The sequence below is a fragment of the Squalius cephalus genome (assembly GCF_949319135.1).
Source record: "Squalius cephalus genome assembly, chromosome: 9".
NCBI classification, from domain to species: domain Eukaryota; kingdom Metazoa; phylum Chordata; class Actinopteri; order Cypriniformes; family Leuciscidae; genus Squalius; species Squalius cephalus.
This window is the reverse complement of record NC_137130.1, coordinates 45,020,936-45,143,795: the sequence shown is the minus strand read 5'-3', so window position 1 is coordinate 45,143,795 and position 122,860 is coordinate 45,020,936. Positions and strand designations below refer to the sequence as shown.

General features: G+C 40.7%; 2 protein-coding genes, 1 long non-coding RNA gene and 1 pseudogene across 7 annotated transcripts; 2 read left to right on the top strand and 2 right to left on the bottom strand.

Annotated features, from left to right (window-relative positions):
• Positions 1-5,114: 5,114 nt before the first annotated feature.
• On the bottom strand, positions 5,115-18,140 carry LOC307165012 (NLR family CARD domain-containing protein 3-like; annotated as a pseudogene). The gene is made up of 5 exons (XR_013824082.1): positions 18,030-18,140; positions 12,352-12,468; positions 7,602-7,712; positions 7,228-7,350; positions 5,115-7,001 (listed from the first exon to the last, which is right to left on the bottom strand). The product of XR_013824082.1 is annotated as an NLR family CARD domain-containing protein 3-like (transcript).
• Positions 13,016-17,775, bottom strand: LOC307165019. The gene is made up of 3 exons (XR_013822389.1): positions 17,497-17,775; positions 16,298-17,194; positions 13,016-13,155 (listed from the first exon to the last, which is right to left on the bottom strand). It is a non-coding gene; the product is annotated as an uncharacterized lncRNA (long non-coding RNA).
• Positions 18,141-26,704: 8,564 nt separating the features above from the next.
• ranbp2 (RAN binding protein 2) lies at positions 26,705-99,964 on the top strand. 4 transcript variants are annotated; one of them, XM_079882249.1, is made up of 29 exons: positions 26,705-26,890; positions 28,394-28,461; positions 28,548-28,659; positions 34,688-34,840; positions 34,924-35,154; positions 35,406-35,548; positions 43,959-44,154; positions 44,233-44,533; positions 49,225-49,406; positions 49,856-50,037; positions 50,120-50,243; positions 55,666-55,827; positions 55,895-56,032; positions 56,147-56,278; positions 56,480-56,674; positions 56,761-56,844; positions 59,186-59,324; positions 60,734-60,828; positions 60,934-65,536; positions 66,843-66,920; positions 71,564-71,746; positions 83,241-83,318; positions 86,164-86,330; positions 86,412-86,535; positions 87,457-87,543; positions 92,065-92,228; positions 94,107-94,380; positions 95,278-95,612; positions 98,945-99,964. In XM_079882249.1, the coding sequence occupies exons 1-29, from the start codon at positions 26,819-26,821 to the stop codon at positions 99,248-99,250; spliced, it is 9,108 nt and encodes a 3,035-aa protein (XP_079738375.1). In that variant the 5' UTR covers positions 26,705-26,818; the 3' UTR covers positions 99,251-99,964. The 4 variants fall into 4 exon arrangements, with proteins under 4 accessions (XP_079738375.1, XP_079738374.1, XP_079738377.1 ...); XM_079882248.1 differs by having other exon boundaries at positions 87,454-87,543; XM_079882251.1 differs by lacking the exon at positions 66,843-66,920.
• A 14,174-nt stretch (positions 99,965-114,138) lies between these two features.
• On the top strand, positions 114,139-115,083 carry LOC307163973 (putative inhibitor of apoptosis; the record flags this gene model as incomplete). The annotated part of the gene is made up of 1 exon (XM_079880320.1): positions 114,139-115,083. One exon carries the CDS (start codon positions 114,139-114,141, stop codon positions 115,081-115,083), a length of 945 nt encoding a protein of 314 aa, XP_079736446.1.
• Positions 115,084-122,860: the final 7,777 nt, after the last annotated feature.

Below are 122,860 nucleotides of genomic sequence, written 5' to 3'. Positions count from 1 at the left end.
GGGTTCAGTGAATGTGGTGTTGTATGTGTGTATGTGTGTGAATGTGTGTGTGTCAGAGACGCTGTAGAAGGACAGAGTGCCAGCTGACTCATCCACATACACTCCTACTCTATTAGAGGATGAAGGGGCTGGTATGTCAATGTTCTTATTTTTGTGCCAGACAGTGAATCTGTTTTTACAGCAGTACAGACACCAGGATTTATCACTGAATGTAAACCAAGAGTCACTTCCTCCTTTTCTGCTGACTCCTTTATACGTCACTGCTATATAAGCCCAGCCGCTCCATTCAGCCTCCCAGTAACAGCGTCCAGTCAGACTCTCTCGACACAGAACCTGCTCACAGATCTCAAATCGCTCTGGATGATCAGGATACGGCTGCTCCTCCTGAACATGTGTCGCTGTTCTGTTCTCCTCAGACAGGATGAGATGAATGTTTGCTGTGTTTGGATCCAGTGTGAGATTACAGGCATCTGAACATAAGAAGAGAGATCAGAACTACAGTACATGAAGGACAACTTTAGAGCTGTATGTGAAAGAGAGAAAAGACCTACATTTTCTCAGTCCTGGTGTGATTCTTAAATGTTCTCCATGATCTAAACTAGAAAGAGACAAATATGAAGGACAAATGATAAATGTTTGATTATTAAAAGTGTGCCAGAAGCAGTGAGTATCAATGAATAATTCTCAAAATGAGACATGCAAAACAGGAAAACAAGAGCCAAATACAGTATAATTAATTCTAGAGTGTTAAGGCCTGTTCACATTAAGGATGATAACTATAACAATAAAAATATAGTTCTAAAAATAAAAGAATAGCATAGTTCACACCACAACTACAACGATAACAGCGCAGAGAAACACTATCTTTGGAATCAGGGCTCTAAACTGGTTCAAGGAATGAAAATAAAAACAGGAAACTAATGCAATTTTAACAGGAACATAAAAAAAAAAAACCTTCTGAATGGAAATGCTTATTTTAAATGCCATTATCCGGTTAATAATGTTATTTTATCATTCTGTTTCAGATTTTTAGTTAAGAGTCAATCAAATATAAATTTAAATAATAATTTTAATAGCTGTTGGATCACATGAGTTATATCCAGCGTGGTGTGTTCTGATACCAGTGAAAATTGCAGGTTAGTGTAGAGCAGGGGTGTCAAACTCAGTTCCTGGAGGGCCACAGCCCTGCAGAGTTTAGCTTCAACCCTAATTAAACACACCTGATCAGCTAATCAAGTCCTTCAGGCTTATTTGAAAACTGCAGGTGTGTGTGTGTTGAAGCAGGGTTGGAACAAAACTATGTAGGGCTGTGGCCCTCCAGGAACTGAGTTTGACACCTGTGGTGTAGAGCTCGTATTCTGGAATTCAAAATTTTTTTCTACTTAGTTGTCAAGATGAAGTGCTATGCACAGACTATATTGGCTATGATTAGACAGCAAATACCTGACTAAGACACTCTTCTCCACTCCTTAAATACATAAAACATTAGCCTTTACACACATTGTGTTTTGAATAAAGAAAACGCTGTACTTAGAAGCAGTTCTTTATTTACCCCTGCACTGAAAACATGCAGAGACAGTCTCCAAAATATGTGCAAGACTTCATTCACGATTGAGGCAGATGAAGCTTCTGTATGAGGTTTTGCCATTAGTTTCCACTCGAGTTAAGCTCTTAGTATAAAGTTCAATTCAAGCTCTATTATAAAGTAAAGGCACATTTCTTTTTTAAAATACATTATTAACCAGTAGTTTTTCTAATCAAACCATTTTCAGAACGATAATGTTAAAGAAGGAATGTCACGGCAGACTAAAAACAAAAGGTGTGAGGACTCAAATGCTGGAGAAAATAAGAATTTATTAATGAAAACACAAAACAAACCCACGAGGGGGAAAACAGAACTAAGTAAATACAAAAACAACAACAGACTAAGAAAACTCTGGAAAATCTCGGGGAACAGGAAACAAAAGACAACGTACCGACACAGACTGCACACAAGAGGGAACTAATAAAGGGAAACTAATCAGGAGGGAACAGGTGGATAAACTCAAACAATAATCAGATAACAAGGGGGAGGGATCAGACAATAACACGAGCACATGGCCCAAAATAACAAAACACCCATGTGCAGCACAAGACAGGACAGGCATGTGACAAGGAACACATGAACCGAAACGTTAAATGACTGATTCTGCTCGGAGTGAACCGATTTAATTTTATCCCCGTTTTTAAGCCCTGGTTGGAATCACTTTCAGAATGATTTTTTCCAACTGATGAACAATAAAAACACAGACAACCAATCAGAATCGATCATGCTTTAAAGAGCTTGAGCATTTAAAACGACATAACTGCAGCGCGCTTATAATAAACAAAATGTTATTGTGTATAGACGTTATAGATGTGCTGTGTTTGACAGAAACCTGGCTAAAAACAAATGATTACATTACTTTAAATGAGTCCACCCCACAAGATTACTGTTATAAACATGAACCTCGTCTGAAAGGCAAAGGGGGAGGAGTTGCTGTAATTTATAGTAATATTTTTAGAATTACTAAGAAGTCTAGTTTCAAATATAATTATTTTGAAGTGTTGGTGCTTAATATAGCAATATATAGTGTAAATGATAAATCACGTTTAACATTTGTGCTGGCTACTGTATACAAGCCACCAGGGCACCATACAGACTTTATCAAAGAATTTGCTGATTTTCTATCAGAGTTAGTATTGGCTGCAGATAAAGTCCTAATTGTTGGTGATTTTAATATACATGTAGATAACGAAAAAGATGCATTGGGATTAGCATTTAAAGACATTCTGAACTCTATTGGAGTGAGGCAACACGTGTCAGGACCTACTCATTGCCGTAATCATATACTTTAGATCTAATATTGTCACATGGAATCAATGTTGATGCTGTTGATTTATAAATAAAGGTGACTTGACTTGACTAAACCTTGGGATAAGATCTGTGACTCACTTTTTTGCCATAACAACTGTGTTGTATAAACAGACAGTTACAATAGCCAGAGAAAAACAAATGATATAAAGTCAAAAGTCAAGAGCCCAACTAAAGCAAACACTGATCTCCATAATGGTGACTGCAACATTATATTATTTTCAATAAATCATCAACATCTAAACCTCTGTTAATTCTCAGTAAGACGTATTGAGATTCTGTAGACATATGACAGGAATAAAGTCAGTCTGGTTAGTAATAAGTGGAGTTGGTAATGCTGTTTTAGTTGTTTAATCCTCCTCTGCTGAGATCTTCAGAGATCTGTTAGTGTTTAATGATCTGTTGGGATTTAAAGGGTTTCTGTCGTCTGAGTTTTGTGGGTCACCATTGTGCTGAAGAGAAGAGCATGTGCTTCAGTCCAGAGGAAGACCAAGAAACACTGATGATATGCTGCATGTTGCTTTATTTAATAAAGCATTGCTTTATTTAGTAATCTATTGCAGTGATAACTATTAACTACTTTGTTAAGTTGATCTTTCTTATAGATATATTCAGTTTAAGTTTTAGTTTGTTAAATACAAATAAATGCACAGACTATCATTGTCCCGACACTCTTTTGTGTGTTTTTTGTGAAACTTACAACTTTGAGTAAAACATCCTTGAGAAATTTAAGCCAATTGTTTTCCACGGTTTCTAAGTACACTCAACTAATTACATTTTACAGTGTAAATATATTATATATATATTTTCCAATATATGAAATTAAATTATATTTAGCGACAATTCCCTATGTATTATTCAATATATTGTAATATATAACACAATCTATTTATGTAATATATTATTTTCAGTATATTTACACCAAATAATATATATATCATAAATATATGGAAATATAAGAGTGAACGGGCCTTTAGAGTGTGGGTTGCACCCTGTCAACACCTGATGGGAGAAATGCATTGTGATTCTTTAAAAGTAAAACCAATAATAATCAGTGATAGTGTATCTACACTAAATGCAGTGCCACACAACGAGTCAGAGACAAGTAAACTGAAACCTTGTTCTATTTCTGACAGACTCCAGCACTTGCACTACTTCAACACAAAAGACAAATTGAATTCAAACATTTGCTTTAATGCATCCTTTGTGGACAGCCTCAAGCTGTTGTGGACTAGCACGATGCATATATCTAGTACTATGCTAAAGTCTTATTTTAGGCACAAATTTAGATGGTTAAAAAACATTTGATTTAAGATGTTTATTCATATATTTTGCTTTAGTAGTAATCAGTAGGAAATATCAATTTACATTTCCAAACATTCTTTACACATATTGTAAAAATGCAGTGACATTTTTGTCTGAACAAGGAGTCTAACTACAGACGGTGTGATCCAGACAGAGATCTGATCTCACCATCATCGAGTCCGTCTGAGATTACATGAAGGGACAGAAAAACGGAAACAGATTAAATCCATAAGAACTGGTGCTTTTTAAAGAGAAAGTGTTGTCTCCAAGCATTAGCAGATTATCATTATTAGTGATCTTGAGTAAAACAAAATGCCCCACATACTTGAGTATCTGCAGTTTGTAGTTTGGATCCTTCAACTTGTGGTTGAGAAGCTGGACTGATTCTCCTGGGTGATTGTAGCTCAGATCCAGCTCTCTCAGGTGTGAGGGGTTTGAACTCAGAGCTGAAGACACAAAACCACAGCCTTCTTCTGTCACCATACAGCCCGACAACCTACAGACACAAAGTCAGATCATCTACAGACATACATACACAGTCAGATCACATATACACACATATCAGCATTATATACCTCAGTATCTCCAGATGACACGTCGGACTCTTCAGTCCATCAGAGAGCAGCTTCACTCCTGAATCCTGCAGGTCATTGTTACTCAGATCCAGCTCTCTCAGGACAGAGTTTGAGGATTTTAGAGCTGATGACACAGTTTCACTATGCTTGGAAGTGAGATTACAGCCAGCTAAACTGGAGCAAAGCACCATTTTCAGTTAATAAATTATTAACCAGGCTATTTTCTCTGCAAATTTCAATGTCAATTTAAATCTTGCAAATGACACAACTTATAATTTCCTTTCAGAGAGGATAATTTCACACTGCAGAAACAGTTTTTAACTTTAATAAAAGTAATTAACTCACAGTGCTTTTCTGCAGTTGATCACAGCTGGTATCAGTCTTCTTCTACCCTCATCTGATGTGTTGTATTTCTTGAGGTCCAGCTCATCCAGCGTCTCCTCTGAGATCTGAAGCATGTAGGCGATTGATGAGCAGTGAGCAGGAGAGAGTTTCTTCTCTGAGTGTTTGTCTGATTTCACAAACTCTTGAATCTCTCTGGACAGAGTGTGATCTTTCACTTCCAGCAGACAGAGGAACAGTTTGATGGATCTTTCAGTGGAGAGTCCATGTCCATCATTGATCTTCTCTTTAATGTACTGTGTGGTTCTCTTGATGATCTCTGAGCTGTTCTCTGTGTGAGTCAGTAGATCCTGTAAGAGTCTCTGATTGGACTCCAGTGAGACACCCAGCAGGAACCGCAGTAACAGATCCAGGTGTCCATTCTCACTCTCAAGGGCTTTATTTACTGCATCTCTATGCAGATTATGCATCACATCACAGAACTGCAATGTGTCAACATTTTTGATTACATAATGATAAAATGCATAGAAAGCAGCGAGAAACTCTTGAACACTCAGATGAACAAAGCTGTAAACTTTCCTCTGATGAATCACAGATTCCTCCTTAAAGATCTCAGTGCAAATCCCAGAATACACTGAGGCGTCAGTGACGTCTATGCCGCTCTCTCTCAGGTCCTCCTCATAGAACATCACATTGCCCTTCATCAGCTGTTTGAAAGCCACTTCAGCAAGTTTCACAATCACTTCTCTGTTGGACTGCAGGAGTTTCTCTGGATCTCTCTCTTCATACTTCTGATTCCTCATGTTGATCTGAATCAGCAGGAAGTGGATGTACATTTCAGTCAGAGTTTGAGGGATTTCTGCACTCAGATCTTCTTCCAGGAGCTTCTGAAACACAGTGGAGGAGATCCAGCAGAAGACGGGTATGTGGCACATGATGTGGAGGCTTCTTTCTCTTCTGATGTGTGAGATGATTCTGCTGGCTTGATGCTCATCACTGATTCTCTTCCTGAAATATTCCTCCTTCTGACGTTCATTGAATCCCTGAATCTCTGTCAGACGGTGGATGTATTTGGAGAAGATCTGATTGACTGCTGCTGGTCTGGAGGTGATCCAGATGAGAGCCGAGGGAAGCAGATCTCCTTTGACGAGGCTTGATATCAACACATCCACTGATGAAGTCTCAGTCACATCAGAAACTTCCTGAGCGTCTGAAAACATCAGTGTGATTCTGCTTTCATCCAGACCATCAAAGATGAACACAACTTTACACTCCTCATAAATATTTGAGTCCAGGTCTTGAAGTTCAGGATGAAAGTCTACAAGAAGTCTATGAAGACTGTACTGATGATTTTGGATCAAGTTCAGCTCTCGAAATGGAAGCACAAACATGAAATCTACATCCTGATTTGCTTTTCCCTCGGCCCAGTCCAGAATGAACTTCTGCACAGAGACGGTTTTCCCGATTCCAGCGATGCCTTTAGTAAGAACAGTCTTGATTTTGTCTTCCTCCTCACATTCAAGTTCATGCAATGGTTTAAAGATGTCATTGCAGTAGATTGGAGTGTCTTGTGAGTTCTGGCTGTTTTCTCCATCTGTAAAACCTCATGTTCTTCATTCACTCCTTCTCTCTCTCCCTCTATGATGTAGAGCTGTGTGTAGATCCTGTTCAGGAGGGTTTCATTCCCCTGTAGTTTCATTCCCTCAAATAATCTCTCATACTTTTTCTTCATGCTGGTTTTGTGCTGGTCTTTGACTCTCTGCAGGTCTCCAGTCTCCAGTGTGTGTGTCTGCAGGCCTTCTTCAGTTTTATCCTGACTGATGTGGGTCTGATAGTGGGATGTAGAGGACGGCACAGATCTGATCAGCCCATGAATCTCCCTCCTGCTGAAAAGAAAAATTAAAAATAAAAGAGCACGGATACAGCGATTGCAATGACTGTTGGAGACCATCAGAAATAAATTGGTTACTGGATATGATTTTGACACCCCCCGTGCAGAGCATATGTTGCATATTTTAGAGTATATTTAGGTGTTATTTCATTGAATTTCTTAAATAATTATTCATCTGACATTGCACTACAGTAAATTAGCAAGTACACGTTTATACTAACAAAGGCTCAAAGGTCATTCTCGCATCACTGAATGTATGGGGTTGCATCATGGATCTGTTACTCTTCACAGACACACCACTGGGTTTTGGAGAATCTGATCTCTGTCTATTCCTCCTACTGATACTGAGAAGAACAAAACAACATTTTACATATACTTTTTGTATAGCTATATTCAATATAAATGACATTAGTAGTTATGTAATACAAAATTCGAAGATTAGATGGGAAGATGTTTCCATTGATGTTCAGTAAACTGTGCCTCTCTGAGATGGTACCAGAGATGCCGCTCACTCACCAACTGGAGGCTTCTGGAATGTACTGTCAGTTACTTTGGATAAAAGTGTCTGCTAAATGCTAAAATAGCTAGTTCTTACCTGAGGTCAGAGGTCACTGTAGCATCTCTGAATGTATGGGGTTGCATCATGGATCTGTTACTCTTCACAGACACACCACTGGGTTCTGGAGATTCTGATCTCTGTCTCTTCCTACTTAAAATACCAAGAAGATAGACAAAAACAGCATTTTACATACACTGTAAAACATTGTCTCGCAAATTAATGTTAAAATTTACAGTTACTTTTATAGTTGTTTACTGCAATCTACAGTATGTTACTGTAAAAATCCCAGGCACTGAATGAAAACTTGAGTTAACTCATTTCATTTGCAGAAATCGACTGCCTTAAATTGACCAACAGCCATACACTAATATTTATAATGTGCTAATAATGTGAGCATATTATTACTGAAAATTGAAATGATTTAATTTTAGTACAGTAAAGATTTTCACTAGATCAGCAACAACAGTCACTGCTTACTGTTTTTTAACTTACAGTTTATTAAGTTAAAATACATTTCGTGGGTGTCACATTCACATTAGTTTGGACTCGTTATGTTTTTTATTCACCTGCCTTCGTCACTCATCGGTTGTCATGGACACTAATTACATTTAGGTGTACACTCATCAGTCACCATCATTAACACCTGTATTTACGTTCAGTTCTGTTTCAGTTCAGTGTCCGGTATCGTCAATGTTAAGTGTGTGTTGCTCTCTGTTCGCCTGTCTGTTGGATCTCTAGTAAATAAACCTTTGTATTGGATTATACGTCTTCCTCATCTGTCTGCCAGCATCCACCCGTGGCAGAATACCGGACCAAACAATTTGAACGCGTTTGTATATTTTTCTTTCCTCCCTATTTTTGTGTTCAGTGTTTTTGTTCCATTTTCCACCTCTGCTTGCACCATGGACTTTCCTGCAGTTCAACTAATGTGCCTTGAGCAGGGAGAATGCTCTCCCGAGGAACATTTAGAAACATTTCTGGATCTCGCACATCAGACCACCTTCCCGGACAACTGCCAGTCAGATTCCTGGATGTCGGACTCAACGCTGCCACACGTGCACAGTTATCTGGGGCGGTTCCTCGAGGGAGCTTCACAACATATGTGGAGTGGGTGCTGGGTGCGTCACTCTCCATCCAGTGCCTAGCCAGAACCATCAGGATGGCGAGGATTGACGAACTGAGCCCACCGCAGGTAGCGTGACGGAGACCGCTGCAATGTATGAGCCCGCACCCACCAGAACGACTGAGGACCACATCGTCACGGAGCCCGAGAAGCGCGTGCCTAACCAGGGCCGGGTTTCCCGATAACGTTGTCTCTTAGCGCGCTACGAAGACTCGTAAGGTATAACTTAACTAAAGGTATACCATTTCTAGGAGTGTTCCCCGAACCATACCTTAGGAAGCTGCTTAAGATATTCCTTCTTATGTGCGACGTTACCCGGTGCTGTCCATGGCGATGCTGCTGAATTGGTTGATATCGATGACTCGAGAATCAATTATTCTCTCGTGCAGGCGCTGTTTCACTGCTTTATGCTAGAAAGCGGTGTTCTTTATAAAAGAAGCACTTCAGAAATAGTTGAAATTACATTTATTAGGACTATTGGATATTATAAAAAATAATCCAAACTATAATAGCCTATAATAGCCTAGCCTACATATTTTTAAATTGTATCATATATTGCTGCCACAATAACCATTTCAAACATTTTACGTGCTTTCATCTCTTTCCCATTTTTGTTCGCTGAGGTGGAGCTGCGATGAAATATTGTTCTTGTAAATACTTTCCAGCATTTCAGTAATAAAAGTGTACATCTTACGTACGGTGCTCGGCAGTGATCAAAAAGGATTTAAACAGTGAATTTTGAATCTCTTCTTGTAAACTCAGAGATGTGGATTCAGACGGCAATTAAATTCCCACACGACCTGTTTGTCAAAAAACAGTAGGAACTAATTTGGCCAGGGATTTTTACGCGGGTTGGGTGAGAAAAAACACTGATATTATGGATTCGGACGGCACTAAAATCACAGACTTACCCCTGTAAATGTTTAAAATACCGGACGAGGCCATGAGAAACAATATTAGCGTATACGAATAGAACTTAACTGACAGTATGCTTTCACTGGCCTTTAAAAGCGCTCTTTTATTAAATTAATAATATAATATATAATAATAATAATATAATTAAAATTCTAACAACAATCAGTGTGATTGACAATTTTATTCTTTGCATGAAAACACTTGAATTAGCCTAACTGAACACTGTCTGTGTGTATTAAAACTTCAGAATTATTTTCATATAGACCTGCAACAGTGATAAGGTAAAGCTAAGAGTGGTCCAGACCAACCTTACGAAAGTGTGACTTACAGAAGATATACTTAGCGTACGAACGTGTCGGGAATCGTGCCATAAGGTTAAGAGAGAGGTTAAGGAATAGGTTAAGAAGTACTTAGCGATAAGAACGTTTTGGGGAACCGGGCCCAGGTGTGTGAGCCGGCCCTCATCAGTATTCCTCCATGGCTCCTCCCTCCGTCAACACCGCCGTTATGGTGTTATGTAAGGAATAATTAACGACAGGCCAATTGACAATTGACGATTGACGACTAATGAATTATTAGAAAAATAATGCACACCCGAGGTGGTAATGCGGTCACGACGCGAAGCGGAGTGGCCATTACACCTCGGTGTGCATTATTTTTCTAATAATTCAACGGCCTGAAGTCAATTATTCCGCTTATACTACAGTTACCACACCTCGAAACAGTGTTCAGATTATGTATTTCAAGACGTTTGTAAAGTTTTTGTCATTAAAACGCTCTTGTATGTAGGTCTAATTTCTTACGCATCTAATCCCATGCCTCCGTTGCTAATTCCAAAACGTCATTTTAGAGTTAGTAACGGAGGTTTGAGCCACTGATAGCAGACTAATGCTGGGACACACGACTAGCTGACACAGAGTTAGTAACGGAGGTTTGAGCCACTGATAACAGACTAATGCTGGGACACACGACTAGCTGACACAGAGTTAGTAACGGAGGTTTGAGCCACTGATAGCAGACTAATGCTGGGACACACGACTAGCTGACACATTCTCTGACTGTTTTCATCGACTGCAGCAGATTTTAAACACCGACTTTGAACACAGACTGAACGCGCTGAACACGCGTTTGGGCATGATCAGTCATACGTATCAAATTACATTCATAACCGGCCTTAAAGTGTGTCCCCGGCTTTATGCAGTTATTAATGCAGTTATTAGAGAGAGATGTTGCAATAATGAGACAGAAAAGCATGTGCGTCAATATTATTATTTATTTATTAATTTAATTCATTTTAATTAATTTGTTTATTCTTTTTTTTTTTTTCATTGACAGATGACAGTAGACTATAGCCAAATAAATGAAACACAAAGCCATTTTAACAAGTGGGCCTATCAATAATAATTTATTTGTTATTATCTGCAATAAAAATCCGTACTGCAGGACTATCCATTTATTTAGCCTATATTCAGTTTAATTTTCTATTGATTATAATATAAATAGGACTATATACTTTATTTATTAAAATTAAACTGCATGTTTCTATTGATTGTGAAGCTAGACATTGAAAATTGCAGATCAAGCGCATGGGGCTAAATGCTTTTTCTTGTTATGAATTGTATCCTATTTTCCGTTATTACAGTTAACTACGCGAAGTGATATGGAACTGTAATGCGGTCAAGACCTGCCTGGAACTACTTTAGCTGTGCGTTTCCCTGAAAATAATGCACACCTTAGAACGTTCGTCAACCAATCAGATTCAAGCATTCAACGGCCCTGTAGTATAAGTATTGATATCATAACCATCATATAGTCTATTGATTCACTGATCTCATCCAGTGTTTAATTCCTTATCAAAAGTGTTACATTACCACCACTGTGAAGCTTCAGCAAGAGTTCCAACAGCAATCAGTTATTATGAAGGATTTTTAAAAACACATCATACAAAAAAAAAAAAAAAAAATAGCTATAGAGTCATTTAGACACAAAGATATCAAAAATCAGCGCATGAATCTCAACAATGGTGGCAATAAAAAAAGACCATTCAGCTGCATAATTTATTCATGCTGAGGTGCATGCTGGGAGATTTGCACAATGCTGGCATCCACCGTGCATTGCAACATGAAACTTTTGATTGTCACGATTGTTGAGATTCATATGCTGATTGTTGATGTCTGTGTGTGTCTGAGTCATGCAGGAGTTCAAAATGTTTTATGCCCTATATGATTGTAATATCCTTCAAAACAACTCACTGCTGAAGCATTGCTGGATCTCATGCTGTAGATTCACAGAGATACTATAATCAATAAATATAAAATTAAAATACCCATTAAATCAAAGATTAGACATAGGGAGAGATCAGTGAATCAGAAAAGTCCAAGATGATTACAGCATCGTCACAACAGCCAAAAACACCTGATCAACTTCATCTTGGCTTTTTCTTGCCATAACAAATGTGTTTTATAAACTCATTGTCACAGCAGCAGGAGAAAAACTAATGTTAAAAAGTCAAGGGTCAAGAGCCCAACTAAAGCGAACACTGATCTCAATTATAGTCATAGTTTCATTGTTATAGTTATCAGCATAACATATGTGGATTGCAAAAACAGTTAAAGCAGCCAGAGAAACAAAAAACTGATGTTAAAAAGTCAAGGGTCAAGAGCCCAACTAAAGCGAACACTGTTATTCTTCACATCTAAACCTCTGTTATTTAGATAAGTGTCAAATGCTAAAATAGCTAGTTCTTACCTGGGGTCAGAGGTCACTGTAGCATCACTGAATGTATGGGGTTGCATCATGGATCTGTTACTCTTCACAGACACAACGCTGGGTTCGGGAGATTCTGATCTCTGTTTCTGCCTCATGCTGATACAACCAAAAAATTTAAATGAAATTTTAGACCCCCTTACACCCCCCCCCCCCCCCCCAAATAAAAAGGTTTCTGCTCATCATAAGTCATTCTGGAAAGACACATAATCAACATATATTTAAATAGCTGAAACTTGGGAAGAATTACTTAAACTGTTTTTAATATGGAGATATATATGCTCAAACATAAAAAAACAAAAATAAAAATACTGAGAATATAATTTTCAAATGTATAAAAATATTATATATTTTATAATATATTTATAACAAGTTATAACCACAATTACGGTGAAGCCACAAGTGTGCTCATGATTCACCTCAAATCTGAGGATGATATGTCTAAAACTATGCAGTTTATGGAACATTTTCTAAGACCATGTAATGTGAGAAGGCTAATAAAATGCTAATGAAATGATTTATGGCCCCTATAACTCCCCTGCACTCTAATGTCTGGCGCGGAGAATTGCCCATTCTCGATTAAAATGTTCTCTCTCCACGAATGTTAGCATCTCTGCTGGTATGAGACTTAATCTTCTTTTTTCTTCTATCATTATTCTTTGTTTGTATTCAGCCATTATGTGTGTCGAGTGTTTGTATTAACTTCTAATCTAATATGGATTTTGGTCATATAATGTTGTTGAAGTATGTTAAATTTAGCATTTTTTACACAGCTAATCGCTACACCTGTGTAACAGAGACAGGGGTGCCACAAAGAGGCCCCAACAGCAGCAGCACCACTGCTCTGAATGTACCGGCAGATGGAGGCGAAAAAATGAAGTGACGTGATGATGAGGTCAAAAGTTCAGTGTTTAATCCAATAGGTGCAACTGGTATTTACAGTGAAAATCCAAAGAAAAAAAAAACTAATCAAACAAAAATAAATAAAATAAACTGTTTAAAGTTATCTGCACACAAAATTTGGCTATACCAGTAAATCGGCCCAAAAACAGAGCAATAACTCCCAAACACTCACTCTACGAGCTCCCTCATTTTCATCACGTAAGTGAGGATGTTCGTTCTCTTTGGATTGTCTGTCGCCTCCCAGCTCTCTTTCAGGACATCTAGAGGACCTCTTACTTGGTGGGCGTATAGCAATTCAAACGGAGAGAATCCTGTAGAAGCCTGGGGTACTTCACGGTAGGCGAAAAGGAGGTACGGCAGCCATTTATCCCAGTCTTTGCCAGAGTCTGAAACAAACTTTTTTAACATATTCTTTAGAGTCTGATTGAATCTTTCAACAAGACCATCAGTCTGAGGGTGATATGGGGTTGTTCGTACTCTCTTAATGCCCAATAGCTGATAAACTTGTTGTAGTGTGCGACTCATAAAGTTAGTGCCCTGGTCTGTCAGAACCTCTTTTGGTATGCCTACTTGCGAAAAGAATTTCAACAAGGCTGAAGCTATCTGCTTAGCAGTAACATCTCTCAAGGGATATGCTTCAGGGTATCTCGTGGCATAATCTGAGATTACTAGAATAAACCGGTTTCCTGCCTGACTTCTCTCAACTGGTCCAACAACATCCACTCCTATTCTCTCAAAAGGTACGTCAATCACAGGCAAAGGGATTAGTGGTGCATAAGCAGGAGTCCGACCAGTAGTGAGTTGGCATTCAGGGCATTTTTGGCAGTATTCTTTAATGTCTGTGTACATTCTGGGCCAATAAAATCTTTTAGAGATTCTCCAACATGTTTTTGCGAACCCTAAATGACCTGACCATGGAATGGAATGACCTAACTGTAACACCTCACTTCTTTGTGCATTAGGTACAACAAGTCGAAGATCTCCCTCTTTAGTCTGCTTATACAGGAGTTCATGTTTCAACACAAAAGCATCCTCAAGTAATACATCAGAGTCTTTCTTCTTCTTAACCTGATCAAAACATGTGGCTAGGGTTGGGTCTTCCCTCTGCAGCTGGGCTAGACCATTCGGAATCACAATGTCTGACTCACATAACTCAGGTTCAGCAATATCCTCGTTAGCCTGTTCTGAGGTGTCCATCAAGTCTGTTACCCAATCTTTACGCTGTTGCAACCTGTTGTCTTCTGTTGTTCCTGACTCAGTCTCAATATCAGCTGAACAAAAAGGCAAGGTTTGTAAGGGATCGTCTAGGTCTGGGTTGTGTGTTGTCTGCACTGCCTGCTTTGACTGAGCCCTTGTCACTACCCCACACCATTCTGTGTCCTGTAGTAATTCAGCCAACACTGGCATATCTGTGCCAAGGAGGATGGGATAGGGAAGAGTCTCAGCAATTCCAACCTTCATCAGATAAGACTGATTCAAGACTTCAATATACACTTCTGCAGTAGGCAATGGAGTGTTGTCACCATGTACACAACAAACAGTAACTGTTTCTGTGTCATTCCAGTCTTGTCTGGGCACATATCTGCTCTGCACTAGCGTATATGTACAACCAGTATCTACCAAGGCTAATACTGGTCTACCATTTAACAAGACAGATCTAATTGGCTGTGAGTTGCATTTCATGGGGGATGACTGAACTGAATGAGGAACATAACAAAGGCTTGCCGTTTTCGGTTTCTTCAGGGGGCAAAGAGGTCTAGTATGGCCTGGCTGTCCACAATGATAACAGACAACATCCTCCTTAACTACACTTTGTGAAGTTACATGCGGAGTAGTGGCTTTACTTTGTGTGAGTCTTAGGATTCTATCTTGAGAGTTTGAACAGCTCCCCAACCCCTCAGACTTACCCCTGGCCGAAGGGAGGATTCCTGCATAGCGGAAATTTCCTGCTCCTTTACGGGCTGTGATATATGCCTCTGCTAGTCTTGCAGCCTCAGCAGCAGTCGTTGGATCACGCTCCTTGACCCAAGTCCTCACGTCTGGGTACAAAACCCGTAAGAACTGTTCCAGAACAAGGGCCTCCATAATATCATCTTTATTGCTGCTGGAATAGTGCACCCACTTGCAAAAAAGGTCCTTCAGTCTGATGTAAAGCTCCTGTGGCGACTCGTCGACCGGGGTATTTAGGTTACGGAACCTCAGTCTATAAGTTTCAGCATTGATTTCATACTTTTTCAGTATTACTGTCTTAACAACATCATAGTCTTGTGTATGTGAAGGGTCCATTGCAACAAACGCAGCTCTGGCCTTACCAGTTAGCAACGGTATAAGGTGAATGGCCCAGTCTTCTTTAGGCCACTGGTACACCTCTGCCAGTCTCTCAAATGTCAGCAAATAGTGCTCAATATCATCGGAGTCCTCCAGTCTCGCAAGCCGTGGCTCCCGGTCTATCACCCTTGGTGCTGGTTTGTCGGAAACTGCTCCATGACTGATACGTTCCATGTCAAGTTGCATCTGTGTGACATGGTGACTGAGCACTTTAAAATTTTGTTCTCGTCGGACTGTCTCTCTTTCTTGTCGATCGTCTCGATCTTTTTGATATTCCATAAAGGACTTAAACATCTGCGCCAGAGCGGTAACAGCAGTATCAGCTCCAGCCCCAGAAACCATTGTAGACTTTACTCCTTCATCTGGATCCTCCTCCACTTCACTCTGTTCCACATCCGGCCTTGTGCTCTCATCAGGCTGATTCCTTGTCTTTGGTGGCATTGCATAAAAACAAGAATGTCCACGTCACCTCAGCGGTACAAAAAACTTCTGACACCAACTGTCTCTGTTACAGTTGGTGTCAGAAGTGGGATCACATATATCTGCGTTAACTGGTGTAAAACTATGCGCAAAACAGATAGTGTGTTAAGATGTTTGTGTGAAAGTGTCTGTATGTATGCATTTTCTCAGTTCAGTGTCATACTAAGAGTCTTTTCCAAAATAAGAGTCTCTAGTCACAGATCCTCACTGTGACAACCTGCTAAGCATTTATAACATCCATTAAAAATACCCCAAATTGCATGAAAATCACACACATAACATACTATCGTAATCGTGTGTTTATTCTCTTCATTGTCGATGAGTAGAAATGTTTCTTTGGCTCTGTTTTTCACTGAGCTGCGATGGAGGAAGTTTACACAGGACGTGGTTATGCAGAAGGCAGGAATTATGCATGTAAGATGATTGACAGCTCCAGATGGAATCAGCGTGTCATAAACCCACGCAACGCAAAACCCGGAAAAGAACAGACAGACATCGCTCTGTACCCTGTTTTAGGTCAGTTCGCAAAAACGGTATACTGTATGATGAAATATTTTGCAAACGTGAGAATAAATCCACATTTCTCCAAATATGCACACTTTTGGACTAAAAGCCTTAACGGAAGCTGTTCAGTGGAGATGTGCGAACACAAATAAACCACAGCAGACGTGACTATAATTATGTGCGTTTTTATTCCATTCAAAATATCATAAGTTACAGATTTATTATTTTCCACTCCTAACATAAATTAAGAAATTACTGTCACTGCAACTGAGTCTTTTCATTGAGTTTTAATGTGCAATGTATGACTATGATCTGAGGCCGTCGTCGATGCGGTGATGGTGAAGGGGTTAATCTCTTAATCTCTTAAACAGTATAACTTTAATGCTATAATATGGGTACTTGAACTTGGACTCGGATTTGAGTACAACTTTTTGCGGATTTTTACTCTGACTTGATCCAGACTTGAGTGTTTGAGACTTGAAAAATGTGTCCGAGTCCAAGGATTCGGTGAAATATGCTCCGGACAGTTGACAGAAGTGTCACTGGCGAGATCGGGTCAGAACTGCATTGTCACGAAAGTCAATCATTCGCATGTGTTTTTAAGTCTTGCCTGTTTATACAATCAATTTGATACTTGCAAGCTGTGTAAGACGAGTTCATGCTCACTGAAAGCGCCTATCAGTCAGCGTGCGAATACCGAATTAAATTCTCTTTCGTGTCTTATTGTGCTTTTACACACTTCAAAATGAACAAAGCTATGTCAAAATGCTGTCTCAGTGAGTAATCACAGCCAGTTGTCTTAAAGGAACACGCCAACCTTTTGGGACTTTATCTTATTCCCCGTATCCCCCAGAGTTAGATAAGTCCACACACACCCTTCTCATCTCTGTGCGTGCCGTAACTCTGTCTGACGCACCCACCGCTAGCCTAGCTTAGCACAAAGACTGGAGGTAAACGGCTACAGCTAGCATACTGCTCCCAATAAGTGACAAAATAATGCCAACATTTTCCTATTTACATGTTGTGATGTGTATAGCCACAGAGTGTACGAATAACGAGGTCACATGAGACACAGCCATCTTCTAACCGTACACACACTGGGAACTATATTCTCAGAAGGCGAAGCACTGCTACTTCTGCGGAGTGATTTGCTCCGTAGTGAAGCCACGTGGAGAGGAGCAGAGAGTTCCTCAGAGTTGGAGTAAATCACTCCGCAGAAGTAGCAGTGCTTCTTAAATTCCAAGGCACTTTGGGAAGGGTTGGAAAGATCATTCCATCAATGAGGGTCGATGAAAGTGAAGGTTCAGGAAACCATGAGACACCAATCATTCAACAACCACACAGGCTTCAGGAATGCACTGTGAGTTACTCTGGATAAAAATATCCATATATAGGGGCTATAATGTGACAATATGTGCTAAATGCAGAAATGAGCAGTGTGTTACCTGGGGTCAGATGCCACATCACTGAGGGCCGAGGGCCGATGCTTCTCGGACTGATCACCGCTCGACACAGCCGGTGGAGAACTCATTTCAGAGTCAGCGTCCTCAACAACAGCGTCCTCAACAACAGCGTCCTCAACAACAGCGTCCACAGCGTCCTCAACAACAGCGTCCTCAACAACAGCGTCCTCAACAACAGCGTCCTCAACAACAGCGTCCTCAACAACAGCGTCCACAGCGTCCTCAACAACAGCGTCCTCAACAACAGCGTCCTCAACAACAGCGTCCTCAACAACAGCGTCCACAGCGTCCTCAACAACAGCGTCCTCAACAACAGCGTCCTCAACAACAGCGTCCTCAACAACAGCGTCCACAGCGTCCTCAACAACAGCGTCCTCAACAACAGCGTCCACAGCGTCCTCAACAACAGCGTCCTCAACAACAGCGTCCACAGCGTCCTCAACAACAGCGTCCTCAACAACAGCGTCCACAGCGTCCTCAACAACAGCGTCCTCAACAACAGCGTCCACAGCGTCCTCAACAACAGCGTCCTCAACAACAGCGTCCTCAACAACAGCGTCCACAGCGTCCTCAACAACAGCGTCCTCAACAACAGCGTCCTCAACAACAGCGTCCACAGCGTCCTCAACAACAGCGTCCTCAACAACAGCGTCCTCAACAACAGCGTCCTCAACAACAGCGTCCACAGCGTCCTCAACAACAGCGTCCTCAACAACAGCGTCCACAGCGTCCTCAACAACAGCGTCCTCAACAACAGCGTCCACAGCGTCCTCAACAACAGCGTCCTCAACAACAGCGTCCACAGCGTCCTCAACAACAGCGTCCTCAACAACAGCGTCCACAGCGTCCTCAACAACAGCGTCCTCAACAACAGCGTCCTCAACAACAGCGTCCTCAACAACAGCGTCCACAGCGTCCTCAACAACAGCGTCCTCAACAACAGCGTCCTCAACAACAGCGTCCTCAACAACAGCGTCCTCAACAACAGCGTCCACAGCGTCCTCAACAACAGCGTCCTCAACAACAGCGTCCACAGCGTCCTCAACAACAGCGTCCTCAACAACAGCGTCCTCAACAACAGCGTCCACAGCGTCCTCAACAACAGCGTCCTCAACAACAGCGTCCTCAACAACAGTAGACAGACGTTCATGAGTATCTTAGCATACGTATCTAATACATGTGCAGTTCATGTTGTATAAAGATGCTGCAGTTAAAACGGTTTAACCAGTCGTACACTACAGTATCTCAAATCATTCTCATATTATTTGTTGTAGTATAACTGCAGGACATTGCAGAAATACCTTACCCATAATATTGTAATATAATTGAGATTTAAAGTTCCTATTCCTTTATGATTGAATTAACATCATATAATCAACTGTTTAGTGTTTTAGTCAGAACATTGAACTAAATAAAAAAGAGCCTAGTGCACTCATCAACAATAGTGCTCCGCTCAAAGCTACTGTATAACTACGGTACATGTGGTTCCTTGTAGTAGCCTACTTCTAATACAACTAAGCTCCAGTGCAATACAAGTTCAACTCAATTCAGCAAATGCTGTCAAAGGGATAGTTCACAAAAAAAAAGAAGAAGAAAAAAAGTATATTTGTAACCAAGCAGAACCCATTGACTACCATAGTATCCCCCCCATCCCCCCCCCCCCCCCCCCTCCTACTATGGTAGTCAATGGGTGGCTAGTTCTGCTTCTTCCAAATATCGTCCTTTGTGTTCAGCAGAATAGAGAAATGTATACAAGTTTGGAACAACTTGAGGGAGAGTAAATGATGACAGAATGTTCATGTTTTGTTGAGCTATCCCTTTGTGTTCAGCAGAACAGCAGGATTGACTGCAGAACGGACACAGCACAGAGTTAGTTTAGCTTTCGCTGCGGTCGCTACACTGTGAGGAACACTCACGTACACAAGTGATAAACTGCTGTAAATTGTAGTAATTTGGATGCAGTAAAAGTGCAGAATTATTCAGCAATGTCCTTTTAATACTGTGTCGAATTTATCACACTTGAACTAAAAGCGAATTCTCGTCACACTCACTGGGTCATTATCATAACTGTACGTTCAACACTGCAAATAAAAACGTGTCATAACGATTACAAATCAGTCATTTTGTTCAGAGCTGTAAGCTGTCGAAATATAATGATCCGGGTTTGAATCACATTCAAGGAACACCAAAAAGCAGCTCATTTTTATACATGACATGAAGAATACATTTGAACTTACCACAAACGAAAGCTTCGGAATGGCATGTCCTCTTTTACTTTCGTTTTTATACCGTATGTTTAACATCGCATTCTCAGAGTCTCAGAGCAGTGCTTTAACGCAGAGGTTCTCAACCTTCTGGAGCTACATTTTATATGGTGTATTTTTGTTGTTTGGAGATGCGAGATGTACAGTTAAAGACGCTATAGAAAATAAAGGTTACTATTAAATATATCAATATACAACCTAATCTATAATATGTTTTTGAGATAGACTTTTTTTGCTAGTGTGTTTTTATTATATATATATGTGTGTGTGTGTGTGTGTGTGTGTGTGTGTGTGTGTGTGTGTGTGTGTGTGTGTGTGTAAGGAATAACTGCCATTGAATTATTAGAAAAATAATGCACACCCGAGGTGGTAATCCGGTCACGACGCGAAGCGGAGTTGAGGATGCAATAATATGAGACAGAGAAGCATGTGCGTCAATATTATTTAATTTATTTATTAATTCATTCGTTTTAATTCATTCGTTAATTTTATTTTTCTATTATTGATAGTAGGCTGTAAAAACCCGTGCAGCAGGACTATCTATTTATGTATATTCAGTTCAATGTTCTATTGGGACTAGCCTATAGGTTATTATCCAATACTGCCGTCGCCCAGTTGTTAAAAATTTCATGTTCACTATAAATATTAAAATTTACTTCCGGAAAATCAAAATCGTCTGTCTTTTTTTTTTTTTTCTTGTTATGAATTGTATCCTATTTTCCGTTATTACAGTTGACTGCGCGAAGTGATATGGAGCTGTAATGCGGTCGAGACCTGCCTGGAACTACTTTAGGCCGGGGACACACTGCGACACGCAAGCGTGTTGGAAGCGTTTCCAGGCAAAATAGAATAGGAAAAGATGTTTATATTTCATTTTGACACGAATACATATTAATAAATGTCATTTTGATGTTTGAAAGTCTCAAGGTTTTGACGTAAATGCAGATATAAATGTAATTTAGAAAAATATTATCGATTTTCAAATACTGCACAGTCACTGTCAATTTGCTACACAACGAAATATTGTATATTATATAAGCTGCAAAATTTTAAATAGGCCTACCAGTGACATTTTCGATACCACAGCAAAACTAATCAAATCCTTTACTAATAGTCAACTATAAAGTTCAAATGTTATAAAAAAATAGGTGTGCTAAACGTGGAAGTGAGCATGAGTATGGACAATGTGGGGCTAAAATGCTGCAATTGTGGAGGCCAACACAGTGCAGCATACGGTGGATGTGTGAAACAAAAGGAAGCTAAGGAAGTTCAAAAATATAAGATAGCACATAATGTTTCATATGCTGAGGCAATCAAAAGCATTGTGAAAAATAATAATGAAGAGAAACCATCTCCTATCTATCCACCAGAAGTAAGGAGTGCAGATAGACCATGCACAAGCACAGAGAGTAATAGAAATCCTATGGGGAAATAAACCAACAGAACCAGACTTACAGGACAGCTAGTCCAAACTACTGTGAATGCAAGACAAGAATTTCAGATGAGACACTGCTGATAAAGAAAAATGAGTTTATTGCTTGTATGTGTTCAGTGGTCAATGTCACTATGCTACATGTTCAGAAAAGTGATCAAATCAAATCAGTTGTGGAAGCTGCTAATGATATTTTGGGGTTAGTAACAAAGGCAGACGATATTCATAAAGTACTAAACCAGAAGTATGGAGGGTCTCAAAATGGTTAAAGTGTTAATGGTGTTTTTCATTCTCCAGTGGAATAGCGAACGGACAGGAATTTAAAAGATATGTTCGAGAATTGACAAACAAACCAGATATTATATGTATCCAAGAGACATGGTTAAAACCTCATTTAGAATTTATATTGAAAGTATATATAATATAAGAGTTGACAGAGGAAAAGACAGAGGAGGAGGTTCATTTATCAAAGAATGGATCTCATTTAGACACTGAACATGAAAATATAGTTACTGAAATCTATAATGGAGACAAAGGAAAACTAACTGTCATAAATTATTATAACCCATGTAAAGCATTAACAAATGATTTAATGAGAAGCATTAATAAAAGAAGCCATAGAGAAATTTGGTGTGGGGATTTTAATGCTCATAATAGTTTATGGGGAAGTAAATACACAGATTTAAATGGTGAAATATTAGAAGAAATGATAAATGATAGGATGCTAGTATGGTAATGGTACAAGGATAAATATTTACAAGAATGAGACATCATGTATTGACCTCGCTTTGATTGATAGGAAAATAGCCAGCAAGTGTGAATGGGAAGTTGATCATGGCACAAGTATTGGAAGTGATCACTTTCCAATATTATGTAAAGTAGATATTGATTTTAAAATTGATGAAATTAATGTCCATCATAGATGGTGTTTTAAGAAAGCAAACTGGGAGAAATTTTCTGAATGGTGTATAGATGAATTAAATGAAATACACGAGGAAACAGATCAGGGTATTGATGAAATGAATCATAAGTTAAGTATGTTTATCATTGCAGCAGCAAGTCAGAGTATTCCTAACAATATGAGTCAGAAGGGAAACACTAATGTCCCATGGGGGAATGAGGAATGTTCAGGAGCTGTTAAGGACAGAAATAGAGCTTTTAAAAGGTTGCGCGCAACACTTACAATGAACAATCTTATGGAATATCAAAGAGAAAAGGCTTTGGCAAGAAAAGTTATTAAGGAAGCAAAAAAAGAATCTTGGAGACAATTTTGTTCAACAATTGGAAAAGAAACTACACTAAATAAAATGTGGATGATGGTTAAAAAGATGATAGGTAAATATAAACCCCCACATGTTCCTGTCCTAAAGGAAGGACAAAATGAAGCAATTTCAGATATGGAGAAAGCCAAATTACTTGGATACATATTTGCAGAGATTCATAAAGGTAGTCATATGGATGAGTGTTTTAAGAAAAGAAAGGAAGAGATTCTAAATAAAGTCCCACCGGTGGGCGCAAATCCATTACATATTTAAAACAGTAAGTGACTATATTTTCAAAATAAATTACAGAGGAGCCGTAATTTATCAATTTGCAACAAGAAATTTTTCATATTCCTAAGGCGTGTTCAGACCTCTATTTTGAAATAGCAATGAACATTTTTATGTGTTTATTAGAGGTTGAATTCATATCAAAATCTGCCAAACTTCCCATATTACTTCTGAATAGAATGTCTACTTCATAAATTGTATGAAAATTGTGGAAATAATGGTTCAGATCACTCAAACCACATATGGGAATGGAGGCGCCCTTATATGGGCAGTAATGGAGCCTGGTTGTCACCTAGTGAAAAAGTCTGCCTTTGTTACTAACCCCAAACAAAATCTCACTGAAAGCTCATTTTTTTTAACCTAAATTTTGAAACACAACTTGTTCAGATTTTTGACTTTGATTTTTTTTTTTGCAGTTTTAAGCCGGCCGCACACCGGACGCGCAGCTCAGCGCCGCGCAGCGCAGCGCCACGTCTTTTAAATTCGAACACATTATTCTCTATGAGAGTACACACACCGGCGGCGTCTGTCCGCGGCGCCCAGCAACGGCTCAGGACCGTGTTCAAAACCCTGCCGCGCCACACAGCGCCATTTACATAGTTTTATATTAAATTTACATTTATGTGTCTCAAATCGTAGTTAATGTATATACGGACTTAACCCCGTGCTGCAATATACATTTAGTTTTATATTTATTTACAGAAATCAGAAAATTGCTGATGCTAACGGATTTTCAGGTGGCAGTTGTCCTAGACGTGGCGCTGCGCGGCGCTGAGCTGCGCGTCCGGTGTGCGGCCGGCTTTAGAGTCGCCCAGGTTTTAAAAATATATATTTTATATAAAATATGAATAATAATTTTTTTTTACATTGTACATTTCCATAAACTCAAACTTCTATAACTTTTTTCCAGTTTCACTTTCTTAATTTCTTTCACTTCCACAAAAATCTGCCAAATGTCTTCTTTAAATCAAGACCAATTGTACGTCTATATTCCAAAACATTCTTTATTTACAACCATTTAAGTTCGAAATGTGCATTTTCATGTCTACTCAAAAAAAGGGGGGTGACAGTTAACAGGTTAATCCCAGAGAGGGACATATGTCTATATTAGACGCTGAATTTAGTTTATCAGAACTTAAAATGGCTTTAGGTAATACAGGATACTCTTCGCCAGGATGTGATAATATATTAATATATGTTATGTAATGATTAGAAATCTACCTGATAAATTCTTAGGAAAAATTCTTGAATTATTCAATAAGATATGGCAAGAGGGGAAATGACCAAGAGTTTGGAAAAGTGCAACCATCCTTCCATTTCCCAAACCAGGAAAGGATTCTAGCAATCCAGAGAATTACTGACCCATTGCTTTATCATCACATTTAGGTAAATTAATGGAAAAGATAGTAGTGGCACGGTTAAATTATTTTCTAGAATATAAATGTCCATTTAAACCATATCAAACAGGGTTTAGGAAAAGCAAAGCAACTACTGATGCCTTAGTGAAGCTCAGCAATGAAAGAGAGAAGACACTAGTTATGAAAGAGGTCATGGTGGCAGTGCTTTTAGATATTGAAAAAGCTTATGACACTATGTGGAGAGAGGGTCTATTCATTAAATTAGTGGGAGAATGTATAATTAATTATATACTAGACTTTCTATAAGAACGTACAATAAGAGTCAGAGTTGGTAATGGAATAAGTGAAGAGGTTATGGTTGAAAGTGGAATTCCCCAAGGGAGTGTTATTAGTCCCATATTATTTAATATTATGGCAAATGACATATTTGAAAAAGTTGGGGAAAGAAATGAAGGATTGTTGTGTGCCGATGATGCTGTCATATGGAAAAGGGGACGCAACATAGCATACATAACCACAGCTATTCAAAGGGACATACAAGTGTTAGAACAATGACTGGGGATTTAAATTCTCTATTAAACAAAGGTTATGTTTTTTACCAGAAAGAAGATCCCAGAAAGTTATAAAGTTCTGTTATATAATCAATCAATTGAAAGAGAGAAGAAATGTAACTATTTGGGGATGTGGTTGGATGAAAGGCTTACATGGAGACATCATATAGAGCATGTTGAGATCTAATGAGGATGATCACTGGACAGTGTTGGGGAGCAGATAAACAGTCCCTGATGTACATTTATACAGCCTTAATAAGATCTTCCATAGACTATGGATGTGTAGTTTATAGCTCAGCATGTAAAACTGCTTTAAGGAAATTCAAAGCTATAAGAATTGCTTTAGGAGCTATTAAAACAAGCCCCACAAGTGCGTTATTAGAGGAATCTGAAGAATATCCACTTAGTCTAAGATATATTGAGTCGTCTCTAACATACTGGGTTAGGCTGATGGGAAGTATCAATAATCCAGCAATTTCAGTTCTTAATGATTGCTGGGAGTATCACACAGAAAGGGTTTGGCTGGAGCATTACAGTATAGCAGAACTTAATACAGAATTAAAGGATTTAAACTGAGTCCTTCACTGGGTGCGGTTCCCCCATGGTCCCCCATCAGAGAGGGGTGTAGACTAAATAATTCTTTATCAGTATACTCTATTGGGATGGCTGGGTTAATAACAGCCCTTAGGTGGACTGAAGAGGTTAAGACATTAAGACATGACAGCTTTACATAGTCTAGACACAGGTCACTCTTCAAGGGAAGATTTGATTATTGAAATTAAATATTTGTAGTACAGCTCAAGAACCTTGGGATCAGTGTTCAGTTTTGTTGGGTTCCAGCTCATATAGGCATTAAAGGTAATGATAATATTGCAAAAAAGATGTTGGAAAACAAATATATAGGAATTAATGTGCCAATGGGTAAGGGTGAAGCCAAATCCATAATCAAATCAGTAATTGTACAAAAATGGCAAAGGGAATGGGAGGCAGAATTTAATGCCAGACACCATAAATCTCAGAGGAACGTGACCGGGAAAAGGGTTATTTCACTGAGTCTAGACAGAGGAGAAGAAGCGGCTATACCAGACTCAGACTCGGACATACAGGACTAAACTCACCTTTACATGTAGTAGGAAAGGGTAATGGTTTATGCATAGTGTGCCAAGACAGAGAAGATGTTAATCGTGTACTTTTTACTTGTGAGAGTATAGTGATAATATAATAATCTGGCAGGAAATGGAAGAACTCTATTCATGACATTCTGGAAGAAAAGGGAATGACAAGGGAGAGACTTAAAGCTTTAGTTATTTATCTTAATAATACTGGTTTAATGGAAAGAGTATAACTGGCCTCCTTTAGGTTTTTTTCTTTCTTTTGAATTAATAGAAACCTAGACTCTATGACGTGCATGGTACTACACTCTCCTGTACAGTTGGTGGCGGTATACTACAAAATAGTCATCTGCCAAGAAACAGAAGAAGAAGAAGAGCGGGAAAGGAAGTGCATCATCACGTGATCGTTTGTTGAGCCGCCATTGATCGTTACAGACGCTGCTCCGTGTTTAAATGATACTCAGCTAAAACAGCGACGGAGAAGGAGAGTTTGTGACAGCAGCCATGAAGAGGAATAAAGCGGAGGTGGAGCGATATATTTCTGCAGTTCAAAGCTCCTCTCCCTCTCAGAAAGCGGTAAGAAGCGCGAGCCCAGGCCTGGAGGTGTCAGAGATGAGCCGAGCGCGCGCGCTGTCACTCAAACTGACCAACGGAAGTTCAGCGCTAATGTTGACATGTTCAGTTAAACTCTCTTTCACTGCTTTAGCTGAAGGGCATCTTTACAACTAAACTATGAAATCCTTATCGTTATCGTTACCTGTTCTAGATCGCCGTGTTCTGGACCGTATGAAAACTTATTACTAGCACGTGTTTGCCATTTCATATCATCTTCCCCTCAGCTTCGGATAAAAGTGTCTGCTAAGTTAATAAATGTACTCTAGATGTCTACTTGTTCACTCTAAACGCTTATAATTGAGCAGAACTCAACATTTGAGGTTATAAATGACAAAATTTGTCAATTTAATAAACTTCTTGATAAGTTGGTGTTAGTAGACCTGTGTTCTACACCAGCGATTATAGATCATTACTCATATAGTTTAGGGGCGCGTCTCATATAGATGGAGAAGTGATGAATGTTGACGGACTGATTGATTGTGTTGTTGTAATGGCCTGTCTCTGAACTCTTACAGGTGATGTACCTGTTGGAGCGGGGGAAAAATAATGATTTATTGATTAAAATCTATTCTCATATTGATTCATAAATCCTAACATTGCTCTTTTACGCTGTTTTCAGTGGATGAGCAGACCATCAGAAGTAATGTTAGAGACACAGAGTCACGTCTCCTGTAGTGTTTCAGTGTGATTGAGTTTCCCTCTGCACAGTGAATTACTCTCAGTGTTGAGGATTACATACAGTATCACACAGATATTGTTTAATTGTGACACTAACTAAGAGATGCTTATTGACTTCCGTAAGAAGAGCTCTGCACCTGTGTTGCCTTCTATCATAAAGGGACAGCAGGTAGAAGTAGTCAAACAATATAAATATTTAGGGACTATAATTGACGATAAACTACAATTTGAGGAAAACACCGATATAATTAGAGGAAAAGCTCTTCAGCGTATGTATTTTTTAAGGAAACTTCGACTTTTTAACATGGATGTTTCTTTTATGAAAATGTTTTATACATGCTTCATTGAAGCCATTTTAAGTTTTTCCATCGCCTGCTGGTATGGTAACCTAAAGAACAGGAGGAAGCTGACAAGCATTGTGACAATGTGCAGTAAGATAGTGGGGACCGATTTAAGGACTATCTCACAGATTTATGAGTGCAGGACAATTAGGAAGGGCCGGGTAGTGCTTTCTGATGTTACTCATCCATTGTGTGCTGAATTTCAACTCCTTCCTTCAGGGCGGAGATTTAGACTCCCCTTGTGTAAATCAAATAGATATAGAAATTCTTTCATACCGGCGGCAATTAAGTTTTTAAATTATTTTTTGTAATTCAAGGTGATTGATGTGTTGTGTTGTTAATATGTGTATGTGTATACTACTGCTCCTACTGCTGTCTATACAAAGAATTGCCTTTAAGGACAATAAAGTTTAACTAACTAACTAACCTGTTTTGTGTCTTGCAGAAGTCAGCGAAAGGGTTTCTGTTTGCCAAACTATACTTTGAGGCTAAAGAATATGAGCTTGCTAAAAGGTAGACTAACTCCTTTGCTCTGTCTTCTGTCTAATGCCTGGTTTCTCTGTGAAGTGATGTGTTTCTCTCACACCATTGGGTCATAGGCATGCTTCGGAGTATTTGACTGTAAAGCCGAAGGATCCTAAAGCGCACAAGTTCCTCGGGCAGCTGTTCGAGCGGGACGGGGACACGGACAAAGCTGTGGGATGTTACAAGGTTCGGTTCCTTCATTTACTCTGACACTTCGGCATAGTCTTCACTGTCTCCGTCGCCAGAGCCGCGCTGATCGGACTAAGCCAATAGGAGAGACACTTTTACTCAACGTTTGATACTTCTTTTACCGTGAAGTATCAAACGTTAAATCCAGTCATAAATTGTATGTCTCTTATCAATCTGTCATCCCTGAACATACAATATGCAATAAATACTAAAGGAGGGAAAAAAACATTCTTTATCATTTACTAGTCAGATTTGTAGCTGAGACCAGAGGATTTCCCTTAATGACTAAAAAAGCAGGATTTCTGAATGTATTCATCCCAGCTAAAACTGGCAACTCCACAGTTCTCTCATACACACATACACACACACACACACACACACACACACACACACACACACACACACACGTACGTGTTTCAGCCTGACTGTGTTCATCCCGATGGATGAGTCTGAACGTAGTTTACAGGAGCGCTGAACACGTGATCGGGTTGATGTGCGCATTTATACGTCACAAGCTTCAAATCGGGACATATGTTTTGACATGCGCACAGGAATACACTGAGATATACTGGCAGACCCCCGAAACTACAGTGTCGCGGAGCGGGCGTGTTACGGATGCGTAGTGTAACCTTTTTAGTAGTCAAAAAGCATGTCTAATTAATTGAAATCATGAAACTTATTATAAACTATTATAAAACTTATACAATTTTTTTTTTTTTTTATCCTATGAAATGTTTTTGTTTCTCACACAAATTCGGTGTTGTTTTTTTCTGGAAAGAAGACATAAAACATTAATTTAATTTCTTTTAATCATATGAAATTAAACAAATGTTTTGTCAAACAGCCAGCGTGCTGCACAATGAGCTCTACTGATCAGATTAAAACATGGAAGAAACATTGGGATTATTATTATTAAAAAATAAAGTTTTGGTGATTTCATTTGTATTAGTGTTAGTATTATTATTACACTGAGACGTATCTAAATTCTACTGTACAACAGTAATATATTTCTGTCAAGTTAAACCGAACGTTTTTTTTGACGGGTTGCCGTGAAGACCTTTGAGTTTCTGTGACATGACGATAGTTTTTCTCAAATGAAGCGTTAAATGCTCACAGAGTGGCTTTCAGAGCGGATCTAGAGTCTGCAGATGAAGTTCATACATTCGTGTCCTCATATAGGCAAAAAAATAAATAAAATAATTAGGGATGGGGCCGATCCGATCCAGTATCGGTATCGGGACCCGATACCAGCGTAATTCACGTATCGGATTTTCCCGATCCAACCTGCGGAGATATCCGATATCCATGAGTCATGTCTGCGCTCGCTTTAACGTCTGCTGAAATGACTCCAAAAGTGATTCCCGCCGGCTAGTCACAGTGAGACACAGAGTTATGAGACACGCCCCCGCTCAGGAAATCTATTCCGCAGTTTGCGGCTAGCCAACAACGTCCGCTGTGTGGATATACTTCACACTGGAAACACCGCAGAGCAAGACAGCAAAATGTAATGTTTGCAAAGCTGTAATTCAGAGTCTTTTGAAGCTTCCTCGCGTCGTACAACACAACGAACGCAATCAAACATTTAAAAAAGCACCACGTTACTGTGCGTTCACACCAAATGCGAATAGCGCGTCAAATTCGCGTCTACCGCGTATATTTTGAATCCATTCGCGCGTCCAGAGAAAAATTTACGTGCGTAAAAAGCAAAAGTTTGAAACGAAATTGACGCGCGTCTGAGGCAAAATCCGCTTGTTTGTTTGCACGATGCTGACGTTGATCGAGCATTTACTGCATCGGAGCGAGGATCACCCTTCAGATAGTGTGTGTAACGTTAAGATGTTTAACGTTAACGTTACACTTGCACTTTTCTTATATTTCAAGACGCAAGTATTTGACATTTTGGGAATGTAATAAATATTGACATCATGACAATCAATTTGAAACCCCAGCTGCATATTTGTTTTCAGAATGGGATTTTTCCTGTTAACAGGATTTCCTGTTTTTCTGACTTCCTTTTCTGACCTTATACTTACCTCAAGTTGCCTTTTGGGACATACATGCATGCATACATACTAGTGCTGCACGATTAATCGTATCGCAATCGCAATCGCGATGTCAAGCCTACGCGATTATATGACGCAAAATGCTGCGATTTTATATTAAATAAACAAATTAGCGCTGTTAACGCACTTATTAATGCAAATGCTTTTAAACCATTCATGCGCGATAAGACATAAAAGAACGAGCTGCCTGTGAATGTCCTCCTGTCACACACACACACACACAGATAGACGCGCGCCAGTATCAAGTTCTCTTTCGCGGTAGAACGTTCAACACACATGTATGCCAAAATGAACGCGCTGCCTGTGAATGTCCTGACTGTGACAGACAGAAAGACTCGCGCTAATATCGTGCGTGCGCACAAAACAGCATGACAGAATACAGTTCTCTTTCGAGCTTGAACGAACAATAACACACAATTATGCAAAAATGTCTTTTTGTCGAGTGTCTTCATAACATAAGAGTAGTCTTATGATGAACATGAAGAGTTGTGATGACTCGTGAAAGAATGAGGCGCGTGTGAGATCCGCGTCTCTGACAGCGGCTGGTCTTAAAGGGACAGTACAGTAGCCACTAATGTCGCTAAAGTTATTCTTTTTTATTTTATTTTTTTTAATTATTATTTTTCTTTACCCCTGACATGCATGGTTATATGTACTCTTGTATGTAAATTATGTTTTGTTCTTGTTAAAATTCAATAAAAAAAATCAGTCGCTAAAGTTAATCAAAGAACAAAGGGAACAGAGAAAAACACTCACTGCTCTTGACTAAAGAACTTTTTTCTTTAGGCTGATTATCACTAATCTGTGTGTGCATTTATTTTCCTTGAGAACCAAGCAAGTTGACTCATGAAACCATTTGTTTATTATATCGCATATCGCAATCGTAATCGCAATATTGACCTCAATTATCGCAATATGACATTTTCCCCAAATCGTGCAGCCCTAATACATACGTACATAACATATCATTACTTGCTTGTTGAGAGAAGTTTATTTCAGCATCATATAAAATAAACAATAATGATAATAATAATATTAAAGCAAACACAGCTCTGGTATCGGAATAGTATCGGTATCGGCCGATATCCAAATTCAGGTATCGGGATCGGATCGGAAGTGAAAAAATGTGGATCGGTGCATCCCTAAAAATAATATATATATATATATAGGGGTGTGACGGTTAGTATATAACCGTGAGGCCGACGGTTATAGTTGAACACCGTCATTAGAACTCTATAACCGCCAAAACCGTGCTATTAAAATACTTTTTACAACAAACATGTTTTATCATAGAGAATGTTTTAAATACTAATTAAAAACAATTGTTAACAGTCTGTGTTATTAATGGTCTACGTCGTTTCCAACTGTATTTGATTCTTTGCCAAGTACCCCCTGACCGACCGCCAATCATTTGAGATAGAAATAAAACTATGATATAGTGATGTGCCATTATTATGAGATTTATTAAACAAATGAAAAACATTTGCAATAATAAACAACGTATCATTACCGATAACTGATCGTGCAGTTTACCCCTTGACTGGCCCCAAACATGTTTGATAAAATAAACATGTACAGTGTGTATATAGCCTATATGATGTGTATTACATTCATATTACCACTTAATGAAGTTTTGTTTTGTAGAAAGCCTTTCTTTAAAGTGAATTTCGTTTCGTTTTGTACAAATTGTATCTTACTTATAGTAAATGTTTCATCAACCAATTGCATGTATTTAATAAATAAAAAGCAAATATAGCAGACAATATTGGGATATATGGGGATATTTGGATATTTAATTTAACTAATCAATCAACGATACTATTGATCAGCATTACCAAACATGGACGTTCCATTAGAAACAAACATTGATGTATTGTTTTAATTTATTACTGTGAAGCTGCTTTGATACAACCTATGTTGTGAAAAGCGCTATATAAATAAACTTGACTTGACAATATAATAACTGTGACATGGAGGCGCCCGCGCGCCGCGTTCACTTGCATTGCATTGCTAGAGCGCATCTCATCTGCACACTGCATTTTAATAACTGAATTTTAAGAAGAAAAAAAAAAAAACTTAAACTTTTAAAAAAATATATCAATCTGCGTATGCGATAAACATCAGTTATGCTCATCTATCTTGAGTAAAACAGCTCTATATTTAAAGGGGACCTATTATGCAAAATTCAAAACCGATGTGTGTGTTAAACCTATAATTATAAAAATCTACCCAATACTTTTTTTATAATTCCCATAAATAATTAACAATCTCTCCAAACGCGTGGTTTTAGATTTCCCCCCACTCTTACGTAAGAGTAGGGAAGCCCCGCCCACAGCTGGTGACGATCTGCCCTATTAGCATAGATCCCGCCCTGAGTGAGTCGTAGCAGTCCGCCGTTACGGTTTACTTGCTGTAGCAGCTGGGGATGCACAAGGTCTGTGCCAAAAACATTACGTTCTGTTGTTGGATGTACCAACAATCATAAGAGTCTCCATAGACTCTGGCATCGGAGTCACTGAGGACACTGTGGTTGAGGCTGCTACTCGAGGATGGATGATTACCAACTGTTTGTGATCCAGCTTATAGTCTCCGGAGTGACACTGGTCACGGCAGTAATGCTTTATTACAGTTCATCTGATGGATATACGGATATAAAGTTTACCCGTTTATTAAACACCCCGAAAAGGCATAAGATCTGTATTTGTTTACTGTTAGTTGTAACGTTGTAACGAGTGTTTCTGTGTAATTCTGTGCATGTTGATGATAATGAAAGGGAGAGAGAGAGTTGGATCCAAACTCTGAAGTGGATAAGACTTTAATGCACATTTAATGCATGTTTATTCAGCTCTTATAGTGATTTTCTGGAGTGAAAATGGACGCTTCATCTTGTCATCTTGCTTCATCATGTACAATAAACTTCATAAAACTCAACAGTAAAGTTTTGGTCATTATTTGGACGGGGTCCGCTATAGCAGGCTTGTACTTAAAGTGGATTAAAGCATGACAACGACATAAGTTATAACCGTAATTAAACTAGACTATGCCTGTTCTATCTCCATGCTGCATATATTCTCTGGCTTTGTGGGCATTGTTGTCCGACTCCGGGTCGAGCTGAACACTGTTTACAGTTTCTGTCAGGGTTCAATGCGTGAGATTGTCCTGTTTTGTTTTGCAGTGGGGTGCAGTGGTGTAAAGCGTGGGGTGCAGTGTAAAGCGTGGGATGCAGTGGAGTAAAGCGTGGGGTGGAGTAAAGCGTGGGATGCAGTGGAGTAAAGCGTGGGGTGCAGTGGAGTAAAGCGTGGGGTGCAGCGGAGTAAAGCGTGGGGTGCAGTGGCGTAAAGCGTGGGGTGCAGTGGCGTAAAGCGTGGGGTGCAGTGGCGTAAAGCGCGGGATGCAGTGGCGTAAAGCGTGGGTTGCAGTGGAGAAAAGCGTGGGATTATCAGCGTGAGATTGTCCTGTTTTGTTGCCTCCGGAGCACAAGCTCTTGAAGCTCCGCCCTCTTCTAGAATGTGAGCCGGCAGCAGCAGCTCATTTGCATTTAAAGGGACACACAAAAACGGCGCATTTTTGCTCACCCCCAAAAAGTGGCAATTTTAACATGTTGTAAAAAAATATCTGTGGGGTATTTTGAGCTAAAACTTCACATACACACTCTGGGTACATCAGAGACTTATTTTACATCTCTTAAAAATAAGCATAATGGGTGCCCTTCAAGCGCTTACAAAACACCTGAACCAGAAGCGATGCGACCTGTTTTACAGAAACGGAAGTTTGTTGATCATAACCCGTGTTGGTTTATCTCGAGGGTATCAGTTTCTCACATTCAGTTATAACACAGTTAGTCCAGGTGAAGCACATCAAGATTATTCTGCCCTTTGTTTCCAGGGTTGTTGTATTGTGTAACTTCTAATGCACGTTTAAAGTTTAAGCATGTAATTTTGATGTTTGTTTCTGAACTCCAGCGCTCAGTGGATCTGAATCCGGCTCAGTCAGACCTGGTTCTGAAGCTGGCGGAGCTGCTGTGCGGGAAACCGGAGCCTGACAACCGGGCCGAGTTCTGGGTGGAGAAAGCTGCCAAGCTGCTGCCGGGACATCCCGACGTCTTTAACCTGAGGGTCAGTGCGCACATCCCATCCCATCACATCTCATTCCCATCCCATCACCTGCTCTGAACACACCCTCTCTCTCTCTGATGCAGGAGAAGCTTCTGAGCACTCGAGGACAGAATGGCTCCATCCAGCTGTACGAGCTGCTTCAGTCTGAGCTTAAGCTGCGGCCCGACGACTCCTACATCAATGACCGGCTGGTGCGTCTGTACAGCGCAGACGGCCGGCACGAGGAGGCGGTGAAGCACTGTCTGGAGGTGGAGAAGACGGGCCTTCTGAGGGACCGTCTGGAGTGGTACGAGCTTCTGGTCAGCACCCTTCAGGTCAGTGATCGTCTCATCTCCTTTGGTACAATCTTTATTTGAAGCATCAAGTTACTTTCAATAGGTGTTGTATTCTATTGTAAATACCATCTTTTGACGATGTAAACGTGCAGCTCTAGTGTCAGTACATGCTCTTCTGGGACAGAGAAGGATGTTTTGTGTTCTGTCTGTTTTGATGTGACCATGAAAGGTTTGAGCAGATCAGGGGAAGTTGGTGATATCGAGAGAGTGATCAGTCTTCTGTGTTTCAGGAGCATCTCTACCGGCCGAGCGTGGCGTCGAACGAGCAGGCGTCGCGCAAGTTTCAGAAAGAGCTGCTGTTAGCGCTCTGCAGCCGCGTCCGACTGACGCTGAAGGAGAAGAGCTGCGAGGAGAGCGCTGATGCTCTCTGGAGGTACGGCAACACCAGCCTGTCTGGACACTACCACAACACAGCACACATGCGGCAAGATTTCACCAACTCAACGTATTTGCACAAATCGTATAATCCCTTTAGTGTGGAGACAGATCGCTGTTGAACTGATCATCTCTTCCTCTATACTACTATTTACAGCAGCAAATTGAACATCAGAAGGAACAACTTACTGAAATCAATCATGCCTCATGTAATCAATTCAGTGAACTCAAGCGTGGTACCGTGATCGGTGGGGAGGGGTGCAGTGGAGTAAAGCGTGGGGTGCAGTGGTGTAAAGCGTGGGATGCAGTGGAGTAAAGCGTGGGGTGCAGTGGTGTAAAGCGTGGGGTGCAGTGGAGTAAAGCGTGGGATGCAGTGGTGTAAAGGGTGGGATGCAGTGGAGTAAAGCGTGGGATGCAGCGGAGTAAAGCGTGGGATGCAGTGGAGTAAAGCGTGGGATGCAGTGGTGTAAAGCGTGGGATGCAGTGGTGTAAAGCGTGGGGTGCAGTGGTGTAAAGCGTGGGGTGCAGTTGAGTAAAGCGTGAGGTGCAGCGGAGTAAAGCGTGGGGTGCAGTGGTGTAAAGCGTGGGGTGCAGTGGAGTAAAGCGTGGGGTGCAGTGGAGTAAAGCGTGGGGTGCAGTGGCGTAAAGAGTGGGATGCAGTGGAGTAAAGTGTGAGGTGCAGTGGTGTAAAGCGTGGGGTGCAGTTGAGTAAAGCGTGGGGTGCAGCGGAGTAAAGCGTGGGGTGCAGTGGCGTAAAGAGTGGGATGCAGTGGAGTAAAGCGTGGGGTGCAGTGGTGTAAAGCGTGGGGTGCAGTGGAGTAAAGCGTGAGGTGCAGTGGTGTAAAGCGTGGGGTGCAGTGGTGTAAAGCGTGGGGTGCAGTGGAGTAAAGCGTGGGGTGCAGTGGCGTAAAGAGTGGGATGCAGTGGAGTAAAGCGTGAGGTGCAGTGGTGTAAAGCGTGGGGTGCAGTTGAGTAAAGCGTGAGGTGCAGCGGAGTAAAGCGTGGGGTGCAGCGGCGTAAAGAGTGGGATGCAGTGGAGTAAAGCGTGGGATGCAGTGGAGTAAAGCGTGGGATGCAGTGGAGTAAAGCGTGGGGTGCAGCGGAGTAAAGCGTGGGGTGCAGCGGCGTAAAGCGTGGGGTGCAGTGGCGTAAAGCGTGGGGTGCAGTGGTGTAAAGCGTGGGATGCAGTGGTGTAAAGCGTGGGATGCAGCGGTGTAAAGCGTGGGATGCAGCGGTGTAAAGCGTGGGATGCAGCGGTGTAAAGCGTGGGATGCAGCGGTGTAAAGCGTGGGGTGCAGCGGAGTAAAGCGTGGGATGCAGCGGCGTAAAGCGGGGGATGCAGCGGCGTAAAGCGTGGGATGCAGCGGCGTAAAGCGTGGGATGCAGCGGCGTAAAGCGTGGGGTGCAGCGGCGTAAAGCGTGGGGTGCAGCGGCGTAAAGCGTGGGGTGCAGCGGCGTAAAGCGTGGGGTGCAGCGGCGTAAAGCGTGGGGTGCAGCGGCGTAAAGCGTGGGGTGCAGCGGCGTAAAGCGTGGGGTGCAGCGGCGTAAAGCGTGGGGTGCATCGGCGTAAAGCGTGGGGTGCAGTGGCGTAAAGCGTGGGGTGCAGTGGCGTAAAGCGTGGGGTGCAGTGGAGTAAAGCGTGGGGTGCAGTGGAGTAAAGCGTGGGGTGCAGTGGAGTAAAGCGTGAGGTGCAGTGGTGTAAAGCGTGGGGTGCAGTGGAGTAAAGCGTGGGGTGCAGTGGCGTAAAGCGTGGGATGCAGTGGCGTAAAGCGTGGGATGCAGTGGCGTAAAGCGTGGGGTGGAGTAAAGCGTGGGGTGGAGTAAAGCGTGGGGTGGAGTAAAGCGTGGGGTGGAGTAAAGCGTGGGGTGGAGTAAAGCGTGGGGTGGAGTAAAGCGTGGGGTGGAGTAAAGCGTGGGGTGGAGTGGAGTAAAGCGTGGGGTGGAGTGGAGTAAAGCGTGAGGTGCAGTGGAGTAAAGCGTGGGATGCAGTGGTGTAAAGCGTGGGATGCAGTGGAGTAAAGCGTGAGGTGCAGTGGAGTAAAGCGTGGGGTGCAGTGGCGTAAAGCGTGGGGTGCAGTGGCGTAAAGCGTGGGATGCAGTGGCGTAAAGCGTGGGGTGGAGTAAAGCGTGGGGTGGAGTAAAGCGTGGGGTGGAGTAAAGCGTGGGGTGGAGTAAAGCGTGGGGTGGAGTAAAGCGTGGGGTGGAGTAAAGCGTGGGGTGGAGTAAAGCGTGAGGTGCAGTGGTGTAAAGCGTGGGGTGCAGTGGCGTAAAGCGTGGGGTGCAGTGGCGTAAAGCGTGGGATGCAGTGGCGTAAAGCGTGGGGTGGAGTAAAGCGTGGGGTGGAGTAAAGCGTGGGGTGGAGTAAAGCGTGGGGTGGAGTAAAGTGTGGGGTGGAGTAAAGCGTGGGGTGGAGTAAAGCGTGGGGTGGAGTGGAGTAAAGCGTGGGGTGGAGTGGAGTAAAGCGTGAGGTGCAGTGGAGTAAAGCGTGGGATGCAGTGGTGTAAAGCGTGGGATGCAGTGGAGTAAAGCGTGAGGTGCAGTGGAGTAAAGCGTGGGGTGCAGTGGCGTAAAGCGTGGGGTGCAGTGGCGTAAAGCGTGGGATGCAGTGGAGTAAAGCGTGGGGTGCAGTGGCGTAAAGCGTGGGATGCAGTGGCGTAAAGCGTGGGGTGCAGTGGAGTAAAGCGTGGGGTGCAGTGGTGTAAAGCGTGGGGTGCAGTGGTGTAAAGCGTGGGGTGCAGTTGAGTAAAGCGTGGGATGCAGTGGCGTAAAGCGTGGGATGCAGTGGAGTAAAGCGTGGGATGCAGTGGAGTAAAGCGTGGGGTGCAGTGGCGTAAAGCGTGGGGTGCAGTGGCGTAAAGCGTGGGATGCAGTGGAGTAAAGCGTGGGATGCAGTGGTGTAAAGCGTGGGATGCAGTGGTGTAAAGCGTGGGGTGCAGTGGAGTAAAGCGTGGGGTGCAGTGGAGTAAAGCGTGGGGTGCAGTGGAGTAAAGCGTGGGGTGCAGTGGTGTAAAGCGTGGGATGCAGTGGTGTAAAGCGTGGGATGCAGTGGTGTAAAGCGTGGGATGCAGTGGTGTAAAGCGTGGGATGCAGTGGTGTAAAGCGTGGGGTGCAGTTGAGTAAAGCGTGGGGTGCAGTGGAGTAAAGCGTGGGGTGCAGTGGTGTAAAGCGTGGGGTGCAGTGGTGTAAAGCGTGGGGTGCAGTTGAGTAAAGCGTGGGGTGCAGTGGAGTAAAGCGTGGGGTGCAGTGGTGTAAAGCGTGGGGTGCAGTGGTGTAAAGCGTGGGGTGCAGTTGAGTAAAGCGTGGGATGCAGTGGTGTAAAGCGTGGGGTGCAGTTGAGTAAAGCGTGGGGTGCAGTGGAGTAAAGCGTGGGGTGCAGTGGTGTAAAGCGTGGGGTGCAGTGGTGTAAAGCGTGGGGTGCAGTGGAGTAAAGCGTGGGGTGCAGTGGTGTAAAGCGTGGGATGCAGTGGTGTAAAGCGTGGGGTGCAGTGGTGTAAAGCGTGGGATGCAGTGGAGTAAAGCGTGGGGTGCAGTGGAGTAAAGCGTGGGGTGCAGTGGAGTAAAGCGTGGGGTGCAGTGGAGTAAAGCGTGGGGTGCAGTGGTGTAAAGCGTGGGATGCAGTGGTGTAAAGCGTGGGATGCAGTGGTGTAAAGCGTGGGATGCAGTGGTGTAAAGCGTGGGATGCAGTGGTGTAAAGCGTGGGGTGCAGTTGAGTAAAGCGTGGGGTGCAGTGGAGTAAAGCGTGGGGTGCAGTGGTGTAAAGCGTGGGGTGCAGTGGTGTAAAGCGTGGGGTGCAGTTGAGTAAAGCGTGGGGTGCAGTGGAGTAAAGCGTGGGGTGCAGTGGTGTAAAGCGTGGGGTGCAGTGGTGTAAAGCGTGGGGTGCAGTGGAGTAAAGCGTGGGGTGCAGTGGAGTAAAGCGTGGGGTGCAGTGGAGTAAAGCGTGGGGTGCAGTGGAGTAAAGCGTGGGATGCAGTGGTGTAAAGCGTGGGATGCAGTGGTGTAAAGCGTGGGATGCAGTGGTGTAAAGCGTGGGATGCAGTGGTGTAAAGCGTGGGGTGCAGTGGTGTAAAGCGTGGGATGCAGTGGAGTAAAGCGTGGGATGCAGTGGTGTAAAGCGTGGGATGCAGTGGTGTAAAGCGTGGGGTGCAGTTGAGTAAAGCGTGGGGTGCAGTGGAGTAAAGCGTGGGGTGCAGTGGTGTAAAGCGTGGGGTGCAGTGGTGTAAAGCGTGGGGTGCAGTGGAGTAAAGCGTGGGGTGCAGTGGAGTAAAGCGTGGGGTGCAGTGGTGTAAAGCGTGGGGTGCAGTGGAGTAAAGCGTGGGATGCAGTGGTGTAAAGCGTGGGGTGCAGTGGTGTAAAGCGTGGGATGCAGTGGTGTAAAGCGTGGGATGCAGTGGTGTAAAGCGTGGGGTGCAGTGGAGTAAAGCGTGAGGTGCAGTGGAGTAAAGCGTGGGATGCAGTGGAGTAAAGCGTGGGGTAGGGATGCAACGATACCATTTTTTCAGAACCGATCCGATCCGATACCAAAAATTCTGAGTATCGGCCGATACCGATCCGTACCGATACCAGCGCAGTTTTTTTTTAATCAAGTAGAATTTCTATTACTCTGTGTTAAACTGATAAGAACTGAAAAAAAAGAAAAACACCAACAAAAAATATATGATCATAATCTGACATAAATGCTATTTTAAACTAGATTAGTGGATAATTCAGCAATAAAATTTAGTCTAGAAAAATCACGAGTGCACAATTAATTGTATAAAATCTGAACATTTTGTGAAAAAAATGTTTAGTGGAGAACAAATTAGAGACAATAAGTGTAACACTAAATCTGGTAAAACTTTACACATTGCTCTTTGTATTGTTGTAAAATACATTCATGAAAAACAAGATAAAAATAGCAATTATTTTATATCCTACTATAAAATTGAGAGATAAAATTTTTTAAATGTATAGCACAGCTGTTTAATAAGGTAGCAACATAATAGATAGGACAGGACAAGAACGGCTATTAATAATCTTTCATTTCGTCACTGTATTATGATATGAAAGGCTCCAATACATCGCGGCACAAAGCGCTTATGCGCATCCCGAGCGTAGAATGATGCGCTTGAAGCAACATGAGTCACAGCGCGCAGCGCGTCGAGTCCGCATTGAAAAGTTTAAAGCACAAAGAAAATACATATGATGCATGGTGTATTATACAGTATCTATCTATGCAATAGTCTATTCAGCATTTTCTTTTAAATTTCAGTTACTGTGCGCGTGAAGAACAAATAGTACCTGACTTTACTCCAGTGTTGTGATCTAACAGACACCCGGTAGAAAGTAACATGATTAAGGTACAGCAATAAAGTCCAGCAAGATAAAGTTGTTTTATGTGAAACCATAGACCTTTATCTACAGATCAAGTATAATAATAGTAACATTGAATCATCTTGGAGAGAGTTTCATCGTGTGTTCTGTCATAACCGCGCGACGCGCTGTTTGAGTGCTGAATGAAGAATGATTGACAGCCGCAGCTGAGGGAAACGTTTACGTGATCTTGAATTTAACACTTAAATATTAATTTATATCTCACATTATACTATATAATGGCTTCAGAACACTTAAAATATTGTGCACGAAAACTTATGGTGCTTTATAATGTTTGTGGGGCTTAACAATAACACTGAATAATAGTATACGCACAATATCGGATTTGGATCGGCCTTGTCTGACCGATACCCGATCCGCCAAAAATGGCAGTATCGGAGCCGATTCCGATACTGAGTATCGGATCGGTGCATCCCTAGCGTGGGGTGCAGTGGTGTAAAGCGTGGGGTGCAGTGGAGTAAAGCGTGAGGTGCAGTGGTGTAAAGCGTGGGGTGCAGTGGAGTAAAGCGTGGGATGCAGTGGTGTAAAGCGTGGGATGCAGTGGTGTAAAGCGTGGGGTGCAGTTGAGTAAAGCGTGGGGTGCAGTTGAGTAAAGCGTGGGGTGCAGTGGTGTAAAGCGTGGGGTGCAGTGGCGTAAAGCGTGGGATGCAGTGGCGTAAAGAGTGGGATGCAGTGGAGTAAAGCGTGGGGTGCAGTTGAGTAAAGCGTGGGGTGCAGTTGAGTAAAGCGTGGGGTGCAGTGGTGTAAAGCGTGGGATACAGTGGTGTAAAGCGTGGGATGCAGTGGCGTAAAGCGGGGGGTGCAGTGGTGTAAAGCGTGGGGTGCAGTTGAGTAAAGCGTGGGATGCAGCGGCGTAAAGCGTGGGATGCAGTGGTGTAAAGCGTGGGATGCAGTGGCGTAAAGCGGGGGGTGCAGTGGTGTAAAGCGTGGGGTGCAGTTGAGTAAAGCGTGGGATGCAGTGGCGTAAAGCGTGGGATGCAGTGGTGTAAAGCGCGGGATGCAGTGGTGTAAAGCGTGGGATGCAGCGGCGTAAAGCGTGGGATGCAGTGGAGTAAAGCGTGGGGTGCAGTTGAGTAAAGCGTGGGGTGCAGTGGTGTAAAGCGTGGGGTGCAGTGGTGTAAAGCGTGGGATGCAGTGGTGTAAAGCGTGGGGTGCAGTGGTGTAAAGCGTGGGATGCAGTGGTGTAAAGGGTGGGATGCAGTGGAGTAAAGCGTGGGATGCAGTGGTGTAAAGCGTGGGGTGCAGTGGAGTAAAGCGTGGGATGCAGTGGTGTAAAGCGTGGGATGCAGTGGTGTAAAGCGTGGGGTGCGGTGGTGTAAAGGGTGGGATGCAGTGGAGTAAAGCGTGGGATGCAGTGGAGTAAAGCGTGGAATGCAGTGGCGTAAAGCGTGGGATGCAGTGGCGTAAAGCGTGGGATGCAGTGGCGTAAAGAGTGGGATGCAGTGGAGTAAAGCGTGGGGTGCAGTTGAGTAAAGCGTGGGGTGCAGTGGTGTAAAGCGCGGGATGCAGTGGTGTAAAGCGTGGGATGCAGTGGAGTAAAGCGTGGGATGCAGTGGCGTAAAGCGTGGGATGCAGTGGCGTAAAGCGTGGGATGCAGTGGCGTAAAGAGTGGGATGCAGTGGAGTAAAGCGTGGGATGCAGTGGAGTAAAGCGTGGGGTGCAGTTGAGTAAAGCGTGGGGTGCAGTGGTGTAAAGCGTGGGATGCAGTGGAGTAAAGCGTGGGATGCAGTGGTGTAAAGCGCGGGATGCAGTGGTGTAAAGCGTGGGATGCAGTGGAGTAAAGCGTGGGGTGCAGTTGAGTAAAGCGTGGGGTGCAGTGGTGTAAAGCGTGGGGTGCAGTGGTGTAAAGCGTGGGATGCAGTGGTGTAAAGCGTGGGGTGCAGTGGTGTAAAGCGTGGGATGCAGTGGTGTAAAGGGTGGGATGCAGTGGAGTAAAGTGTGGGATGCAGTGGTGTAAAGGGTGGGATGCAGTGGAGTAAAGCGTGGGATGCAGTGGTGTAAAGCGTGGGATGCAGTGGAGTAAAGCGTGGGGTGCAGTTGAGTAAAGCGTGGGGTGCAGTTGAGTAAAGCGTGGGGTGCAGTGGTGTAAAGCGTGGGATGCAGTGGTGTAAAGCGTGGGATGCAGTGGTGTAAAGCGTGGGGTGCAGTGGAGTAAAGCGTGGGATGCAGTGGTGTAAAGGGTGGGATGCAGTGGTGTAAAGCGTGGGGTGCAGTGGTGTAAAGCGTGGGGTGCAGTGGTGTAAAGCTTGGGATGCAGTGGAGTAAAGCGTGGGATGCAGTGGTGTAAAGGGTGGGATGCAGTGGTGTAAAGCGTGGGGTGCAGTGGTGTAAAGCTTGGGATGCAGTGGTGTAAAGCTTGGGATGCAGTGGAGTAAAGCGTGGGATCCAGTGGTGTAAAGCGTGGGGTGCAGTGGAGTAAAGCGTGGGATCCAGTGGTGTAAAGCGTGGGGTGCAGTGGAGTAAAGCGTGAGGTGCAGTGGTGTAAAGCGTGGGGTGCAGTGGAGTAAAGCGTGGGATCCAGTGGTGTAAAGCGTGGGATGCAGTGATGTAAAGCGTGGGGTGCAGTGGTGTAAAGCGTGGGGTGCAGTGGAGTAAAGCGTGGGATGCAGTGGTGTAAAGCGTGGGGTGCAGTGGTGTAAAGGGTGGGATGCAGTGGAGTAAAGCGTGGGATCCAGTGGTGTAAAGCGTGGGGTGCAGTGGAGTAAAGCGTGGGATGCAGTGGTGTAAAGCGTGGGGTGCGGTGGTGTAAAGAGTGGGGTGCGGTGGTGTAGAGAGTGGGGTGCAGTCTTTTTGTTTTCGCTCGACAGGTTCTATATGTCAGAAAGAAAATCTTTCTTTTCTTAGTTCCAACAAATTAATCTGATTTTTAAGTGACAGGAATAATCTCATAAAGCCACTTTGGCTGGTAAATGAAGGTGGCACTTTTCACCCAGGCTCATAGATGTCTTTTCTTCAGTGTTAGCCTGCTAGATAACGTCACTGCTTCAGTCAGCAGACTCACACGTTCATGAAATGTTCACGGCATGTTTCTGCTGCAGTTTGGACCGTGCGATGCAGTCTCTGAAGAACACGGCCACGAACACTCTGGACGAGCTGTCGGAGGTGTTCACGGAGACGAGGGCTCAGCTGTACCTGTACGCCGGGACGCAGCTGCTGAAGACGGCGCAGGACGGGCCGCAGCCATGGAGGGCCGTGCGGGATTTAGCCGCGCTCTGTTATCTCGTGGCCTATCAGGTATGATGTCCGCTTCCTCTGCTTCATGCAGCTCGTGTGATCAGCCACTGCACAGTGTAATGTTCATGCTTTCCACAGGCTCCGAGACCCAAAGTCAAGAGCTTGAAAAGTGAGCATGCGTCCCATGAGCCTTTGGAGCTGCTGGCTTCGGACCGCCAGAGCCAGGCGGGTCACATGCTGTTGAATCTGAGCCGGGACGTGGAGCAGCTGCTGAAGGAGGTGGTGGAGGCGTTCGGGAACCGGAACGGGCCGAGTCTTCTGTTCGACGTGCTCTTCGGCTCACAGGCGCACGACCAGCTCTCCTTCATCTACAACGACGAGATGCACATGGTCCGCGCACACGCGCCCAGCACTGACGATCTGGCCAAGTGGGACAGCGGTGAGTGTCATCCAGTCCGGTCTAGTGCTGCAACCAATCACAAAACTCACCGTTCGCATCATTTTATGGTTTTTGAGCCAGATCAGGGAATTTTTCAGATCAGAAAAAAAGGGGGGAGATAAGCAGACAGCAGCAGGTATTTATAGGCTGCTGTCACTTTAAAGGGTTATTCACCCAAAAATGTAAATTGTCATTTACTCACCCTCATGTCATTCCATATGAGGTTAATTCTCGTTATCTCGTTAATTCTCGCACATTTGAGCTTCAGCAAGAACCAATGGGTTTCATTCTTGTGTGTCAAACATGTACTGTTGAGCTACTGTTTAGCCTTACAACATATAAAGGGATTGAGTCTCTTCAGGAAACTTTGGACTAAACTGCTTGATTCATATGGATTTGTTTTACAATCACTTAATGTCAAAGACATAATTGTCATAGTTTGGACAAAGTTGTTGCATGGACTGTCAATGGAGGGACAGAAATGTATCAGATTTTATTTAAAACATCTTAATTTGTGTGTCAAGGATGAACAAAAGTTTTATTGGTTTGAAACGACATGAGGGTGAGTAAATGATCACAGAATTTAAGGAATTTTTGGGTGAACTAAACCTATAAGACAGAATGGGTCTCTCATTCATGAAACATTCGTAAATATACGAGTAAATATGTGAGTGATTTGCGCGTAAAGGATTTCAACATGTCCTCTCAAAAGCGAATGAAAAAGAGAAATTTCTCAGATGCAGAAATTGAAGTTTTATTATCAGAAGTTCATTCAAAACGCCACATTTCATTTTCAAGCGTACATAGTGGCGTATCAGGTCCTAAAAAAAGGAAGCTTGGCAGCAGATGCAGTTACTGGAGTTTCATCTGTTAATCGAACAGTCCCAGAAGTGAAAAGAAAATGGTTCGACATGAAGCGTGACTGCAACACTTGTGACTTGCGGACTTGTGTTCCGTGTGCAGATGCTATTACTGGCTCTCATAATAAAAGTAAAAAGAAAAAACGTATGTAGCCTAATTACTATATATAGCCTATAATATTTTTTCAAAATGCTGTGTAAATATGTACCCGATTAAGGTGAATTAAAATGCAGCCTTATTAATGAGCAAAGCGTTCGGATGTTAAACGCACTATTTACGCGTGGCTGGGAGCAGGTGTAGATTTCTTTCGTACCTAGAGCTGAAACAACTAATCGATTTAATCGATTAAAATCGATTATTAAAATAGTTGTCAACTAATTTAGTCATCGATTAGTTGCTAAATAACTTTTATTTGCCGTAAGCGGCTCATTTCGTGCATATTTTAAATCTGCGGTGACCAAAGTAGAGCCCGACCGATATATCGGCGGGCCGATATTATCGGCCGATATTCGGCATCTTCCTAACTATCGGTATCGGCATTTATAACGGCCGATAAATTAATATTTAAAAAAATGCAGCGTGCAGTGATTTATGTAAGGATGGCGCTGCCAATAAAGCACCTAAAAGCTGTTACAAAGAACTGGCAAAAGTGGCAAAAAAATAACAGCGCGTCCGGTGTAGACACAGTGTTAAAGCACAGTGTTAAAGCTCATTCTGCTACGTTACAACATCAAGCAATATTCCAATAATTTATGTAATTATAACACTTTATATAGGGCCATTTAGCATTAAAAGTAGCCAGATGGAGACGCGACACGTTCAGAATTAATACACTTTTAGTAAACTACAGAACAGCGCGAGCGGGAAGCGGCGCACCTCACGCGTCCGAGAACGCGTCCGAGAACGGACACAGCACTAGTGATATTAAACAAACACACACAGGTCTGTTAAATTAAGCAATACTTTTAAGGTAGTCTAATATTTTTCTGACTAACAAAATTACTGACACAGTAAATGGTAGATTTAAATAAAGAAAAACGAAATTTAAATAAAGAAAAACAAAATATAAAGAAAGAAATTAAACGAAATTTAAATAAAGAAAAACGAAATTTAAATAAAGAAATTAAACGAAGTTTAAATAAAGAAATTAAACGAAATTTAAATGAAATTAAACGAAATTTAAATAAAGAAAAACGGAATTTAAATAAAGAAAAACGGAATTTAAATAAAGAAAAAAATTTAAATAAAGGAAAAAACGAAATTTAAATAAAGAAAAACGAAATTAAGTTAAATTCAAAAACGAGATTAATTTAGATTGATAATAACGGGTAAAAAGGCTAATACATTTTGTTTCTATTATTCTATTTTCCACAATGTCAAAGCAACACAGCTTAATCCAAAACACAAACTCAGACATGCACTTCCTCCATACAAACTCTGCTGTTCAGCGCTCTTGCCAGAGAAGACTCTGGAACACTTGCGCGTCGTATGCATGCGTTTTCCGCGTGGCTCGAGCCGCGCCGACGCGTGTCTCACGCAGGCAGTGTGCAAACTCCAACCTGTTAACATGGGAGCCGAAATAAAAACGGCCATGCCACGCAGCCAGTGTGTCGCCGGCCTTATTCAAGCGCGAATGAGAACTGTTTCGCGGGGGATCCCAGATGTAAAAAAAAATAAAATAATTCGAATGTCAAATTTTCAAATCGAATACCAACCCACCGAACGAATATTCGAATATTTGGGTCCAGCCCTAGTTTCACGTTTAGTACATTTTGTTTACTACTTATTTAAAATAGTATAAAACTACTGTACATATGTAATTATAAACGTTTTCATTATGATATTATTCATTTAACTTTACTAAAAAGATCTGAGCTCTTCCTCCACTGGTAGATATTAGAGAAATTAAGATTAAAAATAGAAGAGTATTTAGAATATAATATAATATAAAATGCAATGCAAACTAGTTTGGTTACAGCTCAAATTCTCATTCTATCATTCACCCTGCCTCCATTACATATCTTTGTCTCACAAGTGTTTAATCACCACATTTGAGTTATCATTGCAAAACGTTTATATACTGTATTTATTCTGTTTATACTGTGTATTCTATATTTAGTACCCATCAAAAGTTTGTACACACCAATTGTAAAGTGTGTCCAAACTTACTGTACTATAATACACATAAATAATATTGCTACTGTATTATAATATACACATAAATAATATCGGCCGATATATCGGTATCTGGCTTTTTTTTATCGGTATCGGCATCGGCGCCCAAAAATCCATATCGGTCGGGCTCTAGACCAAAGTGTGGCAGTAATGATCCACCGGAGGTTTTACTCAGCCAGTACAGCAGGAGAAGTAGCGAATAGCCAATAGCTGGCCTTGTTTTATGTCACGTGCTTCCCGCACAGCGTCTCTGCAGCATTCAGCGAGATGGCAGCTCGAGAAAGAAAAAGAAAAAAGCGGAAGATGAAACTAATCGAACGAAGCAGCATTCGGCAGTTTAGGATATCGCACAAGAATTGTCAACAAAGAAAACATTTCATCACTGGAGAGGTTTTTTTTTTCCGACACCATCGTATCAATTGATTTTGATTAATATGCGCGAGGGAGAGAGAGAGAGCAAGACAGCGCTTGGGTGAGTGCGCGCGCGCGCGGCCGGGGCTCTCTGTTAAACTGACAGGACTTGTCACAAGCAAATGATACACTTTAACTCTATGATGGTTAAACTCTGCAATTCATTATTTTCACTCAGAACTAATGTTTTGGTAGGAACGAAAGTTTACCATAAATTTACCAAAAAAAGCTACTTTCAACTTTCTGATTGATTTCACAGCATAAGCTATAAAGCTGTTTCCCAGGTATAAGCTGTGTGTTTACAGGAAAAAATAAAATAAAATGCAATTTACTGCAACTGTATTCTTTATTCTTATTCTTCGTGAAAATATGTTCTGCAAGATTCCTTAATAAGCTTTGTTCGGGATGTTAAACTACTTTACTTTAGGAGCCCTAAGGACTGCCATGGTGAAAACATTTGAAATCTCCTTTGTGAAATTTGCTAGAGTACCTATGGGTCAGTGTTTTGATTGCAGAAGAGTTCGACAAAGGATTACTAACACATAATAAAACACAACTCCAAGTATGTTTTTGATGAGGATATGACAATGCAAAATGGTTAAAATCTCTAAAAAGTCTATGTTGAATGATAAAGACCCTTTGTTAATAATTTACTTGGGGAAAAAATGGCTAAAACTAAAATATAAGTACATAAACCGATTAATCGATTAATCGTAAAAATAATCGTCCGTTTAATCGATTATCAAAATAATCGTTAGTTGCAGCCCTATTCGTACCAATTAACATTTTGAAAATACGAACATTTTAATGAATCCGAAAATTTACGGCAGAACCACTTTACACACGATTTACACACAAATTCATTCTGCTCGTTTCATGAATGAGACCCAATGCACGGATCCAATACAATGATACACATCCGTATTTTCTTTCTCTACTTTTAACATTCAGTTAAGACCGACGGTGTTTGAGGATAACCGAGGTCTGAAACGTGCCTCTTGGGTGTGTGCACAGATTACAGCGCGAGTGCCGAATAAGTTGTCTTTCGCGTCTCCTTGCACATGAATGTTTAAATTGACAAGATTTACAAAAACACGCAAAAGATAAACTTTTGTTCTATGATGGTTAAACTTTGCAATAATCCACGGGTCATGTGCGTGTCAAACCGTGGGGCGTGATGCGTACAGAACTGCGATCCATAACAGCACTAGTGCTGACGGCGGGGTGTGTGTGTGTTCACACAGGTGCGGTGCTGCGGCACGCGGGCGATCTTCAGCACCTGGCGTGGCTCGGCCTGCAGTGGGCGCTGATGGAGCAGAGTGTCAGCCTGCAGCGCTGGCTCAAGCAGCTCTTCCCTCGCCTCACGCTCGAGACCTCCAAACTAGACACCAACTCACCCGAGTCCATCTGCCTGCTCGACCTGGAGGTGCGTCCACCCCTCCTCATCCTCAATGAGGCACAGGGGAAACATTCACCCACATTTGCACATGCACAGTCTCTGAAATTACCTTTTTTTTAGCATAATGCAAGTATTCATTCATGTCTGATGATTGTTTTAGGTGCTGTTATAGGTGATGTAGCCTCTAAAATGCTGTGTTTTAGTTTCAGTCATTTAATACCTGTGATTGTATAATGCTGTAAAGCTTTATCTGACCTACATGTTTGGCTCAGCAGTTTGGCTGATGGCATTTTTTACAAGATTGACGTATTGACGAAATTTTATAAATCAAATGTATTTCTTAGGTCTTTAGTCCATAAGCACAGCACGTTTGGGATTAAAGTCTTGGCTGTCATACTGTCGTAAAGGACTGGAAGTGGCAGGATCTCAGCGGACCTGATGAAGCACCTCAGCTGTGTATATGTGATGTGTTGCAGGTGTTCTTGTGCGGTGTTGTGTTCAGCAGTCAGACACAGCTGCAGGAGACGGCACGGATGGACTCGTGCTCTTCTCCGCATCAGCCCCGGTGTTTGCCTCTGCACATCATCAGGCTCCTGTCCTCCGCCAAGCAGCGCGAGTGGTGGGACGCCGTCTACCGCCTGATCCACAAGAGAGCGCTGTGAGTGACTGCTCTGCTGTGAGTGTGAGGCTGACGCAACGCTCTGTCTGACTGAGTGTTTTCTGGTGTGTGTGTGTGACAGGTCGGGGGCGTCGGCTAAACTGCGGATGCTGGTTCAGCACGGTCTCGGCACGCTGCGCGCCGGAGAGAAACACGGCCTTCAGCCGGCGCTGCTCATCCACTGGGCTCAGCATCTCACTGACGTGGTACGTCTGCTCACAACCGTCCTCATGATGCTCCTTCTGAGCCAGGAATTATGGGATGCTCCGCTCTGATGAGTGTTTTTAGGGGGATAACGGTTGTTTTCATTTAGGATTTAAAGGAATAGTTCACTAAAAAATGAAAATTTTACTCGCCCTCAAGTTGTTTCAAACCTGAATGAATTTCTTTCTTCTGCTAAACACAAAAGATATTTTGATTAATGTCAGTAACCAAACAAAGGGCTCCAGACTGCGACCAAGTGGTTGCATTGTGACCATTTTTGCTGACGTTGTGACCAAAGTTTGATATAGGTTGCGCTGGCACGACCACAACGTTGCCCAGCGTCAAATGGCAAAAGAAATGAAAGCGGAACGAAACCTTGCTGAGGTAAGTTAGCTTACAATGTTAACTGTCCTGTCAGATACAGACAGCGATGTTGCCAATGTCATTATTTTTAATTTTGACATAGAAGTGGGCGGGATAATATCGCGTGCGTGCGGGCGCCGTGAGCACTGAGCGAGCAGGAACGAGTAACAGTCAGTGAGTTGTCGTCGAAAAAGATGGATAACGCAAAAAAGCTGTCGGGGGCTAAAAATAGAAAAAGAAAGAGGGGAAATGAGATGGCATGTCAACTGATGCGACAGCAGCTAAATAAGTGGATGGTGAAAGGCTACAGACAGGATTTTGTTTTGTGTGACGTCCAGGCATGTAGGCTAATGCCATCGGGACTACCGGGAGATTCCCGGTGGGCCGACGTGCTTTTTGGGCCGATACATCTCATACTTTTTTGTTTTGTTTTTTTGTCTTAACGGCCCATAAAACTCGTACATCGGCGGCCCATTCATTTTGTTTGGCTTATTTGGCGGCGCTGGGTTAGACAGTGCGTAATTAGAGTGTAATGCATTGGTCAAAAAAAAAGTCAGCGTTAGTTTTTTCTGACACCCCATGAAACACGTAGATCAGCGTCCCATTGGTTCTTTTCTTGATTGACACTGGGCTAGCCCAATCACATTTTTAATGTGAAGTATAGAAATATACTCTTTCAAGTATAAAAATTAGTACAAAACTAATTATGAAAGTTTCCTTTATTTTTCAGTTTATTTGTTTTACAATATATGGCTATTACTATCATGGGATTAATATTATAACTATTATTATAGTAGTAATGCAGACAGACACTGTAACTAAAAGAGTTTTTAATTTTTCTTTGTTTAATTTGCACCAGATTGATGAATTTAACATTAAAAAGCACAACATTTTCTTACAGGGGAGCATGCCCCCGAACCCCCCTAGAGTGACAGAGGTCCACTCACCACAGTGATCCAAAAACTCCTGTGAGAAACACTGGTATTACTATGCCAATGCAGCTTACAGCTTTTTGGGGGGGATTCATCACTGTGGAGTATAGTTCAATTCTATTAATAAGTGAGAATTTTGTACTTATTTCATCTGTTCCTGTTTACTCTCACGCGTTCCTAATCACTCATTACTTTTATTTTTTAGTTGTTTTTTTTTGGGGGGGGGGTATATATATGCCGCATCCTTCTCACCTTTTTTACCCCTGACCTGTTTTCATGCCTGGTTTGCCATTTGATATTGGGTAATGTATAGATATTTCAAGATGTAGGAAAACGTCTCAGGTTACATATGTAACCCTGGTTCCCTGAAGAGGGAACGAGACGCTGTGGGAACGCCCCTGCGTGATTGCTTCATGAAGCATGTGTAAAATCAGTCGAATGGTGTGACAAGATGTCATAGACGGGTGACGTCACAGACCAGGAAACTATAAAGCATACCCAGAAACAGACCGTGCCAGCTTTGGATAGGCTGAAGCAAGTCGATCACAGTCATGCAGGGAGTATGGCAGGGCGATGCAGCGTCTCGTTCCCTCTTCAGGGAAACCAGGGTTACATGCGTAACCCGAGACGTTCCCTTTCAAGGGACCTTAGGGACGTAACCCGTCCTAGGGTGAAGGAAGGCTTTCACCATACCAGATGCAAATTCCAGGCACGAAGGAGCAACCGACAAGGCTTGCAAGTCTCCAGTTCTCTTGATGGAAGAAATAGCAAGGAGAAATAAAGTTTTTAAGTGTAAGGTACTTTTCTGAAACCTCTTCAATAGGCTCGAAGGGAGCCAAAGCCAAGCCTTCAAGTACAATGGCCAAATCCCAAGCCGGTGCTCTAGTGCACAGTGCAGGCCTCAGCCTCTGCCCCACGAAGAAACGAGTAATGAGAGGATCTCTCTCCCCAATGATGCACCACCCAGAGGAGTGTGGTAAGCAGATATAGCCGCTACACACACCTTTAAGGTGGAAGGAGATAATCCAGCGGAGAAACGTTCTTGCAAATAATCAAGTACTGAACCAACAGGGCTGTTAACTGGATTCAACTGGTGTTCTCCACACCAAGAAGAGAACAATCTCCACTTCAGTGCATACAGTCTTCTCGTGGAGGAAGCTCTGGACTGGAGTATGGTCTCCACGACCTCGGTCGAGAGACCCGATTCTATGAACTGGGCCCCCTCAGGGGCCAGGCCCACAGTTTCCACAACTCCGGGCGAGGGTGATTTAATCGTGTCCCCTGCTTGGGACAATAGGTCCCTCCTGATTGGAATCTCCATCAGAGAGCCGTCTAGAAGGGACACCAGGTCTGAGAACCAAACTCGGGCCAGCCAGTACGGGGCTAGTAAGAAAAGACGGGCCCGTCCCGGCCGAACCCTCTCCAGAACTCCCGGGAGCAGAGATATTGTAGGTAAGGTGTGCAGGTATAGCCTCGGCCACACCTGAACCATCGCATCCAGCCCCAGGGTAGCTGAGAGAGTCTATCCTATACGAGCAGGGTACAATTGTGCCTGCATTGTTGTCGAATCCCAAACTACGCCTAGAAAACTGGTCCTCTGAGATGGAAGGATTTTCTTATGTGAGACAGAACGACATCTCGATGCCGAACTGCCATCTGCTCGGATTGAGCTAAAATCTATATAATTATTGTTATATAGATATAATTCAACACGTGAATAACCCTGGAGTCTCAGTGGAGCCAGAGCTGCATCCACGCATTTCGTGAAAGTACGGGGTGATAGTTTTAGGCCGAAGGGAAGAAGCTGATATTGGTACCCTTCGTCCCCGAAAGTGAACCTCAGGAACTTCATGTGATGAGGATGGATGGCTACATGGAATTACGCGTCCTTCAAATCCATCGTCAAGTCATCATTTATATAGCGCTTTTAACAATGTAGATAATAATACATTTATTTTTTATAGCGCTTTTCATGACACTCAAAGACGCTTTACAGTTAATTGGTTTACATTCAAAGAAAAACTAAAACAGATAACAAACAAGGTATATAGACAGGGTTACATGGATAACACAAGAAAATAAGAAGAAACTAGAGAAAAAAAAAATTGTTTTAGATTGTTTCAAAGCAGCTTTACAGAGATAAACGTATAATTTAAGGTAACAGAGATTGTTTTGGCTTTATAGCGGTTCTTTAATAAAGTTAGTTTTGATTGATTCGCTTCTGTCACAACGATCATTTGTTATTAAATTAGGGGCCACGAAGATGACGCCATTCTCTCTACACAGACTTTAAACGCGAACCTGATAAATGTTCACATGCGCATTAAAAATTGGTTCTATAGTTGTGTGTTTGAATATATGTGCGCAGGTTTGTAATTCCCTACAAGCCAAGCCTAAACAAAGTACTGGTCTTTCCTTATAAATTTTGATATAGAATTTTATTTTATTTTGTCAATTCGGGGTAGATATGCGAAACGAATTTTCCCGACAACGCTTTATCTGTAGAGTGGTAGTGGGATCCTCCATAGGGAGAGTCTAGTTGGCACTTCAGCACTGCGTTGTCATCGGGTCCAGACACAGGTCCTTCATCAGATCTGGATACGGCCTGGATCCGGCAGGCTGCGGGAAAACCTCGAGATAAACAAAGACACTAAAATTAGCGTAGATGCCATTCTTCTTATGATGTAACGAGTACATCAAGATTTATGGGAAGTGTTCCCGGTTCCAGCTGACCTAATCTATGCAGCCTAACATTGAATTATAGAAGTCTATAATGTATTATGTGAATGCTAGGTCAAAGAGATGTGTCTTTAATCTGGCTTTGAACTGACAGAGTGTGTCTGCTTCCCGGACAATGGTAGGAAGATTGTTCCAAAGTTTTGGTGCTAAATAGGAGAAGGATCTGCCGCCAGCAGTCGATTTAGATATTCTAGGTATTATCAACTGGCCGGAATTTTGAGATCGCAATAGACGTGAAGGACTATAATGCGTTAAGAGCTTTCTCAAGTACTGCGGAGCTGAACCATTTAGTGCTTTGTACGTGATCAGCAATATTTTAAAATTGATGCGATGTTTAATAGGGAGCCAGTGCAGTTTTGACAGAACTGGGCTAATTTGGTCATACTTCCTGGTTCTGGTAAGAACTCGAGCTGCTGCGTTTTGGACCAGCTGTAGTTTGTTTATTAAGCGTGCAGGGCAACCACCCAGTAGAGCATTACAATAATCTAGCCTTGAGGTCATGAACGCATTAACTAATTGTTCCGCATTTGTCAATGAGAGCATATGACGTAATTTAGATATATTTTTAAGATGGAAAAATGCAGTTTTACAGATACTAGACACATGACTTTCAAATGAAAGATTGGTATCAAAGAGCACACCCAGGTTCCTAACCGACGACGAAGACTTAACAGAGCTTTATAATAACGTTCAGTTGTAAGTCATTTATAAGTGGTTAATGATGAACTAATCATTTACAGAACATTCATAAATGAGTAGCAAGTGATATACTAACATTTTATGTATGTTTTGTAAATTCCGTTACAAGTAATTTACTAGTGATTAGTAAATGATTAACTAATTATTTACGAAATATAACTATGCGTTCATAAATGATTAATAAGTGATGTTAATTATTGTATGTATGTTTTGTAGATTAAGTTATAAGTCATTTACAATTGATTAGTAAATGATTAACTAATTAAATTAAATTAAACATTTACACAGTACTACCAAATACTCTCTGTAGAACTCAGTGGCTCTGGTGCTGCTTCCCTCAAATGTTAGTCTGGACTGGAGCACTGTGAACTTAAAATAAAACTGCACATTGTAATTTCTGTACGTTAGGTCTGTATTACTGACAAATGCCTTGGTAATAAATAGTCTAAATGAGGGGAAATGTGAATAACTGTGTTGCATGTTGATTTAAGGTGTGCCCCCAGATTTTCTGCTTGTGCTCCTAAAAATGTTCAGTTAGGGGCTATAGCGCTCCTAGCAAAAAAAGTTAGTCTGGAGGCCTGAAACAGTTGATGTACCCCATTGATTTCCCATAGTATTTATTTTTTTGTGCGTGAGAGTACTAGTACAGACTGAGCGGGTGTGTCCTGACGTTGATGTGTGTGTTTGACAGGGGGAACGGGTGAACTCTTACTATGACCAGAAGGACTATGCAGGCCGCAGTGTGCACTACTGGAAAGTTGTGCTTCCCTTGCTTGAGAAAATCCGAAACAAACGCAGCATTCCTGAACCTCTGGAGCCAATGTTCATGCACTTTCACAGTAGAGACATACAGGTATGTACTCTCTTCCTGCTTCTGTTTCATATGGTGGTTTTGTCTCTAATGGTCTCTTTGTCTTCAGCCTTCTCAAGTGCGAGTATATGAGGAAGAGGCCGCCATAAGCTCTGCCACACTGCTTGACATCGAGGGCAACACCGACGAGGCCATCTCAAAGCTGGAGAAGCTCAACAGCATCTTGTCTAACTGGCATCTTGCTAAGGTAACAGCGCTCTCTCTGGACGACAGTCACACTGGCTCAGCTTCAGAAGTGAAGTGATTAACATCGGTCTGTGAATGACCCTGACCTGATGCGTTTGTGGATGTGTGTTGTCAGATCTATCAGAGGCTGTCGGAGGAGGCGGGAAACGGGATGGAGGAGACGCAGGACAGGAGCATCAACTTCCTCCTGCAGTTCAGGAAATACCTCACAAAGATTTATCAGGCCAGTCCAGAGGACATGGACAAGGTATGTTAAACACCTCTGATGCTTGTGCTGCTCACTTTACTCCAGGGTTCCTCAAATCTGACGCTGGAGGGCCACTGTCCTGCTGAGTTCAGCACTAGTATTAAACAAACACACCTGAAGAAGTAAATGGTCTTTAGGATTGCTGGAAAGCTTGAGTTTTGAATGAACTAGTCCTTTAATTCTGTCTCTTTGTGTTTTAAGTTGCCTATATCTATGGAGGATGTGATGGATTTGCTGAACGAGGTCAACCAGCAGCTTTCAGAAGATGACGAGCGGGATGAAGATCATGTGGACTATCCACTGACGTCCAGCCCCGGTCAGCCCACTGAGCCACATGTGAAGTTCTCCACTCCATCTCCATCCAAAAGTGCCACGTCTCCTTCTAAAAGATCCATGGTATGTCATGGCACTGGTGCTTCTGCAGAAGCTTTGCTTGCTGTTTACATGGTGTTATGGTTCCTGACCCTTGTTTCCTTCTCCAGTTCTCACCTAAAACGACTCCACACTGGGCCGAGGACCAGAAGTCCCTCTTGCAGATGCTGTGCCAGCAGGTCGAGTCCTTGAAGGTCAGTCACACATCCACCGCTTGTAGCAGAATCAGTCTGTGTTTGCTTTTGCTTTGCCACTGACAAATGGGAATTTATACTGCGAACATTACTTGTGCTCTGTGTATCTCCAAAGTCAGAATGAGAATCAAAGTCAAGTCACCTTTATTTTATAGCACTTTACACAATACATATTGTTTCAAAGCTGCTTTAAAGTGATAAACAGAAAAATAATGATCAAGATGCGAACAGAATTAAATTCTACTGTAAAGCAGCTTTAAGAAGAAGTGCACATTCATTATTGAGATGAAATCAGTTCAATGTTGATTTAGTTCAATAACTCTGAAAGTGCATCAATTATGAAATGAGTTCAATTCATCTTTAAAGCATCTCTGCAGAAAGCAGTGATGTCATCGTCCAGCTGAGTTCAGCTCTCATCCAATAGTGTCAGTGCAGTCAGATAAATAATATTGCTGAGTATTAAGTAAGTGCCACTCTGGTTTATACAGTGGGGAGAACAAGTATTTTATACACTGCCGATTTTGCAGGTTTTCCCACTTATAAAGCATGTAGAGGTCTTTAATTTTTATCATAGGTACTCTTCAACTGTGAGTGACAGAATCTAAAACAAAAATCCAGAAAATAACATTGTATGATTTTTAAATAATTAATTAGCATTTTATTGCATGACATAAGTATTTGATTGCCTACCAACCAGTAAGAATTCCGGCTCTCACAGACCTGTTAGTTTTTCTTTAAGAAGCCCTCCTGTTCTCCACTCATTACCTGTATTAACTGCACCTGTTTAAACTTGTTACCTGTATAAAAGACACCTGTTCAGTGTCCACACACTCAATCAAACAGACTCCAACCTCTCCACAATGGCCAAGACCAGAGAGCTGTGTAAGGACATCAGGGATAAAACTGTAGACCTGCACAAGGCTGGGATGGGCTACAGGACAATAGGCAAGCAGCTTGGTGAGAAGGCAACAACTGTTGGCGCAATTATTAGAAAATGGAAGAAGTTCAAGATCTCCCTCAGTCTGGGGCACCATGCAAGATCTCACCTCGTGGGGCATCAATGATCATGAGGAAGGTGAGGGATCAGCCCAGAACTACACGGCAGGACCTGGTCAATGACCCGAAGAGAGCTGGGACCACAGTCTCAAAGAAAACCATTAGTAACACACTACGCCATCATGAATTAAAATCCTGCAGCGCACGCAAGGTCCCCCTGCTCAAGCCAGCGCATGTCCAGGCCTGTCTGAAGTTTGCCAATGACCATCTGATGATCCAGAGGAGGAATGGGAGAAGGTCATGTGGTCTGATTAGACAGAAATAGAGCTTTTTGGTCTAAACTCCACTCACCGTGTTTAGAAGGATGAGTACAAGCCCAAGAACACCATCCCAACCGTGAAGCATGGAGGTGGAAACATCATTCTTTGGGCATGCTCTTCTGCAGAGGGGACAGGACGACTGCACCGTATTGAGGGGAGGATGGACGGGGCCATGTATCGCGAGATCTTGGCCAACAACCTCCTTCCCTCAGTAAGAGCATTGAAGATGGGTCGTGGCTGGGTCTTCCAGCATGACAACGCCCCGAAACACACAGCCAGGGCAACTAAGGAGTGGCTCTGTAAGAAGCATCTCAAGGTCCTGGAGTGGCCTAGCCAGTCTCCAGACCTGAACCCAATAGAAAATCTTTGGAGGAGCTGAAAGTCAATATTGCCCAGCGACAGCCCCGAAACCTGAAGGATCTGGAGAAGGTCTGTATGGAGGAGTGGGCCAGAATCCCTGCAGTGTGTGCAAACCTGGTCAAAAACTACAGGAAACGTATGATCTCTGTAATTGCAAACAAAGGTTTATGTATCAAGTATTAAGTTCTGCTTTTCTGCTGTATCAAATACTTATGACGTCATGCAGTAAAATGCAAATTAATTACTTAAAAATCATACAATGTGATTTTCTGGATTTTTGTTTTAGATTCCGTCACTCACAGTTGAAGAGTACCTATGATAAAAAATTACAGACTTCTACATGCTTTGTAAGTGGGAAAACCTGCAAAATCGGCAGTGTATCAAATACTTTTTCTCCCCACTGTATAGTCGAGGTCCCCGGCTCGAGGTCGTTTGTCTTTCCTGTTCTCTTCTCTGTGCTCCACATTGTTTCCTGTTTCATCTATGCGGTCCTGTCTAATAAATGCTGTAAGCAAGTGTTGTTTTAGAAATTAGTTTTTGATGATTTTTTTCTGGTGTTTTTAAATTCAGCCATGTGAAACTGGTCCGCAGCTCTTTGTGAAATTGGTACAGACAAGTTTCAGATTTTAGGGATTGTAATATGTTTTGTTTTCCGTCTCACACAGAATGAGGTTCATGACCTGCGCCTTAATTCCCCTGAAGCGACAGCATCCTCATATAGGACGTACAGAGATAGTTATCCTGCAGAAGGACTTCAGGATGGATTTCCTGGAGCGCAGGCATTCCATGGTGCTCCTCTTACTGGTCAGTTCAATGAGTTGCTTTATTCCCCAAATCTGCCGTCTTTTAAATTTGTGTATACCAGTGGTTCTCAATATGTGCCTCCCCAACACATCTCAAATCTTGTTCACTTTCAACATTCAAATATACCAACAATCTCACAGCAATAGACATGCGAACCAATGAGGTTTGTGCAGTTTTTTTCAGTGTGCTTATTCAACCAAACAAATGTTCTTGCTGGCACACCAGATTTGAATAGGGAGGATAAGAATTTGAGTGAATACGACTTTTAAATTGCGATGTTTTCCACAAAGCAACCAACTGAATACAGAAGACTCAAATTTTAATTTTAAAATTTCAAATCATTTTATGGTGCTTTTATGTGCCATTTGAGCTTGAAGTTTACAATCCTCATCCTCTCATCTTTGGGTTTCATGGATAATGTAAGATTAAAGATGTTTTAAATGAAATCTGAGCGCTTTCTATCCCTCAATTGACAGCTATGCAACTACCACTGTGATGCTTCAAAAAGTTCATAGAGATTGTAAAACTAATAATAATAATAATAATTCGTTACATTTATATAGCGCTTTTTCTGAGACCTCAAAGCGCTTTACATAGATGGGGGAATCTCCTCAACCACCACCAATGTGCAGCATCCACTTGGATGATGCGACGGCAGCCATATTGCGCCAGAACGCCCACCACACACCAGCTTACTGGTGGAGAGGAGACAGTGATAAAGCCAATCAGTATGTGGGGATGATTAGGAGGCCATGATGGACAGGGGCCAAGGGGCAAATTTGGGCCAGGATGCCGGGGTTACACCCCTACTCTTTTTCAAAGGACATCCTGGGATTTTTAATGACCACAGAGAGTCAGGACCTCGGTTTAACGTCTCATCCGAAGGCCGATTATTGATTATCGATTATTGATTCATAATCAATATGAATTGTGTGGTTTAGTTCAAATTATATGAAGAGACTTGATCACTTTTTATGATGAAGAGATTTGATTTAGGCTTTTATTCTCATATAAATATTCATCAACTCTCACATCAGTTGTGGTAAATGGAAGCTCAAGCATGTTCCCTTGACGTGCGAGGAACAATGAGGTTCATTCTCGTGTTACTCAGCATGTTTGAGCTTCCTGAAGAACCAATGAGGGTCATTCTCGTTAATTCATATTACATTGTTTTGGCCCGCCTTTTATATTCCCTTTAGACACAACTGGTATCTGATATCTGTGTTTGCATTCATTTCCACCCAAAAAGATTGTTGGTGATCGCTTTACTATGCGCATGGTAGACCCTCTGGTTTACCGCAAAAAAAAGTTCCACTTCTAAATGGTGACATCACCAAAAAAATGAGAACCACTTGTGTAATACAATAAGACATACCGGTAATTAAAATCCATTCCTTTTTTTTTCTCAGTTGCCACTACAGGTCCCTCTGCGTACTACAACCAGTCTCCAGCATATAATTCACAGTATCTTCTACGCCCTGCTGCAAATGTTACACCAACAAAGGTAGTGGAGTGATTTTCATGTAAATGCAATATATTGTACCTTTTTTAGTTACCAAGAAAAAGCACAGAGAATCAATATCAAAGTATTGTTTGTTTACCTCTGCAGGGCCCAGTATACGGGATGAATCGTCTTCCTCCACAGCAGCATATGTATGCCTACCAGCAATCAACACACACACCACCTCTTCAGTCAACTCCTGCTTGCATATATCCTCAAGAGCAGGTCTTTGGTGCTCCCATCCGGTTTGAGTCTCCAGCTACATCCTTACTCTCTCCATACAGTGAAGAGTATTATGGTCACAATTTTCCTCAACCTACAGTCAATCCAACATTGCCAGAGCCTGGATATTTCACTAAGCCATGTGTCGATACATCCACGCAGCCATCCAAGAGCAGTGAAAACAAGACTGTTGACCCCAAGATGAGTCTTGGGTCTCAGTTCACAGGTGAACCTCCTAAGGTTCCAAACTTTGGTGGGGTTGCTGTTGCACCATCAACATCGGCAACAACTGCATTCAAGTTCAACTCCAATTTCAAGTCCAATGATGGTGATTTCACCTTTTCCTCTGCTCAGATGAAAAATAGTGAAAGCCTCTTGGGACTTCTGACGTCAGATATTCCTCCCAAAGTGGACGGACCATCAGAACCGAAACATCAGACCCAAGAGCATCCGCCTAGCCAGAGTGGAGTCTTTACTTTTGGGAGTAAAAGTGCCACAGGTTTTTCATTCACTGATGCTGCTCAGAGCAAAATTAATATTTTTGGCAACACTGACCAAAGATTTAGCTTTGCAAGTGGAACTAAACCAGTATTAGGAAATCCAGAGGCTCAGGAAGAGAAAAGCGGGGAAAGTGATAATGATAGCACCCATGTGGAAGAGGAAGAGGATGGACCTCATTTTGAGCCCATTGTGCCTCTTCCTGATAAGGTAGATGTGAAAACTGGTGAGGAGGAGGAAGAGGAGATGTTCTGCAAGAGAGCAAAACTCTTCCGGTTTGACCCTGAGACTAAAGAATGGAAAGAGAGGGGCATTGGAAGTTTCAAAATTCTAAAACACAGAACATCCGGGAAAGTTCGTCTGTTGATGAGGAGGGAACAGGTTCTCAAAATCTGTGCTAATCACTATATCACTGCAGATATGGTCCTCAAACCAAATGCTGGATCTGACAAGTCCTGGGTGTGGTATGCTATGGACTATGCAGATGAAATGCCCAAGACTGAGCAGTTGGCCATTCGTTTTAAAACGGCGGATGATGCTGCACTGTTTAAATTCAAATTTGAGGAGGCTCAAAAATTCATTCTAGAGTCCCCACATGGCCAACAGTTGGAAAATAAATCTGAAACTCCGAAGTCTCAAGTTTCATCCAAAGAAATGGATCTTAAAACACTGTTTTCTAAGAAGCAGGGTGAATGGGACTGTGATGTGTGCTGTGTAAGAAACGCTCCCACATCTGCAGTGTGTGTTGCTTGCAACAGTGCAGCTCCTTCTACAGCAAAGGAAAAACCTGTAGAGTCCCCACATGGCCAACAGTTGAAAAAGAAATGTGAAACTCCAAAGCCTCAGGTTTCATCCAAAGAAATGGATCTTAAAACACTGTTTTCTAAGAAGCAGGGTGAATGGGACTGCAATGTGTGCTGTGTAAGAAACGCTCCCACATCTGCAATGTGTGTTGCCTGCAACAGTGCAGCTCCTTCTACAGCAAAGGAAAAACCTGTAGAGTCCCCACATGGCCAACAGTTGAAAAAGAAATGTGATACTCCGACGCCTCAGGTTTCATCCAAAGAAATGGATCTTAAAACACTGTTTTCCAAGAAGCAGGGTGAATGGGACTGTGATGTGTGCTGTGTAAGAAACGCTCCCACATCTGCAGTGTGTGTTGCCTGCAACAGTGCAGCTCCTTCTACAGCAAAGAACAAACCTGTAGAGGAACTCAAAGGCTCTGCGCCTGTGGCTCCTCCTGCCAAATCTTTTTCTTTTGGACTTACTGGAGACACTGATGTCAGCTCAATGGGCTTAGCATTTGGGTCTCAAATACCAGTTTCTTTTCAATTTGGATCAAATGATGCTGCAGTAACATCTGTTGACCTTGCAGCTCAGGCTGATAAGAAAGCTATTCAGACTAAAGCACCACAACATGTGAAAGTGTCAGCAACACCAGCACTCCCTTTTGGCTCTGGTTTTGGCTCTCAATTTGTCAAGAAAGAGGGTCAATGGGACTGTGACTCCTGCTTAGTGAGGAATGATGCTTCAGCAACTGAATGTGTTTCTTGCAAAGCCCCCTGTAGCACAGAGCTAGCTGCCATGTTTGGTAAAAAAGAGGGACAGTGGGATTGTGACACTTGCCTGGTAAGAAATGAAGGTACAGCTAGGCAGTGTGTCTCATGTCAGGCAGCAAACCCAAATATAAAAGGCAAGACCTCTACTGCACCATCAAGTTCCTCTTTTTCATTCAGTTTTGGTAGTTCTAGCAAGCAACCTGCTGCAACAGGATTTACAGCCAATTTCAATCCAGGTTCTGCTTTTCAGTTTGGTACAAGTAAGGAAAAAGCATCCTCAGAAGGTTTCAAGTTTGTAGAGTCCTCTACAACTCAGACTGATAAGCCAAGCAGTTCCAATTTTTCGTTTTCCATGCCAGTGCCTGCTGGTGGTTTCAAGTTTGGCATTGCAGAATCTGAGGCAAACGCATCAGATGGACAGTCAGAAAATGGATCTGCATCTCACCTCCTGAAAAATATTGCTGAACTTCACAGAGAGAAGGAAAAAGAGGCAATCCCAAGTTCCTCAGATGAGCCCTTAGACACTGGTAGTCATGATAATAATCCCCTCCTTACCGGTAAGCCTGACTCTTTTAGTTTTGCAGACTTGGCAACGTGCTCACAAGGTAGTTTTCAGTTTGGCCAGGAGGATCCCACTTTCAAAGGCTTTGCAGGGGCTGGCCAGCAGCTGTTTACAGGAATTAATTCCAGCTCCAAGACAGACACCTCGGTCGATCAAGAAGATGAAATGTACAAAACAGAGGATAATGACGATATTCAGTTTGAGCCAGTTGTTCAGATGCCTGAGAAGGTTGACCTTGTTACAGGGGAAGAAGATGAGAAAAGCTTGTATTCGCAGCGTGTCAAACTCTTCAGATTTGATACAGAATCAAGCCAATGGAAAGAAAGAGGAGTTGGCAACCTTAAACTGCTCAAAAATAATAAGAATGGGCGGCTTCGAGTTCTTATGAGGAGAGAGCAGGTGTTGAAGGTATGTGCTAATCATTGGATCACAACCACAATGAACTTGAAGCCCCTCTCTGGGTCAGACAGAGCCTGGATGTGGATTGCAAATGACTTTTCAGATGGAGATGCCAGATTAGAACAGCTTGCGGCAAAATTCAAAACACCAGAGCTTGCAGAAGAGTTCAAGCTAAAATTTGAGGAGTGTCAGCGCCTGCTATTGGATATTCCTTTACAGACCCCTCACAAGCTTGTGAATACTGGCAGAACCGCCCAACTTATACAGAAAGCTGAAGAAATGAAATCTGGTCTTAAAGACCTGAAATCATTCTTGACTTACCAAAGCAAGGATGATGAAAGTAACATTGCAGGTATCAGTACCTCTTCAGTCATAGTCAAGCTCGACTCTGAAAGCACCACAACTGCTTTAGAATGGGATAATTACGATTTGCAAGAAGAAGTCGAGAACTATGCTAATTCTTCTGTGTGCAATACCTCTTCGCAACCTGATCCAGTAGCAAAAAGTTTGTTCCGTTTTGGCGAATCGTCTACAGGCTTTAGTTTCAGTTTTCAGCCTATTCTCAGTCCCTCCAAGTCTCCATCTAAGCTAAACCAGAGCCAGGCTTCTGTTGGCACAGATGATGAACAAGAAGCATCGCAAGAGGAAGAGCGAGATGGTCAGTACTTTGAGCCTGTTGTGCCATTGCCTGATCTTGTCGAGGTCTCAACAGGAGAGGAGAATGAGCAAGTCATTTTCAGTCACAGGGCCAAACTATACCGCTATGATAAAGAACTTAGTCAGTGGAAGGAACGAGGTATAGGAGACCTTAAAATACTACAAAACTACGAAACAAAGCGTGTTAGACTTGTGATGAGGCGGGATCAGGTCCTGAAACTGTGTGCAAACCATTGGATTGCTTCAAATATGAATCTTGAGCCCATGAAAGGATCCGAGAAAGCATGGATCTGGAGTGCCTTTGATTTTGCTGAAGGGCAGGGCAAGGTTGAACAGTTGGCTGTACGGTTTAAACTGGAGGAAACGGCAAGTACTTTCAAAGAAGTCTTCGAAGAGGCAAAGACTGCCCAGGAAAAAGACACTCTTCTCACCCTGCCTTCTGCAAGAGTACCTGCCTTCAGCCAAGAGCCACTTTGTGGTAAGGCTGCTGTTGCTGTACTTGAGGAAACCACAAAAGAACGTACTGCACTTCCTGAGGTTCAAAGCAGTCCTAAACTAGATGGGTCGCCTGGATCAGAGCTTGGTGCTCAGGCCACCAAGACTCCCATGTTCTCTCTGGTCTCTCCTCCCAAGTTCGTCTTTGGGTCAGACTCTGTGCAGAAGATTTTTGGGAGCCCTTTGTCATCAAATGAGAAATCTCCTGTTATGATTCCCAGTCCAAAAGATGAGGAAACGAGTGCCTCAAGACTGAAAACCTCTGAACAGGCTGTGTCCAGTCAGCCATCCATTGGGAATCCTTTCAGCATCCCAACAAGTAAGCTATCTTCTGTGCCCATAGTTTATGAATAAAACTGTTTAGACCTCTTAGTTAAAGGACAAGTTCGGTATTTTACACATAAAGCCCTGTTTACAGATCGTTTCTGATGAAATAGAACTTTTAAGATTAAACTTTTGACAGATGCTGCTGTCGCGAGAATTTTAGGTTTATTTCGCTTTCCCCTCCCCCCTCCAGAATGGGTGTATAGGTGCACTCGAACATATCCTTCCTAAAACGCATTAAACTTTCATTTAAAAAGAGATGAAACTCACCGAGTGGTCAGGGGTGTTCACTGATATGCTCATACAAAAATCGCTGCAAAAGATGCTTTCCAACAGGTGTTTTACCATTCGTTGTAAAACTGTGGATCTATTTTTCCAAACGTCTCACACCCGTAGATTCTTCCGTTGAGAGCTTGAATAATAGACACTCCAGCCCAGTTGGTGGCGATAATGCACATTTGCCAATTGCAAGCAAACCACTGGCATTTCACTGAATACACAGAAGAAGCAGAAGAAGAAGCGGCGGAGTAATACCGTACCTCACACAGCACATTCAATGCAAGTCAATGGAGTTGGACAAAAACTACGATAAAACCTGTTGGAAAGCATCTTTTGCAGCGATTTTTGTATGAGCATATCAGTGAACACCCCTGACCACTCGGTGAGTTTCATCTCTTTTTAAATGAAAGTTTAATGCGTTTTAGGAAGGATATGTTCGAGTGCACCTATACACCCATTCTGGAGGGGGGAGGGGAAAGCGAAATAAACCTAAAATTCTCGCGACAGCAGCATCTGTCAAAAGTTTAATTTTAACCGTTCTATTTCATCAGAAACGATCTGTAAACAAGGCTTTATGTGTAAAATACCGAACTTGTCCTTTAAGATCAGGGATGTCCAACCCTGTTCTCAGAGGGGTACCGCCCTGTAGTTTTAGTTCCAACCCTGTTCCCTGCAATTTTTCAAGTAGTCCTAAAGATAATGATTAGCTGGTTTAGGTGTGTTTAATCAAAGTTGGAGCTAAACGCATCCCTAGTTTATATTCTAGTTGTTTGGTTTCCTGGTTTATTTACAAGTTCATGATCTTATTGGGCACTGTTCATTGGTGTATGTTTTCCCTAGAAAAAAAAAAAAAAAGGTCCTTGCAATCTGTCGCCTCTGAAATGTCTCCTTTACAGCTGATGTCATTAAGCCCATGTTTCTGTCGTATAGAGACTGATTATCACCATCCACTCAGTAACTGAGATAAAATCAAGTCCCTGACAAGAATAACAAAAAATCTTTAACACGTAACTTTGTTTTAGGTTTGGATTTTAGGCTTTTCAAAAATAATCCAATGGCATTTTGGAGCTGCACATCAGCCACCCAGTTTGAAGCCCCAGGTATTTCAGGTCACAGTTTACTGTGGCACACCGAGTTCTCACTGACTGGCATGAGCCGGGAGACCTGACCTTGGCTGAATGATGTGATAACTTAAACATTGTTTCCTTGGCCTCAATCAAAATGTTTGCATGGTCTGAAACTGGCTAACCTTTAGCTGTTTGTTTGAAACTTTAGCAGAATTTACAATTAAAGTGGACCAGTGGCTTCAAAGTCCTTAAAGTATTCAGCAGGGAGTGTCTTGTAAAGTTATTTTCCCATCTTGAAATGTGACACCAACAGGTGTGGTTACTGGGATGTGGTGTTGCAAGGTTTTTTGTCTCTGCTATATATTGTACGTGTAGCAGACGTTTTCCAACATTGTGGACGGCTGCTTCTGTTGACGTTGTAAATAACGAAGAGCTGTTTGGCCTATCTGGATTTCAGTTAGGATGTGGTTGCTCTTTACTGCCTTAAACACAGTGGTCAAAATACATGATAGGGCTGCAGTATTTCTTTCTAAATTGTAATCATATACATTTTTATCAATAGAATTTACATTAAAACAGATGTGGCACATTTTTCTGACACACTACAGAGATCAGACTCTGTGTAGAGGAGACAAAAAACTGGTCCGGTTCTTTGGGCGAGCTGGTTCTTTTGGACAGTTCGTTTCATTCACCTGTTCTTTTACGTCCTTGCGTAATGACTTAAATTCTGTCATCCTGGCTGATGAAAATGCATTCAAACGCGTTCAAATAAAGTAATTTGTAATCATAACTTCAGTTAAATATTTAATAATTATAGCCATCATCAAGTTTCTTACATTTAACGTTTTGTAAAAGCACCCAATACAGCCACTGATGTACAAACGTGGATGTTTTACACGCCTTAAAGATATAAAGTGAATATAGTCATCAACATTTTACAGAAACCAGGACCCAGCTCATAAAGCTTAAAATATAATGTGCATAATAGTAAATGGCAAAATTCATTTACATGTTTTGACTAAAGAGTTGTTGCATGTTCATCATGTTAAAATGTTTAATGAAACTAGTTAAAACTAAATAAACGTACAATTTCGCCAAATTCGCCCCCCTCATTCAAGACCTTGGTTCACCCGTGCTTATAGTAGTGTTATAGTACTCGATCGGTCTTGGTAATGACTTGGTCTCGGTTTAGGTGGTCTTGACTACAACACTAGCTTATAGTATCAGCACAGCATCAGTTGTACGAAAGAAACCGTTCGGTTCAGACGGTGCTATCTGCAGCTCATCTGTTCTCAGTATCGAATGTGTCGGAAAGAAACCGTTTGTGCACTGTTGACTCGAGAACTGTTTACTCGAGAACCGCTGTAGCTGTACGTTTGATTCGAGAACTGTTGACTCGAGAACCGCTGGACCTGTACGTTTGATTTGAGAACTGTTGACTCGAGAACCGCTGGACCTGTACGTTCGATTCGAGAACTGTTTACTTGAGAACCACTGGACCTGTACGTTCGATTCGAGAACTGTTGACTCGAGAACCGCCTTACATGTACGTTCAATTCGAGAACTGTTGACTCGAGAACCGCTGGACCTGTACGTTCGATTCGAGAACTGTTGACTCGAGAACCGCTGTACCTGTACGTTCGATTCGAGAACTGTTGACTCGAGAACCGCTGGACCTGTACGTTCGATTCGAGAACTGTTGACTCCACAACCGCTGGACCTGTACGTTCGATTCGAGAACTGTTGACTCGAGAACTGCTGGACCTGTACGATTCGAGAACTGTTGACTCGAGAACCGCTGGACCTGTACGTTCGATTCGAGAACTGTTGACTCGAGAACCGCTGGACCTGTACGTTCGATTCGAGAACTGTTGACTCGAGAACCGCTGGACCTGTACGTTCGATTCGAGAACTGTTGACTCGAGAACCGCTGGACCTGTACGATTCGAGAACTGTTGACTCGAGAACTGCTGGACCTGTACGATTCGAGAACTGTTGACTCGAGAACCGCTGGACCTGTACGATTCGAGAACTGTTGACTCGAGAACCCCTGGACCTGTACTTGCGATTCGAGAACTGTTGACTCGAGAACCACTGGACCTGTACGTTCGAGAACTGTTGACTCGAGAACCGCTGTACCTGTACGTTCGATTCGAGAACTGTTGACTCGAGAACCGCTGTACCTGTACGTTCGATTCGAGAACTGTTGACTCGAGAACCGCTGGACCTGTACGATTCGAGAACTGTTGACTCGAGAACCGCTGTACCTGTACGTACGATTCGAGAACTGTTGACTCGAGAACCGCTGGACCTGTACGATTCGAGAACTGTTGACTCGAGAACCGCTGTACCTGTACGTACGATTCGAGAACTGTTGACGCGAGAACCGCTGGACCTGTACGATTCGAGAACTGTTGACTCGAGAACCGCTGGACCTGTACGATTCGAGAACTGTTTACTTGAGAACCGCTGGACCTGTACGATTCGAGAACTGTTGACTCGAGAACCGCTGGACCTGTACTTTCGATTCGAGAACTGTTGACTCGAGAACCACTGGACCTGTACGTTCGAGAACTGTTGACTCGAGAACCGCTGTACCTGTACGATTCGAGAACTGTTGACTCGAGAACCGCTGGACCTGTACTTTCGATTCGAGAACTGTTGACTCGAGAACCGCTGGACCTGTACGATTCGAGAACTGTTGACTCGAGAACCGCTGGACCTGTACGATTCGAGAACTGTTGACTCGAGAACCGCTGGACCTGTACGATTCGAGAACTGTTGACTCGAGAACCGCTGGACCTGTACGATTCGAGAACTGTTGACTCGAGAACCGCTGGACCTGTACTTTCGATTCGAGAACTGTTGACTCGAGAACCACTGGACCTGTACGTTCGAGAACCGCTGGACCTGTACTTTCGATTCGAGAACTGTTGACTCGAGATCCGCTGGACCTGTACGTTCGATTCTTTCTGATTTGGTGAACTGGTTCACTAAAAAGAACCGGTTCAAAACATTGATCCGTGCACATACTGGATGTCACTAATTGAAGGTTAAAATTAACTGATTTGTATTACACACAAGGAGTTTTTTTAATAATAAAAAGTTATCATGCTAACTTTATAATTACAGAAATTATGTTTCTACTTCAATTCGTTTTTTGAAATATAAACATTGAAATGTTGGTTTTAAATTAAATTTAAGGATTTATTCAAAAACATTTTATTTTCTGTTGTTAATGTGACGTTACGTGGCATTGTTCTCCAGCTGTTTTATTGATGTCTTCCGAGGTTGAAACACTGATTGATGGATTACATGAGATTGATTTCAGTAAGTTGTTCTGTAACTTTCAACATTCTTTCTGATGTTGACTGATGTATTTGTTTGCTGCTGTAATGGGAGGCGTCGACACAATGTTCTGTTCATCCACTGAAAACAGCGTAGACTAAAAGATCAATTAAAATTGAGAAATATATATATATTTTTATTTTTACCCTGCCCTGTTGTTTGGGAAGTTCTTCTCAATGCTATTTTAAGTTTCTCCAAGTTGCTTTACTTTCACTGTCCAGTTCATGCCATATCTCTCTGTATTTAACAGAGGAATAATGCAGGTACCTATTGTGTAATTTTGTCAGTGAAGAGTAACTGGATTTCATAGGATTGAAGCTGTCTGGCGATGAGATGTTTGTGCAGAACAGGACAGAAGGCCTTCAGTTACGCCTGGGCTGTGCTTGTGAACACAGTTGAGTGTTTCTGAAGGTGATGATACACAGGGCAAACAAACGTATTAGTGTGGACATGGCCTCCACTGACCAGGAGTCATCTTCTATACTCTTTCAAAATCAAGTTCAGGACAAACGCTTCTTGACTTGTACCTTCTGAACACACTTGTTAGCAGTTAGCACACTCAGTTCCCATCATATGCTCAGATGGAAAACGGACAACTGAAATATACTTTCGGCTTTAAGTACTAGTTGGATGTTGTGAGTCTTCTAACCAGCTAACAAATCGTGTGTGGATCTGCATGCTATGGTGAGAGATTTGATTTCACTAAACCTGTCGTTGCTTCCTACCTCATTCTTAAGCTGTAGTTTACGTGTAGCTCTGGTGACGTACACAGGTCTTCTCCAATCAGCTCCCGCTCATCTGCATACACTCGAGAGCCACGCCCACATCTCAACATCCAATCAACAAGCAGTGCATAGAACCAAGCACCGCCCTACTTTTTTTTTTCTTTTTCTAATAATCTGATCAAATTTGACGTTCATCACAATATGGAAGAAAAGATCTGATGCTGCTTCCGTTACATCGTGACGTTAGATGGCAGCAGTGGCTGTTGATGCCTTGATGTAGTTTATGATTCAGAGTTGTATGTAATTGAGCAGTGAAGAAAACATTTATGGATTACATTTCTGGTTGGATGCTCTCTTTTTTCACACAGTCTGATCAGGAGCATGAGTGTTTGCATGTGTGTGTCTTTATTATTGATCTAATGTTTGGTGTGATGTGTCGTCCCTGCAGACGCTAGATGAGACGTATGAGGGGTTTTGTGGCGTCTGTTACATGCTCTTCAGTTTCAGATTTGTAAAAGACTTGCTTCTGAAAGCTTCAGTCGTGTTGTCTTGAACATCTGTTGTTGCATTAGCTGAAATTATTTTTCTTATACTTTTTGACAGTTTCGTCTGGGTCAGAACAGAAGAATGCTCCGGATGCGTGTGATGAAGATGATGATGTTAAGATTATATATGAACGTAAGCCAACGAGAGAGCAGGCAGAACTGGCCGCCCGACTGATGCTTCCTCCTGCGTTCTTCTGTTACAAAAGCCTCCCAGGATACGTCAGTGACGATGACAATGATGGTAAGATCTAAACTGTATTGAAGCAGTGTTTCCCCTATACATTTTTCCAGCAGCGGTGCTGTTACGTGCTGGAGGTTGTTACCAAGTCGCGCGCGGGGAGGTCCGGGGGCATGCATCCCCAGAAGATTTTTTTTTTTAAATAACCCCTTAAACCATGACTTCTGGCAAGTTTTGTGGATAGAAATGGACATTTTGAGACATACAAATTTGACATACCATCAACAGAAGGCATGATTATTGCAGCACATACCTTGAACTGGTCAGAAACAGGATTAGGACAGGATTATTCATGTTTTTCTTTTGTGTTAATTTTCAGCTATAAGGTAGGAATTGATCGTGGAAAAAAAATGAAACGGCACAACCCAGAAAAAGATTTACAATTTATTTAAAATTTGATCTTAATGGCAAAGGCCACACCCAATCTGTGAGCACTTAATTTTTCTAGGCTTTTCATAGAAGATCTCTAAGGCTCTTTGGTAATTAAATGCTACTGTGGGGGGGGGGGCCATTAATGCTGACACACATGCACGTGGCCAGATGCTGTCCTTGTAGCCTATTCCTTAGGTCTGTCTTCACCTAGAAATAAAGCAAATACAAACACTGCATGAAGAGATTTCAGTGTGCCTGGAGCTGTAAGAATACAGACATCACGTCCATATGTCTTAATGAATGAATAATGGATCTGATTAAAATCACCCTATTCAGTGTGGAAAAGTCACGCTCACAGTTCACACTGGAGATTGGTAGGTCTGTAGTCAACCAAACAAATGCTTAGTCGACCAAAGTCCTGTCCTGCGCAATTAGTCGACTAAAAAAAAAAAAGAAAGACGCGATGTTTTGCATTTTGATTGAACATTTATTAAACAATTGTCATAGAGCATTTATAAAACAACAACGAGAAAAGTTTTTTTTTTATTGACACCTGGGATCCCGTTTTTAATTTAGGCTAACTTAATTTCGTTTTTCTTTATTTAAATTTCGTTTTTCTTTATTTAAATTTTGCTTTTCTTTATTTAAATTTCGTTTTTTTCTTTATTTAAATTTCGTTTTTTCTGTATTTAAATTTCGTTTTTTCTTTATTTAAATTTCGTTTTTTTCTTTATTTAAATTTCGTTTTTCTTTATTTAAATTTCGTTTTTCTTTATTTAAATTTCGTTTTTCTTTATTTAAATCTACCCTTTTACTGTGTCAGTAATTTGTTAGTCAGAAAAATATTAGACTACCTTAAAAGTATTGCTTAAGTTAACAGACTGTGTGCGTTTTATATCACTAGTGCAGTGTCCGTTCTCGGAGAATAAGCCCTGCTCGCGTGAGGTGCGCCGCTTCCCGCTCGCGCTGTTCTGTAGTTTACTATTAATTCTGAACGTGTCGCGTCTTGCGTGTCTGTCTATATTGCACCAAATGCGACACTGCACTCCCTTGTGAAGTCGATTGGATGAACGGTTCTCGAAATAATCAAAATGCAAACGGACAGACAGACACATAGAGATTACTACCTATATTCCTTACTGAGCGCGAAGCAGCAGTGCAGCCAGCCACAGGTGCGGTTCCCGAGTGTACGTGGTGCGCTAAACTGTGGCGCTGTTACAAAATAGCCTAAATTAAAGCATTTAAAGTTGGGGATAAAACATAGGCTAATTATATTTAGAATACAGTAATATATAACTGCTTATAAAGGAATAAATATCAAGGAGTAAATCAATGAAAATTTCTTTATTGGTGAAAAAAAAAAAAAAAAAAAAATGCAACTGGTCGACCAATGCGAATGTCAGTCGACCAAGACGGCATCGACCGATTAGTCGACTAAACGACTAAAGTTGACAGCCCTAGAGATTGGTATGCTGAGGGCGATGGCAGCCAGTTTACTTAATCCAGGGTAGAGCTGTCCCCACTCATCGAATTGTGCCGCAAGCTTCTCCATCATTTTTTGCTGGTCCATGTCCTGGAAGAATATTGCATACAAATTACATAACACACTTAGTAACCTTCACAGCTTGCACTACTTGTTGTCAGAAAGGTGATCACTTTTATGTACATACTTGGAATGCTCCACACAGGATGTGTTGCCTGAAAGAAGCCCATTCTTGCTGCACTTGGTGGTTGTCTATCTGAAATTTCTCAGAGAGCAAGGTCAGGTTTGACACATTTTCAGCTTCATCCCCTCTGGCTGCCTGAGGCCCAAGAACATGAAAAGCGCTCAATAGGTCCAGATTAGAAAAGCGCCAGTCCAGGCTGTCAATCAAGGCATCCAGATATGGTTCCATTACCTAAAGTTGACAAACAAAAGTAAGCTCATTTGTTTGTCTTAGAGAGGAAATCAGTGATCATGGTGAAAGATTGCTTATATTTGGACTAAATGGCAAATTATGGGCAAAGCAAACTGACTCCTCCCTTAAGTACTTTGACAGCTCAAGTCCTCCCCATTTTTCCCTTCCTCCCATTTCCCTTTTCTCCAAACTCAACAACAACTGTGCAACAACACCACAGCATTTCAAACACTTACCTGGCTCCTGAATCTGGACCAGAGCTGTTCTCTGCTGGACATTTCTTCAAGTCCTCTCCCTCTCCGGTCCCTCTCCTCCTCGTGGACAATGCTGAAGGCAGACAGTCTTGCTGGATCATCCAGGTCTTGATTTAGCTGGGACAGGAATGACCCAGGAGGTTGATGGTCTCCATCATCTTTAATCTTCCTCAGAGCAGCCACTGTCACAGGAACCTAATAAAAAGACAGGGATTAAATGTGGTAAAAGCTGCAGAGAGCTTCTGAAATATCCTATTAAAATAAATTCTTACCTGGTATTTCTGTGCCAGAAAATTTACTTTTTCCTTCTGGAACAATTTGGACAGGCAGCTTAGGTGTGGCAGCACATCTGCTTGCAGGTAGACTGCTGCCACAAACCTGTAGGCTGCCAGGACTGCACAGAGGGTGCGCTGGAGGTTTTTAATTGCTGCATCTTGCGACAGCCAGCGTGTGTCCTTCACCTCCTAAACAATATTTAATGAGTAAAAAGATAAAAACATGAGCAGGCCCAGAAGGTGCAAGTCATAAGTTGTGTTACAATTTAATTTAGCATATGCTCTTATCCAAATCAACCTACAATGGGCTTTATGCACAGCTGCACTACTTCCTGAACTTCAGGCGGTCTTTTGTTTCCTGTCTGCCATTATTGGACAAACTGATTAATCCAGGTGTGTCTGATTATTGCTACTGAGGTCAGGCACACCTGGATTAATCAGTTTGTCCAATAATGGCTGACAGGAAACAAAGGACCTGCCTGAAGTTCAGGAAGTAGTGCAGCTGTGCATAAAGCCCATTGGTGATGCAAGTATTGTTTTACTTTCAGCAAAACTTGCCTTGACTTTCAAATCATCGTTGCCCAAGGTCTGCCCTGCCATCTTCAGAGCAGCAGTCCTATTGGCGCTGTTGCGGAAATACAGGTGGAGCTTCTGCAGGTGGTCCCTAATGTTCCCATGTAGGGTACTGATGTTGACGCATCCTTGCATGACAGGGCAAGCCGATGGGCAGCACAGGCAACAGACACCAGCCAGGGGAAGGCATCCCCAAGTTGCTTGGCTACACCATTCACTCTCCCTGTTTGGAGACACCATTAGTTATACACCACAATATCTGTTAACTCACACTGAAACAGCCTTTGAACGTGTGCATACCAGTCATGACAGCAGCTCCATCTGTTCCCAACCCATACAATTTTGTGGTGGGAATTCCTTTTTTAAAAAGGACACCTTTGATGGCTGCCACTATGGTATTTGCTTTGCCATCAGGGACACTAATCATGTCAAGAAATTGACTGAAGACCTGCCCTTCTACATCTGTGTATCTAATGAAGACAGGAAATCTTGATGTAAAAAAAAAGAAATGGTAGCGTTTCATATTTGCAAAAAATAAAAATGTCTTACTCAAACTTGCCTCACGTGTAGATCTAACTGTCGACTGACAGAAATGTCAGTGGTTTCGTCAACTTCCAATCCGATTGCTACAGATTGATCGATATCGTTGAGGATTGGTTCCTCCACCACTCTGTTTATTACGTCTAACATCTCGTCTATAATTCTATGTGATGTATAGTTAGTTGTTTTCCCAATCTGAAAAGTTCAAATCAAATAATATATTAAAAATAATGTTTATGTTAAATGTTAAATATAGTGCCAAAATGTATGTTTTACCTTGAGCTTTTTGAAATAATCACACCCCAAACACTGCAAAATCCAACAAAGCTGGATAATTGGTGTGATGTGCCTGCTCTCGTTTGATGGTGTAATAGAGGCACTTAAATCCCCCTATTACAGCCTCATGCTCAAGCACCACCACGGGTTCAAAGGCAACCAGTACTGAGTTTGTTCCTGTGGGAAGTTTTATGTATCTGCATCATTCACAATCAATTTTAAACTATTAAGCAACCACTAAACTATACAACCAAACAAAATGTATATTGACAAAACCAGTGCATAAATGCATAAATTAATAAAAATTGTCAATATATTATTGTTAACTAGCTTTAAAATGCCAACAGGCCATTTACACAGGATCTTACCTTGTATCAGAGAGGAGTGAGATTTTACACTCTCCTGGTGGTGTTGAGTGTTGAGGTGCTTGTCCAGGTAGTCAACTCGATAAAGCTAGCATCCAATTTCGATAAACGGCCTCTTTCCCACACCTCTTTTGGGTGCCTTCTTGTGCTGCCGACACAAGCGACAGAACATTCCTACAGGCAACAAAAGATTTATTATATTTTCTCTCAAAAGTACAAATATGGTGGATAATTCAGGTTATGTTGAATAATCACCATGACTGTGTACATGGTACAACCAAGGCTTGAATCTGGAGATATCAACCCAGTTAGGGTCCCATCCAGACCGCCTGTGTCGTCCTGTAGTTGTTGTTGTCCCTGATCGTTCTCCTTGGTCCTTGCTGCGCGCCCACATTCAACGAATTTCACACGCAAAAAATGCGCTATGTGAATGCCCCCTTATTGCAGCGTGACATTAGCCCAGGGCTCGCAAATTAATTTTACTAGCCCAGATAATAAGACAATTTTTAATGTAGAAAATTGGTTAGGAGTCAAAACAATGAACCAAAACATTTTTCAAAACACAAATATCAACAAATATACATCTGGTTCTAACTGAACTGAAATTTGTGTGACCAGTATGGAACATGAATCAGTCTGTCTCGGGGGAACCCCCGAGAAAATTGATTTCTCTGATCTAACGTTACATATGTGCATTTTAAGATGTTAATGAAGGCTACAAATTACATTTTAATTCTCAACATGTACACATTCATTATTAACCCTCTGGGTTCTGAGCTGTTTTCTGGGTCCTGGAGGTGTTCTGACATGCTCTGACATTTGTGCTTATTTCTGTTACTTGTGACATTTTCATGGCTAAAGTCTGATTACACTGTATTCAGCACAAACTCTGCTACAATAATATATCAGCAGCATGTGTGTAAAAGTTTGTAGTTTTGAGATAATGACATTTATGCGTGGTTTGTGAAAATACAAAAAAAAATTCTCACTGAAATAAGGCCATGAAACCCATACTGATTATTTCTTCACAAGACTTTTGAAAATTGTATGACGTAGCCTAGAATATTTGCTCTAAAACGATGTGAAAATCACCGTGACTGCTCATTCAGATAAGACAATATATTGATTTAAAATTTTTACGACGTGTTTTGTGCCACAAAGCTTTATGCGGGAGCTCATTAATATGTAAGCTTTTCTCACCTGAGAAAGACAAAGACCCTCCTCTAACTGCCCTATTAGGAGCTATCAGGCCCTGTCATTCTGAGCAACCTTGCACAAAGAATGAGATTTAAAAAAGAATGGCTTTTAGATTGTTTGATTTATTTACAACACAACATAATCCAAAGATAACCAATGATCCAAAGACAGAGACCTTTGTGCCATTCCTAAAAACATTGTACATACCTTTCATTTCCAAGGTGTGTGATTTTCACTTTACCATGTTCATGTACAGAGACTCATGTGAATGTTGAAGTCAGCAGGACTCAGTGGCATCTGGGCCCTGAAAAAAAAAAAGTGAACATACTGATATCAAGAGAAAGGCCTGCACGATTTTGGGAATACATTTTAGATTTTTCTGGTTAAAATTGCTTTTTAAAATTCACAGAATACACACACACACACACACAAATGTTTCCAACAATAATATAATGAACACCAGGTTTGTTGTGCCTTGTAGGCATAGGCTATGCGCAGTGCTGCATAAAATAACAATAACCATAGCAGCCTATAAATCTTCCAAAATATTTCAGTAACAACTAAGCTAGAGAAAAATATATTGATTATCATGTTACTTCAAATGTTTCCATTCGTTATGATGATATGAAATGAGATAATAGTAAAAACATGAAGCCGTTTGGTGCGTTTTGCTTTTCGAATGTATCAAATATGATACATTCAAACGCGATCGCGCTCAAATATAAAACATTATGGTTACCATATACATATCTACGTTTGAGCAGATATCCACAAACACAGTAACAGTAAACACGGGTCTAAATATTATAATATTCCCCATATATCTAGCAACAGTTCAACTGCAATGTGAAATTTATGCAACAATAACAAACTAATATGTAAGAATTTCTTACCTTACATCTTTCTTGTCTTCAAATCGCGTTCTTCTTCTTCTGAGGTAAATCCAATGTAAGCTCACGGCACGTCTTTCAAACTCGACGAAAAGCAGAGACTTGTGAAGTGTTTTGGTGTTTTGTTGTTGAGGTAATGAGCGCGTTCGCGTTCCATGTGGAGATTTGCATGTGAATCTCTTTTGCGCGAGTGGGCGTGTTCAAATTAAAAGTAATTAGGAAGCGTTTGAGAAGCTGGACATCTTGTTGGTTTTATACAAATTACTTAAACAGAGAATATTTGTTTTCAGTTTGAATCCGATCATTTAAAAGTACACACTTAAATGTTTATAAAGGTATATGGCTCATAAATGTGTGACAAGTATTCGCTGAGTTTTGTTTCAGTTTATAGACGTGCTCAAGAAAAAAAAGTTCACCGCGACGGAGAGGCAGAACGCACACCCTGTTTATTTTCTTTATTTTACAAAAGCACAATGTTTTGATTTGATTGTAAGTGGACACATACAAAAGTAGAAATATCACAGATTCTTTTTTTATATTTCTTTTTTCTGTATGACCATAAATGACGGAGAAATTTAAGTTTATTGTGCTACAATGTGAAGAAAATCCAGCAAAACGCGCGGGCGCGTTTGCCGACCTCAGAGGGTTAATCTTGTGCCTAACATGATGAAAACGGCTTTGTTAATGTCCCCTCACAATGACAGTAAACTAATTAGTCACATTACATAGGCCTATTTTCAGTTCAAAATGGCAAAATTCGACAAAAGTATATTCGTTTGCCTGATTATTTTTGTCATTCGTTTCACATTTATGACCTAAAAAAGCTGTCAAATATGAAATGTTTAGTTTAGCTACTTGCATCTTATCTCACACTTGACCGTAAACTGAATCGTCAGTTGATCGCTCTGCTCAAATTCGCGCTCAGCAGCTTCTTTGAACATAAAGCCCGCCTACTTTGATTTGATTGGTCATCTCAAAATATTCTGACATTGACGAGCAATGACAGACCAATGAGACTCAGATGAACACACACACACACACACACACACACACACACACACACACACACACACACACACACACACACACACACACACACACACACACACAGAGCCTCTGTTTCTAAAGTGCGCTCTGTGTGCTCGGCGCCGCTGCGGATTGAAGATCGCGCTGAATCTGATTACAAGACTGAAGCGCGAACATTATTTCAGATAGCCCTTCGGACAGGCCGGTTATGCATTTTGGTAGCCCGACTGGAAAAACACAATAGCCCCGGGACGTCGGACTATCGATCCTCGTCGGACTACTTTCTTGTCAACAAGTGGATTCATCGCATTAGCAATGTGGTGATATTACTGATCATGTGAAGATTTTGCTGCGCCGCTGCTTAACCCTCTGGGGTCTGAGCTGTTTTCTGGGCCCTGGAGGTGTTCTGACATGCTCTGACATTTGTGGTTATTTCTGTTACTTGTGACATTTTCATGGCTAAAGTCTAATTACACTGTATTCAGCACAAACTCTGCTACAATAATATATCAGCAGCATGTATGTAAAAGTTTGTAGTTTTGAGATAATAACATTTATGCGTGGTTTGTGAAAATACAAAAATAAATTCTCACTGAAATAAGCTCATGAAACCCATACTTAGGGCCCTATAAAATCCGTTTTATTTTTTCCCAAATTCCGTTTTATTTTTTCCCAAATTCCGTTTTTTCCGTTTTAATTTTTGCAAATTCCGTTTTTTACGTTTTAATTTTTGGGAATTCAGTTTTTTTTTACCCTTTACTGTTATTTTAGTCGTAAAAAGAGTGTTTTTAATGTTAATGATTAAAATGTACACAAATAAAATAGGAATGACACTAAATTTATTGAGGTAACAAACAAAATTCTCATTTTAAGAGGTGTTAAATGTGGTTTGGTTTGTTTACATTAGTGAATGTATTAGGCTAACTAACATGAACCACGAGCAATACATTTGTTACTGTATTTATTAATCTTAGTTAACCCTAACCCTGTATTTTTATTATGTTACTTCACACAGTGCATTAAGCTAACTAATGTTAACAAATACAACTTTTCATTTAAATAATGTAGGCTACAAAATGGTGAAATTAACATTAATAAAGATTAATAAATGCTGTAGAAGTGCAGTTTATTAATAGTTAATGTTAACTGATCTAGTTAACTAGAGTTTAATAAATGGAACCTTATTGTAAAGTGTTACCGATTTCGTTATACATCGAACCGATTCAGTGTTGGACAGATCAGTTGTTTTAACCATTCATTAAAGTGAATCGGTTCAAAGGAGTCATTAGTTCGCGAATCGGACGTATCATTAGCAGACTTGTACGCGTTGTGTGATTATCCCGGCAGTTAGGACATCGCACGACAAGATTTGTCAACACAGAAAACATTTCATCATTGGATAGGTTTTGTTTAGTTTATTGAAAGTGTTTATGTCAGCTGAATGGGCGGAACGCTTTTCAGAGAAGAAGGCAAGGTAAAAAAGTTTTTTTTTGGCACAATTCACACACAGCGGTAGCCTAATTCAGGAAAAAAATATCCGAATGCTCCACGTGAAACTTCGTTCTTCCGATCTTTTACCATTGTGTCAATTCTCAATTGATTTAGATTAATAAGCGCGAGGGAGTGAGAGAGAGCAAGACAGTTTGAAGACGCGCGCGCGACCGGGCCTCTCTCTCTGCTCGTTCTTTCAGTAATATGCGATTTTCCTCAGACATACGTTTTTCTCCCACACAAAAACAGAATTTTATTCCAAATATGTAAAATTCCGCGAAATTCCGCGTTGACACTAGATTCCGCGTTAATTTGCCAATTCCGCGATTCCGTCCGCGATTCCGTGATCGCGGAAATTATAGGGCCCTACATACTGATTATTTCTTCACAAGACTTTTGAAAATTGTATGACGTAGCCTAGAATATTTGCTCTAAAACTATGTGAGAATCACCCTGACTGCTCATTCAGAGAAGACAATATATTGATTTAAAAATTTTACGACGTGTTTTGTGTGATAAAGCAATATGCGAAGGGGCGGATCATCTCATTAATATGAAAGCTTTCCACACCTGAGAAAGACAAAGAACCTCCCTAATGGCCCTATTAGGAGCTTATCAGGGCCCATCATTCTGACCACCCTTGCACAAAGAATGAGGAGATTTAAAAAAGAATGGCTTTTAAAATTGTTTGGATTTATTTACAACACAACATAATCCAAAGATACACAACAAAAAAGTACCATGTTCATGTACAGAGACATGTACTGTGAACATTGAAGTCAGCAGGACTCAGTGGCATCTAGGCCCTGGAAAAAAAAAAAAAAAAAAAAAAAAAAATTGAACATACTGATATCAAGAGAAAGGCCTGCACGATTTTGGGAATACATTTTAGATTTTTCTTGTTAAAATTGCTTTTTAAAATTCACAGAATACACACACACACTCACACAAATGTTTCCAACAATATATTATATAATGAACACCAGGTTTGTTGTGCCTTGTAGGTATAGGCTATGCGCAGTGCTGCATAAAATAATAACAATATAGCAGCCTATATATATTTTCAAAAAGATTTCAGTAACAACTAAGCTAGAGAAAAATATATTGATTATCATGTTACTTCAAATGTTTCCATCCGTTATGATGATATGAAATGAGATAATAATAAAAACATGAAGCCGTTTGGTGCGTTTTGCTTTCATCCAAAATATGATGTGTACATTCAAACGCGATCGCGCAGGAAAATATGATACATTCAAACGCGATCGCTATCAAAAATATGATACATTCAAACGCGATCGCGCTCAAATATAAAACATTATGGTTACCATATACATATCTACGTTTGAGCAGATATCCACAAACACAGTAACAGTAAACACGGGTCTAAATATTATAATGTTCCCCATATATCTAGCAACAGTTCAACTGCAACGTGACATTTATGCAACAATAACAAACTAATATGTAAGAATTTCTTACCTTACACCTTTCTTGTCTTCAAATCGCGTTCTTTTTCTTCTGAGGTAGCCTAAATCCAATGTAAGCTCAGGCACGTCTTTCAAACTCGACGAAAAGTGAAGTGAAGTGTTTTGTTGTTGAGGTAATGAGCGAGACGCGGTCCATGTGGAGATTTGCATGTGAATATCTTTTGCGTGAGTGGGCGTGGCCAAATTAACTGTAATGAGGAAGCGTTTGAGAAGCAGGACATCTTGTTGGTTTTATACAAATTACTTAAACAGAGAATATTTGTTTTCGTTTTGAATCCGATCATTTAAAAGTACACACTTAAATGTTTATAAAGGTATATGGCTCATAAATGTGTGACAAGTATTCGCTGAGTTTTGTTTCAGTTTATAGACGTGCTCAAGAAAAAAAAGTTCACCGCGACGGAGAGGCAGAACGCACACCCTGTTTATTTTCTTTATTTTACAAAAGCACAATGTTTTGGTTTGATTGTAAGTGGACACATACAAAAGGAGAAATATCACAGATTCTTTTTTTATATTTCTTTTTTCTGTATGACTATAAATGACTGAGTAATTTAAGTTTATAGTGCTACAATGTGGAGAAAATCCAGCAAAACGCGCCCGCGCGTTTGTCGACCTCAGAGGGTTAATACATTGTAGGGGAAACACTGATTGACACATGTCTGAAGCTGCAGATGCTCTGAGAACAGATCAGAACTTACAGGGTCTCTGCTTCTGTTTAATTAGAAGCTGTGAATACTGTTAAAGTTTGACTAACTCTGAAACAGCTGTAAAGAATGATTGTAGATCAGTGTGCAGGTGTCAGGTCCTTAATCGTGCTTCATGTGTGTTTTCTCTCTGTGTCGCACAGATGAAGATTTTGAAACCGCAGTGAGGAATCTGAACGGAAAGCTGTATCCGGACGGAGCTGACGGGTCGTCGGATCACGGTAGGTTTTTTCCAGCTGTGGTGGCATGCCTATTTCCACAGGGGTAGGGGGTGTCACCTCTGGGTGATTTCCACAGGGGTAGGGGGTGTCACCTATGGGTGATTTCTGGGTGATTTCAACAGGGGTAGGGGTGATTTTCCACAGGGGTAGGGGGTGTCACCTCTGGGTGATTTCCACAGGGGTAGGGGTGATTTCAACAGGGGTAGGGGTGATTTTCCACAGGGGTAGGGGGTGTCACCTCTAGGTGATTTCCACAGGGGTAGGAGGTGTCACCTCTAGGTGATTTCCACAGGGGTAGGGGGTGTCACCTATGGATGATTTCCACTGGGGTAGGGGGTGTCACCTCTGGGTGATTTCCACAGGGGTAGGCTAGGGGGTGTCACCTCTGGGTGATTTCCACAGGGCTAGGGGGTGTCACCTCTGGGTGATTTCCACAGGGGTAGGGGGTGTCACCTATGGCTGATTTCCACGGGGTAGGGGGTGTCACCTATGGCTGATTTCCACAGGGCTAGGGGGTGTCACCTCTGGGTGATTTCCACAGGGGTAGGGGGTGTCACCTATGGCTGATTTCCACAGGGCTAGGGGGTGTCACCTCTGGGTGATTTCCACAGGGGTAGGGGGTGTCACCTATGGCTGATTTGCACAGGGGTAGGGGGTGTCACCTATGGATGATTTCCACTGGGGTAGGGGGTGTCACCTCTGGGTGATTTCCACAGGGGTAGGCTAGGGGGTGTCACCTCTGGGTGATTTCCACAGGGTTAGGGGGTGTCACCTATGGGTGATTTCCACAGGGGTAGGGTAGGGGGTGTCACCTCTGGGTGATTTCCACAGGGGTAGGGGGCGTCTCCTCTGGGTGACTTCCACAGGGGTAGGGGCTGTCACCTCTGGGTGATTTCCACAGGGGTAGGGGCTGTCACCTCTGGGTGATATCCACAGGGGTAGGGGGTGTCACCTATGGGTGATTTCCACAGGGGTAGGGTAGGGGGTGTCACCTCTGGGTGATTTCCACAGGGGTAGGGATGATTTTCCACAGGGGTAGGGGGTGTCACCTCTGGGTGATTTTCCGCAGGGGTAGGGGGTGTAACCTCTGGGTGACTTCCACAGGGGTAGGGGGTGTCACCTATGGGTGATTTCCACAGGGGTAGGGGTGTCACCTATGGGTGATTTCCACAGGGGTAGGGTAGGGGGTGTCACCTCTGGGTGATTTCCACAGGGGTAGGGATGATTTTCCACAGGGGTAGGGGGTGTCACCTCTGGGTGATTTTCCGCAGGGGTAGGGGGTGTAACCTCTGGGTGACTTCCACAGGGGTAGGGGGTGTCACCTATGGGTGATTTCCACAGGGGTAGGGGTGTCACCTCTGGGTGATTTCAACAGGGGTAGGGGGTGTCACCTCTGGGTGACTTCCACAGGGGTAGGGGTGATTTCCACAGGGGTAGGGGGTGTCACCTCTGGGTGATTTCCACAGGGGTAGGGTAGGGGGTGTCACCTCTGGGTGATTTCCACAGGGGTAGGGATGATTTTCCACAGGGGTAGGGGGTGTCACCTCTGGGTGATTTTCCGCAGGGGTAGGGGGTGTAACCTCTGGGTGACTTCCACAGGGGTAGGGGGTGTCACCTATGGGTGATTTCCACAGGGGTAGGGGTGTCACCTCTGGGTGATTTCCACAGGGGTAGGGGTGATTTTCCACAGGGGTAGGGGGTGTCACCTCTGGGTGATTTCAACAGGGGTAGGGGGTGTCACCTCTGGGTGACTTCCACAGGGGTAGGGGTGATTTCCACAGGGGTAGGGGGTGTCACCTCTGGGTGATTTCCACAGGGTTAGGGGGTGTCACCTCTGGGTGATTTCCACAGGGGTAGGGGGTGTCACCACTGGGTGATTTCCCGTTGACCACACAATTTTTTTAAAACTGAAAATCATCCTGCCCACTCTATCACATAAAACACAATGATTTAAAATTTGTAAGACATGTTTTGAGTAAGAAAGCTCTATGCGAGGAGGCGTGAATCATCGTGAATATTGATGTGTTTCACACCTGAGAAAGACAAAGACCCTCCCATAATGGCCCTATTAGGTGGGAATGTGAGGGAACTTGCACAAATAATGTGGAGAGATTAAAATAATTGCTTTTTGATTGTTTAGATTTATTTACAACACAACATAGTCCTAAGATACAAAGGACAAAAAGGCCCATTATTGAACAGGCTGATCTAAACAGAGACATGAACAGTCACACACTTTTGTGCCCTTCCTTCCTGATCACCACACCTGTCATTTCTAAGGTGTTTGCTTCATTTACCATGTCCATGACTCAGTGGGGCATCTGGTCCCTGTATAAAAAAAACTACTACTGTAAACGGGCTGACCGATCTGGGGAAGAAAATCTAATTGTGATTTTTGTAGTTAAAATTGCAATTTAAAATTCACAAAACTAAAAAAAAAAAATGAGCGAGACTGTAAACGCGCATCGTTTATTTTCTTTATTTTGCGGAAATCACAACATTTTGTTTTTATTGTGTACACAAGTAAAAGTAGACATTTAACAGTTTTAACAGTTTTGAATTATATACATTTGACAAATTAGTTATTACATTAAAATTATATTATATAAATTATATTAAAATTAGTCTATTTTTGAGTTATTTGAGTCTTTCGCACTGATAAGAAAAAAAGCGAGGCTATTGTGCCAAGCCCTACGGTCGACTCCAGGGTGTTAACACACAGCTACTTTCTAATCCCAGAGTGTGTTTGTAGAATGTGTACCATAAGTAGCTATTGTCATGGATTATCAGCGCTGAGAGCGAGAGTGTGCGTCTGCAGACTCTGATGGAGAGTGTGTGTCTGCAGACTCTGAGGTCACGCTAGTGTGGGAGAAGCAGCCGACTGCAGAGGAGGAGCAGAGAGCCAGACGCCTGAAGCTGCCGCCCACCTTCCTCTGCGGCGTCAGCAGCGACTCCGACTCCGAGCGACCCGACGACTTCAGCGCAGAGCTACACACACTGCAGCACGCTCAGGTCAGAGGACTTTCTGAACACTGACATGAGACTTGATTAGCAGCTGGACTCATGTAGACTTGTGTGTCTTGTTCTGGACAGAGGCCTTCCCATGATGCAGCGGTGGTAGATGCAGCAGTGGAAGAGCCTCCTGCGGACGGCAGCACTGACCCCATTGACCTTTCCACGAAGAGGAGCAGCGAGAGCGAGTCCAGCTCCACTGCAGGTACAGGTGTCCTCCGATGCTCAGGTCTACACTTCTACAGCAGCGCTGCCCTGGACACACTCCAGTGTAACGGCTAGAGACTGTAAGAGCAGAGCAGCAGAGCGCCGTTTATCTGTCGTGTTAAAGGATTCTGACGTGTAAAACCATTTCCAGAACACTGATAACTGCCTGTGATTGGCTGACATGTTTGATAACTGAAAGGAGACACGCCTGTGATTGGCTGACATGTTTGATAACTGAAAGGAGACACGTCTGTGATTGGCTGACAACTTTGCATATGAAATAAGTACTACATGTGGAGCTCTTCTGGAAACTAAACTTCTACTCTTACAGCTGCAGAGATTATCTATTGTGAAAGGTGTTGATTACAGCATTAGATTTAGATCATCTCGTGTTGTATAAAAGATAGCCAATCACAGTCATGTCTGCGAACTCTCACAAATGCTTTCATCATAACAGTGCAAACACCATATAAATAAGAGGTTCATCTTGCAGCATAGACAGTCATTGATTATAACGAGAGAGCAGAACTCCCTGAATGAAAACACACTGACACGACGATAAGACAGTTATTACTTTGGTTCAGGTAAATGCAAGTTAAGTGTTTCTAACCAAAAATAAGGAACATTTTTATTATTAGAATTGGATGCTGCTTTTTCTTTCCTCAGTATAGAAATGATAAAACATCACTGAAACCATGATGTCAGTTGAACCAGTTTCTTCTCTATAATACACCATCATCTGTAAGCCCTAATCAGACAGGATATGCTTTATTTGGGGAGGTGGGCTAATATAATAACCCCCGCTTCTCTAACATGTGGGAGTCCAGCCCGGGGTCAGAGAGTGAAGCTCAGGGACGGTCATTCAAACTCTGAATGATTCTGTTCGCTCTCGTCTGACGTCTTTGCTCTTCTCCAGCAGGTCTTCCTTTTACATTTGCATCTGAGAGTGCGTTTACATTTGCAGACTTGGCAAAGACTTCAGGAGAATTTGCCTTTGGAAAAAAAGGTGAGTTCTGTTTACATCTTAACCAGTGTTAAACCAGTGTGTCTGACTGATTCATTAGATTTTATTTTACATAATAAAGAGTGCAGTCAAATTCACAATTCTTTCTGTTGAGTTGTCTAACAGGGCTGAGCGAAAAATGATGAAATTATGATGGGGGGGGGGTGTATTGAGAATGAGATCTAGCCAGAAGGTGTAGTCCCAGCCAGAGCACAGGAGAGAGAGGGACACGCGTACTGTCTGAGGGGTGAACTGCTGCTCTCATCAACACACAGGAGCCAGTGTTCCCACCTAATACTGGACATCTCAGTGCGGGACGCACTGATGCCGATGCTTACGTTTAGCGCTGTAGCTATCGGTTATTTTAGCCATCGAGTAATCGGATAACAAAATTGTGGTAATAAAAATAGTTCCAAGTGAACAACAGCCTTTAAAATGACTTAAAATACAAATAACTAACAGTTTACAATATGGTTCATTAGTTAACTACCTTAGTTAACCCTCTGGGGTCTAAGGTGTTTTTGGGGTCCTTGAGATGTTCTGACATGCCCTGACATTTTTGCTTTTTTCAGTTGCTTATAAACATATTAATGGCAAAGGTGTAAATTCACTCTATATAGCACAAACAGGGCTACCATCATATGTGAGCACCATGCATGTACATGTTTGTATTTTTGAGAGAATAATGTTTATGCATGGTTATTGAAAAAACTAAAAACTAAAGTTTCTGAAATAAGGCCATAAAACACATTCTAAATATGTGTCAATAAGACTTTTGACTAATGGATGTCATCGCCTAGTGTTTTTTCTTCAAAATGATGTGAAAATTATCCTGCCTAATCATTCACATAACACAATGCATTGATTTAAATTTTGCAAAACACTTTCTGTCTGGAAAGGCAATATGCGGAGTGGGCGTCAACGATCATGCATATTTAGTGGTTCGCACCTGGAGACAATGGGGCCCGCATACTTAATGAGCCATTCATTCAGGTGTGTCACAAGAAAGAATGCAAGAGCAACAGTTGGAAGCATCTCAATATTTTTATTTTTTTTCACAAATTGTGCTTGCAAATTGGCCTATAATATCAAAAGGAAAACATGTCTAGTAATTGTGCAGTTAATTCTCATACTGTATTTTCAGTTTTGGAATATTTATCCTCTCCCCAAATTTGTCACTAATAAAACACAATAAAAAATTATTTTAAAGAAAAGGCTTATATTTGCCTTTTATTAGTTTGTTGACATCTACCTTGTATTTATTTATTTTTTTTATTAAAAAGGTTACAATTACAACAACAATTCAAGTGTAATCTTTCTTTGTAAAAACTAAAGTATTTTATCATACATATTTCAAAGTTAAGGATTCATTACTTGAATATAGCCTAGGCTACATTGGAATAAGCACTATAACTTATTATTTGATTATTTTTGACAAAACATACTATATTTAACATATGAGCAAAAATTGGCAAACAAAAGCTTATTTGAGGTGGCAGATATTTTACAGTAAAAATGTATAATCTATCCAAAACTAATCAATGAAATGTTGTCTTTCATATGTCTGTAACATAGTAACTTTAGTTTTTATTATAAGAAATATAAATGTTAATTTGCAGTTTAATACGTTGCTTATACAAATACATTTTATTTCAACATATTTCACTCGATTTTTACTCAGTAGCCTATAGCAATACAGTTTGCTAAAAGCGAAACATTCACAGACAGAAACGATTCAAATTGAAACCGTCTTTTGCCAGTTGTGGTAAACAGCGGCATCTCTGCCGTTTATTCATTCATTCATGCACAGATACGCACCGCACTTGAGAATGAAAAAAAAACTTACTACATTATTCCATAGCCTCGGATCTGTTGCTCCTCGTACTTCTGAGGTAAATTTTCCATTATAGTATTATTCCTCACAGCGCTGCGAGACTGTGTAAACAAGTACAATGATCTGATGTGTTTTCTCAAGCTGATATGGGGGCGTTCACAGTTTGCGTGGATTGCCTCAGTCATTTGCGTTTGAATAGCGCGCGCTCTCCGTGGGCGGGGTCACATTACATCTGAATGAGCTCTAATAAGCTCGACTGGAATCGCTCTCTTTTAATACAGATTTCACAAGCTGAGAATATTTGTTTTTTATATAAATTACTTCATTTAAAAGAGGAGAATTCAAGCTTCATGCCTGTGTGTCTGTATGCCTGTTTGACTGAGTATTCGCTGAGTTATGGTTCATTTTCGGACGCGTTTCAGAATTGACTTCACTGACGGAGAGAAGGCAGAACTCGCATCATGTTTATTTTTCTTTATTTGGCGAAAAGCACAACACTTTGTTTTTATTGTGAGTATACACAAAAATAATACACACTTAACAGGATCGATTGATGTACAACACAAGCATATAAGATAAAAAGTAATATTTTATTTATTTATTTATTTTTTCACTGATAAGGAAAAAAACGAGCCTATCGCGCCGGCGCGATAGCCGACCTCAGGGGGTTAACATACTAAGAATGAACAATACTTCTACAGCATTTATTAATCTTAGTTAATATTAATTTTAACATTTACTAAGACATTATTAAAATCAAAGGTTGTATTTAACATTAATGTACTGTGAACTAACAACAAACAATGAAACTAACAAAGATTAATAAATACAGTTACATGTGTATTGTTCATTGTTAGTTCATGTTGGTTAATACAGTAACTAATGTTAACTAATTAACCTTATTGTAAAGTGTTACCTAAATATATAACAAGCAATAATTATTTGTTCAAATAAAGTATCAAAGTAATCATATGGGTTTTATTAAACAACGCTGTTAAAATACACCATGTCAAATAAATGATATAAACTATAAACATAACTTATGTACATGTCAAAACAAATGTCAGCAGAGAGCTTCAACGGCCTGGCTACTCTAAGCATGATCAAACCCTTGTTTAATATTGGCCAAACAAAATGTAATTAATGTCAACTTAATCTTTAATAAAACATGCAATCTCAGTGCAAGGGTTAAACTTAAATTTTAAAATCGCGATGAACAACAATTCACATGTTTCAGAAAGATATTTATGTATTCTCCTGTGTTGGAGTAGATTTACAAATGAGTTGCGTTACGAATCTTGTGAAACGGCGCACACTGCGTGCAGATGAACGATGTAAGCCACACAAACTCACAGTACGCAGAGATGGAGTTTGAGAAATTCGAGGCGCTGACACGCATATAAATGGTAACAATGCAACTATGAAACACGTGTCCGAGGTTTCGCGTTCCATTACAGGCACCGATCTCTTGTAAGAAGTGCAGCAAACTCTCTCTGGGAGCACAGCGTAGGAGAGCGGTGTTTGTACAGGATGTGTGCATCGATGCCTTACAGGGGTCAGACGGCACAGGATCCACGCAGGAAACGAACTCTAGGCCGACAATGGGTTGGACTGACCAGCTTGCTGCTTCGAGGGGAAAACTGGTTAGGCATTGGTAGCGGATAACCGGTTAGGCATTGTGCCGCCCAGCGGATAACCAGTACGGCATTGTGCCGCCCAGCGGATAACCGGTTAGGCATTGTGCCGTCCAGCGGATTACCAGTACGGCATTGTGCCGCCCAGCGGATAACCGGTTAGGCATTGTGCCGCCCAGCGGATAACCGGTTAGGCATTGTGCCGTCCAGCGGATAACCAGTACGGCATTGTGCCGTCCAGCGGATAACCGGTTAGGCATTGTGCCGTCCAGCGGATAACCGGTTAGGCATTGTGCCGTCCAGCGGATAACCGGTTAGGCATTGTGCCGTCCAGCGGATAAAGTGTTCGAGACTAGATGGGAATTTCCTCCTGCTACTTCAACAGTGCATCAGACACTTCCACCTTTCCAGGATTGCATTGAGGATGTGATGAAACATTGGGAAAGACTGTGGTCATCTAGAGTCCTGGTGTATGATATTTCCTGTATAGATACGAGCTCCACTCATAGCAGTGGTGTCTTTGGGGCTGCTGTTCATGCGAGATTTTCAGAGATGGTTTGCTTCTCTGAAATCAAGTCCCGGCAGAGATCTTCACTGGAAGGTGCATGTCTCAGCCCAATGTCTCAGGGCTCTGCTCATTTGGCGAGACGGGGAGTTCTTGTTGGAAGGGGTGATAATGGGATTGATTTCAGATCGCAGGGTAGTCGCCACAGACCGGGTTGGGGAGTGATAACGGAGGGACACCCTGTGAATGGAGCGTGGGCCGAACCAGTCAAAGTAGCTTCTTGCGGTATCTTTTGCCCTAAAACACTTCGGTCCGCAGGCAAGAGCATGAAACAGAAGTGCTCTCTCTCTCTCTCTCTCTCTCTCTCTCTCTCTCTCTCTCTCTCTCTCTCTCTCTCTCTCTCTCTCTCTCTCTCTCTCTCTCTCTCTCTCTCTCTCTCTCATTGTGTTTTTATAAGCCACTCATGTGTTTGTACACACTGCTGCTGTCAGTATAGCTTTTGACAGTGTAATGTTTTTAGTGTTTTCACACGCTCATGTTTATTTCTGTAGATGAAAATTTTTCGTGGTCAAACGCCGGTGCCACAGTCTTCGGTAGTGCACCAGCACGAAATGAAGGAGGGGAAGCACACAATGAAGGAGAAGAGGAGGGCAGTGATGACGAATCTCCCCGTAATGAGGAGATCCACTTTGAGCCGATCGTGTCCTTGCCAGAGGTGAGTGTGTGTGAGGTGGATCCAGGGCCGCACGATTAACCGGAAGTAAACCTGAAATCACAGAGTTTTATATGCGCAGTGTGTTTGATGAAGCGCAGCACATTGTTTAATGTTATTGCTTATTAAACATCAATGAAGGAGAAGAGGCTATGCTTTAATATGGCTATGATTTACTTAAATGTGCACGCTACAAGTTTCACATTAAAAATATGATGCTGTTGCTTCTAGGGATGTCCCGATCCGATCACTTGATCGGAAATCGGGCCCGATCACGTGTTTTCAGACTCGATCGGAATCGGACGTTACCTCCCGATCAGGACTCGGATTATGTATATATATTCTCATTATTCTTTAACACATCTATAGTTATGCGGTGGCACAGAGTTACGGCGGTTTCACACTGCACGCGTTAGCAGAGTGTAAGCAGCGCAGGAGCAGTGGTATGGTGAGCAGGGGCAGGACACGCGCGTTTTGCTTTCACACTGGCAGCTTTTGTCACGCGCGGCTGAACCGCGGGTTGTGTAGGGCAGGTTACAGACAGAGTAGGCTACTCTATAATGGATAAGTTGGCATTGCTTTTTTCGTTTTCAAATACATTTAAGAATAAAGACTTGTCAAGAAGCTTATTTTATTAATAATTTCATATAACTTTTTGTTCATCTTTGTTTTTATTGTCATGGCAAGTTTGTTTTTGGACATTTGTTTTCTTTTTAAATTGCTGTTGGTCATTTGATTGACTGTTTAAAACACAATAGATATCATCAATGCACTTTTTGGATAAAACTGCGGTGTATTTTGGCCATGATCAATGTATTGTCACTTTAATTCAGCGTAAGCGGCGCAGCAAAAATAGACTCGGCGCCGAAACGATCGCGGCACTCCTGCTCTGCTCTACTACGCACTGCCGCGCCGCCTCTGCGCGCGGTGTGAATGCTCTAAAGCCTGGTTTAATCTGGTAACATGGGCGGCGAAAAAAATACGCTCTGCACGCTCTGCTACAGTGCAGTGTGAAAACGGTGTAAGAGTTAGGAGTGCAGTTCCTAAAAGCACATTACTGGCTTTGCAAACACTGTAGCACTTTTATTTTTTATTTGTTCACATGCCTGCCGGGTATTTTAAGTTGAGGCGCTATTTGTTTATATATTAGACTTTTTTATATTTACTGTTGCACTAAAGTCCAAAAGTGTAGAATTTATTACTTGATTGTTCAAGCTACCTCACAGAAGTGCTCTGTTTGTTAACAGAGTTGTTGAATGTTAAAATAAGGTGAATTAAATAAAAAATAAGGAACATCCTGGATCTGTTTTTTCGCTCTTCTTTATTCTTTTTTTATGTATTAAGTATCGGATCGGGACTCGGTATCGGCAGATACTCAAAATCAAATGACTCGGACTCGGACTCGAGGGCAAAAAAACCTGATCGGGACATCCCTAGTTGCTTCTACTGGCCCAGGCTTTCACAGTTATATGATTGTAATCAGAAAGTTTTGATGGCATTTTTTCCCATTTTATCTCCATATAATGTGTAAATCGTGTTAAGAAGCGCGGCGCTGTTTAGTTTACAGATCTAACCGGGGTAACCACTGTATTTCTGCTGGTCCATAAGTGCCATCTACGCCATCTAAGAGAGTGAATTTTCACTCAGCACGTCTGCACATCTAAACATCTGAAGCATACATTTTAAAATAAATATAAATATAATTTATAATTTTGTCTCATCCCTTAAAGGTTTAACATTTATAAAAGCTGTGTTTGAGCTTGTAACAACGGTAACGGTTACATTTAGAGGTTATGCTTCTCCTCGCCATTAGGGGGCACTAGCCTCCCTCTTAAGTGGGTATTTATACAGGGAGCTGACGTGTTGACATGACTCCTGCAGGTGGAGGTGAAGTCTGGCGAGGAGGACGAGGAGATCCTGTTCAAAGAAAGAACCAAACTCTACCGCTGGGACCGCGAGCTCAACCAGTGGAAGGAGCGCGGCGTGGGAGACATCAAGATCCTCTTCCACCCCGTCAAGAAGTGTTACCGTGTGCTGATGAGACGCGAGCAGGTGCTGAAGGTCTGTGCTAACCACACCATCAGCCAGAGCATCGAGCTCAAGCCCATGAACACCTCGGCCAACGCGCTGGTGTGGACCGCCACCGACTACTCAGGTACAGCCCTCGCACCGCATCCGCTGGACACTAGCGCTGGCAAAATGGCTGAAAAGCTAAACTCGGATTTCTTTCTTAAATATTGGCAAAATTCTAATTATATTAGGCAATACTTAATGTTACTGGAAAAAAGTACTGTATTGTCTCCTATGCCCACAAGAGGACGCAAGTGAGCGCAATAAGCAATTATAAACCAAATCAAGCATTGCAACTTTTGGAAATGAAATTACTGTAAAAAAAAAAATTAACTTTTTAAAGTGCATTAACTTTTGAAATAATTGTTCTTAAAATATAATTTCCTTAATGTGCATGCAAGGAAAATTAGGTTACAGTAGTGCATAAAACTGTTTGTGCATCAGTAACCTGAGAGAAAACACACTTCAACACACAGCGTAATGAACTACATGAACACACAATAGCAAACTGTCATTCAGAAACACTTCTACTCACTACATCTACATATTGTTCATCAAAAACATTAGACGCTCCACTTGATCTGAGCGAGTGCTGAGCGCTTTCTTTTGGCAATGCTTCCAGCTGATGAACACACACACTCCGCTCTGACCGATGTGTAAGTGTGTCGTTGCACGATTTTTGCCTCCAACTGAGTGGGTTTTCGTCAGCAGGAAGCCTTTTCCCGCCATGTTTCACATTAACAACGCAGCCTCACCGTGCTGTGTACTGGATAAGCTAACAAACACAAACCGCATCAGTTACGCCGTCATCATGTCTCGCGGGCCTCTTGACACACCAAAATTTGAATGCACGTTTTTCGCATTAGAATGTGCAGGATTTTTTTTAATTCGATGAATATTTAAAAATGTTATTTTTATTTGACAGCCCTAGTGTAACCTGTGCTGGGCAGTGTTGTTCACATGTGTGTGTTCCCACAAACAGAGGGAGACGGGAAGGTGGAGCAGCTCGCGGCCAAGTTCAAGACTCCAGAGCTGGCCGAGTCCTTCAGACGAGCGTTCGTCGACTGCCAGAGCCTCATGTCTCGGGCCGACTGCGCTCAGGTGTCCGTGGCCGAGGCGCATTCACGAGACTCCAACCCTGTGGTGTTCTTCAACATGGCTGTCGATGGCGAGCCGGCTGGGAGAATCGTCATGGAGCTGTTCGCTCACATCGTTCCCAAAACGGCGGAGAACTTCCGGGCTCTCTGCACGGGCGAGAAGGGCTTCGGTTTCCAGAGCTCCGTCTTCCACAGGATCATCCCTGACTTCATGTGTCAGGTGAGGCCGCACCATCTGAAAACACAGCATGACTCCTTAAAAAATCATAACATTTAAGGCCTTAAATATGTTCTCACTAAATGTAAAAGAAAAGTCTTAGTTATCGCTTTAAGAGGTCTTAAATTTGTGGACGAAAAAACAGTAATCATGATGCTGTGTTTCTGCTGTTTCATAGGCGCCATCTACTGTCAGTGAGCGAGTCTGCATTATCATTCATTGCGTTATTTGAACTGTGACGGTTGAAATTGTGGGTTTTACTGTTATTTTATTGTTTAGGATGTTTCATAAACATTTTTTTTTTCTCTTAAATTCTTAAAGCATTCAATTTGATTTGAAATGGGACCTATTATGTCCCTTTTTACAGGATGTAATATAAGACTCAGGTGTCCCCAGTATGTCTGTGAAGTTTCAGCTCTAAATACCCCACAGATCATTTGGGGGAAAACGCATGCAATAATAAATGCAAATGAGCTGCTGCTCCCCGCCCCCTTTCCAGGAGAGGGCGGAGCCTGTACAGTTCGTGCTTTGGTTACTCAATAACAAAACTGGAGAATCTCAATAGCCAAAATGTCAGAAACTTGTCAGTAGCGCCGTTCATTGTTACATGTTCGAACTGGGGTCACTGATGGAGAGAGTTTATGTACTGTAGTTGTTGTGGAGTTAACTTAACCCTCTGAGGTCTGGGGTGTTTTTGGGGTCCTTGAGATGTTCTGACATGCCCTGACATTTGTGCTTTTTTCAGTTGCTTATAAACATATCAATGGCAAAAAAAAATTACACTCTATTTAGCACAAACAGGGCTACCATAATATGTGAGCCACATGTATGTACATGTTTTCATTTTTGAGAGAATAATGTTTATGCATGGTTATTGAAAAAACTAAAAATGAAAGTTTCTGAAATAAGGCCACAAAACACATACTAAATATGTGTCAATAAGACTTTTGACTAATGGATGTTTTTTCCTAGAGTTTTTTCTTCAAAATAATGTGAAAATCATCCTGCCTAATCATTCACATAAAACGATACATTGATTTAAGTTTTGTGAAACACTTTTAGTTTGGAAAGGCAATATGCAGATGGGGCGTAAACGATCATGCATATTTAGTAGTTGAATGAATGAATGAATGAATGAATGAATGAGGCATTTATATAGCGCTTTCATATGTACTACTGTACACCCAAAGCGCTTTACAATTATATCAGGGGATCTCTCCTCAACCACCACCAGTGTGCAGCATCCACTTGGATGATGCGACGGCAGCCACAGTACAACGGCGCCAGTGCGCTCACCACACACCAGCTATAGGTGGAGAGGAGAGAGAGTGATAGTGCCAATTCAATGTATAAGGGGATTATTAGGAGGCCATGATTGGTAAGGGCCAATGGGTGGAATGTGGCCAGGACACCGGGGTTACACCCCTACTCTTTACGAGAAATGCCATGGGATTTTTAATGACCACAGAGAGTCAGGACCTCGGTTTAACGTCTCATCCGAAGGATGTTCATTAGTTCACACCTGATGAGACAATGCCCCTGCATACTTAATGAGCCATTCATTCAGGTGTGTCACCTATAGCTAACTTAAATATACAAGCTTCATAAAAATGATCATTCTAGAAGAAAATTTCAGATGGCATTTAGAGGCTTTTGCATCTGAACTCTTCATATATATATATATATATATACACACACACACACACACACACACACACATATATATATATATATATATATATATATATATATATATATATACACATATACACACATACACATATATACACATACACATATATACACATACACACATATAATATAATTTTATTTATTTTTTTTATATACATTTTTTTTTTTTTTTTTTTTTTTCACAAATTGTGCTTGCAAATTGTATAATATCCAAGGTAAACATGTCTAGTAATTGTGCAGTTAATTCTCATACTGTATTTTCAGTTTTGGAATATTTATCCTCTCCCCAAATTTGTTACTAATAAAACACAATACAAATTATTTAAAGAAAAAAAATATATTTACCTTTTAATAGTTTTACATCTACCTTGTAAATATATTTTTTTATTAAAAAGGTTACAATTACAACAATTCAAGTGTAATCTTACAGTATATTCTACAGTAAAAACTGTACCCAAATCTAGTCAACAAAATGTTGTCTTTCATATTTCGCCTGACTGTAACATTGCCTTTATGAAATATTAGGGCATATAAATGTTAATTTGCAGTTTAATACGTTGCTTATACAAATAGCCTACATTTTATTTCAACATATTTCAGTCGATTTTTGCTCATCTCAGTAGGCTATAGCAATACAGTTTGCTAAAACATCATCATTCATTCACAAACGCGATTTAAATTTAAACTGTCTTTTTGCGAGCTGTGGTAAACAGCGCGCATCTCTGCCGTTCATTCATTCATAAACAGAAACCCGATTCACGTGAGAAGGAAAAAAAACTTAGCCTACTACTGTATTCCTCAGCTCAGTCTGATCCTTGCTCTTCGAAATACCCGCACTTCTGAGGTATTTTCCATTATTATTATTACGATAGTATTATTCCTCACAGCGCTGCGAGACGGTGAATAAACTTGTGTTTTCTCGAGCTGATATGGGGGCGTTTGCAGGATTGCCTCAGTCATTTGCGTTTGAATAGCGTGCGCTCTCCGTGGGCGGAGTCACATTACATTTGAATCAGCTGTAATGAGCTCGACTGGAATCGCTCTCTTTTAATACAGATTTCACAAGATGAGAATATTTGTTTTTTATATGAATTACTTCATTTAAAAGAAGAGAATTCAAGCTTCATGCCTGTGTGACTGTATGTCTGTTTGACTGAGTATTCGCTGAGTTATTGTTCATTTTCGGACGCGTTTCACAATGGACTACACTGACAGAGAGAAAGCAGAACTCGCTTCGTGTTTATTTTTCTTTATTTGGCAAAAAGCACAACACTTTGTTGTTTTTATTGTGAGTATACACAAAAATAATACACATTTAACAGAATCGATTGATGTATGAAACTTGTTTGTAAAATCAAAGTCAAAAGAGTATTTCGGGTCTCAATTCAACTGATAAGGAAAAAAGCGAGCAGATCACGCCGGCGTGTTTGCCGACCTCAGAGGGTTAAATTCCACTTATGGATTAGCATGTTCTGTCATGATCGTCTGTGAATTGTTGTACAGGTGCTCATGTGGGAACTGTAGTGGGATGTTGTATGGAGAATATAACAAAATGAGTGGGTGGATTTTCCCATTATAGACTGGTTGTAAACGTACATCAGTGTTCAAACACCAGTAAAGGTGAATCATCTGTGTTCTCTCAGGGAGGCGACATCACCAGCGGGGACGGGACGGGAGGACGGTCCATCTACGGAGGGAAGTTTGAGGACGAGAACTTCGACGTGAGGCACACGGGCCCGGGACTGCTGTCCATGGCTAACCGCGGCAGAGACACCAACAGCTCGCAGTTCTTCATCACACTCAAGAAAGCAGAACACCTGGACTTCAAGCACGTGGCTTTCGGCTTCGTCAAAGAAGGCATGGATGTGGTGAAGAGAATAGCAGAGCTGGGCACGAAGGACGGCAAACCCACTAAAACCATCACCGTCTCAGACTGTGGACAGTTGTAAACTTTTCTACGTTTAGCAAAACTTTTGTGTAAATGTGTGAGATCTTGTACATGCAGTGGTTTTATTTTTGTCCTGTTTGTATTAGACTGCATTAGTTGACAATAAAATGTATGCTTTGCAAAAAAGAAGTTACTTTTATTATGAACACTTGTTTACCCCAGAGTTACCTCGATGTGGATTGAGTTTACAGGGACTTTCTCAAGGTTGGCTTTGAACATCTTAAACATCTTCCAGCTTGCGTTTCACTAGTTATACAGTGTCATTATTGATGATAAAACATTGAATACAACTACAGGAGAAATAGAGCAGCTTGGCTTCACTTTATCCAGAAGAATTTCACTGTTTCAAGAAAACTGGTAACCAGTATTTAATATACCGCTGTATAACCAGCAGAGATCAGGAGTCATTATTTGTTCAGTAAATCCACTCTCTTTGTTTCTCTGTACTTCATAGGTAAGACCTACATGAAACTGACCAAAAATGTATTGATTAAATATCAAAGCATACTGAATTTCAAAGTACACTATATAATTTTTTTTTGTTCACAATTGTGAATTTAAATAAGCGAGGACATCATGAATCCATCTTCCATAAGATAAGCCTATTAAAAGTGTTTATATTTTAAACCTGTCTGGATGGATTGTTTTTTCTTGGGGTCAGAAAGCCTCAAAACTAAAATCAAACTGCTCTGGCATCATCACATGTTGTTTGGGAGTGTTTAAAGAAGAAAAAGAAAATCCAAAAACACTCCAGCACATTCAGTTGTCAGACACGATGGGGAACATAAGAAGTAGCCCATGCCAACGGTTCAATACACTACTGGATCTTTAATGTTGTGGGCTTATTTTTCTGATGGAGGTCCTGGACTTCTTGTTCTGATACATGGCATTATGGATTCTAGAAAATACCAACAGATAAAGTCTAAACCTGACGGCCTCTGAGTTTGGGTGGGCTGAACTGAAGAGGAGCTGGCAATCTGAAGGATCATCTGAAGGAGAGATTCTGTATGAAGGAACTGGAGAGATTCTGTATGAAGGATCTGGAGAGACTCTGTATGAAGGAATGAAGGATCTGGAGAGATTCTGTATGAAGGAATGAAGGATCTGGAGAGATTCTGTATGAAGAAACTGGAGAGATTATGTATGAAGGATCTGGAGAGATTCTTTATGAAGGAATGAAGGATCTGGAGAGATTCTTTATGAAGGAACTGGAAAGATTCTGTATGAAGGAAAGAAGGATCTGGAGAGATTCTGAATGAAGGATCTGGAGAGATTCTGAATGAAGGATCTGGAGAGATTCTGTATGAAGAAATGAAGGATATGGAGAGATTCTGTATGAAGGAATGAAAGATCTGGAGATAGTCTATATGAAGGAATGAAGGATCTGGGGAGATTCTGTATGAAGGAATGAAGGATCTGGAGAGATTATGTACGAAGAAATGAAGGAACTGGAGAGATTCTGTATGAAGGAATAAAGGATCTGGAGAGATTCTGTATGAAGGAAAGAAGGATCTGGAGAGATTCTGTATGAAGGAAAGAAGGATCTGGAGAAATTTTGTATGAAGGAATGGAGGATCTGGAGAAATTCTGTATGAAGGAAAGAAGGATCTGGAGAAATTCTGTATGAAGAAATGAAGGATCTGGAGAGATTCTGAATGAACTGGAGAGATTCTGTATGAAGGAAAGAAGGATCTGGAGAGATTCTGTATGAAGAAATGAAGGTACTGGAGAGATTCTGTATGAAGGAAAGAAGGATTTGGAGAGATTCTGTATGAAGAAATGAAGGAACTGGAGAGATTCTGTATGAAGAAATGAAGGTACTGGAGAGATTCTGTATGAAGAAATGAAGGAACTGGAGAGATTCTGTATGAAGAAATGAAGGATCTGGAGAGATTCTGAATGAACTGGAGAGATTCTGTATGAAGGAAAGAAGGATCTGGAGAGATTCTGTATGAAGGAAAGAAGGATCTGGAGAAATTTTGTATGAAGGAATGGAGGATCTGGAGAAATTCTGTATGAAGGAAAGAAGGATCTGGAGAGATTCTGTATGAAGGAAAGAAGGATCTGGAGAAATTTTGTATGAAGGAATGGAGGAACTGGAGAGATTCTGTATGAAGGAAAGAAGGATCTGGAGAAATTTTGTATGAAGGAATGGAGGAACTGGAGAGATTCTGTATGAAGGAAAGAAGGATCTGGAGAGATTCTGTATGAAGGAATGAAGGATCTGGAGAGATTCTGTATGAAGGAATGAAGGATCTGGAGAGATTCTGTATGAAGGAAAGAAGGATATGGAGAGATTCTGTATGAAGGAAAGAAGGATCTGGAGAGATTCTGTATGAAGAAATGAAGGTACTGGAGAGATTCTGTATGAAGGAAAGAAGGATATGGAGAGATTCTGTATGAAGGAAAGAAGGATATGGAGAGATTCTGTATGAAGGAAAGAAGGATCTGGAGAGATTCTGTATGAAGAAATGAAGGATATGGAGAGATTCTGTATGAAGGAAAGAAGGATCTGGAGAGATTCTGTATGAAGAAATGAAGGATCTGGAGAGATTCTGAATGAACTGGAGAGATTCTGTATGAAGGAAAGAAGGATCTGGAGAGATTCTGTATGAAGAAATGAAGGTACTGGAGAGATTCTGTATGAAGAAATGAAGGTACTGGAGAGATTCTGTATGAAGAAATGAAGGATCTGGAGAGATTCTGTATGAAGGAAAGAAGGATTTGGAGAGATTCTGTATGAAGAAATGAAGGAACTGGAGAGATTCTGTATGAAGAAATTAAGGATCTGGAGAGATTCTGAATGAAGGAAAGAAGGATCTGGAGAGATTCTGTATGAAGAAATGAAGGTACTGGAGAGATTCTGTATGAAGAAATTAAGGATCTGGAGAGATTCTGAATGAAGGAAAGAAGGATCTGGAGAGATTCTGTATGAAGAAATGAAGGTACTGGAGAGATTCTGTATGAAGAAATTAAGGATCTGGAGAGATTCTGAATGAAGGAAAGAAGGATCTGGAGAGATTCTGTATGAAGAAATGAAGGTACTGGAGAGATTCTGTATGAAGAAATGAAGGAACTGGAGAGATTCTGTATGAAGAAATGAAGGAACTGGAGAGATTCTGTATGAAGAAATTAAGGATCTGGAGAGATTCTGAATGAAGGAAAGAAGGATCTGGAGAGATTCTGTATGAAGAAATGAAGGTACTGGAGAGATTCTGTATGAAGAAATGAAGGAACTGGAGAGATTCTGTATGAAGAAATGAAGGAACTGGAGAGATTCTGTATGAAGAAATGAAGGAACTGGAGAGATTCTGTATGAAGAAATTAAGGATCTGGAGAGATTCTGAATGAAGGAAAGAAGGATCTGGAGAGATTCTGTATGAAGAAATGAAGGTACTGGAGAGATTCTGTATGAAGAAATGAAGGAACTGGAGAGATTCTGAATGAAGGAAAGAAGGATTTGGAGAGATTCTGTATGAAGAAATGAAGGAACTGGAGAGATTCTGTATGAAGAAATTAAGGATCTGGAGAGATTCTGAATGAAGGAAAGAAGGATCTGGAGAGATTCTGTATGAAGAAATGAAGGTACTGGAGAGATTCTGTATGAAGAAATGAAGGAACTGGAGAGATTCTGTATGAAGAAATGAAGGAACTGGAGAGATTCTGTATGAAGAAATGAAGGATCTGGAGAGATTCTGAATGAAGGAAAGAAGGATCTGGAGAGATTCTGTATGAAGAAATGAAGGTACTGGAGAGATTCTGTATGAAGAAATGAAGGATCTGGAGAGATTCTGAATGAACTGGAGAGATTCTGTATGAAGGAAAGAAGGATCTGGAGAAATTCTGTATGAAGAAATGAAGGATCTGGAGAGATTCTGAATGAACTGGAGAGATTCTGTATGAAGGAAAGAAGGATCTGGAGAAATTCTGTATGAAGAAATGAAGGATCTGGAGAGATTCTGAATGAATTGGAGAGATTCTGTATGAAGGAAAGAAGGATCTGGAGAGATTCTGTATGAAGAAATGAAGGTACTGGAGAGATTCTGTATGAAGGAAAGAAGGATTTGGAGAGATTCTGTATGAAGAAATGAAGGAACTGGAGAGATTCTGTATGAAGAAATGAAGGTACTAGAGAGATTCTGTATGAAGAAATGAAGGAACTGGAGAGATTCTGTATGAAGAAATGAAGGTACTGGAGAGATTCTGTATGAAGAAATGAAGGAACTGGAGAGATTCTGTATGAAGAAATGAAGGATCTGGAGAGATTCTGAATGAACTGGAGAAATTCTGTATGAAGGAAAGAAGGATCTGGAGAGATTCTGTATGAAGGAAAGAAGGATCTGGAGAAATTTTGTATGAAGGAATGGAGGATCTGGAGAAATTCTGTATGAAGGAAAGAAGGATCTGGAGAGATTCTGTATGAAGGAAAGAAGGATCTGGAGAAATTTTGTATGAAGGAATGGAGGAACTGGAGAGATTCTGTATGAAGGAAAGAAGGATCTGGAGAGATTCTGTATGAAGGAAAGAAGGATCTGGAGAGATTCTGTATGAAGAAATGAAGGAACTGGAGAAATTCTGTATGAAGGAAAGAAGGATCTGGAGAGATTCTGTATGAAGGAAAGAAAGATCTGGAGAAATTTTGTATGAAGGAATGGAGGATCTGGAGAAATTCTGTATGAAGGAAAGAAGGATCTGGAGAGATTCTGTATGAAGGAAAGAAGGATCTGGAGAAATTTTGTATGAAGGAATGGAGGAACTGGAGAGATTCTGTATGAAGGAAAGAAGGATCTGGAGAGATTCTGTATGAAGGAAAGAAGGATCTGGAGAGATTCTGTATGAAGGAAAGAAGGATCTGGAGAAATTTTGTATGAAGGAATGGAGGAACTGGAGAGATTCTGTATGAAGGAAAGAAGGATCTGGAGAGATTCTGTATGAAGGAAAGAAGGATCTGGAGAGATTCTGTATGAAGGAAAGAAGGATCTGGAGAGATTCTGTATGAAGGAATGAAGGATCTGGAGAGATTCTGTATGAAGGAATGAAGGATCTGGAGAGATTCTGTATGAAGGAAAGAAGGATATGGAGAGATTCTGTATGAAGGAATGAAGGATCTGGAGAGATTCTGTATGAAGGAATGAAGGATCTGGAGAGATTCTGTATGAAGGAATGAAGGATCTGGAGAGATTCTGTATGAAGGAAAGAAGGATATGGAGAGATTCTGTATGAAGGAATGAAGGATCTGGAGAGATTCTGTATGAAGGAATGAAGGATCTGGAGAGATTCTGTATGAAGAAATGAAGGTACTGGAGAGATTCTGTATGAAGGAAAGAAGGATATGGAGAGATTCTGTATGAAGGAAAGAAGGATATGGAGAGATTCTGTATGAAGGAAAGAAGGATCTGGAGAGATTCTGTATGAAGAAATGAAGGATATGGAGAGATTCTGTATGAAGGAAAGAAGGATCTGGAGAGATTCTGTATGAAGAAATGAAGGATCTGGAGAGATTCTGAATGAACTGGAGAGATTCTGTATGAAGGAAAGAAGGATCTGGAGAGATTCTGTATGAAGAAATGAAGGTACTGGAGAGATTCTGTATGAAGAAATGAAGGTACTGGAGAGATTCTGTATGAAGGAAAGAAGGATTTGGAGAGATTCTGTATGAAGAAATGAAGGAACTGGAGAGATTCTGTATGAAGAAATGAAGGATCTGGAGAGATTCTGAATGAAGGAAAGAAGGATCTGGAGCGATTCTGTATGAAGAAATGAAGGTACTGGAGAGATTCTGTATGAAGAAATGAAGGAACTGCAGAGATTCTGTATGAAGAAATGAAGGTACTGGAGAGATTCTGTATGAAGAAATGAAGGAACTGGAGAGATTCTGTATGAAGAAATGAAGGATCTGGAGAGATTCTGAATGAACTGGAGAGATTCTGTATGAAGGAAAGAAGGATCTGGAGAGATTCTGTATGAAGGAAAGAAGGATCTGGAGAAATTCTGTATGAAGAAATGAAGGATCTGGAGAGATTCTGAATGAACTGGAGAGATTCTGTATGAAGGAAAGAAGGATCTGGAGAGATTCTGTATGAAGAAATGAAGGAACTGGAGAGATTTTGTATGAAGAAATGAAGGTACTGGAGAGATTCTGTATGAAGAAATGAAGGAACTGGAGAGATTCTGTATGAAGAAATGAAGGAACTGGAGAGATTCTGTATGAAGAAATGAAGGATCTGGAGAGATTCTGAATGAACTGGAGAGATTCTGTATGAAGGAAAGAAGGATCTGGAGAGATTCTGTATGAAGGAAAGAAGGATCTGGAGAGATTCTGTATGAAGGAAAGAAGGATCTGGAGAAATTTTGTATGAAGGAAAGAAGGATCTGGAGAGATTCTGTATGAAGAAATGAAGGTACTGGAGAGATTCTGTATGAAGGAAAGAAGGATATGGAGAAATTCTGTATGAAGGAAAGAAGGATATGGAGAGATTCTGTATGAAGGAAAGAAGGATCTGGAGAGATTCTGTATGAAGAAATGAAGGATATGGAGAGATTCTGTATGAAGGAAAGAAGGATCTGGAGAGATTCTGTATGAAGAAATGAAGGATCTGGAGAGATTCTGTATGAAGAAATGAAGGTACTGGAGAGATTCTGTATGAAGAAATGAAGGTACTGGAGAGATTCTGTATGAAGGAAAGAAGAATTTGGAGAGATTCTGTATGAAGAAATGAAGGAACTGGAGAGATTCTGTATGAAGAAATGAAGGATCTGGAGAGATTCTGTATGAAGGAAAGAATGATATGGAGAGATTCTGTATGAAGAAATGAAAGTAGTATATATGAGGGGGCTTGTGTCAAAATGATTAATGACTTTGACCTTTGACCTTTGTGACAGGTTGAACTTCCTGTGACCTTTTATGATTGATGGGTTGAACTTCCCAAATGGGATTATGGGATTAACCTATTGACCTCTCCCACGCATCGATCATGTTGTATGACAGTTAGTATTGCCCTATTTGAATAGAACATATGTTTTTGCCGGATAAGTTTAATCCGTTTTAAACCTAGTTAGTCCTAAATCATAGTTTTGAAGGATAGTTTTGACGGAAGGAAATAAAACAGATGTTGTTTTGCCGGTGTCATGTTATATGGATGTGTGTGTGTGTGTGACAGACAACAAGCTTTGTGTCATATGTGTGTGTGTAAAGAAGGGTTATATGGTGTCATGTTGTACGGATGTATGTGTGTGTTATATAGGACATGTGTCACAGATGCCTTCGGCATCCCCGTCCCACCTTTGCATTCCAGAGCATCGGGCACTGACATCTGAACATGTGCTGTTCGGTCACTGTGAAACTGTGAAGCGTATGCCACACAAAAACTTCACATCCTTTTTAAAGTAAAATATAAATTGTAGCCAATTATTTTAGATGAATAAAATAATATAAAATAAAAAAGCCTACTAAAACCAATTGTTTTAGTTTTAGAAAAAAAATTTACATAAACATTCCATCCTTTATATAATATACATAATCTAAAGCAATTTAACTAAGGTTGAAAAAAATATTCTGTTCTTTTTAAAAGTATATAATGAAATGCTTACACAATATATCTTACTAAAAAGTATATAATAGAATGCTTACACAATATATGTTTGTATACATGTTTGTAAGTCGGACGGTCTCTGACTTCAGTGATCAAGATATCAGGGGCTGAAATTATAATCCTAAAAGTTTAAAAATGTTTTAAAGTTGTAATAATGCTTTTAAAATCAATGAATTATTAAAAGTGGTAAAACAAAAACACTCCTTTCCTGTATGAGCTCACCAGAGCACTCAGAATGGTGCACGCGTGTGTCTGTGTCCGCGCCCCCTCTCCGTCTGAGCTCTGACCCCTCCTTTGCATACCAATCTCACACTAACAAAAGTTGGAAAACATACCTTTAAAAGTGTATAATATAAAATAAAATAATTTTACTAAGGTTGAAAAAATATTCTGTTCTTTTTAAAATAAAAAGCTTACTAAAACCAATTGTTTTAGTTTTAGAAAAAAATTACATAAAACATTATATCCTTTATATTCTATCATTTATATAATATAAATGATATAATCTAAAACAATTAAACTAAGGTTGAAAAACATTCTATCCTTTAAAAGTATATAATGAAATGCTTATACAATATATCTTACATGTAAAAATCATCTTACCTTATTTTAGAAAGTTGAAGTATGTCCTACCATGGATGTCCACAAAAATGCAATGTATGAATGGGTTCAAAATTGTTTTACACAACTGAATTCATCTAGTCATTCCTGAATGTCTCTCAAAGCACCGTCTCAAAACATAGGGAGCACGCCTCTAATGTATGTGCGTCAAAAGTAAAACACACGTGTCTGTGTGTGTGTGTGTGTGTGTGTGTGTGTGTGTGTGTGTGTGTGTGCTCTGACATATGAAACAGGACCCCACTCCACATTCCTGAGCCCAGTGAAAGTGTAAAGCCAGTAAAGTATATCTCATTTAAAGTGAGAATAATGTTTTATATTTCACAAATAACATAATATAAATATATTACAAAAATATACTGAAATGCTTGTAAAAAGAATAAAATTCATCTCACATGTTTAGAGAGTTACGACTTTTGAACTTATGTGTTCAAGAAGCTGTTGAGAGCTATAAATCACAGAGTGGTTCTCTCTCACACCAGCGTCTCTGACTCCTAGGGTTTATTCAGCGATCAGAATGAGACATTGTGTTAGGGCTAAATTTATTTCAAAGTTTAAATGATATCTTTATAACATGTTTTTAAATTAAATTCAATACATTATTAATAGTCTTAATAAAAAAGTCTCTCAAACAGAGGCCCTCGCTCGTGTCTGTCAGCAGGCCGACGGGGGCGCGCGTGTGTCTGTGTGTCTATGCTGCATTCTGACATCCCCTCCTTCCATTTCCAGAGGTAACAGTGACACTGTGAAGTCTATCTCACACTAACTAAAGTTAAAAAACATTCTGTTCTTTATAAGTATATAAAGAAATATCTGCTGAAACCAATTGTTTTAGATAAACAAAAGTAATAAAATCCATCTTACATAAAACATTATATTCTTTATATTCTATCCTTTTATATAATATAATAGGCTATAATACAAAATCACAGAGTGGTTCTCTCTCACACCAGCGTCTCAGAGGAGTGTATTCAGTGATGGGATGAGACATTGTGAGTGTTGTGTTAAAAGTTTAAATGACATCTTTTAAAAATAAAATTTAAATATATTATTAAAAGTCTTAATAAAAACAAATATTCTACAACGATGGTCTGTGGAAAAATTCGACTTGAACTTAAAGTATATATTTTTTTATCATGGGTATGTAAAATAATTTGAAGCGTCACAAGTCATCTCACGCCTGTGAAATGTTCAATAATTTCTTAAGTTGAATCTGTGAGAAAATGACAACAACATAGGTCTATCTTCAGAGAGAGCAACCATGAGAACATTTAGAGACTGGGAATCTTCCAGAAATAAGGTCCTTCCGATCAGCGCTGAGAAAGAAGTTACTTGACAATAATGATAGTTTCAGGATATCGGATGACAGATGAGCCTCTGTGCATCGTGTCAGAGCGTATGTCATGTTAGTCTGCTAACGCCTTTCCATACCAAATTCATTTCAAAGCATAACCTTACACGTTTACATTAGATATTTTAAAAGATTGATTAAATTATATCTTTAAAGTTTGAATACATACTCATCTTCTATTTATCTGTACTTATGTATGATATAAATTATTTTGCTTAACGGTGACCTAAAGTATAATTGTTATTAAACAATGTCTGTTCAAAAACTGTACTTGGTCGTCTTAAATCTCATTTATATGAAAAAGATTCAACCAGCATTTTTTGTCCATCTGGGGGTTTCAACTTTTATGGTGGGGGTTTCCATAGCTATCCCGTACACCTAAAAACGACCATCACAGAAAACTACATTTTCAAAATGTAAACAAAGTTTTAGCTAAATAAAAACACCTTACATTCCAGAGAGGCAAAGTAGTTCTTTATGCAATGATAAAAACGATCCAAAAAAGCAAATAGTTTAAGTTGTCATAAACATATCAGCCCCAGACCCTTCAGAGATAAACTCTGAGATAAAAAAATGAGTCTCGGGGGACAATGTCGCAGTAAATCTAGTCTGCGTTTCAGAGCATACTACATCCAGAGTTTATACTAATTTCATTTAAAAGCATAACCTTAAAAGTTTAAATCAAATCATATTTTCTATTTATCTTCTTAGAAGATTTATGTATTATTGTTACTAAGCAGCGTCTGTCCAAAAACTTTAGATTGTTACATACAACATGAAACATGTTGTCAAAGTTTGTCACAATGTTTTTAAGAAATCCTAGGACTTTACATTGCTCTTATTTAGACAAAGTTGTATCATTTGGAAAATCACCACACAATTTGAGAGATGCAATCTGTGATAAGTAAAAATCACACATCGTCTTAATTCAAAGTATAAGTATAAGATCGTATAAGATCATTTTTACTCGTATCTCCCGAACTAGGGTGAAACCCTTTACTGAGAATATACCACCGGCCATCTACTCAAAATATATGTAGAAGTTTCAAATGTTAGCATTTGTTGATGGTGGCCGTATGAACAGACTTTGGGGGGAGCTATAGCAGGAAGCATGCCCTTTGACCTCCTCGATTTTGGAGGCTTTTTTGTTAAAGATTTCTCCCATCTAGTGGTTCTCCCATCTACTCGTTTTTTCAACTTTGGTAAATGTGTCAAGAATCTATGACAACGTGTCTTCCAATAGCACATCATCGAGTTTAACTGTACATGTTCTACCGTTATGATGTAGTACTTGTTACATGTTCTACCGTACATGTTCTACCGTTCTATATAGTGATTTACACACAACCAAGCTTGTCATTTAGACCGTACCTTTGACTTACCCGTCGAGAAGAAAGTAGGTGTCTACTGCGTCCCTCTTTCCACCTGGGAAAAGCTATCCCGATATTTATTTACATACCGATAAATAAAATTTGAATTTAATTAAAACTTCTCCTGTGGCTCGGCATAACTATGATCCTGCATTATATTGTACCGTGCAGTGCAGCCTTTCAAATGTGCCGCGGGAAATATCAACGTCTCCCATATGGTCTAGCGGTTAGGATTCCTGGTTTTCATCCAGGCTGCCCGGGTTCGACTCCCGGTATGGGAAGACAATTTTTTACATTGCCAACAAAATTCAAGTTATTCAAGTTCATCAATGATCATTTTTAGTTATTCACAGTCTTAGGGGCCTACACGAATTGCAGAAACAAGCAGTTTCTTGAAGATTCGGTACTGAATCATTTTCACAAATACAATTATATTGAATTCAGAAAATTTCACTATGGAATACTTTATCATAATTTCAATTTAGTACGTCATCATTTCAACTTTTCATCTCATTATCATGACGCATAGTCATAATTTAATTTTTTTATGTCAGAATTACAATTTTTGTCAATTACGCCTTTTTAATGTTTTAAAGTCATAATTTGGTTGTTGACTATAGTAGTGTTGCACCTGCATGTCCACTAACTCGCTTGTGAGAGTCAGAGTGTGTAAAGTAAACTCTCATTAGTGTTAGTAGAGTATTAGTGGAATGGTAGGGTTAGAATAAGTAATATTAGAATAAAATATCTGTTGGGGAGCACTATATAGTAGTGTTGATGATGAAACCTGCTAGTGCTTTTTGTACCTCTCTGGTATTATAGTGTTTCAAGATGGCGGAACGACACGGAAGCCTCCTTGGACTTACCCGCCCCATGTAAATAAAAGATAAGAAATGATCTTTCTTAAAATCAGATCATTGGCACAGATCATTTTACACCCATGAGGACATATTTATGAATAAAGACAATGATTTTAGCTAATAAAATACCATTTTTTCAATCTACACATGAGAGACCTTCAGAACTCAGAACTTCAGGGGTCAACGGTTTAGGCCCGTTGGTTTAGGTATTTGTAAAAATCAAATACTGTATGACACTTTTCAAAGTTAGAATAACCTGTTGTGTTCTGACACAAGGCCATTAACCGGTTCTTTTTTTGTTTTATAAATGTACTTTGCTTATTTCTAAATATCAACCTGATAAATATGAATACACGATTAAACAAGATAATTTTTAAGAAAAAAACATTTTTAAGAAAAATACAACTAAACCATGATAATGTTTAGTTTAGGTGTTGATGATTTTTTGACAGTCCTACATAAATGTTTCAGGCATAGTGCAACCAGTTTTCTCTAACATCTCACTCACAACGCAAAACGTTGTAAATAAACATTTTCAAACTGTAATTTTATTTTATTAATATTATGGTGATTTAAAGTTTTTGTTATTAACTAATACCTACTAACACTTTAACACACAAAATGAAAGAGATCTCAGATCACAATCTACAGTTAGATATTCTCCTATGTATGTAAGTAGTTGTGCTTAAATCTGTGGGTGTATTTTGTCACACCGTAGTGATGCAAAGTTCCACACTCTATGGACTAACTTATCAGACACTCACCACACTGATGTTAACATCACCATATATTGTCTTTTCTACCATGATTGGAGCAACTATTGTCCCACCATTCTTCTGGTCAATTGTGAAGGTAAGCTGATTAGGGATCTGAATTAATAGCCGTCCGAATGATGTAGAATTATTATTATTATTAGTATTATTATGCTGTCGTTGTAGATGGTTGTTAGGCTGTTGGTTTGTCATGTTTCCAGAATGTGTTTGAATGCTCAGCGTCTGAACGTCACCATCTGTTAAAAAAAAAAATTTTAAGAAAATTGAAGATTGAGAAACATATTCACTACTAACAAAGTAAAATTATAAATCTTTTCCTACGTTTGATATTCTTTTTTCTGATTTTTTTCACTATGGACTTGATCCTTTTTAATGCTGTTTTCTCTCCATATTTATTCTGTAGTTCCTCTACTGTATCTTCCAACCTCCCTGTTGTTCTTCTCCAGCTGTGTTAACCAAAGACAAACAGTTAGAAGAATATAATGTATGTACAGCAAAAATAAAGTTAACATAAAATAAACACATTCATACACCAGTTCAAAGTCAATGAACAAGCTGATGCTGCAGTGTTAGAGTACATGATGGACGGTGAACAGACGCACACCAGGTTAAACCAGAGCTAAAACAGTAGTCTATGTTAGGACAATAGTATCTGATAATAGCTGATAACGGTCAAAGTGTGAGATAAGGTGCAAGTAGCTAAACTAAACATTTCATATTTGACAAATGTTTTGAGAAATGTTAAACAACTACAAAAAACTTGTTTCTAATTTCTTTTTTTCTAAATTGTGATTTAATGTGAGAGGAGAAGAAACACATAACATGTGTGCATGAATGAATGTGTACAATTTAATAAACGTATTTACCTAACATCCATAAAGTAAATTAAGGCTAAGTTCCTTTTTGTGGACAAAGTGAACTTTGGAACTCTTTTATCAAAAATATGTTGATAATGATAGTTTGGCATGCATGGGATTGGTTGTCCATAGTGAGAGAGAAATACTTTTATTATAGAAATGGCTATTTTTTATTCTATTCTTTAATCCACAAATAAAATAGGTTTTTATACCTGCTCAAGTACTTCTTGATGAGTTTCTTCTGTATTAAACAGCGAATCTTCTCAGTCAGATCGTCGCAAGATCTCAGGAATCCTCTCACACTGCTCGTGTTCACGCGTTCCATCGCTGCACTTGTGTGTATGACTCGAACGATTCAAACTTCCATAATGCGGGTTTAATTTACATAGTTATTTATGGCTTTCCTGATGACAACCCCAGTACATCCTACACAACAGGGTGGGTGGACCCCAGCCTGATAAATATTTCAGGACATTACACGCTCTACTCTAGCTCTACTAGCCTCGGACTGCTGCGCCACTGCAACAAAAGTTGAAAGTCCTGTTTGTCTGAACCTGACGCAAACTTCTGACCCTCAAACTTCTGCGCATTAACGCACGATTGTACCGCAAGGGAGATTCCAGGAACAAAAAGTTGGAAAAAAATTCGAAAAGCTGAAAAAAAATGGCGACGCAAAACCTAAAGGAGAGTGACTCCCCGTTGAGTTCTGGCGATACGGGGTACAATTATCCTCCGGCGTGTGAGTGTGCCACGGGCAAAGAGTGTCGTTTAAGAGCTATGCTGGACTCTATGTTTAAAGATTATTTTAGAGGCCAAATGGTTGGCTTGATGCACAGGATCATCGACGCTGCGTGTGATATGAAAAAAGATTGTGCGCAGGACACCAAACATGTGACAAATCTCAAAAATGAAATGGATGACGTAAGAGGCTTGACAAAGCCATGGCCTGATGTAACGCCCATGTTTTTTGACGGCAAAGAGCCGAACGGCGTAATCCTCAGAAAAGTTTTGGATGTGTTGCGTGAATGTAGTGACAAATTCGAAATCATTGAAATACTCGCTATATGGACATTTGTAACTGATCTCTGTGTGTCACTGGTGTCAAAAAATGCAAAAACTGACGTTGGTGAATTAGTTGAAAGTCTGGTCAACTATAGCCTGGAGCAAAACATGATAGCCTGCAGAGATTTTCTATTCTGGTTAGACCATCTGTAAATGTCTTTCACTCAAATTTCTTCAATATATGAAAGTATAATGTTGAAATAAAATTCTGGTAAAAAAATGTCTGAGCTCATAATATTTAGAATAATTCAATATTTCAATATTTGTTTTCTGCATTTTATGTGCATGCATGTGCAACCATTTACATTCCAGACACGCCCTGTGGTCCCATTTTTATGTCATTTTTATGAGAGTTTTCCGCCCCTGCGACATCCGTTTCAGGCCAAACGGAGGAGTTTACTTAAACATGGATATGTCTCACCAGCAACCTCCGGCTTGTCACAATCCTGGCATGCGTCGGGAACAGGAACGCCTTAACACCTTTCAGAATTGGACTCTTGCACCAGTAAGTCCGGCCGAGCTTGCCAAAGCTGGTTTCTACTACCTTGGCCAGGGCGACAGAGTGTCTTGTTTCAGTTGTGGAGGCCAGCTTAGCAACTGGGAACCGGGAGATTGTGCAGTATCAGAACACCAGAGGCATTACCCCAACTGCCGCTTCGTTCGAGGTGACCGTGCAGATAATGTACCTTTATCTAACCTTTTCAATGTATCGGCAATGCAACGGTGTGAAGAAAGGTCGCTCACATTTGTCTACTGGCCCTCAAGAATAACTGTTCGATCAGACCAATTGGCTAAGGCTGGTTTTTACTATGTTGGTCGTAATGATGACGTGAAGTGCTTTTCTTGCGATGGTGGACTCAGATGTTGGGAGTCTGGTGATGATCCATGGGTAGAACATGCCAAGTGGTTTCCAAGATGTGAATACCTGCTGCAAGAAAAGGGCCAAGAGTTTGTTCATCAGATTCAAGCAAGATTTCCAAGACTATTTGAGCGGCTATTGACTCATGGAGACACGAGAGAATTTGTTGATCCAGCTGTGGGTCCTGGAGAAGACCGTTCAGAAGATGCGGCGGTGGAGTCTGCTTTAGAGATGGAATTTGAGCGTGGCCTGACGGCCCAGACAAATGAAGTTGCATCACCGAGTCAAGATCTTTCAGACTTGTCTATGGAGGAACAGTTAAGAAGACTTCAAGAGGAGCGCACATGCAAAGTTTGCATGGATAAGGAAGTGAACATTGTCTTCATCCCCTGTGGTCACCTAGTTGTGTGCAAAGAATGTGCGCCTTCTCTGAGCAAGTGCCCCATATGTAGAGGCTTGGTCAAAGGCGCCGTCCGTACTTTCCTATCATAAAGTTTTCCTATCATTTGGATTTGCAAATTTACATTTAACTTGATGAATAAACACAAAGGACAAGTTTATTATTTTCACTCAATCCAGTAACAACAGTTTTTGGATTTACAAACATTTAGAAAGTAGTTAGGATTTATTTCATTTTTAAGTTCATTTTACCGACTATTGTTAAAGTTCATAGACCTTTACCGCATTTAATGTATTGAGTTAAAATTAAAACGTGATATCCATATCGCATCATTACCGAATTCAGGGGTGTTTAATAACTTCAATAGCACCGGCTGATTTAAGTTTTTCTTCAAACAATGAGACAAAAGTAATTTTGTTGTATGCACAGATTTTGAGGGTCGCTTATAGAAAGAGGCGTCCTTGTCTTTAAAAACATAGAACCAGAGATATAATTAAAATATTAAAATATACATTTTAGCGCTATTTAAAAACTAGGACGGTATAATATAATGTAAATGTCTCGCGTATCAAATCATGATACAAATCAAGATACAAATCATGCGAATACCGTCGTGTATGAACAAAGAGATATATAAAGAGATAAAGAGATAAAGAAAACGCCATACAAAACATTACAATCACACCCGACAATACGGTAAGTGTTACGCTGGTGAAGTTAAACCATTTCAAAACAGGGTGTTTCAGAAGAAATGCAAACAAAATCTTGTAAAGTCTTGTTTCAGAGTCGGTACGCTCCGGTGAAAACTATGTGAACTTTTGATGAGGCCGAGAACAATAGCGCTTTTATTTAACAATTATTTTCAATAATATTGAAAAACGGTTCAATAACAATGTTCAATATAAACAAGAATCCAATGTGTGAATCCTATGTTTCACATATAACCGATGATTGTTAGATAGTTAGATGATTTATCTAACGATTGAAATTGACGATATGTTAAAACATTTCGGCATTCTGCAGTATAGAAGATCATAAAAGACGGATGCCTAAAAGACGGATGCCTAAAAGACGGATGCCTAAAACTCTGATGTCAAAGTGTGGACGGAATAAAAAAATGAATCAATTTACATAAAAATACCACTTGTCAACCGTAATTCATTAGCTTAACCATTGTTTAGCTACGCACACACAAAATAAGTGTAATAGTTAGACGAGTTTAAAACGTAATAGGTAACAGAAAAACAGCCATACTCATCTTTCACGTCGATGTTTCGTAGGCATCGCAGAAAGATTTAGTCTTTTTTTTTGTCATATTTTTTGTTTTCTTTTTTTTATAAAACAAAAAAGAACCGGTTAAAGGCCTATCGTGTAGAAGGACCTATAGGATACATTCCTAACATGTTTGACCACACTCTATGTACTTTTTGCAAAGTGTACAAAAAGAAACAAGATGTCAATGACAGACATTCAAAACGGATCACTATAGTGGCTTTTCTGTATTTGTTTTAAATGGCTCATGATGATGAAGAATTAGAATTTACTTTTGTGGAATTTTACCTGCAGGTTTTACCAAAGTGTGGAACTTTGCATCGCTATGCTGTGTCAAGATACAGCCAAAGATTTAAGCACAACTACTTACATACATAGGAGAATATCTAACAATGTAGATTGTGAACTGAGATCTCTTTAATTTTGTGTGTTAAAGTGTTAGTAGGTATTAGTTAATAACAAAAACTTTAAATCACCATAATATTAATAAAATAAAATTACAGTTTGAAAATGTTTATTTACAACGTTGTGCGTCGTGAGTGAGATGTTAGAGAAATCTGGTTGCACTATGCCTGAAACATTTATGTAGGACTGTCAAAAAATCATCAACATCTAAACTAAACATTATCATGGTTTAGTTGTATTTTTCTTAAAAATGTTTTTTCTTAAAAATTATCTTGTTTAATCGTGTATTCATATTTATCAGGTTGATATTTAGAAATAAGCAAAGTACATTTATAAAACAAAAAAAGAACCGGTTAATGGCCTTGTGTCAGAACACAACAGGTTATTCTAACTTTGAAAAGTGTCATACAGTATTTGATTTTTACAAATACCTAAACCAACGGGCCTAAACCGTTGACCCCTGAAGTTATGAGTTCTGAAGGCCTAGATTCGCTCGGCTGAAAAAATGGTATTTTATTAGCTAAAATCATTGTCTGTATTCATAAAATAAGTCCTCATGGGTGTAAAATGATCTCTGCCAATGATCTGATTTTAAGAAAGATCATTTCTTATCTTTTATTTACATGGGGCGGGTAAGTCCAAGGAGGCTTCCGTGTTGTTCCGCCATCTTGAAACACTATAATACCAGAGAGGGACAAAAAGCACTAGCACGTTTCATCATCAACACTACTATAGTCAACAACCAAATTATGACTTAAAAACGTTTTAAGCATTACATTAACAAGGCGTCATTGACAAAAATTGTAATTCTGAATTAAAAAGTTGGAGAAGGCCTCTCATGCGCAGATTCGCTTGGTTGAAAAAAGGTATGTTGTTGAACTCTTTATTGCGATGCTCCCCAACAGATATTCTACTGACTATAAGTATCTCAACTATATCTCAACTTATTCTACCAGTCCACTAATACTCTACTAACACTAATGAGAGTTTAACTTTACACACTCTGACTCTCACAAGCGAGTTAGTGGACATGCAGGTGCAACACTACTATAGTCAACAACCAAATTATGACTTTAAAACATTAAAAAGGCGTAATTGACAAAAAGTCGAAATGATGACTTAAAAAGTTGAAATGATGACTATGCGTCATAATGATGACTTGAAAAGTTGAAATGATGACGTACTAAATTGAAATTATGATAAAGTATTCCATAGTGAAATTTTCTGAATTCAATATAATTGTATTTGTGAAAATGATTCAGTACCGAATCTTCAAGAAACTGCTTGTTTCTGCAGTTCGTGTAGGCCCCTAAGACTGTGAATAACTAAAAATGATCATTGATGAACTTGAATAACTTGAATTTTGTTGGCAATGTAAAAAATTGTCTTCCCATACCGGGAGTCGAACCCGGGCAGCCTGGATGAAAACCAGGAATCCTAACCGCTAGACCATATGGGAGACGTTGATATTTCCCGCGGCACATTTGAAAGACTGCACTGCACTGCACGGTACAATATAATGCAGGATCATAGTTATGCCGAGCCACAGGAGAAGTTTTAATTAAATTCAAATTTTATTTATCGGTATGTAAATAAATATCGGGATAGCTTTTCCCAGGTGGAAAGAGGGACGCAGTAGACACCTACTTTCTTCTCGACGGGTAAGTCAAAGGTACTATGGCTTGGTTGTGTAAATCACTATATAGAACGGTAGAACATGTACGGTAGAACATGTAACAAGTACTACATCATAACGGTAGAACATGTACAGTTAAACTCGATGATGTGCTATTGGAAGACATGTTGTCCTTTATTCACCTTTTTCTCACGTTTTCTCAATAAAATTAATAAAAGTATAGAATATAAAAGCATATTTCTAATAGGGGCACATTGTAACGCAGTCTTACAAAATGCCCCCGCCTGCACAACTGGGATTTAAACCCGGCTAGTGTCTTCTGCTAGTTAGCGAAGCATTAAATAACTATCTCAACTGTTAAATAACATCTTGGAGATTACAATAATATCAGATTTGTCTGATTTTAAATAAACACAAAAAATAGAGATGAAAAATTAACTTAAGTAAGAAATTTACTTTTGCTATGGTTTAATAAATGTCTATGGATATCTTCCAAAAAAAAAGAATTTTGGCGGAATTTTTTTCTATATAGTGTTGATATGGCAACTAGTAAATACACAAAGTTTTGTCATCCAAGCATGTGCGGAAGTATTTAAAACAAGCGTGTTACAACTAACTGTGCATTAGGTTGTGCCCCGCGCTCCCCTACATCATAACGGTAGAACATGTACAGTTAAACTCGATGATGTGCTATTGGAAGACATGTTGTCATAGATTCTTGACACATTTACCAAAGTTGAAAAAACGAGTAGATGGGAGAACCACTAGATGGGAGAAATCTTTAACAAAAAAGCCTCCAAAATCGAGGAGGTCAAAGGGCATGCTTCCTGCTATAGCTCCCACCAAAGTCTGTTCATACGGCCACCATCAACAAATGCTAACATCTGAAACTTCTACATATATTTTGAGTAGATGGCCGGTGGTATATTCTCAGTAAAGGGTTTCACCCTAGTTCGGGAGATACGAGTAAAAATGATCTTATACGATCTTATACTTATACTTTGAATTAAGACGATGTGTGATTTTTACTTATCACAGATTGCATCTCTCAAATTATGTGGTGATTTTCCAAATGATACAACTTTGTCTAAATAAGAGCAATGTAAAGTCCTAGGATTTCTTAAAAAAACATTGTGACAAACTTTGACAACATGTTTCATGTTGTATGTTGTATGTAACAATCTAAAGTTTTTGGACAGACGCTGCTTAGTAACAATAATACATAAATCTTCTAAGAAGATATGATTTTAAAGATTTGATTTAAACTTTTAAGGTTATGCTTTTAAATGAAATTAGTGTAAACTCTGGATGTAGTATGCTCTGAAACCCAGACTAGATTTACTGTGACATTGTCCCCCGAGACTCATCTGGTCTGTCGCCCTATATCCTGAAGCTTCAGTTCACACTGAAGGGTCTGGGGCTGTTATGTTTATGACAACTTAAACTATTTGCTTTTTTGGATCGTTTTTATCATTGCATAAAGAACTACTTTGCCTCTCTGGAATGTAAGGTGTTTTTATTTAGCTAAAACTTTGTTTACATTTTGAAAATGTAGTTTTCTGTGATGGTCGTTTTTAGGTGTACGGGATAGCTATGGAAACCCCCACCATAAAAGTTGAAACCCCCAGATGGACAAAAAATGCTGGTTGAATCTTTTTCATATAAATGAGATTTAAGACGACCAAGTACAGTTTTTGAACAGACATTGTTTAATAACAATTATACTTTAGGTCACCGTTAAGCAAAATAATTTATATCATACATAAGTACAGATAAATAGAAGATGAGTATGTATTCAAACTTTAAAGATATAATTTAATCAATCTTTTAAAATATCTAATGTAAACGTGTAAGGTTATGCTTTGAAATGAATTTGGTATGGAAAGGCGTTAGCAGACTAACATGACATACGCTCTGACACGATGCACAGAGGCTCATCTGTCATCCGATATCCTGAAACTATCATTATTGTCAAGTAACTTCTTTCTCAGCGCTGATCGGAAGGACCTTATTTCTGGAAGATTCCCAGTCTCTAAATGTTCTCATGGTTGCTCTCTCTGAAGATAGACCTATGTTGTTGTCATTTTCTCACAGATTCAACTTAAGAAATTATTGAACATTTCACAGGCGTGAGATGACTTGTGACGCTTCAAATTATTTTACATACCCATGATAAAAAAATATATACTTTAAGTTCAAGTCGAATTTTTCCACAGACCATCGTTGTAGAATATTTGTTTTTATTAAGACTTTTAATAATATATTTAAATTTTATTTTTAAAAGATGTCATTTAAACTTTTAACACAACACTCACAATGTCTCATCCCATCACTGAATACACTCCTCTGAGACGCTGGTGTGAGAGAGAGAGACGCTGGTGTGAGAGAGAACCACTCTGTGATTTTGTATTATTATTATATTATATAAAAGGATAGAATATAAAGAATATAATGTTTTATGTAAGATGGATTTTATTACTTTTGTTTATCTAAAACAATTGGTTTCAGCAGATATTTCTTTATATACTTATAAAGAACAGAATGTTTTTTTAACTTTAGTTAGTGTGAGATAGACTTCACAGTGTCACTGTTACCTCTGGAAATGGAAGGAGGGGATGTCAGAATGCAGCATAGACACACAGACACACGCGCGCCCCCGTCGGCCTGCTGACAGACACGAGCGAGGGCCTCTGTTTGAGAGACTTTTTTATTAAGACTTTTAATAATGTATTGAATTTAATTTAAAAACATGTTATAAAGATATCATTTAAACTTTGAAATAAATTTAGCCCTAACACAATGTCTCATTCTGATCGCTGAATAAACCCTAGGAGTCAGAGACGCTGGTGTGAGAGAGAACCACTCTGTGATTTATAGCTCTCAACAGCTTCTTGAACACATAAGTTCAAAAGTCGTAACTCTCTAAACATGTGAGATGAATTTTATTCTTTTTACAAGCATTTCAGTATATTTTTGTAATATATTTATATTATGTTATTTGTGAAATATAAAACATTATTCTCACTTTAAATGAGATATACTTTACTGGCTTTACACTTTCACTGGGCTCAGGAATGTGGAGTGGGGTCCTGTTTCATATGTCAGAGCACACACACACACACACACACACACAGACACGTGTGTTTTACTTTTGACGCACATACATTAGAGGCGTGCTCCCTATGTTTTGAGACGGTGCTTTGAGAGACATTCAGGAATGACTAGATGAATTCAGTTGTGTAAAACAATTTTGAACCCATTCATACATTGCATTTTTGTGGACATCCATGGTAGGACATACTTCAACTTTCTAAAATAAGGTAAGATGATTTTTACATGTAAGATATATTGTATAAGCATTTCATTATATACTTTTAAAAAGAACAGAATATTTTTTTCAACCTTAGTTAAATTGCTTTAGATTATGTATATTATATAAAGGATGGAATGTTTATGTAAATTTTTTTTCTAAAACTAAAACAATTGGTTTTAGTAGGCTTTTTTATTTTATATTATTTTATTCATCTAAAATAATTGGCTACAATTTATATTTTACTTTAAAAAGGATGTGAAGTTTTTGTGTGGCATACGCTTCACAGTTTCACAGTGACCGAACAGCACATGTTCAGATGTCAGTGCCCGATGCTCTGGAATGCAAAGGTGGGAGGGGGATGCTGAAGGCATCTGTGACACATGTCCTATATAACACACACATACATCCGTACAACATGACACCATATAACCCTTCACACACATGATACCATATAACCACATGCACACACACATCCGTATAACATGACACCGGCTGTTTGAAGTCGTCAAAACTATCCGGCAAAACTATCCGTCAAAACTATGTCAAAACTATCCGTCAAAACTATCCGGCAAAACAACATCTGTTTTATTTCCTTCCGTCAAAACTACCCTTCAAAACTATGATTTAGGACTAACTAAGTTTAAAACGGATTAACCACCTGTCCTACAACATGATCGATGCGTGGGAGAGGTCAATAGGTTAATCCCATAACCCCTTTCGGGAAGTTCAACCCATCAATCATAAAAGGTCACCGGAAGTTCAACCTGTCACAAAGGTCAAAGGTCAAAGTCATTAATCATTTTGACACAAGCCCCCTTATATATACTACTAATGAAGGTACTGGAGAGATTCTGTATGAAGAAATGAAGGAACTGGAGAGATTCTGTATGAAGAAATGAAGGATCTGGAGAGATTCTGAATTAACTGGAGAGATTCTGTATGAAGGAAAGAAGGATCTGGAGAGATTCTGTATGAAGAAATGAAGGAACTGGAGAGATTCTGTATGAAGGAAAGAAGGATCTGGAGAGATTCTGTATGAAGAAATGAAGGATCTGGAGAGATTCTGTATGAAGGAATGGAGGATCTGGAGAAATTCTGTATGAAGGAATGGAGGATCTGGAGAAATTCTGTAAGAAGGAAAGAAGGATTTGGAGAGATTCTGTATGAAGAAATGAAGGTACTGGAGAGATTCTGTATGAAGGAAAGAAGGATATGGAGAGATTCTGTATGAAGGAAAGAAGGA

Coding starts and splice junctions, on each gene's coding strand:
- ranbp2 (XM_079882248.1), top strand. CDS start 26,819: ATGAAGAGGAATAAAGCGGAGGTGGAGCGATATATTTCTGCAGTTCAA. Junction 34,841..34,923: donor CCGACGTCTTTAACCTGAGG/GTCAGTGCGCAC, acceptor TCTCTGATGCAG/GAGAAGCTTCTGAGCACTCG. Junction 56,675..56,760: donor CTCCTTCTAAAAGATCCATG/GTATGTCATGGC, acceptor TTCCTTCTCCAG/TTCTCACCTAAAACGACTCC.